Here is a 144,179-nt window from a genome sequence, read left to right as displayed (position 1 = left end):
CGGGTAGAAAGGAAAGAAATGTGGTGATGTAGTACCATCACCTCATGTTATGTGTTTTTACGCGTGCCATGGTGGCTGGGCCCTTCTCCCCTGGGTCCCTATTTATTTTTTTATTTTTTTCATACATGGCCCTAATACGCCGTCGTAGTAGACGATCCTAGTGATAAATTATTTATTTAATATCCCAGAACATGATTGTGACCGCTGAACACCGGCCAATTGCCAAGTGTTTCTTGCTGACGGACAGACTCTCATACTCTCTACTGTTTTTTTTTTTTACTTTAACAATATCCATAATAAATCTGTATGGTGGAAAAAAAAGATCACGAAAAGGAAAAAAACTTCTAGAGCGATCTTTCTCTTAATTTATTATAAATGTAGAAATATGTTTGTGGTGTTTTTGTTGTTCAGAGTCACAATAAAACAGATTTTAACTACATGTTGAATCATATAAATAAAATATAAAACTTGTGGTGACACACTTTAGTTTAATCTGTGATCTGTCTTCACTACGGTATGAAACTACAGCGATGTTGCGATGTATAACATCAGTCTGATCAGCTGCTGCGTCTATCCAATAAGTCAGGGGGCGGGACACCGCTAAAAGACTTCCGCATAGGTTGCTCTCATGTATCCTCGCTTGTGCCTCCTCCGATATGCCTCCTCTATCCTCTATCCTCTATCTCCCGAGCACAAATAAGAGCTTTGGAACGGTCGTAAAGATGGCGCCCGCGAAAGAACTTCCGGTTCAAACGAGGATAGAGGATAGAGGCGAAAATTAAAGGCTTTGGAACGCAGCCATGATGACAAGCCATTCCTCCAAGTTTTGCTCAGTCTTTCTGTTCTGTTTGTGAAGGGGATTTTAATGTATTTTAGTAGGAAAAATGAATGAACATTGAAAGAATCAGAACTATTGTTTGTTTTTGAGCAATAGTGATCAGTTGGATTTGGTTAGGTCAGAGCTAGGGGTATGCGATACTGCCAAAATCTTCTACATTAATCTACATTATATATCATGATAAAGAAATTGTTCTTTATATTAAATAAAGAAATAGTTTAAAATAAACATACTGAACTACATAATTATAGAATTGTCAGACAAAGGGCCCTATACAGTTTGATTTAAAAGATGCTGGTAGACAGCACTGCTGTATGACTATAACATGTTTTTCCTATTAAAATAATTATATAAAATAAAACTTTAAAGATATGTGTTGTTGGTTTTTAACTTCTATTTAACTCATACAGATTGATAATGTTGAGTGCTTTGTTTACAGTCACAAGATTTTGGTGTTTACTTGTGTCCTGGCATATTTTATATATATTATATTATATAATATTTTTTATTATTATTTTTATTACTGTCTTAAGATTATGTGTGTAAGAATATTCACTGTCAGTAACAGTAACACTTTCAGCAGTTAGTTAGTGAACTGTGCAGAAAGTATTAATAAAACATACCAGCAGTTGGAATTTGGATCTTTGCAGTATTCTACTGTCTTTCCCCTGTAATTGTTCACATTAGGGTAGCAGTCATCTTAGGTTAGTCAGAAGAAAAACAATAGAGTCCAGTGCATACCTCTTTTTGTCTGTTTGGCCTGGCTCACCTTTCTGTTTTTCTTAAGCATAATCAATCAGGGCTATTGATTTTTACTGACGTGGTATAGTAATCTGTTTGCTTAATATACACCAGCTTGCTCTCTTTACTTCCAAAAAACATTTATCTTTGCTGTGGCAGTTGGCTGAATGGAAGAAAAATGGAGGGGGAGTGGCCAGCTAAATACCAAGAGCATGTAGTGGCTGTGTGTTCATGAGAGGAGCTGTGCTCAATGATTCTGGACTGAATAGCTGGAGGCACCGCATCAAAATCAGGTCAGTCTGTTTACTGATCAGCCCTGAGCCTCCAGAGAGCCAGTGGGCTAACAGTGCTGTGCAGCAGTGTGGGGAGTGTTCAGAGCCCATGTAGGTACCCACCACCCTCAGCCAAACTCTGCAGCATCATGTCTAAATGCATTGACCAGAAGCCAGAAAAGTTGAGTTTCATGAATAAAAGTGACAAGTGCTTCTAGCTTTAGAGTGTTGGTGCTTTAGGCTACTAACGATGCATTCCTTCATTTTCAAATCCACTTGTCCACTTGTAAATACATTACCAGTAAATAATTCAGTACAAATTGGGTAAGTAGTTCGGTGCCGTGGCTGTTTAGCATCATGACTGACTTGAAAAGAATAATGATGCTGTCGGTGAAAAGTATATTCAACATTGGTTTTTGTCAGTTTTGTTTCTTTTTTTGGCAATGAAAGTATGCAATAAGAGGTGGAGCTGTACAAAAGCATACAAAAATAATTACACAAAAGGAAAGTGAAAAGGCAACCCAATATACTGGTGGACAAAGAATCCAAAAGGCCAAACAGTTCCAATTTAAACAAAGAGGAAAAAAGATCGATTATGTATCATGATTTTTTTTTTTTTACGATTTTGTAATACATTTTTAATGCCTCAATTGATATAATTCAAATTGACTTGCTTCATTCTAGTGAATGCAAAAGTTGAAGAAAGTTACTGCTTTTATCTTGACTGGCTATGAGTAACTTTACATGATAGCAGCTGTTTCACACATACACTGCAAAAAAAGAAAAGTTGGGTGAACTCAAAATTTCAAGGCAACAAACTTAGATAAAATTTTAAGTTGGACAATTAAACTACTATTTTAAGTTTTGTTTTTGAGTTTGCTCAACTCTGATTTCAGATTTTTGTCAACTCAACTGTAAATTGTACTAACTTATAATTTTGCATTGTATTCACTTTCCTTACTTCTGCAATGTGCTGAATTGGCACGATTGTAACGCCGCTATGAAATGTCAGCTAATGTTGCGACCTCAAATGTTGAGTTAGCATTGATACGCTAATGGCTACTCTTGTAGCTGTAAGAAGCAGCGCCGCTAGCATCAGTTAGCTGCTAGCATCAGTTAGCCGCTAGCTTTCGCTAATGACCGAATTTCACCACTGTCCCGCATTTCACAACAAAGAAATAAGAGTTAGCAGAACTGTTGTCCCTTGTTGTGAACCCCAACTTAAAGATATAAGTAACAACAACTCACAAACTTGTTTTTGAACAGACAACTGGCTTCCATTGTTGTGCTAACTTACATAATTGCCCTAAATGTCAATAATTTATATTTCCAAGTTTTACCAACTTAAATCACTGTTTTAGGCCAAAAAATGCAAGTTGGCTTTTTTGCAGTGTAAAGAATGTACTGATTCTATGAACCTGAGGTTCTAGATTCTATCAGGTAATTGTCTGCCTGCAGTCCTGGTGGACCTCCATGCTGCTGACACTGACAAAAGCTGTGCATAAAACACAGACATATTTCAACAGTATATAACATCCAAAACACAGACCAACACTCCAAGGCTCTGGATTATTTGTCTTGCACAATTTATACACATTATCAACATCACATCAATATATATTTTTTTCATTTTGCATATCATAGCATAGATTTTGTATGTTATCATGTGATCACATTCTAACTTCAGAACATACCCCATTGATTTGGCTAACTTTTTGACTGAATGTTGGAATGTTTCTTTAAAAAAGGAAAGTTTGACCATCCATTTTGCAAGGCATTACAACAACTTTGTGTGGAGAGAACGAGAAAGGGACATGGTGTTTGTTAAATGGTGTTTAGTGCAGTTAGCACTTTCAATTTCATTATATAGTTTGGCTTCATAATATATATACCCAGCAACACAGCTGCTACAGCTGCTGCTGCTGCATAGGGGGAGAGACTTGGTTTTTGAGTGTCCGTCCTCCGAAGTATTGATAACACCTAATGTGTTTTTAGATTAAAAACTTTTGATGAAAATGACAACTGAAACTTAAAATTAAATAATTACTAGTGTGAAAACACTAGCAATTACTGAGTCTGTGGTGTAAGTTTTTGGTTGCATTAAACATTTCCATTCTCTGGTTTTAGGCCAGTATATCTCAGACAGTCCAAAAGGTACAACATGTTGGCTGCCAGGTGAAACCCCAAACAATAGCGACGGCTGGCACACAGCTGTCCTGGAAAAATCTCAAGCCTCATGTAAGAAGTACAGGTTTCTGGCAGCTCATACATTAAATGTCAGATATTTTTTCCTTACCTCTTATTATGACATGTTTAATTTAATTTCAATTAAATTGTATTTATTGATTTGATCTATTTTATGTCTGCTTACAAGGTACCCAGATCACAACATCCCAGAGTGAACATTACATATATGCTTCAACAGTTCAGGGTCCTGTTTAGGGTCAGATTCGCTAGCAGTACAGGTTAGCAGTGAAATGCCTGACATGTTGATTTAGTGCTTTTCTGCATAGCCACCTCCTCTCGAACCCAAGCAACCGGGCAGCCAATCAGAGCAGCGCATCATTAACATAGCAAGCCCCGCCCACTCAAAACAATGTATAGTCAATAAGTCAGAACCCGGCAGAAGAGGTCTCTCAGAGGCTGGATGTGTGTGTTCATAACCTTGATGGTTAACCCACTGAACATGTTTTCAACAGTTAAAACTAGCATAATAGGGGACCTTTAAATGGGTTAACTATTGAAATCTTGGACAATAATTATTATATTTAAGCAGCAATGGTTATCTTTAAAACACTTGCTGTGTCATGTCAAGAATATTTGGCAGTGGGAGTTCTTTATAGTCGTAATCATTCTCTTAGGTGAGAAGAGCTTTGACTCATTTTCAGGATCAGGATTTAAAATTATACATATTCTTTAAGCTCCATGTAGGGATTTATTCATACTTTAACATACCTAACCTGTTTAAAACAGTTTGCATCAGCTAATCATCCAAAGGTATGGATGTGTGTTTGTGTGTGTGTATCTCTGCCCTGCAAGAAGGTGCTGATTATTCCTATTAGAATCGTGTTGTGTTTCAGGCACAGTAACAGCAGTGTCATCTGCCAATGTTATTTCATGCTCGGTTGGGTGTGAATCAATTTCATTCCGGGGAACAATTACTGAAGATTGCAGATTTTTTTCCATCCTTCCAATCATAACATTTGAATCAAATCATTGTGCGCTGCTTAACATACAGTGCCAGAATCAAAACACATCAGCTGCTCAGTGCTGTGATCATGTGACATCTATTACAGGCCATTTCCAAGGGAAAAGCAGTTGTTTGCAAACCGCTATGTTTGCTTTAGTTTCCCTCAAACCACAGCAAAATATTCCTCCTAGTTTTTTCTCCTCTCTTCTCTGGGTCAATAAATACCACACATGACCTTGGTGAACTCTGACTCAGAGCGTTTACATTGTTGAGGCAGGGTAGTCAAACAATACCCGGGATGGATGGGAGATAAAGCCTCACACATTCTCCCATTACTCACATAAAGAATGTCGGCCCCTCGGCGATGGACAGAGAGCCTGGATTTCTGGAGCCTAGTTGGGTCGACGCTGACAGTTATTTCTGGCCTCGGAATTGGAATGAGGCAGGCTGGAAGTGGGGAAGGCTACTCCAGGAGCCATGCTTCAACAGTTAAAGAGGCTGATCAGTTTGAGGTTGTGCAGCTTTCACTAACGTGGAGGTGTCATTCAAGCCCAGCTATCTCTAACTGGAGAAAAGGGTCTATCCATGGATCACTAAACAACACAGACAGACAGGCCCTCTCCAATTAGAACCGGCTGCAATGTATCTGCCCCATCTTCCACTGGCTTTAGTTAGACATGGATGGGTATACTGTTAACAGATTATAATTAGACTGGCAACCCTTAAAGGATCCAGAAGTGTTTAAAGGTAGTAGCTTATTTTCAGGTAAGTTACTTTGACTTACATGCTTTGTAAGTCCTTTATAGACCTGGCTATTTATATCTTAGTTATATAAAATGCTGCTTTGTAATAACGTGTCGTACAGTGTTCAATCTTACAGTTGAGAGATAAAATGCCTGCAATGAAATGTTTTCTGAAATGGAGTGAGCAGCCAATAATTGTAGCTCTCCTTGTGAGAGAGTTTATCTATTTTAGCATCATGTCTTTCCTTTGTCACAGAGGAACACCTTGGAGAGGGTGTGTGCTCGCGGCATACACAGATTTCCGTCTTTCATGCCTTGTGAGCTACTCATCCCTTTCCTGTCCATATCACACAGATACCCGGCTGCATTCAACAAGACTACAATCATCAAGCCCTGATTTTTCACTCAGGTCTCCGCAATATCAAATTGACAAAAGAAGAATAAGCTATTTCTGAAAGAGGCACAAGAGCATAAAATCACACAAATAGTAGAAGAACAAGAATCGATAGATTCTGTTTTTGCAACATCAGGGATGTGCAATGTGGTGTATTGTACGGTACATCAACGTTCCACCCACACTTTGCAGATCTAAACAGACACTACGCTTGTTGTTCATCGTGTTGCCACAGCAATATTTCTATTTATCCTGTGAGACAGCTATACAAATAGATGAAGTGCAACAACATGACATTTTCTGTACTTCAATTACTTTGTGGGGCTGGGCCACGTGGGTTAAAAGCCAACAAACCATAACTTTCCCTGACATTTCCTCCCCCCACAGTGACCGTTGATGGATTCTCCCTGACAAAGCATTCATTATCGCGGAGAACAGAGAGTGCACTAAAATCTCTTCTCTTTTCTTCTCCCCTCCATCCTCTGCCTCCCTGTCCAAATCGAGATGAACTCAACTGCAGGAAGAGAATGGGCTCCGCGCTCACCGTCAGAAGGGGAAAGCGTGGAATCGCTGCAGGATATTCACTGGCAATCAAAAAGTATATCCTTATTGCAGGGCAGCCATTATGGTGCAGTGGGCAGAGGGGCATATCAAATGGAAACAACTGTTCTGTGCCAGCTCAGATTTGATCCTCCTACAATGAGAGAGGCTGCTATGGAAATGAGCTATGATGGCATGCCATTGAAGATTAGCTCCCTTTTATCATTTATCTCTGAGTTCAATGCACTATGGCTCAGAGGTCCAAGATGCATCGAGTCACCATACGTGGCAGGCAATGCCCAAACCCCAACCCCCACAGAAAGCCCTCTGGAGGGATGTAGCTAGAAGGTAATATTCAGACAGTTCAATCAGGGAAACAGTTTGTTTCACAGATAAGATGGAGTACAGGTAAAATATCAGCTCTGGGTCTTTTTATATATATTTATATATGAAGTGCTGATTTTTAAAATATCTGGTATGAGGCTATTTTACAGGCCAGAATACATAAGGGAACAATTTACATACCAGAGATGGTGTCTTAATCACATCCCTCTTGCATAGATGCAAACACACAGACACACACACACACACACACACACACACACGTCTTATCCACCCACAGGCAGGGGACTGATTGTCTGATAGCATTAGCATTCCTGTCCAACCCTGATAGAAGCAACACAGGAGTCAGGCTCACTTCAAGAGGTTCACATCACAGACAGAAACACATCCATTCACAGTGGACAGGCTAATAAATAAAAGAGTAACCCTGTGGCAGTAACAAGCCTATAAAGTATAGCTATGTTTTACAAGTGAATGAGACGGACGGCCGAGAAAGATGGTTACCTTGCGAGAGCCGGGCACTCTGTACTTTACAAGGCTGAGGGGAGTGTGTGACTTTATCCAATACTGCACTCTGCTGCAGATTGACTCTGCTTCATCATGATATGAAAATCCCAGCGTGTCACAGCATGAGTTATCATGTTTACACTGCAGAGATGATATATGTCTCTTAAGGTGATGTGCATTTTTCTAAAATATCAATTGGAGTATAAATATGTTGTGGTTTGGAACAGCTTAATAAATCTGTCAACACATTTACATTTTGTATGAAGGGTGCATAGCAATATATGATAAATTGGTGATAAAATATAGATTGGATTTCATTTATTGGCTTCAATCAGGACACAACACGGCTAATACAATGATAAGATTACCTGATGAATTCATTTGTGGCTAATTAAGAGACAGCTCTGATGATATGCAGATTGTTTTCTCAAGGATTCATCTTTAGTCAGAAAAATGTCCATCGCAATTTCCTAGACTCCATGTTAAGTCTAAAACCCACAGATCTTTTGTTTACTGCGATAGAAGAAAAAGAACAATACTGGGCTTAAGAGCTTTAGTCTTCTAACTTTCTGTTCATAGTTGCACAAATTATCTATTATCCATGTGATAATCCTTACAAATAACACGTTTTCTTGTGTTGACCTTTCTTAAATGAGCAGTGGTGAAAGTTACTATGTTCCGCTATGACCAAGGATTTGATAGGCAGACAGTGTTAGCTAGCTAGCCCTCTAGCTAGTTGAAAGTCGCCTACCTTCATTTTAATTTTAAATCTGCTCCATCACTACCAGAGCTATACTTTTGTAATGTTTAGCTACATAACGTATATCTTGTTGAGAATGAATCCTTTATATTGCTGCCAAGCTGAAAGCACAACATTATAGTTATTGTAACCCTAATTTTTGTCGGGGTAGCGTTCTCCAGTCTCTCGGGCTGATGGGTGATGAGCGGGTTACAAGATAACTCCACACTTAATTCTGAATCTTTAATAACCAACATCGGCAGGACAGCATACAGCATTCCACTTCACGGGTCACAACACAAGAGAAACCCCGCGAAACTACCACATCCGCTTGATTAACCCTCACCTATACTTGTCCCCCAAAACAAGGGCAGGTAGGAACTAATTAACTTTGGCAAGGGGACAAGTAATATCAAATTAAATATAACACATGAAAATGAATACATAAATTATGGTGAAAGTTCCATAAATAATAATGAAATAATTATTGTATATAATAATAACTTCAATGATTAAAATAACCCAAAACATATTTTTTCCATTAAGTAAGGTTACATTATCTGTAGTTTGATGGGTTGATTATGCTGTTGTTTGGGAGCTAAGGGACATTGGACCAGTCCGGTATATGGAATGTTGTTATTAGGTGTTCAACTTGATTCAGCAGGTTCTCCCAAGCAGAACTATTGAGTGATTACAGGCCACTTTAATTTGATGAAGCAACTCTAAGCCGCAACTTTTTTTCCCTGCCATATTTACTCGTCTGTTTTCCTGCTCACTTCTTTCATCGGCTTCAAATCCAAATCAATTCACAAATCCACCATTCATCTGCATATATCCACACTGCAATGGCACAAAGCCGGTTGTCAGACTAGAGGGTACATTAGTCAGATTACAAGTAAACATAAAATTATGCTTACCATATTGCTTATAACTAAAGTAATAAAAAAGTTGGATTTAGCGCTGTGATGTCGTTGGCACAGGTTGTTGATGTAGGCTACCTTTTAATTAGCCAGAATGTGTCATAATGGTGGTTCAGCTGGTTTGCATAAAATCAAACTGCTTTCAGCTTATAGACAGGACTCGACTGGCAAAACTAGAATTCGGCCCAACTATAATAAATACCTTCTGTATAGGTTGAAGTGAAACTCAAATTTTAATTTAACAGTAATTTCTGTCCTTGTAAGTTCTATATACTGTGTACTGCACATAACATAACACGGATCCAACCATTTTACCCAGAAAATAACTAAACCAGAAATGGACAAAGGACAGCAGAGATTGCTGGGAGGCTCCAGTCTGGCTGTCATGCCACATCCATGCCTCGTGGACACAGCGCAGCTGAACAAAATGACCCCATGTCGGCTCCAACATATGCACGTCAAATACTGGATCAAAAATCTGCCTGGTGGACACGGGCCTTTATATTTACACAGCGTCTGTTTTACAAGAAGAACTGAAAGCCAACCAATCAGAGTAAGCTAACTCAGCGGCCTCAATTACAGGGAACGTCTGAGCAGCCAAAACAGTGGCCTCATCATGTCCACGTTAGCCCTACTCCAGTCCACCGAGACTGCAATCAGCAGTACACAACACAAATATAAACACATTAGCTTTAATTAGATTGTGGCCAGCGCTTTGGCTCCATCAAATCTAATACATATTATGCTGGATGTAATCCAGCTGGTTGCTATGGTATTGTTGCCTCTGCAGTGGAGGGGGGCTTGGAGAATTTGTGCTGCTGGGGAAGCAATGATTTGTTTAACTCCAGATCAAGATGGGAGTGAGCGAGTCTTTGGTCTATGTGAGCATGGATGTGTGTGCATGTAAAGGTTGGTAACAGTGTTGGTGTGCATGCATGCAAGTGTGTGTGTTAGTGGTTAGTTCCAGGTGGTTTAAAGAGAAAGTCTCTATGTGTATGTCTGTGTGTGTGTGTGTGTGTGTGTGTGTGTGTGTGTGTGTGTGTGTGTGTGTGTGTGTGTGTGTGTGTGTGTGTGTTTAGGTTAGGGAGGTAGGGGGTTGCTGTTTGTATAAATGCATGGCCACGCACATGTGTGTCAGTGCAACCATGTGTCACATGTAACATATGCTCCCCAGCAGCTCTTCCTACGGAGGGAGGCTGAGCTGTGGCACACAGCAGGACTTTCCCTGACATGATCCACGGGGACAATATGGAGCATGGTCCCGGGGGCCACAGGGCTCAGCCTAGGGGCTTTAGAAGGCTGGAGATCTGTTTGTGTCCTCTCTGTCACCGTCTTGTCTGCTTACTGCAAGTGTGAGCAGGGAGACAGACTGCACCACACATAGGAACTGCACTATACATATGGTGACATGCAATACATTCCTACATACTGAAATTTATACACAATAAATGCACATGCACATATGGTGAGCTAACAGAGCTAACTTCTCCCCATACAAATGATCTTAGAAAATTGGACAATACGGTACATGCTTCTATTTCATAGATTTATAATGGGGGTTTGAGGGATTAATAACATAAAAAGACAATTCTATGTTGCATACATTACAAAAGTCAACCGGTTAATGTACACACTAAAATTCCATGTATACCTAGACACAAGCATGAATGCAAATGTGTGTACAAATATTTATTAACACATGCTTACAGACAAATATATACAGGCAAACATGCACATCTTTGGTTAGTACGGAAGTCATATTTAGAGCTGAAATTATTCATCATTTCCATTATTGTTACAGCTAAAAATTATTTTCTTATTGAATCAATGTATCGTTTTGACTCTGAATTAAACATTACCAACGCAGCTTGTCCCATCCAAAAATTTTAATTGTTTTTGTTTTTCTTGTCCAACCTATACTTCAAAATCCAAAGACATAAACTATCCAATCATAGATGGCAAAGAATAACATCTTATTGTCACACATCACCAGCAAATGCCATTTTTGCTTGAAAGATAACTTTTTTCTTTGATGGACTAAATGATAAATGGGTATTTGGTTAGCTCTTGGAGTAAAATATGTGGGTCACCCTCTTTCATAGCTCAGTCCTTTAAAAAAAATCACTAATACCTGTGGATATATAACTGGTAGAAACAGTGACACCATTACTGGTAACAATTCAACCAACTGGTTATTGGACTCCCTACCCATACCTTGCTTCCACCCTTGTTAACTTGACTTGACACTGTGCAGTCAAACTGCTCCAGAGCTACTAATGCTGACACAGACCAGCATTTCTGCACCCCCCCATTAGAAAAGAAGAGCCCTACAGACATCTCAGTGCCCTCTGTCTACAATTTATTAGGACACCTCCGGCTGGCCCGTCAACAGCTCTGGTCATTCTTCTTATCCATTAGGACCTCAGGGAAAAACTTGTGTCAGGTTTAAAGCTCCCAGTCTGTGACTGCATTATGATGCCCTCACTGTCGCCACAGCTCTGATTTTGCTTACTTTGAGATTTAATGGAATGAGGCTTTAGCTCTTTTTCCACTTTGACATGGTCTGTATTTTCAGTCCCATTTTTTTTGTTAGAGTGAAAAAAGTACAAGAGGTAGTGAAGAGAGAGAAAACTCTCATGGTGTAAAGCTCTCAGGCTGTCTGAATTGCTGTTAAATGTGTATTCTCCTGTATTTACGAGGTGAATCTGAATGCACCATGAAGTTCCCATCAGGGCCCACCGTGCAAAGTGATGTAGATGCGCAAATTGAGGTAGCATGACCACAGTAGTAAAACAACAGGCAGAAATACAATTCGCCTTTGACAAAGAAAGTATACTTAGACATACAGGAACAAGTCAATTGTCAAAACCTGCTATGTTTAGTTTATTAGTAGACTGGACACTTGGCGTAGGGGAAAAATTGTTATTGATAAAAAGTTATTACGACAGAGTTATAACAGAATATGAAAATCCTAAATTGTGACATATAATTATTTGAAAAGTTTGTTCATTAAACTGAAACTTTAGTTTATGAAAATATACACCCTAAATTCCAAACTTGATGCATCCTGTTTTGTTTATGCTTTTATTTACTTTTTTGTAAATTAGGTTCTTTGGTATAATTTGTATAGCTTTTGATTCAAATTGTTTCAGGAATGACTTGATTACTATTCTTTGAATAAATTTTCACTGAGATGCTCAAAGTTTCTACTTGACGTCATTTAACTTAGCAACATCGTTGAAAACAATCAGGCTTCACTGAAAGCAGTTTCAAGGTTTTGGCTTCATTGGCCATGAAGGGGAAAGACTTTAAGGCTTAAGATGATCTTTTTGCAGCGTGGAATGAACCCTAACAGAGAGAACCCTCAAATGTCAGAGCCGCAGCCTCAGCAGATCTTTGGCCAACAGACACAATGAGTGACGTACAGCTGCTGTAATGTGCAAACATCACTGTTTGAGCTGTTCTGGCTTTGGCCTGCACTAGTCTCTCTGCCTCTCCAAACAGCACCCAAAGCTGTGTGCAGTTACACGTCTCTAATCCTGTAATTACTGGCCCATCAGCGCCTAGTAAAACCATAATTGGAACCAGCTGTCTATTTGTTTTGTCTTTTCCTCTCCCAATCTGCACCATGACCAATTTGACATTTGCAAACGCATCTTTGGACCTCCAATAGAGCCCTTTTTTTTAACAAGTGGGGACAATTTGGTCCAGATTACATTTGTCCAGAACCATGAGCCAGAGAAGGGGGGAGCACCGTCAAGTATGGCAACCTTGTCTCAGATATCCCATGATTCCACAGGGCACAGTGTTTGGCTAGGTATGAGTCAGACATGAGGTCCAGCTGTACAACGAGCCAAACAACAAACCTGGCTGAAAAAAACATGAAATTGATGATCAGACAAACAGACAAGCTCATGGGCATGCTTAAAGGGAGATATAAAGGTTACTTAAAAACTGACAGTACAGAAGAAGACAAGAAAGTAAATGAGGGGCCTGGCAGAGAGAGATTGGAGTTTTATTTATGCAAACATTTCCCAGAGGCAGCTGCTCTCTAGGCAAAAAGAAGCACAGTGTTTACTCACTGCTTGTACTGTTCTACTGCTTGTAGTTTGGATTTGTTTTATTCACCAACACATGCTTGCATTGGATACCGTCAGCTGTTAAAGCCACAAATAAATCTTTGTAGTTTAATTAATTTCTACTTTAGGCATTTTACTCAATTCACCCAGTAATTTTCCACAAACATACTTACCTGTTCTAAACAGGGCTTTGGCCTTTGACATTAAGTTAATGTGTAAATATGCCAATGTGTACTTTGACCTTTGAGCCATAAATATGTGACTATATTATTACAACAATTAATTTGCTTCTAAGGATTCTGAGGAGACTGAAGACTGAACATAGTCTTTTTTTTCTTCATCAGTTAAACCTAATATAACGGCAGATTTGTTGGCCACTTGAGGGCAGCAGAATCAAGCTGTGACCACAACTCTGACATTATTATCAAAATTAAAGTCGATAAGATGAACTTGTTAGCAAAGATGAACTTGTTAGCAAGCCCATTTGCACTTCCTTGGAATAGTGTGGCTGGTCATATGATGGATGTAGGTCCTGTAATCACTGTCTTGTAGCCCTGGATTTGTTATTTGCTAACTTTTGAGGGATAATAATTAGATCCTTATCTGCCTGATGCTCCACTGTGTTCAACCCTAGACTGTATATAAATAATAGACGTAGTCACGGTGACGTCACCCATTTTTTTGGACTGGCCGTTTGAAGCATTAAGTTCAGTCTTACGGCTGTCGCCATTTTGTTTTGCGTCCATCGCCATCTTTGTTTTTTTGGAACCGAGAGAGACCATATTTGGACGGGGGAGTGGACAGGTGTAACTAAACTGTTAGCGATAAAACAAAACGACGTTACTTACCGGAAAAAATTAACAGCCAACTCCCTGGAGTGTCTTTAAGCACAACTGAATGCTGTATGAACAAAATGTTGAAACAAACTTTTATGAACTGAAAACACACTGTGAAAGGGTCAAAATTCTGAGAGGAAAACACAGACAACAACAAACAGGTTCAGGTTTCTATCCTGATTGACAGCTCGCTGTGTTAGTGACCTGTCAATCATAGGTAGTCACGCCCCAAATCATAAGCTTCTTCATCATCTTTTTTCTTCTAATAATACCATTAAAACATGTTACTGAGCTAGCTAGTTCTAGATGCCAAGAGGGGACAAACAACAATAAAATGTAATGATAAAATAGCTGTATATTAGTGACACCCGTTCAATCTAATACAATCCAAGACACAACAATCTTGCAATAAAACCTCTGGTTTATTTTCACTATGATCGTTATTGGTGGCTTGCTTTTGGATTGTTTTATACTAAGAAGTGCTCTGACTATTTTGCCTCGTCATGGAAGGATACATAAATGGGGCTCGGAAATCAGAGAATTGCAACAAAAGTAAAGGCCGATCTGTTCGGAAACATCTGTTCAGACACAGTGCCTGAAATAATGTTGTTGACAAAGGTTTTACCTTCTTTATTGATATAACATAAGTCGAAATCACACTCAAAGATGATGAATAGTGTTTTGATCATTATTCTTAGTGCGTCTAAAGTTGATAAAGTACATTCTCTCTCAAAAAATTAGATTCTTACTGGAGTTAAAGTAACAGCAAGTAACAGTACCCGCACATGATATTTTGGGAGTCATTCCCTGGGCATAGAGTGATTACTCCAGGTAAGATGTTCCACACAGATGTGCTAACCTTCTTTTTCATTCTGTTTTCCTTGTGAAGGTCATTGTTTGCTTTCCTCTCTCTGTATACATTACATTTCACAGTCTATTGCTTCATTCTCATCTAATGACTTGCAGGCTCCTCTGTCTGATTTGCCAGAAATGAAAGCAGACATGACAGGCTAAATGACTTCAATTCTGCTCCAGAGTACAACTACATACCCACAGTGGAAAAACACACAGCAGATAAATAACAAATAAAGAAGCAGGCAGAACTATCAAGAAATACAATCATGATGCAATAAAGCTGCACAACAACAGAAAAGACATGATAACAGTTGTTTAAGGAATCAAAATAGAAGCAGTTATCATTGTGTTTTTGTATTGTGCTTTTATAAAATTGCTTCCTCAAGTGCATTTTGTCAAGGACTGTACATGATTATAGAAAAATCTGTCACTGTGCAATGTTATCTCTTAAAAAATGAAAAAACTGTTTTGCACTGGCAAAGTACATCGAGAAGCAAACATAATGTCAAGTATTATGCTTTTCTTTTCACTGTACGAGACAGGACCTTCATTTCCAACATAGTTTCAAGTGTTAGCTGCTAATTTTCTCAGATAGATTGACCTTTAATATGACCTTTAATAGGCAACTAAGTAACTTACTCCACTTTTAATTAAAACGACATCATTAAAATTTGAGATGATGATTAAATAGAAACAAATGTGAAGTAGACAAAGTGCAAAACTGAGTTTCTTTCTCTACAGTTGCTTATAAAGTAGGCCCTGTTCAAAGTGGAATTAACGGCTTTGGAAATATTCAATGTTTCAGATTGTTTCCAGAGTGAATGTATTAGCATTTAACAACGTTCTTATATAACTAAATCAGGGCCCTCAAGATGAATGCTTTTCCATTCCCTCTTCTTGGCAAATGAAGTTGTTTTGATTCTTATTCATGATCTTAAGAAGAAGGGTAAATTTAGTATTGATATTTAAACATTTTTAATCTCCCACAAAGACAAAGCGCTTTTTTTAATGCTCTATAAAACATTGATTTGAGATAATAGTAATACTTTATCTCAATTGATAATGTCGTGCTCTAGAGTTTGCAGTCTTTCTTCACAATGTTTGATAGTTTACCTTTAGCTAGCATTGCCTCGGGGCTCATATTTGAAATGCTACAAATGCTGTAGCAACACAGGATAATTTAATAGGTTTCTGACTGCCAATCCCCAGGAGCCAACATGAGACAGGGAAAAAAGGCAGCTATTCTAATGTGTGCTTGGCTCTCTTCCTTGACTCGGCTGCAACTAGCACTGATAGGAATGATGGTTTTTATATGTATCGCTTTCTGAGTGGCGGCAGATGTTCCGCATTCTCCAGCAGCACTCTGTTCCGGGGGGAAATCAGGGAAAACTACGCACTATAAAATTAAACCACTGACACTTCACCGGCCCTGAAACCAAATAGGGCTCACAGCATCAGCAAGCTGGAGCGAATCCATCATTTCTCATTTTTAGAGGGTTCCATCTGTGCTAACTTTCATTAACACTGGCTGTATCTGCCGTGAACTGCTTTATAACAGATAAACACCACACTACCTATTCACCAGGGCCCATTGTGCACATGAACACATAAGGAAGAAAAGCCCATATGGGTTTAAAGCTTACATCGTCTGACTTCATTATGTACAAAGCAGTTATAATTATTTACATTAGGGTGTGCCACAGTTAGTTAGACTTTACCCTGCCAGAAAAACAACTCCATCCAAAATGTGTGTGCTCCAGTTGGAATCAGATATTTCTGGCTCTGAATGGTACAGATGGATAAAATGATTTCCTAGATGACTCATACGAGTTTTATAATAAGCTCACGTCCCAGAAATGATTTGTTGCTCTTTGTAAAAGGATCCAAAAAAAGTTTTTGCTTTGTTGTTTGATCTTTGCTTTGCAGGTTTTGTCTAGCTTTAGAAATGTGATTAATTTCAGTCTGAAATAGGTTCTAACGTCATTCAACATACTGTAATTATTAAAAGAACAAAATATAAAAAAGAAAAGAGATTGAAAAAGGATGCTCGTCACTCACCCGCTGACCTCCCAGAGCATGGGGAAGATTACTTTAAATAAATGATTCATTGCATGAAGCATGCATTAGGTTATAGTGAGTAAACATCTGCAAAATCACTAACATTTGCTTTCAATTATTACAAATGTACTTGTATTTTGTATCATCTCAGTGTGCACAAAATGCAAATGTACGTAAATGTGATTCCTTTTCGTTTTGTACAGTCAATCCCATTTTTATTTCAATAACTGTATTCAGATCAGTGTCTTTGTATCTTGAGTCCTTACATTGTTAGCTTCCAAAGCTACCCCCACCAGTAGCCAGTGACACCCAGTTGAACCTGGATAAGGGGATTAGACCTCAGGCATTATGGAAATAGTAAAGATCAAAAGGGGACCAGCAACGGTCATACTGTTCATGCAGGTAGACTGGTGGAACAAAGCCTTTTTAATTACCCTTTTAATTGCCCCTTTAACAGTATGAATTAGCATTTTAATGATGGGTATGTAATTAGAGTGGAAAAGGCTACAAGAGCTGCAGGCTGCTAATAATGCCTCTCAGCTCAGAGATCACAGCAACAGGAGACAAGAGCAGCTGCACCTGAGCGCCGTCACACACTGCACTACTCAGCCAACAATGAACAGATGCTACATATACACATGCATTCAGAGAAGGACTTTCTGTACACAGGCACGCACTCTTACACAGGCACATGGGTGCACACACACAAAGACTTAGCAGTCACTGGAGTGAACAATTGGTGGACGTCCAGAAACTGAGAGAACACTGTGACACAAACAATTTTCATACACAAATCCACAGGCAAAGCCAAATCTGCCTAAAAGCCTGATTAAATCATTAAACTGGTCATTAAAACCATTAAACATTAAAGTGATTATATCATCAGTCACCACTGTGTTCTGGAACTCAAACCTGATTATTTTCTTTGTTCACACGGTGGAAATAATAACCACATTACAGTTATTCACAATTGTTTACACACTTTACCTCAATCTTTGGCTCACTTTCTCAAACACTTACCACAAACAAAAAATGCAACTCTACAATCTTTAGCAAAAGCAAAGAGTTTTTTTTGTCTCTTTCCCTTTTTTTATATCAATAGATCTTTCTACCATCTAACACACTGATGGACCAGCGTCATGCCTTAACGACAGAATAGGTAATTTGCCAGTGACCCTATTATGTGCCCGTCCTATTTTACACATAAAGAGTTGCATTTTTAAACACGTGGTGAAGGATTTAGGGTTACTTAAATCAGCAGGGGGCAAGCAAGGCATGGGAACTTGAAGAGTTTTAGCATTTATTCAAAGACAAATAGCCTACAATGTAAGCACACTGCACTAGTACATTCACATAATGTTCCTGCTAACTTCATATTCACAGCACACAGGTTGGGTGTTCTGCCATCTGCCTTAATACCCATATGGTTGAGCACATGGCCAACCAATGTGGCCCTGACCACTGCCTTCGTCCTTTTCTTTCTTTCACCACTTGACCTGTAGGTCTTGTTAAAATAATTGATTATTTTCTATATTGGTAAATGATTTGATGCTTGATTTCTGCTCCTCTGTTGTCTGTCTCTGTTCTCTGTCTCTGTGTGTGACGCAGGTCACTATCAAAGGTCAAACCTTGGGTGTAATATCTCTCTCTATGCATTTATATTTATCAGGCAATATGATTTTGATACAATGATTATGTTTGTGTGTTAATGTTATAACATATATTTCATTGTCTGTTTCATATTTTTTATACTTTTAGAATCTATGTTAGACAGTGAAAATCCTTTGACTCTGTAAGACACTATCTTTGTAAGACATAACAAGGCAGGAGGTTTTTGTTGAATGTTCTGGAGAAGAGGCCAGGTCAGGATGGCCTTGTTCGGGGCAGCAAGATCGTATGCCCAGGTGGCATGACGTGCCGTTGTATTGATTGAAACTGGCGAATCAGCAGATCAAGAAGGCAGAACTTCCTGGAGAAAATCGACCAGCATGTTTTGTAAACAAATGTTAGTATTTTAATGGGTTCAGGGAGAGAGTCGTGGTTCAGACTTCACGAACTGAAACCCGTCTGTGTGTATCAGGGACATGAGTTTTTGAACCCGGAGAATCTCTGTAAAGTGCACATTTTTTGACGTATTGTAATAAAACTATGTTAAACTGAGAACTTGGACGTCTCCAGCTCTTCATTTCCCCATCAACGATCTGCGCAGAAAAATGGTGAGGTTTTTTCTGTTGGTGACAGATTATCAATTTTCAAGGTTTCCTCATGCAGTTTTTCTATCAGTCTTCCTTCACTATAGACCTCCATTTACCTCAAAAGCAAGAGAGCTCATCTGTGACCTTGTTGTATTGCTAAAGCTCTGATTTCTAAGTAAGCAATTAAGTAACAGTTAAGCAACTAGTGTCGAGGAGTTGCTGTTGTCACTTGGTAAGTTAAGCTTTGCATTGTGATTGGCATTGCTTTTCAAAGGAACATATAATTTAATAATGAATCTGCCTAATGTAGAGAATGAAAACTTGAGTATTAAGCAGAAAAAGTTCAATTTTGCAGACCTTCTTAAGCAATTTCATTGTGATAACAACTGTGAACATACACAAAAGGGAATCTCCACATGGACACAGATGATCATGCAAATGTAGATCTTATTATAGGTGTCATTCACACTGGGGACGCTGGGTAAATGTCCTCACCACTTTTTGAAATGGCTGATTTCCCCATTGCTTTTTAAAGAGGCTAACATTAGACTATTTACTATGTAAAGATATAGTGGAGTAATGGTGTCCTGACCAAAGAATCTGTGTTCGTTAATATGTGAGCTTCTTTGTCCTTCGTTGACAACAAACAACAACAAATTGTTGCAGTAGCCGGTCCCCCACACGTGCATGTGAGTCCCTGTGTGTTTACTACACTCTAAGCTCTGTCCCACTGTTGTAGTTTTTAGGACTGTTTGTCATGGTAGCTGCTAGCTTCCGGCTCAGCCTCTCTTCTCACAAAAGAGGATGTGTTGATAGACTTATTTGCACAATAAGAAAACATACAATGCAAAGTAAATATAAATGAAGTTAATACACATAGTATAAAGTAATGTAAGCTAAAAATAAATCTTCTGCTTAAAGCAACCACAAACGTGCCTGGGTCGATCACTTGCAGCTGTGGATGTGATGCATACAGATGAATGTTAGTTGTGTGGTTGACATTGTTGTGCATTTTATGCTGAGTATTTTCATATTGTCTCTGCTATGCCCTTATGATGCACAGTTATGGAATTTTTTTCCCAACCCGGCGTTATTTTATACTCTGACCTCATACCGACTCCCCTGTTACATTGCCTGAAATCACATATTATGCTCAAAAATGTTTTTCCCATTTGAGCCCTGATGTCCCCACCACTTTTCAACACAAAGTAATGCCCTTGCAACTCATGCACACACATGTACTCTTGTTATTGTTCCAAGTGCACAGCCTATCAGTGTAGCAGCCTCACAGAGGATCGCTTTGAGGACCTTGGCAATTACATCATTTACAACTGGCACCCCTAACAGCTCACATGTAGAGACTGAAGGATGGTAAAGGATGAGAGTAGTTTGGCTGAAGGCTTTCCAGCTAATTAAAAAGCTAACGTAGCCTCCAAATGACCGTTAGGAATCATTTGGCTTGTATGCAAAAAAGGCAGAGATGTATATCTCATCATGAAACGGGCACAAGATGAAAGCAGGCAACATTAAATATGCCATTTCTGTGTGACAATCATTTGTCAGAACAAAAACCTTCACCTATGTTTACACGTTAAGCAAATTGTTCAACTGCACAAGCAACATCAAAGCTGGATTAGTAATGGTCTGTTCTCAAGGGGCACGCAGTTTGTTTTCATATGAATATGTAATAACTTAAACAGGCCTAAAGGAGACACGATGCAGGCAGTAATTATGTGACATAATGGCATTATATGAGAAACAGCAGCGGCACATATCTCATTATCCAGTAATGATATCTGCAGTGTAATAATGGAAATCTAAAAGCTCATATATTGAGAATTCAAAGCATTCTTTTGTTTTGTAGGTGATCAGATACAAATGTTCTCCTGGCCCTTGTTTTATGTTTTATGACGTGTCGTTGAGCAGCTTGTAGTATTTATTTATGATGGAACACTAATAGCATGCGGCAACAATGAGACACATTTTATGAGCTGAAAACAGATCAAACATGACATGGAGCCTTTATTTCTGTGGAACCTGTAATCAGTCTTTGCATTCAGTTGAAACTCGCCCCTCTTGTGGCTAATCTTACTCTAATTGCAGCTGCCCTTTAACAGGCCACAAACTTGGTTCTATTTAGCACCCGCATTATGACTATTTAACTAAAGCCGAGACAGAAATATCAAGGTGGGGCTAGCAACAAGAACAGAGGGCTGTCTTTGTGCAGTGTTGCCTCTGGGAGAGACTGAGGGGGTTTTCTCGGTACGCTCCGGACAGCCGTCCTAATTATTTTTCCCAGAGATGAGGTCACATTCTTCATGGCCCAATCATGGGTAGAACAGAGCTTGTTATTAACAATCTGCGGACAAACAAACATGGTGGCTAAAAGGCATTCAGCTCAAGCCCTTGGAGTGTTATGCTCTAGTCGTAATGATCAAATTCAAACAAACTGAAACACGGTAAGGCAAACAAATTATATAAATAATAATCTTAATATTTTGGCCATGGGAGTTAACTTAGAACAATAGACAGATTTTTTTCTCTTTTCCCTCGAGGCATGCAGGACTATGGCATGATGACACAGCAGGCAATAATGCCATTAGCAGACTATTATTGTTATTTGATGTGCGTTAAGCAAGCCTTCTACACATGGCTTAGTAATGTTCATTCATATTAGGCCTGTTGTCATGGTGAGCACAAAAGGCTCCAGCAAACTGTTTGGAAAATATTGTTGTGATAATAATAATAAGCCTTTCTTATCCTAATGGATTTGTTTCTAGTGTTGATAAATGATGATCACAACAAGCTCAATTACCCAGCAAACCAAACAGACAATTACATACGTTCAAAAGTATTATTTTGCTTTATGTTTCCTTTGATATACATTTGCATTTAATATGTATAGTTCTTTGTGTCCTCAAAGGAAAATATTTTCTTTTGCTCCTCTTCCAGAGAGGTCAGAGGTCAGGTTCAGCTGTAGGACAGTCTGAGAGTTGTTATGGACTCATATCTTGCGCGGGGACCTTTCAGTTGATGGTGACAAACGAGAGCCTGAGCGAAGAGGTCTGTGGTTGAAGGACGTTCTGCAAGCCTTCAAAACAATCAACTGAAGGCAAGAGGTCCTTCATTTTTACTAACATAGCTGTAACCACCCAACAAAACAGTGTAATTAGGTATTTTTGACTGCATTTATATTGGGCTTTTATGCAAAGTGCTTTACAATTCATGCTTTACAATTTTGCTTTTCATTTACCCATTCCCACACACACATATTATTGTCCCAATAACACTTGGATATATGGACAGGAGTAGCCAGGGATCAAACTGCTAGACCTGAAATTAGTAGATAACCCATTCTTCCTCCTGAACCACAGCCACCCTGTTATATAAGCATAATTATATACTGCCAAGCTGTATGTAGATACTGTGGCGTTTGCAGCCCGACACGGCGGGCGCTAGCTGGCGGGAGGATGAAGACACAGTGGCTGACGTATAACCGGGTTTTATTACCTCTTTTCTCCTCCGCTGTGTTTCCAAACTACTTCTCTTTCCTCCTGCTTCCCACTTCCCTCTCCCTTAAGCCAAACTGGCCTATCAGGCTAAACTAGGGGCAACTCCTTCCCCCCACAAACTCCCCATCAATCCCCCCCATAGTCCTGCAGGGTCGATACAATACTAAGCTAGTCATAGAACATACTATTTTACAACAGAGCTGGTAACACTGGTAACATCCATTCCTCACACTTTTTCTCCTGTGTTCTTGGTTCCCAAAAGGTGAAAATTACCAGCCTGCAGAGGCTTTTACAGACTTTTTCTCTTACTGTGAGGGTTGAGAATCACCAGAAGCCCCACAATCCAATACTATCACAATAGTTATATCAGGATATAATTTTCAACAAAAAATATAACCTTTTTTTTCAACTGCATATTATGTCCACATCTCTTTTATCTAATAAGATAATGTTTTCAGTCTGTTCCTTTCACTTCAGTCATTTTTATTGCAGCAAAAATGGGCACACTGTCATTAATGGTGCAGGCACCTGACAAACTGTTTGTTTTACAGTCCACTTCGTCCAGCTTGATTGCAAATCTGTGGACTGCTGTAGTCTACATGTATTTTGAGCAAAGCAACTTGTCCAAAAACGTCTGCCCCTTTATCAAATTTAGTCATTTAAAGAATAAAATATCTATATGTGGCATCCGTGTACTGACACAATATTACCATGTTAATATTGCAATGCTATGCTGCATCAGTGCTACTTACTACAGCTCCATGCACACTACTTTAGCATCTTGAGAAAATCCAAATAATGAATGGCCTGCTGCTAAAGTTGCTTTGGTATAATTGGACAATTGCTGTTTACAGAATTGTTAATTATTAAGATATTTTAAGACAGCACATTTTTTTTTAAATGTAACACTATTTTACTCTTATGGTGATTGGTTTTGAACCAAGACAGCTTCATCATTCTAGCTGTAACATGCCAACCAATCAAAATGAAAAAAGTGTGTCTATTGCCACAGCATTCACAAAGGTTATTTAATGAACAAAACAAAGCAAGCACACGTGTAAGACACAACAGTACCCCTCCATGTCCATAACAGAGAGTCACATCTGGACTCATACTGACCATACAGTGGCTACCATCACACGTTTGCCTTCACCGACTTTTTTTTCTTATCAAATTTGATATTTTACAGAGCCCACTCGTCCACGTTCACAATAGGAAGAGCTGATTCTGCTGAAGGTCACCCCGACATCCGAGCTGAATGAATGACATTTAGAGTACAATTTCCTATTTTTCCCCATTTTCTTTGAAAGGCGTTACTCTACATGTACGCACCTTGCACGCATACACACACACACACACACACGCACGCACACACACACACACACACACATACTGGAGGCTTTCAGCTGTCACTAAGCTCTTGTATTTTACTGCAATGAGTTCTACATACTGACTTGGCATGTCCCAGAGTCACTCTTCTCTCTCTTTGGAACATATTAGATACACAAACACTGCAAACTGGAGTGACTCCTCAAATGTTTATCTGTAATTTAAACAAACATTTGTTAAAGTGGACTAAGTTCCCAGTGCAGTTTACAGCATCAGAATCCCACATCATTCCGTACTTTATTTCGGATTTCACTTTACTTATATGAATTTCGAACCATTTACAGCTGGCACTTTTGCTTCTGTTATTAGAAGATGGTATTTCTTCTAACCCTGTTGCAAAAGGACACGTCTCTTTGTGCTCCCATCCAGGATAATCAAGTCATCCTTGTCCACATGCCTCCCTGTATCTCTCCTCCAGCGCCCTGACCTTTATCTTCAGCTAAATCTTATTTGCCTTCAGGACTTTATAGGGTTTTCCACTCGTTCATAATCTATTTGCGGTGTCCTACAGAATTTTCATTGCTATGACATTTGACAAAAAAACTTAATGGTAAGATATTTCAGTCCCTGTATTCATTTGCGGTCGACTTTGAGCGAATCCTTTTGGAAGCAGTGGGTAGATGGATTGCGAGGAGCTTTGCTCCAGGGACATTTCCCTCATAGTTCAAGAAGATTACCTTTTTGGGTGTGTGCTCCATTAAGCAGCTCCCCAAATCATAAAAATACTCTGGTCCCAAAAATAAACTTTGTGAGTTGGTATTGTTTACTGTCCACTAAAAGGGGAGTCTAATGGGCTACATAACAAACTGATGGATCTCTCTTGTTTCTGGTTTGACTTTTTTCTCTTTAAATGATATGATGACTTATTTTTCCTCGAGAGGCACTGACTGAGTGAACACAAAAGACACAGTTCAAAAGCAGTCAGTTACTCGTAATGTTTTACACTATCTACTCCTGTATATGAGGTCCTTATGTGACATGCCCATTTTTCATTTGATACATTTCCTGTTGCGCCTTTTGACTTCCTGTTGCTATTACAGGCTTTGGTAAACACAAGTTAAAATCTCCGTTGGGCTCACACAGCCTGTTGTAATTTCCCTCAAGATTGGGACACATTCCATATAGTGGACACTACCACGTCCTTCACAGACACACATTAACCCTTTGGAGTCTTGGGATATTTTGTTGGTTATTGAATACTTTTCATTCTGCCACTTAAAGAATGTTTACTATGCTGTGGTGTTGGTATAATTTTTTCAGCACAACCTTACCTTTATTACCTGATAGGTTGTTTTTTTCACTTTGACTTACTGGATCAACATTTTGAGCCCAAAAGAAACAAAAAAAACCCAACAACAATATAAAATCAGATTTTAAAAATTATATATATATATTTAAATCACGTTCATCCTCAATGAAGAATTTTAAATCAAGTCAAATATGTAAGATCACGTCACATGGAGACAAAAAACTGCTGAGTGCAAATACATAAAGTGCCTGGAATACATGTGCAAAAGTTTTAGTCATAGGAATAAAGTGCATAGATCACATGTGAGTTCAAGTTTCTAAATGTTGAAAATGGTTGCAAATATAATATATAAAAAGGTAAAATGAGGATAACATCTTTTTTTTTGGACTTTTTTACACTAAATATATTAAATCTCTTCTTTTTACTGTTACCATCAATCAAAAACTAAGATGTAGTTTAAGCCAATCCTTTAGAGGGAAGCTGACAGCTCGATGTTGCTTCGATTTTATATTCTGACGTCATGAAGAAGTAATGTGCTGGTGCTTTCGTACCATGGACCAATGGCACAATGTTCTCCAAGTGCCCTTCTAGTTAACTGCAGTGTTTCTGTCCATATGGCGAAAACTGACCTTAATTGTAGAATATGATTATCCACAATATTAGAGTATCATTTGAATTCTTCCCACACAACCACTAAAGCGATGCTGATAATTAAACATTACTCTTCACCTAACTACATCCATATCAGATCTATACATGAACACCATGCATATTATAGTGTAACTAATTCAAATGAGTGTCCATTCAGCACTCTGTGTTTTGAATGGGAGAGGGTTTTTTGGATACACTGATACAGTCTTATGCAATACAACTGTTATAAAGTCTACTTTTATGATGTCAGGTTTTTCTTTTGAGACTCTCAAAGGTGTTAATGAAATTATGATTTAGTAATGGTGTTAAACTGTGTTAAATTGAGATGGAACACCTTTCAGTCTAATGTAGTCCAATACAACATCACCTTAACCATAATAAAGATAGTTGAATTTTCTAACACTTTCACCAAAAACTGATAAAGGAAGATAATGGTAGGGCTGTTGTAGTGGAATGCATTTGAATGTACAGTTGTCTAATAAAGTATACATATTATACTCCTTAAAAAAGAAAACCCTGACATTTGCTGAAATGTGTCTGAAAGGCCAGTAAGGGCAACCTGTGGTATTTGTCTTGAAACCTACAGTGTTTCTTCATATTAATGTCTTCTATCATTAGTGATTATCCTGAAATTGCATTGATTAATTCCAGTATACCAGGTTATTATGCTATAAGACTCTGCAGAGCATTACTTGCTTCCTTTATTCTGTTTCATGGCTGAAGAGGATAATTAATCCTGCGCAAAAACAAAAGGTCAAACCCTGTAAACGGGTATGTTGTGTAAAATGTGTTCCAGACATATCGAAAACCAAAATCCTATTATTTGAGTACAACTAAAGTGCCCAGCCTGCAGATCATCTCACAAACAGAGAAAAGATGTCTGTGTACAAATTGGCCTGACATTGAAACCCAGTGTCTCCCAGAGAGGTCAGCAAAACAAATTTCAAAGTGGGTAGCTCACTGAGAGAGCCTTTGCTATTTGTGTTCAATCAACTGTTTATGAACCAGCACTTCAAAGACCTTAGTAACACTGCAGGATCAGATGGTTGTGACAAGTTTTTATGAATATCTGTAAACTACAAATAAAGAAACCCATACCCCTCTAAACAACCAGAGATGCGTTGCTGCGCCGCAGTGTGAATAGGAGGGTGTCTGTAGCCTGCAGTTGTGGTGATGGTGGGGGCAGAGGAGGAGGAGGGTGGGGTGGTTGGAATCAGTGACATTCTTCAAGGCCAGTGTAAGATTAAAGACCGGGGCTGTCGTGCCTCTGATCATATATTCACAAAAGATACCCTGTGAAGAACACATCTTTAAAGAGAGGCTGGCTGAAAATAAGACCACTACTTGTGAATATTTGTGGCAGCCCATTATACATATCATATAAATGGTCCATTACTGAGTAAGGAGATTACACCCCGGAGAGTTTTTTTTAGTTACCCTTCTCATTTTCTGTTTGCCCTCTTTTTTTGGCACAATCCTGTGAGCAGCTGCCTCCAGTGGTACGAGTTTGTCCTCTGTGATGTTTTATGGGTGGAAACATCATGGATCCTAGGTTTGAATATAGCCGAGAGAGCTCTATCTCTCTCTCTTTTTTTATCATACAGAATCACTCCAACATTATAGCATTGTGGCATTGAACTCAAAGAGCACTGATTTAAAAAAAAAAAAAAAAAACAGCCTTGGGCATAATGTGCAACCATGAGCATTTATGCAGAAATGAAAAATGTCAATAGTGCTTCCTTCCATAATATTGCCTATTTCACTGGCACATAACACTGGCCTGTGACTCATGAACATAAATTCAGCGCACACAGTACAGTAAACCGAATAATGATTAATATAACTTTCATCTTGGGTTTGCTTCACTTGGTGTGGCCTTGGGTCCTTTAATAGTTATGGCAAAGTGGAAAAATGTAATAGCTTGCTATTCTGCATGTCCTTCAAACAAAATGTTTCCATAATGGATTCTCATTGGTAGATATATATACATGAATATAGTATACATACCAAAAAAATGATAGATCCCAGGATTACAGCAGCAGCACCTGGGCTGAAAATGGTTAAGCTGTTGAGAAGTATTAATATAATAATCAAGTGTTTCAGGTTGCTCTTAATTCAATTGTCCCTCTTAACATTTCCCGGTTATGTCAATCAATGTGCCTCCCTTGTCTTTAAAGCAACAGAAGAGTTATCCATTCCGACACCATTAAAACATCAATGTCTCATTTCTGCTAAATGGCAGAGGAAAGATAATTGGCATGTGTGCATGCATATTAATTAACTGATAATGAGACGATAAGGCCCCCTCTCTATCTGCAGATGTGGAACCACTAATCAATTGGCAGTGAAATGGGGTAAAAATGTGCTTCTTTTATCCCACTACTGAAATTAAAAACCTATTTAGTACCACGTTTTCCAACAAAGTGCTTTTCATTTATCTTCTCCAGCACATTATTCAATCACACTTTCCATTTGTATAATGGTAATATTTTCATGTAATTTCCCACTGCCTCTGAGATGGGTATTTTTGATATGGCTTTGTGAAATGGCTATTCCATTCCAGCTCCATTCACTAGCTGGTAATAAACTTACAACCTATATTTCAGATTAAATGTCTTCAGCAAATGGAGCCAGCCTCAGATGTCTCATAACAATGTTGAAAGATCACTTCTGCTCCCTGGTGGCGCCAGAGAGAACTACCTCTGTGTTTGTCCACGCCCCCTGGTGGCAAACAATATGAAGTGCTGTTAACATTTTTGCAATCCAACTCTTGGCAGCAGTTCATTATTTGCTGTATAAAGCACTCACTGTCTCTGACTCTGATATGCAGAGCATGCTATCTAGTTAGAGAGCTGCAAGGTACCCACAGCTGAAACATAAGCTGACTATCTTAAAGGGTTGCTGCTTTAGCCTGCAGCACAATTGGAAGCATTTGAAAGAGTGTGTTGTAACTATCAGCCCTGACCAGAGGTGTATGAGCGCTTCAGAGGAGGAGGAGAGGAGAATGAACATATAAAGGCTGTGAAAACAAACAAAGGCGACGCAAAATTACGCCGCGGGGGGCTGTACAGAGATCTAAAAGTAGGCTAGAGAAGAATATCAACACAGGTACACAACAACAAATCAGTATTTGAGTATATTTATCGCAAAATAGGTTCTGGAGTATGAACATTGGAGCTGGATTTCTTCTGAAGAGTGTGTATTGGTGTGAGTGTGGCTGGCCAAGATGACACAGAGGTTGATGGACAGTAGTGCAGCGTAGCCTCCTCCTGCTGACAGGCCCTCCTTCACCCCGGACAGGCCAATCTGTACACACAGTGACACAGACACACAGAGCCCATCTCAGTCACCACACAGCCCATTTGTCATGTCAAATAGCCTCAGACAGACACGGCGGTCAAGTTATAGAGGTGATTGTATCAAAGTGACCCCAATGCGATGGTCATAAATTGCCTGTTTTATGGTGAGGTGCTATAATCTTGTTCCATTGATAGAAGTGAAAACAAAGAAAGGTCATAGTCAGCTGATAAGTAAAATGGGAAAACATTTTTATGTTGATTGTGCATAATATTTGAGATGTTATGAAAAGGTAGCAGTGGTAAAACACAAAGCGTTGAAGTAATTATATTTCTTACTTTGAGAAGAGTTTAAGATGAGATTGCATTTAGCTAGAATTCTCCTTCTTCTCCTCCTGGTCTTTATCAGTTGTTGCATTGGTTTCCTCCACAGACGCCTCCTTGGTGGAAGTGGCTGTCTGTGGCCTCTCCTCTGGCTTTTCAGAAGGGTCCACCACTGTGGTGCCCCGGCTTGTGTTGCAACCCATGATTTGGAAAAATCTGAGAGTGGACAGTGCTCTGTTCAGCTGATGGAAGTCCAGAGTGTAGAGTGTTAAAACTCTGGTCGTAACCTTAAGACCTGTATAAGTGTTGTGGGCTCAGGTGCCTTTGTTCTCTATGGCAACCTGCAGACTTCCTGTTGGATTCGTGCACCTCATAGTGTGTTGGTTTTATTTTACGAGCCTTTGTCTGCCGGCTGTACTGCCTTTTAGTAATTGCCTCCTAAGCAACATTGGTTGAGAATTAACTCTGGAGCATGCCAAAACATGGTTACTGATAAACACTGAAGGGGATTGTGTGTCAATCACAGGGTAGCCATGGTTACCAACAATAGATGGGCTGGGAGTTACTGCTTTCAATTAGTCAGAGGAATTTATGAATTTTATTTATCAACAGGTCCTTGTTAATAAGTCTACTAGGTCTTAGGAAACAAAAACTGTAGATCACTAGTTGGGAAGATAAACAGCTTTGTATGAAGATAAACGCGTGAGACAGAAAACTAAAAAAACATATTATTTATTTATAGCCATTTTTAAAAACAAATTAAAAACCTATCTTTTTTCAACAGCATTCTGTTGAACTGTGTGCGTGCATTTGTGGTTGTGGGAGTGGGTGCACATGTGTGAGTAAGTATGTGTGTATGTGGTGAATATGGCATAGCTTGTCTACCTGCATCTTCAATTAATTTGTAATTGATTTTTTCTAATTGTTTGTTTGTTTTCTGTTGTTTTGTTTTTTAACTGTAATTATGTATGTCCATTGTGAAGCACATTGAGTCTGCCTTGTTCATGAAATGCGCTCTATTAATAAAGTTGAATTGAATTGAATTATAGTTAGAAAATGAGTCTATTCTATAAATTATGTTAGTGAGTACTTCTCTGCCAAGTAAAAATAGGGTTCCTGGTTGCTTTTCACATTAGCTTTCTAAAAAAGAAGTCCAGTCTTTGTAATGTCTGGGTAAATATGCATAGAGAATATCTTAACATAAGAATAAACATGTAATAAAGACCCAACAATGCGTATTGCCAAATTTATGTATTTTTATTGTAAAATGTACCTTTATTTAACACTGATTGTTTTTCAAAAACTGTAGTTTATGGTGAAGCTTGAAAAGTACTTTGATTACACAGCATATTTTAACAAATTAAAGACATGTTTAAGGACATGGAAATACTTTGCTTTAAGTAATCCCTTATACTTTTTTATTTCAATTATCAAAATAAGAAGCAGGATCAGTCAAAAATATAAATATGACCATATGGCCCTAGTGTTGTGCATTCCAAATGGTTATATCACACCTGATACTATGTAGCCTTGATTTTTTTTTTCAGTCATCCAACAATGGCATAGCCTTCAGTGCTGAAAAAAAGTTAAAAAAATTTAACAGAATCGTGAACTTAAAATTGAGTCTAATCGTATTGTGGATGTGGAGAACATTGACACTGTTACAAATAATGTAACAATTACACTTTTGAGAGTTGATAAGTTGTACTATTGAATCAGCTATGATATTAAGGTCACAGTCAGCAAAGTCAGTCAGCGGATGTGAAAGTATTTTGTTCTTTTTTTGTTTTCAGACCTATCTCCTTACTTCAAGTACCACTGAATAGTAAAGTTTTGTGACAGTTTTTTCTATAGTCCTTGTGCTTTTCCTTCATTCCTTTGAAGAAATCAATAACAGTCTCAACTTAGCTTATCTTTTGGAATTTGAAAATATATTAAGAGAAAGCATTATTGAGAATAAAATCACTAAATCACATATAAAAAAAATGTTTTAAAGTAGCTTGTACTGAACACTTGGTATAATCTCTCACTTAATCAGAATCTAACCTGTTAGAATTAAGGCCAATGAAACCGGTAAAGCTTGGCACATGCTCATGAGCGCTGTCATACACTTTTAAGTGGAGTTCAGTTGGTAACATCCTTTCTCAGTCTAACTGTATTTATACAAGGAAAGTCAACTGAGCACTTTCTAGCCATACCCTACTTCAGATTTGTCGTACATCACACACCTCCACCAGGGAGCTGGCCAGGACGACCACAATCTTCTACCATTGGCCACAGCGCTCAGAGTTAAGTGCCTTATTCAAGGACATTAAGTGTCAGAAGTAGTGCAGAGCAAAAGAGCAGAAAGCATAATTTTAGATCAGACAGGATACAAAACTTTGAGCTGACAAAGAATTTTTCCCAAAGGAAATTCCGATACATATATCTGTAAAGGAAGAAAAAGCTGCTCTGTGTTTTCCCTCCACCACCTGACATTGTTGTCCCAGCCTCAGAAACAGCAGCAGAGTGAGACTACATGCTCCTCTCTGCTCTAGTGCAGGTTGGGCCTTGTCACTGGAGATGGTTGGTTCCTTTTGTCACACGATCATTCACCACAGTCCTCAGTCGTCTCTCCAAGGCTGACTGATCATCCAAACGACGCCTCCTCGCTGGAGGACCATCTTCTTCTTCTTCTTCTTCCCTCTCTCCCTGCTCTTGCTCTTGTCTATCCAGTGATACCACATAGCGTCCCCTGTTGGGTGTCCTGCCCGTCCTGATCATGTTATTAATCTCACGCAGACACTGTGGAAACAGGAGGTGATATGTAGCAATAACTGTGACTTGATCGCTAAATCATGATGAAATCAATAATTGAACTCTGTTTAAAGCATTTACTAAGCACCAACCTGGTCTCACAGGAATCCGTGAAATAGCCACGGATTTGCTTAACTCAAAATCCGTGGAATAGCCACGGAATCACTCAAATTTCCGTGAAACTGACACGGATTTCGCTCCAATGCAAGTTAATGACAGTCATATCCCGTGGCTATTCCAACATACAAAGTGATTATGTACATTCACTGAGTGAATATTTAGAAAATAAAACATATATTTCTCGCTAGAAATGTGATCAAAATCAATTTTTATGCAGAAACTAAGTCAAAATATTGATTTTTTTCACTAAAAATTAGAGAACTGTCCACCATGTTTTCTGTTCTGACCGCCGGGACCTTGAAAGTCACGTGACTTGGAACAAACCAATAGGAACAAATATCCATGGAATAGACACGGGATATGACTGTCATTAACTTGCATTGTAGCGAAATCTGTGTCAGTTTCACGGAAATTTGAGTGATTCCGTGGCTATTCCACGGATTTTGAGTTAAGCGAATCCGTGGCTATTTCACGGATTCCTGTGAGACCAGGTTCCTAAGCACATAATGAAAATGAAAATTCAATATCTTCAATCTGCATTGTTCACAAATCATTATTTCAAGACAACTTAAAAGTGTTCCAGCATTAATGTCCACAGACCTCTGACGGGCTTGAGCTGAAGGTGTAGCAGAGTCCGGTTGGACGGGGGAAAGTTGTTTCTGTGTTGAGTGGTGAAATGTTGATGGAGTGGCTGCTGAGCAGCTGCTGTCTGCGAGGAGAAGCTTTCCTCTGTTGGGGGAATGGAGACAAAGGAGGAGTGTCTCCCTACACAAGAGTCACACAGAATGTTAGAAAATTCTGCTTTAAAAGATGCAGTGATACAGTATATGACGTAATTTTACATTTCTATTAATGGGCTTTTTATTTATTCATTTATTTTTTAACCTATTCATTCAGTTTATGGAAATACCAAAACTAAAAATGGTCCACTTACTCCAGAGGTTGGGGCAAACAGTTTGGCAAAGTGCTGCATCTTTGTCGTGTAGATCTGGTTGTAAAAGTGAATAAGATTACCCCTCTCCTCCTGACAAGGTCCTGGATAATGTGTTGATGGTGTGTTGGGGGTCGGGATACTGACGCCGTGGTCTCCATTATCTGTAATAAACAATGTGATAAAAAGTCCCCTCTCATGGTGAAATTACAGGACACACACACTCCTCTTACATTACTGTTAGAATGCTGGTAATATATTGTGAGTTATTGTGGTAACTTGATGTATTTAATTTTTTATACAATGAGTCATTGCTGCTATCATGTAGCTCTCCAGCTACATAATATTTGAGTTATGGCTGACCATAGATATGCTGTCTCAAGGGCTTCAATTAACACTTTCTCTGACATGATGCTGGTGATGCAATCATGTTGTCCAGCTTTAGATGTATTGGGAATGCAAGATATGTTTATTTTTTTAAACTAATATAATCATCCCATATCAATATGATAACTGGGGAAAAAAATCATTTTAAAATAAAGTACAAAACCGTTGTTAATGCAAACCTGAGAGTAAGAAAGGCTAAGATGATTTAATATGCCACACCTCTGAGCTAACCAAATCTAAATAACCAGCCAAAACACCCAAAAGTACATCATAAAACATCACAAACACACTCTTTTATGGAGCATTTGCCTAAGAATTTGAGTTAAATGCACAATCACAACTCTAGTACTCTGTCCCATATTAACCTTACACACTGTTTCATTTTAAATTTTCGATGAGTGAGTGTTTTTTTCCACATCTTTTTACTAAAGGGTTTCTTACTGTTGTTTCCAGTGAGAGAATTTTCTGTGTCTCTTCCAAAAATCAGCACGTTTTTGCAGACCTGAGGACAGAAAATGTCTTTGTTTACTCTTGAACTTTAAGTAATATAGCCATATCAAACACAAAATCCTTAAATACCAATTTAATGTGATGACACAGTTTTAATACTTAGTAATATCTTAAGACACACATGTTATTTTTGAAGTATCCATTTTTTTTTTTTAAAGCAAATCCATTTCCTGACCGGTTGGTTATCGACTGGTTTATATGCTCTTGTCCGACCAAATTCTCATTGGTGGGCAATTGCAGGCTGTGTGTCTACCGAAGCATCTTTTCCTTGAGGCCAGAGTGTGCTCAGTGCATTGTAGCTGATTTAGTTTATCTAAAGATACCTTGCAGTTTTTCCCCCCAAATGGACTAATCTTAAAAACAAAAAACTTACATTTTTGCTGGCAAGTGGCTGAGACTTGTAGCACTTCATTATGCGTTTGAAGGGTATTTCCAACTTGGTAATCTGTAAAAGCAATTTCATTTGTTAATAATTGATTTTTGTGTTGAGTCAAACTATTTGCTTTACCTGGTCAAAATCATAAAATGCACTAGACGTTAACTGCAAGACAACCCACCATAAATACTGATTTAAGATTTAAAACATTGAACCAAGTTAACCTTTAAAGTTAGGTTACCCAGAAAGAGTGCTGCGACGACTCCAATATATCACAGCCTACCTTAGCTATGATGTAGATTGCACACATGAGCAGTTGGTCCAGGTGACGGTCTACCATGAAGCCACTGCAGTGGACCAGAGAGTGCTCAAAACAGGTCCAGATCTTCAGACGCAGCTCTTTAGAAATGTCCAGTGTGGGACACAGCTGCGTCAGACGCTTGCCCATCAAACTGTAAACCTGAGCCACAAAAGAAAACATGAGCAAGTCAAGTCAAAGTTTATTTATAGAGCACATTTAAAAACAACCTCAGTTGACCAAAGTGCTGTACAGTTATTAAAATAGAATAAATCATACACAAATAGGTATAAATAAAAACAATGAAAACAATAAAATACTAAAAACAGTAAAACAATTAAATAAAATAGTAATACAAAACAGAGTTAGAGATAAAAAAAAAAGACAAATAAAAGGGTAAAAAAAAAGGTAAAAAGAACACACTAAACATGTCATCTCCAAATATTTCCAACAACTGAGAAATTATTAGATTCCCACATTATATTGCTACAGAGTTATATAAATAGAAAGTATATATTAAAATAGTAGGTAATAAAAGTATAGTTTGACAGCTGGTATGAGCTAAGAAAAAACCCCTCTAAAGACAGTGAGGTCTCCAACTCGTGCATCGTCATAATCTTTAATCTTTAATCTTTTTCTGTTGCTAGAAAAGTTAAATGGTGCTTGTAATTGTGGCTCTAAATAACAGTTGTCATCTAAAATACGATGTGGGAGATTAACTGACCTTACGAGCAAACAGTTGCAGGGAGTTTCTTCTCCGAGGCCTGTTTGCAGCTGACTGGGAATGCTGGTGGTCGGTGCTGGCAGACACTTCAGCCCCCAAATTGGGATGCACTGGCAGAAACAGTCAATCCATAATCAGCATACTGTCAGTGGGCAACTGAGGAGTGTATTGAATTGAAGGTGCAATACATGTATCAATAAATGTATTAAAAAAAACAGATTTAACACACTGCTTCTCTACCTTCTGATTGGTTTCCGTCATATTCTAAGTCTTCAAGCCGTTCAGGAGGCATCGCCTGCACACGACACAAAGCTTTCATTTAATCCACGTACTTGTGAAGAAAAACTTTAGTGCAAAGACACATCATTATTTAGTAGAAAGAAATATTTTGATCAAAGATCCATCATAATTCAGTATAAAGAAAAATGTAATCATATTTCTAATTTAATGTTACTACAACATTGACACCAGCATCAACTCTTCAAAAACTTATTAATTCTGAGGTAACTCCTCATGCCAAGTAAAGTGTTTTTGTGTGTTATTGCCAACCTGTTGGCAGGTAGGCAGATGGCCCTCGTTGGCTCTGATTTCTTCCCACAGTGGCGAGTCGCTGGTCCAGGCCAAACTCTCCAGAACTTTCTCTTCCACCTGGGCGAGGTGTCTGAAAACAGTGCGAGGCAGACCCACAGCCCGCAGCACCAGCTCTATCACCTGTCAGAGCACAGAGAAAACAGAGGAGGATGGAGGTGTCCTCAAAATTAAAGGTGGCAGTTTATTTTTACTTTGTTTCCAATCTCAGACCAGATTATAAATGATCTGGGTAATAAATACCACTACTTAAGAAACCAGTGTTAAGATACCCATGAGGAAACTAGATTTTATGTTGTCAAGTTTGTCCCATTATTGTTACAAGTGCCTGTTTCAAACTACGAAACACTTAATTGACCTCTCTAATGGCTAACGCAAAACCATGATAAATGCAACTCTGATTACAAAAAAGTTGGGATGCTGTTTAAACTTAAACTGCATGCAACCATTTGCCTATCCTTTTTTGACATACAGTCATGGAAAAAATTATTAGACCACCCTTGTTTTCCTCAATTTATTGTTCATTTTAATGCCTGGTACAACTAAGGGCACATTTCATTGGACAAATATAACAATAACGACATTGATGATTTTGGTTATTATCAAGAAAATCAAGAAAACCATGGAAAATGGTTAGATATAAGCTCCTAAATTAAACTCTATTGAGCTATTTTTGTTGTTATCATTATATTTGTCCAAACAAATGTACCTTTAGTTGTAGCAGGCAATAAAATGAACAAGAAATCTAAGAAAAAGGGTGGTCTAATGTTTTTTCCCATGACTGTATACTAAATTGAAAGCTGTACATCGTTTTTTTGATGTTCAAACTGCTAAACTTTGTTTATTGTAAATACACAATCATATTGAATGTGATGCCTGCAACATGTTGGAAACAGTTGGGGCTGCAGGCAGGTCAGTCTAGTACCTACACTCTTATGCTTCAAAGCCAAGCTGTGTAACAGGCTGAATGTGGCTTGACATTGTCTTGCTGAAATAAGCAGGGATGTCCCTGGAGAAGACCTGTATGCACCTTTCAGCCTAATGATGGGGGCACTGATACACCACCATACCATCCCAGATGCTGGTTAGAGTCTGGATATAGGTCCTTTTGCTCTTTAGCCCGGACATCCATAAATCCAAAAAACAAAAATTGAAATGCTGACTTCCACTTTGCTTCAGTCTATCTCAGATGAGCTTTCATACAGTCATGTCTCTTCTTAATGCAGGGCCTCCACTGACAATTAACTTGTTTACCTGTTGAATGTTCCATGCACATGTTTTTTTTTATTTTTTTTTATTTTAGCATTCAACAACTTTCCCATTCTTTTGTCGCCCCTGTCCCAATTTTTTGGAAATGCGCTGTTGGCAAATTCAGACGAAGTATTTGGTCAAGTTCACAAGGTAAAACATACAATATGTTTTCTTTGCATAGTTTTCAATTGAGGATATGTCAGAAAGAATTAGCTAATGATTGCTTTCTGTTTTCTTTACACTTTAGACAGTTTCAGACAGAGAAAAACGTGCTGTCATAGGATACAATATCACAAGCTTGGAAAGGAAACACACCTTCAGAAAGTGGTATGGTGCCAGATTTAAAATTTGGAGTAGCAGAGGGAAGTCACATGGTAGATGATTTGAGAAGATGGTAATCTCCAGACAACAGGCCACCAGACAGCACTGGAGAAGATCATTCCATGAGATTCCCTGCAATCAAAAACAGGGGGAAAATATCAAAGCTTTCATTTTAAAAGGCTTAATATGATTCTGCATTCTGTATCACTTAATGTCAGACACCAGTTCCACCTGTGGCCACATGGGGGTAGTACACTCACTGAAATGTCAGAGATGCTCTGTATATTTCTCTCATCAATGACAAGCTTCTCCAGGATCCTGTAATACCAGATCCCGCCCTCACAGCAGCACTTTACTGCCAAATCTGTAAACAATATCACATGGATTATATGTAACATGTATCAACAACAAGAGCTTTATTCCAGAAACTGATACCTGTCATTAAAAATAAAGAGCTAGCTCTTTGAGCACGTAGCAGTTTAAAATACTGTTGGTTAGCAGACAGTGGTTCAATGAGACATTGCTACTTCTGATAGAAACGAATATTAACATTATTGTTTGTTTTGCAACAGCCCATCATAAAAGTCTAGGCTATAAACCAGTAATATTGTGAAGGACATAATAATCTATCCAGAAACATCATCATGCATTTATCCCAAAGCACCAAGATACTATCACATCCCCTCATGCTGTTGTGTTGGGATCATTAAATCCGATGATATACTTATGTTCTCATCTCCTGCATTGTCCCTGTGGTGTTGGAGAAATGCGTGCAGCATAGATCCCAGTCTGGTTTGGATCGTCTCGGTTGGATCTCTGGAGCAGTCCCTGAATCAGAGGAATTATCGAAGTTAGGGAGTACAGCAGCGTATAGTTTAAATGAACGGGAAATGTTGGTTGTTAAACATCTGGAAAAGTAAATAAAAGTCCATAAAGGGTTTCTAACCAATTTACCAATACACCACATGTTAAATACAGAAATTAGTCCTTGTTGCATATCTATGGTAAATGTCAAAGACATGCAGAGTGATATTATGGGTGAGTGATGTGACGATATATACTGTGCGACGATAGAAATGTGTCCATTGTTTGTACCAGGTAGCAATTCTTGCGTGATTTCATGATCTCATGTGATCTTTTAATTCTCGTTAATCCAGCTGATTGCAAGTAACATATTTGAGCGGTCAAATTGTAAATACAGTCGGTGGAGTCAGCCTGTAAACCTTACCTGACACTTATAGACCTGCAACACTTATTTAGTATTTTAAACCATTTTTAATTGAATTTACAGAATGGTACCACTGTATTGTGCTACATACCGTTACAGTGATATAATATATATACACGACCTTGATAGAATATTTTGAGCATATTGACCATGCAGTAATATTGCAGTAATACTACAGAGACAGCATTCTCTCTGTGGCACTGACATATTTATGGTCTGTTTTGGTTCATTATAATTACAGTGTTTGCTTTGTGAAACTACTTGTTTTATACTGAGTGAATCTGTGATTCCATACAAACAAAAATGATCACATATTACTGAGAGACTGTAGTGCTAACCTGAACATAGCTATCAGACGGTCACTGGGGCCAAACCTCAGCCGTCCCTGGTTCCCCTGAGGCCAAGTTGCCATGGTGACCTCCACACTCACACGAGATGAGAGTTAGAGCACCTAAAAAAGAAAAAAGAACATTAGAAACAATATAGGATAATAAATAAGGACACACAAAACTTTGCAGTGCAGCACAATCAGTCAATTTAGCCAGTCAACCACTATACAATTTGTTTAAAAAAAATATGGCATACTTTCATAAGTTTTTATTATTAATCTTTTTTTTTACATTTCTGTTTGTGTACGGATATATTAGAAATGTGTATGAATGTTATTTTGTCAACAATGATTCTGGGTGAAGCGCTAATTTCCCCCCATCCAAAGACAAAATACTTCCATTTCACTTGTTTATTTGGCTCACATCACAGTAGAAACACAGTCATCATCAGAATGTGTCTTTTAGTAAATGTTAGAGGTGCTGGTATGTGTACTTTTGAACTGCTGACAGAGATGTAGGCTAACTGTTTCCTCCTGCCTCCAGTTTGTATGCTAAGCTAAGATAATCCTGTGCAGGCTCCAGCTCCGTGATCAAATTAAATGAGGGTGATATCCATTTTCCCAAACAAGAAAACTTCCCCAACATGGGTGGACTACTTCTGCCCCTTGACAGGCAAATTTGATGCATTATTGACAAGTTTACTATCCAGGCAGTGAGTGAAGTCAGAGGGCTTGGCAAACAACATCATGTTAGGCTGAACTGATTGTTCTTTTTGTCAGCTTCAAGTGAAGGAGATTTTGTCCGGGACTCTGACAGGAAAAATGATCATGTCCAACACCACACTCCAAAGTAAAAGTACAAAGAGGCCTACAACAATGTGAAAATACCCTGTTACAAGTTGAATATTCCACTAGTAAGGGCCTCTGCCTACCTCGGCCATTTCACTTTATCTTTGCATGTTTGTTCCCTTTCTCTGTCAGGCCTCAATGGAGACACTGTTCCTCTAATCATTCCCACATGTGCTGTTTATCATTCTGGGTTACCGTCCTCACCGAGTCAGACAGACCTCCGTGTACAGTGTCTGCAGACAACATGTGGAGATTCGAGTCAGTCTGTGTGTGTGTGTGTGTGTGTGTGTGCATGTACTTCCTACATAGTGGGTTTTAACCAACCGAGTGAGGACATTTTTGGGAAGTGAGGACATTTTTTGGGAAGTGAGGACATTTTGGCCTGTTAAAGGGTAAAGGCTTGGTTTTAAGGTTAAGTTCTGGTTAAAAAGCAGCAGAGTGCTGCGTGAAGGGCACGGGCACAGGAGGACCATATAGATAAAATCTCTTAAAGGTTCCTTCAACGAGAGGGATTTTCTTTAATAAAAGCTATTAAAAAGGTGTCTCTTATCTATAAAATAGTTAAAAGAGTGGTTTTAAAAGATGGAGGCAGGAGATTCGGGCGGAAGTTGAGGGAGCGATCCATTTCTTTGGTCAATTAAAATTAATTTAAAATTAAATAATACAATTGAGGTTTTTTTGCGAGCTGATCCGGTTAGTTACCCGGAGGAGATTAAAAGGTATAAAAATGGAGTAAATCCACAGTTTAAAAAACCCTTTTATCATGTAAAAAAATAAAAAAAATAAACAGGACATACTATAAATATATATGTATTTAAGGTTACCAATAGGTTTAGGTAACTTTGGGGTAAGGGTTGAGTTGTGTGTGGATGTGTGTGGAAGAGCAAGAGAGACTCACTTATATTATTATTAATTATTAATTTATATAGGGTTAGGGTTAGATAAAATGTTTATTAAACGTTTCTTGTGATAATTAATATTTCACTTCCCATTTTGAGTGCATCACCTTGTGATTTAGTAAAAGATTTTGTTTTCTTGGGCAAATGCGTGACTTAATCAGTATGTCTGTAAAAAGCTTCACAGAGTTTCTTCCTTAAAACATTGCTCTGTTCACCACCACAGGCTGGTATTTTAAATAACATACTTTATGAATAACCCTGTTCTTTATCCAAGGAAAAGTGGCTCTACAGCTAATAGGTTTCATTAGCACCTACCTTTGTTGAATGAATGAATAGTTTATTTTTAAACATAACAATTTGTGTGATTATTCAACTGACATAAACCAATATCATACATTTTTTCACCAATTCATTTCACACAATAAAATCGACACAGTCGATAACCAAAAAAAGGACTAAGGTTTTACATTTTTCAAAGATGCACAACCCTTTTAAATCAAATAATTTCCTTGTCTTATTTGAAAAAGTTGGAGACTAATTAGAAGGCTTTCTCCAATAATGGCACACAGCTATCATATGCCAATAACAGTATTTTATTCTGACCTTTGTTTTAACACTAACACAAGCAGGAAGGTTTCTCAGTCACATTTCATCTTCACACATATCCCGGATTATGTCCCTTTATCCTGTGATGATCAAAATTAAGTTAGTAATGATCAATTATTGATAATTACTGCAGCTCATTTATCTACTGCCTCAGACACGTTTGGACAGAACAGTAAAGGGTTAATCGTTTGACTGAAGATCCATCTTAGTGGTCGTACAAGTTAGGATGCTGTGTAAAAACAAAATGCATGAAATTCAGAATTCAGGGTGTATAATATATAAAGCATTTGATAAATTATATTTGTGCTGTATACAATGTAATGTAGGAATGCAAATTATCAGATTCCGTTTTTATTTAATTTTTTCACAGCGTCCCAACTTTTTTGGATCGGGTTGTATTAGGTGTATTGATAAAAAAAAAAAAGCATTTTTATCTCCCCATTCTTATTTAATTGAGCCTTTTAATCAATAGAAGAAGAGAGGGAGAAGAAACAATGTCACTTATATAAAAGTTACTTCTTAACCAAAGTATTACATATTTCCAACAGATTGATCTCAAGTTAAACAGCTGCTTTTCTCCTGAAGCAGTAAGCAGTGTTCAGTGTGTCTGCAGTGTATTCTGTGTGGAGGGAGCAGGGCCCTCAAAGAATTTTCTTCCTACAAATGAGCATTAATGTCTTCACAGAGCTGCAGATTATTGGATTTATAAAGCTTTCACTTAATTTACTTAAAAATGACAGAAATCTTTCTTTATCCTCCTTTGAAAACAGACGGGTCAATGTGCCATTACTAAGTGACTGCTGGTGCCATGAGTCGCAGGAAAAAAAAAGAGAAAAGGAAAAGAAAAAAGCAAGGAGGTCAGTGAATAGCAAAAGAACAGAACAGCGATAAACTACACTGCAATAACACAAAAAAGCTTACATTGAGTTTTGAACTCAGACAGGACCCACCCAAAACTTGTGATGTCATGCTTCTGTATCTTCCTCCTTCTGTTTTTGTCTTTTAAGTAACATGTAGAACAACTTATCTGAGCATTTTATGAAAAGACACTGCTTTCTGTGTAATATTTTCAAATACTAATTATTCTGTGTTTTTATAGTTCTGGAACTCTCTAATAAATCACAAATCAATTTACACTTTGATAAAGGCATGATCTGTTGCCAATTTCTAGGAGTTACACCCATTTCCTGTTTTCTTCACTTGCAGAAGTTACATCAAAATAGACCTCAGTTTCACTTTTAGACACGTGCTGAACATTTAAATGCCACATAAGTTATCTGAATTGTTGATTTTCTTTTAATTATCAATAAACGCGTTATGACCCATTTGAGTCATTTATTAACTGTGGAGATCAGTCCGTGCTGCAGCCATATCTCATGCAGAAGTTGATGATGACAGCTTGCTTGTTGGCTGACTTTGTCATGTCATCTAAGTTGAACTTTCGACTTAATAGCAAGAAAACTGCAGTCATAAAGTTTTAAAGTCACTTACCAGTAATGTCTGTCACTCCTGTGAGTTGTTTTGGTTCCAAGAGACAGATTGACCAGTCTTCTGATGTGGGATTCCTCATATGTCTCTATTGTCAGGCTGGTAGCAGAGGAGTGGTGCAGCATGGTTCAGAACAGTCAACCTGCTGCTCTGCACACTGAGGAAGTTCAGATCATTGGTCTCTCTCAGACAAGCCCCAACTTGTCACTTGAGTCTTGTTGCTATGAGAAGCGATGTAGAACCTACACAGACCTCTTAGCGCCACCAAGAGGAGGAGTGGAGGACTTACAGTAGAGGGGGAATGCTGTTAACCCTTTACTGTGACAGGGGTTCAGCTGTTTATGTACTGTCATCCAGCCAATACACTGTTTTTTGTTTTTGTTGTTGTTGTTGTTCATGTGGTTTCATTTTTATTGTGATATGTTTGGAAGAGATTGAGTAATAACGTTTTGAGGAGATACACACGTAACAATCACAATCATTTCATGGAAAGAGGTAAAAAAAATATTTTATTTCAACTTTATGTTTACATATAAAACATAGCAATACAATTTAAATACAATAACATTAATTAATTACATATTTCTAGATACATTTAAGATTTAGTGGACAACCTTTACTTAAACATAGGGTAGGGAGTGCTGCACTATAATAGCTATAATTAGTGTTGAGAGAACCCTAGTACGCCTTTTTTCTACTTCTGAAACTTTATGTCAGTAACTACTGTTTTCTGACTGTTTTGGTTCAGTTGTCTTAATTTGAGCAGATTCCGTTTATTTTCTGTCACTGGAGAGCTTTATTCATAGAAAAGATTAGGAAGTGCTTTCACCCACGCACACAAGAATATCCTTTTCTGTGGCTTCTCCCACTGGTCTGAACACTGCCACTGAATCTGCTCTGAGTGCCAGTGTGTAAAACCACAGTAACAAAGTATACACATGAGAGGAGGATAAGTGCCATTAAGTTACAGACACTGATGATTTCTTGTATATGGCCCTCAGATAGAGTGGCTTTGCCTGTTGCTTAAGAAAGGAGAGAGAATATGTGCTCTGAAGGGGTTGATGAGGCAGAGCACAGTTTCCACCTGCCTAACTCCTCCAGTTCCTTGTCACCTTCCCTTAAGATGCTTCTCTGTTGTCGTCCACTGACAGGAGGAGTTAATTAATTCAGTCTTTTGCATCTTTGTTGGTGCAGCTGATGCACCATCTCCTTCCTCCTTCAACTGTTAACCCTTTATCCGGCAAAGAACTATATTTGGTAGTTAGAGTCAGGTAATATTTAGAGAAAAAAGTTGCAAATTTACTAGATTAAAGTGGCAAACCTACGAGAAAAAAAGTAGCAGATTTAAGAGATTTAAAGTGGCAAATCTGTGCGAAAAAAGTCGCAGATTTACGAGAAAAAAGTGGGAAAAAAGCAACTTTTTTCTCCCAGATTCACCACTTTAAATCTCATAAATCTGCGCATTTTTTTGTCATAGATTTGCCACTTTAATCTCGTCAACTTTTTTCTCAAAATATTATTTTCGTATGTTTTTTTGCACATTCTGGCTGTATGTAATATCCTCCAATATTCTCTAGGGTTGAAATTTGGAATTTGCAAGTATTTCAATGAGTGCCCTATTAAGGGTTAAAGTGGTGAATCTGGGGGGAAAAAAGTTGCTTTTTTCCCACTTTTTTCTCGTAAATCTGCAACTTTTTTCGCGCAGATTTGCCACTTTAATCTAGTAAATTTGCAACTTTTTTCTATATTACCTGAAATATTACCTGAAGTTACCAAATATAGTTCTTTGCCTGATAAAGGGTTAATGCCTCCATTTGTTCTCATGTGCAGCATTTGAAAACTAATTTGGACGTTGTTTACCCTGGCAATGGTTAGCAATTCAATCATTTCATTCAGCCCTATATACCTTCTTCTCCAGCATGGCTAAAAAAGAAAAAAAATCCAGTCGACAAGAATAGTAAAGTTGCAACAAAGGAGGTAGAGCTCTCAAACCTGACTATGCTGGCAGACATTCAAAGCATGGGAATTCATTTTCACAACTTGGGCAACAAGTTTGCACAAGGTAAACAGAGAAGCTGCGTGATTGTTAGCTTAACTAAAGAGGTGCACTGTAATGCTGATGAAGTCGTGATGTGCAAAAAATAAATAAAAATCAACAAACTGGAAAAATACAAGAAACAACTACATAAAGAAAACGAGGAGCTTAGGATTTTAAATGTTCCTTATATATCCCTTACTAGGGTTTGTCATATTTAGTTCTTTTGTAATGTTTGTTATTCTTTTCTCATATAAATATATTTATTTCAGAAAAAAAGATTGGCCTATTTTATTTCATAGGCTATTTTTATTTAAGATATTTTCTTATTTAAATGTGCACTTTATGGAGCTTTGATTTTTTTAAAAGGTACTCCTGTTACAGTATTTATGTTCACTTAAATAAACGGTTTCAATAAAACTATTTGTGACACATCATATTTGGCTTTGACTTTAACTGAACATTTGCTCTCACTTTGCGAAATATATCGTATATCGATATTCAGCCTAAATATATCAGGATATATATATATTGCCCAGCCCTAACAAAAACAGCAGAGCAGACATCATACAACATATCATACTTTGTTGAGATGCTTCTGCTGGAAGACAGAGAAGCAAGGACAAACCAAACAGACTTATCAATTCTGAGAAAGGAGCCTACAACTGTGGACTGGCTAAAAAGAATAAAGGTTTAATATACATACAATATAAGCAGAAGGAATGAAACATGAGGACGTTACATTAGGAGAGCTGACATGGTTAAGAGTGGAATGCCACAGATTTCTGTTATAAATGGTGTTTTACATAAATACTTATTTTGGAAACAGCAGCAGAGTGAGACTATGCTCTTCTCTGCTCTAGTGTGGGTTAGTCCTGCACTGGAGATGGTTGGTCCTGGTCCTGGTCTTGGTCCTGGTCTTGGTCCAGGTCGCTTCTTGTCACACGATCATTCACCACAATCCTTGCTCGTCTCTCCAAGGCTGATTGATCATCCAAACGACGCCTCCTCGCTGGAGGACCATCTTCCTCCCCCTCTCCCTCCTCTTCCTCTTCATTATCAAATGATAACTCATAGCGTCCCCTGTTGGGTGGCCTGCCAGTCCTGATCATGTCATTGATCTCACGCAGACGCTATAGAAACAGAAGGGATAATTGAGCAATATTTAACTGTGACTCACTCATTAATGATGAAATTCATACTTTTGCTCTCTTAAAAGCATTTTCCAAGTACATAATGAAACCTAGCCTACACTGTGCTCAAATTGAAATGTCAACAATTCGATAACTAAAAAGGATCAGAACATCATGTCCACAGACCTCTGAGGGGCTTGAGTTGAAGGTGTAGTCGAGTCCAGATGTATGGGGGAAAGTTGTTGTGTTGAGTGTTGAAATGTTGATGGAGTGGCTGCTGAGCAGCTGCTGTCTGCGAGAAGTTTCCTTTCTCAGTTGGGGGAATGGAGACAAAGGAGGAGTGTCTCCCTAAAAAGGAGTCAGACAGAATGTTAGAAAATCCTGTTTTAAAAGATGCAGTGATTACAACATTTACAGCCTTTTCAGTTAAAGGGTTTTTTTGAGGGGGGGGGCGGGGGGTTGTGAGCTAAAATTGTTACAATCTCTTCTTGTTCAGTTTGTTTAAACTCAGAGACTAAAAATGGTCCACTTACTCCGGAGGTTGGGGCAAACAGTTTGGCAAAGTGCTGCATCTTTGTCGCGTAGATCTGGTTGTAAAAGTGAATAAGGTTACCCCTCTCCTCCTGACAAGGTCCTGGATAATGTGATGATGGTGTGTTGGGGGTCGGGATACTGACGCCGTGGTCTCCATTATCTGTAATAAACAATGTGATAGTCACTTCACCTTCATCATGGAATTACAGGACACTGTCTCCTCTTACTTCACTGATATAAGGCAGTCTTACTGTTGTTTTCAGTGAGAAAATTGTCTGTGTCCCTTCCACATGACAGCATATTTTCACAGACCTGTGAACAGAAAATGTCTAATTTTATACATTTTATATATAGCCATAAGAAACACAAACAAGCATACACAGATCATTTAAATACAAGATGTTTGGGTTTTTAAAAGAAATTGACAGTGACTTAAGGTCTGTGTTTTGGGTTGATTATGACGGAATGTATTGGCTAAGTGGCTTGAAACTCTTCAGTCTATTCATACATTTTATTCATTCTGAGTTGATCCAGATGCTTAAAAAGATAGCTGGAATAATCTAAAATAAAAACTTACACTGTTGCTGGCGAATGGCTGAGACTGGTAGCATGTCATTATGCGTTGCAGGGGTATCTCTTCATTGGTATTCTGTTAAAGAAATAAGCAACAGTAATGATATTCTGTAGGCACAGACATTGCTGCATATATACCAGCATGATTACCCAATCACCAAATGAAAGTGCTGTGACGACTCCAATATATCCAATATATCACAGCCTACCTTAGCTATGATGTAGATGGCACACATGAGCAGTTGGTCCAGGTGACGGTCTACCATGAGGTCACTACAGTGGACCAGAGAGTGCTCAAAACAGGTCCAGATCTTCAGACGCAGCTCTTTAGAAATGACCAGTGTGGAACACAGGTCCGTCAGACGCTTGCCCATCAAGCCGTAAACCTGAGCCACAGTAGAAAACATGAGCACTAAATATGTCATCTCCAAATCTGATATATAATAAATATATAAACGGAAAAACCCCTAGACAGAATTAGATACCCAGGATTGCCCAGTTAGGAAAAAGCAAACCCTAAAATCATATGATATTCCAATATAAATATGAACAATAGCAAGGATAAAATGTTTCTGTCAACTACATAAAGGTGCAATATGACTATAACTCTGTTGTAGTAGTAGCACAGTAGCCAATGACAGAAAGTACACCACTAACTATACTGTTGGTGCTGTAATAATGCTGTAGTATACAAGGCATTCTTATGATAAAAGCATTTAAATATATTTTTCCCCTCATCAATCTATACTTCATACACAATAATTACAAAGCAGAATTGTTGCAAATGTAATAAAAAGGAAAAACTAAAATATCACATAAATATTCAGACCTTTCCCCAGATCTGTGCCTTGACATGATCCTGTTTCTGAGCCATGCAGCCAGTTCCTATGACATCATGGCTTGGTTTTTGATCTGATATGCATTGTCAGCTGTGAGACCTCATATAGACAGGTGTTTGCCTTTCCAAATCATGTCCGATAAATTGAATTTAACACAGTTGGACTCCAGTCAATGTAAACAAAACATCTCAAAGATGGTCAAAAGAAATGGGAGGCACTTGAGCTCAATTTCAAGTGTCTGAATACTTGTGTCAATATGATATTTCAGTTGTTCCTTTTTCGTGAATTAGCAAAAATGTCTTTAATTCTGTTTCTGCTCTGTCATAAGGGTGTATTGAGTGTCGATTGATGAGAGGAAAAAATCATTTTAAACGATTTTAGCATAAGGCTGCAACATAACAAAATGTGGAAAAAAGTATAATATAAATACATTTAAAAAAGCACAGAAACAGTGTGGACTCTCACCAACACATGCATCATTTCAAATATCAAAGATTAGCTGTTTTTTTTTCTCTTGATAGAAAATGTAAATGGTGCTTGATGTGGGAGATTAACTGACCTTACGAGAAAACTGTGAAAACAGGGAGTTGCTTCCTTGAGGCCTGTTTGCAGCTGACTGGGAATGCTGTTGGTCGGTGCTGGCAGACACTTCAGCTCCTAAATTAAGATCCACTGGCAGAAACAGTCAATCCATAATCAGCATACTGTCAGTGTGCAACTAAGGAGTGTATCAAATTGAAGGTGCAATAGATTTACAGTAATATATGTATATTTAAAAACAGCTTTAACACACTGCATTTCTACCTTGTGATGGGTTTCTATCAGGTTCTAAGTCTGTTCTCTGTGTGTCTTCAAGCCGTTCAGGAGGCATCGCCTGCACACGACACAAAGCCCTCATTTAATCCACGTACATGTACTTTCATTGAGTGTTTTTGTGTGTTATTGCCAACCTGTTGGCAGTTAGGCAGATGGCCCTCGTTGGCTCTGATTTCTTCCCACAGTGGCGAGTCGCTGGTCCAGGCCAAACTCTCCAGAACTTTCTTTTCTACCTGGGCGAGGTGTCTGAAAACAGTACCAGGCAGGCCCGTTTCAGCCGACAACACCGGCTCAATCACCTGTCAGAGCACAGGAAAACAAAATGAGGGATAAGGATAGGGCTGGGTGTGTGCTCAATACCTTAAAGCCATCGACTAAGCCAAGTATTATAAAAAACAAACAGACTATTTGGCTACGTTCAGACAGCAGGGCTTAATGCTCAATTCGGATTTTTTTGTGGAATCCGATTTTTTTGGAAGGTCGTTCACATTTCCAGTTAAATGCGACTTGTATGTGATGTCCAGTGTGAACTTTAAACGTACCAAAAGTGTCCCGCATGCGCATTGGAGTACACGACGACGTCACACGCAGCGAGCGTGCTCAGTGTTTACGGAAGTAGCTGAAAACGTGGCCGCGAGCAGTAAAGCCTGATTTCCACCGGGCGCGTTACAGCCGTATGTCAGCCGTATGGTCAGGATTATCGCATGTTCTCGTTATCTCGCGTGTATGTGGCTGGCTCGCTATGCTGCCGTGCGGCAGCTGTAACGCGCCCGGTGTGAATTGACGCTGGGCAGAAGACGGAGCAAAACCGCGGTGGAGCCGTTCCCGCCTGTAACGCGCCCGGTGGAAATCCCCAGTCAGCCTATGATGATGATGAATGCGACCTGGCCGTTCAGACTGGAGTCGCATGTCAAAAGATCAGATATGTATCAGTTTTAGGACCACATATCCAAGTGGCCTGGATCGCATTTGAAAAAATCGGATCTGTGTCGTTCATACTGTCATTAAAAGATCAGATGCAGGTCGCATAGGGGCAAAAAAATCTGATTTGGGTCACTTGCAGTCTGAACGTAGCCATAGTCTTCTTTTTCTTGCAGGCAATCATCACAAGCCTTCTTAGATTTAAAGCCATGTGTGATTAGCCCACTACCACAGCAGCGACAGTGTATAATCACCGATTAGTCTGGTCTGTTTGAAAAAACTGGAGGAGAAGCAATTCTGCTGTGGAGCTTGTCCCATTAAATTGTCTATTGTCAGAACCCTGGCTGCATATGATATCACGTATATTTATTAATAACATGCATTTTTTATGTCGATGGGTGTGCAAACATGCACATAGACAGTCAAACACCTCCTGTGATGGCAAACATTAGGAGTTTGGAACATAAACACACCTTCAGGAAGTGATATGGTGCCAGATTTAGGATCTGAAGGATAAGAGGGAAGTCACATGGTAGATGGTTTGAGAATATGGCAATCTCCAGACAACAGGCCACCAGACAGCACTGGAGATCAAATCCAGAAATATCCTGCAACAAACATGCATAGCACATGTAGATGAGCTTGATTTTAAAACAGTAAAAAAAAAAGTAGTATAAAACGGTCTGTATCAGTCAGTGTCCATGCAGTGCCCGTACCGCGGTGCAGACAGCAGTTCCACTTGTGGCCACATGGGGGCAGTTCACCGAAATTTCAGCGATGTCGCGCCTCTTCATCTCTTTAATGAAAAGCTTCTCCAGGATCCTGTAATACCAGATCCTGGCTTCACGGCAGCACTTTACTGCCAAATCTGTAAACAATATCACATGGATTATATCATGTAACATGTATCAACAACAAGAGCTTTATTCCAGAAACTGATACCTGTCATTAATAATAAAGAACCAGCTCTCTGCTAACCAACAGTATTTTAAACCCCTACATGCTCAGACAGCGGTTCAGTGCTGTGCTTATAGAGACTACTACCTACTTCGGATACAACCAGTGAATATTAAAAATATTGTATGAAATTTAATTCAAATTTTAATCCTGCATATTTCCCAACATTCCATTTATCATTAAATATTAAATATGTTAATGTACCATTTGTGGTCTCGTCTCCTGCATTGTCCCTTTGATGTTGCTGAAATATGTGCAGTCTGGTTTCGATGGCTTCGGTTGGATCTCTGGAGCAGGCCCTGAATCAGAGGAACAGGTTGTGAAGTATCATCTTAATCAAAGTCCACAAAAGCTCTTTAGAAACCTGCTCTTAACTAAACAGAATGTCTCAATAGAAACAAAATGATCACTTTGAGTATAACTGTCAGACTGTGGTGCTTACCTGAACACAGTCATGAGATGGTTACTGGGGCCAACCCATGGTTGTTCCTGGTCATCCCCAGGCCTGCTTGCCATGGTGACTGCCACACAGGATAAGTCACTCCAGGAATTGGCACCTAAAGAAGAGAAACTACATTAGAAACACTGACAGACAATAAAGACACGTAAAAGTTTGCAGTGCAGCACAAAATTGGAGCATTAAACTCCCTTTTTTACACTTCTGTCTGTGTATGAATACACAAATCAACTTTTCTTGTTAATTTGTGTGCCATATCAACATTAAGATTGACATTAGGGCTGGGCCATAGGGACCAAAACTCATATCCCGGTATTTTTAGGTCGAATGGCGACATACGATATATATTGGTATTTTAAACAAAACATGTTCAGTTTTAACTCAGCGCTACAAGAAAACTTCATCAACCTGTTTTATTATGACTTTATCAAATTCACTTTCCACCTTTTGAAGCAATTTCATCAGATTCAGATGCTCCTGATTTGCAATCAGAAATACCACCAAATTACAGAACCATTGTTCTTTGTTTCTTAGGAACTAGCTCTTGCTAGTGTGCAGAGAAGAGCAAACAAATAGCGGTCATAAGTTAAGGCAACATCAAAAGATATTATATATCGGTATGGCGGTATTGTCTTAACTACGTATCTCTTTCTAAAATATATCTGTATAACTCGTAATACCGATATACCGCCCAGCCCTAGTTGACATTAAGTGTAATAACGACACTATGTGAAATTTAAACTCCAACGGATATTAGCCTATTTATTCTATCCATATAGGCCACTGGTTCCCAACCTGGGGGTCCCAACCCTGACTAGGGGTCGCCAAAGCTTCACAGGGGTCAAGAGGGATTTGACCTTGAAGCTGCATTTTGACCAAGAAAGTACCGGGTAATAAGTCCATCTGGTATATGAAGGCACTAAAAGCTAAAGAAAACATCATATCAGAGTTAAAATCAATGACCCCATCAACCTTCCAGCAATCTTATTCATCAGGAATAAACTCAACAAATAAATGTACTTTTTTTGCCTGCAGTGGTTACAAATGATACGCACAGCTCCCATTTCAATTGCTTAAAATTTCATTCCCTCATTTGCAAAATATTGCAATAACAGCAAATGTCAGAAAGGAAGAAGTTGGGTTAACAAACAGAAATATAATAATGCTGCCATCCTTATCCAAGAGGTCGTTTGGCATGCAGACGAGAGGGCACATTTAACATTTTCAAAAAACTCTCTTGTACAGTTACTGCTAGAGTGCCAGTGCTGAGATCTGCTCTATAGGAATGTGTGTGTGCTGCTCAGTACAGAGCTGAAATTTGTCTTCAGTGTTTGAGAAGTATTGGCAAATAATTGATGTAAAAACACAATAAGAATTGTACTGATTGTACAGACGGGGACATCCACATTAGACAGACTACTTTGAAAAACACAAGTGGTAGCAACTTGACGATTGCACACTAAGCATTAAAAAATATTTTCCATATATGACACACATTTTGATTACATTAATCACCAGTGTGGCTAGGGCTTGGTGTTGTTGAGCCTGAATAGAGTCTCTCTTCCTCTCATCTGTTTCCTGACAGGAAGAAAAGGTTCTGTTTTTTCTCACGAGCATACCCTGCTTTATCTTTATTTTACTCTAACTTTGACCATAACATAAAAAATAAACATAATTATATATTGGAGAAAACTTGAAAATAAAGATTGAGAACATAAACTCATTAGGATAATATTTTTAATAACATTTCTTTAAATTAAATATTTACTGAACTTTACTTTATAGCTACTAGCTTTCATTAATAGCCACCATTGTTTCAGTTTCTCCACTGACGCACACAACTCTAATACATTCAAAAATCTTGGGGGGTGATATTTAATTCCTGAAGCATGACGGTTCTTCACTCTTGCTTTATTCATTTATATTGACACATTTCCAAAATGAGGTCTCTCTTATCTGGTGATGATCTAATTTAAGTTGTTGATAACAGTCATTCTTCGATCGTTATTGCAGCTCGTTTATCTCCTGCCTCAGGCAAAGTACAAGTTGAGCACAGAATGATTTTATGATTTAGTTGTTGACATTAGAGGGAATGTGGGTTAGGGTTAGTGTGACCTAAAACCCACAGCTGCAGCTCTATTTGGCGCAGTGGTGGAAGAAGTATTCAAATCCCTTATTCAAGTAAAAACACGAATACCACAATCTAGAATTATTCCACACATATCACCATCAAAATGTACTTTAAGTATAAAAAGTAAAAGCACTTATTATTCAGAGCGGCCCTGCTCAGATTGTTATAAATATTCCAAATAAATGGTATTATTATTATTATTATTGTTATTATTATTATTATTATTATTATAACACAAGCAGCATTTTATTGTTGTCAAGGTTGGGTTGATTTTAAGTACTTAAATACTTATGTGTTTAAATGAATAACAGAGCCTAATCGTTTCAAATTAATCATGTTTTTTATGTTAAATACCTGAAAAGTAACTAGTAACTAAAGCTGCCAGCTAAATGTAGTGGAGGAAAAATATCTACAATACTTGCCTCTAAAATGTAGTGAGATAGAAGTATAAGGTTGCATAAATGGAAAAAATTACAAAAATTACATACAATATTGTGCAATACTTGAGAAAATGTTATTTGTAAATGTTACATTCCACCACTAATTTGGACAGTTTGACCGTGTTACACATGTTAAGATCCAGTATCTTCACTGACTAGAGTTAAAAAAAAAAAAAGGATAAGAGGAAGAACAGAGAGATGAATTCCATAGGTCCTCCCAATACATTAGTTTTTAGTATTTGAATATATTTAGTATATTTATAAAATGTTTTACTGTTGGTATAATGTCCTCCGTTACAGTGTAAACTATGACACAACACTAAGAGTCAGTATGAGGAGAAGAGAGAAGAAAACAGTGGGACATACAAAAGGACAGATTGTCTCTCAAGTTAAACAACAGTAACCAGTGTTCAGTGTGTGTGGGGAGGGAGCAGGGACCTCACATTATTTTCTTTCTTCTGGATTACCATTAATGTCTTCACAGAACTAATGGACTATAACAGGGGTGGCCAATCTGTGGCTCCAGAGCCTCATGTGGCTCTTTAGGCCGCCTGCAGGGGCTCCCAGTGGCTGAGACAAAAAAAATTATATACATATTTTTACATTAAAATGTTCATTTATCAATGGTGTAGACCAAAAGCTATTTGTATTACGTAATTGTAAAAATGTATAGCCTTTTTACAGCATATTAAAAAAGTTTTGACATTTAAGTCAACTCAAATGTGCTTCATAGCTTACAAAAGTCTCTGGCCCGGTGCCTTAACCTTTAAGTTTTGCCAACTTTGAGTTTAGTTTTGAGTTCCCCGAGATAGACTAGTGTTCAAAATCATATTAATAAATGCTCAATATGACTATTAATAACGTTGGTAGGCTAATTTAGACTTATTAGGCTGTTTAATTTTAGGCTCAATATAAGGTTTGCGGCTCCATTCCGAGATTTTCTCTTTTTTTTGGCCAACAGTGGCTCTTTATTTAGTAAAAGTTGCCCACCCCTGGACTATAAAGCTTGTCCTTGATTCACTTAAATCTCATAGGGAACAACGCTTCAAATGATAAAATCAATATATTTACGTCACGTTTTCTCTTCGTTAATCAAAAAGACATTTTCTGACTCACTTCCACAGCTGCTGCTAAATGACCTGATATAACTCTGTAGTGAAACACCCACTACTAATACAGACAGGAATTAGGAAGCATTAGTATGCACCCAGCTACTCACACATATGAATCACAGCCTGTTGTATTCATTATCACCTCCATGACCCAGTGGTGTAATGTAACTAAGTACATTTACTCAAGTACTGTACTTAAGTAAGATTTTGAGGTACTTGTACTTTACTTGAGTATTTCCATTATATGTTACTTTATAATTTTACTCCACTACATATAGCCAACAGCTTTAGTTACTTTTCAGGTTGAGATTGAACATAAAACACATGAACAATTTAAAGTGATTAGACTTAAAAAAAAAAAAAAATAATAATAATAATAATAATAATACATTTAGGTAGTTAAAATAGTATGACCTACAAAAATTAAAATATTCATATAAACATAACATAAATGCATCAACACAAACAATCCAATAATATATTTGGAATATATAAAACAATCTGAGCACCACACAAACTATAAGTGCCAGAAAAAGAGAAAACGCAGGAAATTCAACAGTCAACAACACATCCTGCCTACAGAGAACTGACTGAAACACACACCAAAAATAAATCAAAAATCCATTTACACTTTGAAAAATGCAGAAGCTGTTTCCAGTTACGCCCATTTCCTACTTTCTTAACTTGACAGAAATTACAGCGAAATATATCTTAGTTTCACTTTCAGACATGTGTTGAACATTTAAATGTCACTTTAGTTAACTGAATCAACAATGGTTTTAATTACCAATAAAACTTTATTTTAAATGACTCTTGCAGCCAGGCCTTATCACACTAACAATAGTCAATTATTAACTGTGGAGAGTCAGTCTGTAGTGATATTTAGTCAGACAGTGTGGAAGGAGGCTAGATGACAGAAGTAGTTGGAATCACACAACTTTTGTCTTAAAGACAAGAAAACTGAAGTTAGTCAGAGGATTAAAGTCACTTACCAGTGCCGGTCAGTTTTGTGAGTTGGTTTTGTTTCCAGAGACGGATTGAGGGTCTTTTTATAATCCTCTATGTGTCTCTTCTGTGACCGCAGTCAAGTGAGCCAGCCTCCACTTAGACAGCAAACTGAAGCCAGCCCCCACTAGTTCTCTGATACATATATTCTAGACATTACGGTAAGGGCTTGTTTTACCATAAACTGAATATAAATAAGGTTTTGACAAACTGTTTTGAAAATAAAAACAACCTTCTAGTGAGCACAATAAGTAATTTCGCATTTTAGATTTTTTAAAAAATATATGCATAAATACATAAATAAATGGATTTTCAAATTTAAAGAAAAAAATGTCTTATTTAAGCAAAAAAAAAGAAGGAAAAAAAAGGAAAACTCCAATTCAGATTGGGATTAAGAAAACATCAGACTAATTTCACTTTACAGTGATAGCAGAAAACCTCAGAAAACCCCTAGTGTCACTCAGACAGTATCAGGAAATTCTGATGTGGATTTTCGAAATTGAAACCCCTTAAAATGTAATATGAGGTATCTGCCCTTTAATTTCTGATTAGAATAAAAAGGAAATCTCTTGTTGCCACAGACTAATTTAAGTCATTCATAGTGCTAAGGTAAGGTATGATAAGGTAAGGTAAGGTAAAACTTTAATGACCCAGAGGGGCAATTTGGTTTACAGACAGTATTTTAAGAAAAAAATACAAGTACAACATACACACAAGTGCAATAGTGCACACAACACAGTTCCCAATTTTCACTCACTGTTAAATTGAGTAGGATTATACGAAGCATAACTGGAACTCAGCATGCATGGATTGAATAGAGTCAAAAACAATGGTCTGAGCCTTAGAGATGAGCCTTTCTTCATAGCTGCTGAAGATTTTTAAGGCAAACACCAGTTATCTTACAGCACAGTCTGACCATTTTTCTAGTTTGTTTTTGTTTTTAAGACTGAGATGTCTGAACCAACAGATTGCATTAAATGAAAGTACAGACTCAATAAAAGCAGAATAAAACATTTTCATTAAAGTCCTGTCTACATTTAGGCAACATCTCTGTTCATGAGTCTACCGTATACGCAAAAGAATGAACAGGCCTGGCAGGACACCACGGAGGGAGCCACTGCTTCCCAAAAAACCCCATAACTGCACACCTGAAGTTCGCCAAAGAGCACCTTGACACTCCACAATGCAACTGGGAAAATGTTTTGTGGACTGATGAAAAAAAGTATGATGGAGGGAGCATCATGATTCTGCCTGCTTGCTATCATCAAGGGGGAAATGAGCAGTTAATGGGCAGTTCGTGGCCTAGAGCTTAGGAATCGGGTTTGTAACTGGAGAGTCGCTGGTTCGATTCCCGGTACTGACAGGTCTAGGAGCCCTTGAGCAAGGCACCTAAGCCCGCTGCACAGCTCCCTGGGCGCAGTAATGTGCTGCCCACTGCTCCTTGCATGGTGTGTTCACTTGTGTGTAAAAAAAATTTGGGTTAAATGCAGAATTTCCCCATTGTGGAATTAATAAAGTAATCTTCTTCATGAATTTCCAAGCTTATCAAAGTATCCTACACCCCTAATGTCAGGGTGGCTGTCCACCAGATGAAGCTCACTAGAAGTTGATTGATGCAGTACTGAAACCCTCAGAAAACCCCATACTACTACAGTATGGCTTCAATAAACAAAAATCCACCTTTTGGAGTGGCCCAGTCAGAGCCCAGACCTAATTTTTTTTTGCCTAAATCATCTCCTCATGACGCCGGCCACCTATGGTAAAATCGCCTACATCCTCAGTTGATCAGACCATGTGATTTTACCCCTTTAATATAATGGCCAATGTCAAGTGTGTGACTTAAGCGGGTTATGCCTAAGTCAAAATAAAATGTGACTTAGGCAATTTTTTTAACATGCCTTTGTGACTTAAGCAAGATATAGTAACATTTTATTTTGAACGTGTCTACATAAGAGTCACACAAGCCTGTCAGAGACATGACATGACAAGTATCATGAGCATTAATGTTACTTCAGAGTGTCATTAATGTTCATGACACTCTTAATGTTCACTCTTATGTAGACACCTTCAAAATAAAATGTTACTATATCTTGCTTAAGTCACAAAGACATGTTCAAAAAATAAGTCATTTATTTCTCTTAAGTTACATAATTTACACACAGTGTTATTACTATGCCAATAGCCATCCTTTGTTACATCCTTTTTGATTGAAATGATAAATAAATGTCATATGTTACACTTTTAGTGAAGTTTTTTGTGTTTCCTGCAAAACTTGAAAAAATGAGTTAGGCGATTATTTTAACAGGGTGACGATATAATCTTATACGGACTTTGCTTTTATTTTGAAGGCCGTTGTTACATGCTCTTACCGTAATGCCTATGATAAACACATACCACAGAACAAGCGGGGGCTGCCTTAACTGTATTTTTCAAAGCGGAGGCTTGCTTGACCGTAGTATTATGTTAAGGCTGGTAGCAGAAAAGTAGTCGTGCAGCGTGATTCAGATCAAGACAAGACCCAACTTGTTACTTATGTTTTGTTGCTATGACAATCAAAACGGTTGTAGTAGTAACATCCACAGGTCACTGAGCGCCACCCAGAGGAGGAGTCACAGTAGCGGGGTAACCCCGTTAACCCTTTGCTGTAACAGATGTTCAGCAGTATTACTGTTTATGTGCTGACGTTCAGCCAATACACTGGTTGTTTAAGCATGTTGTGTTGGTTAAGATAATTTTAGAAAAAGTTTGATGGTCCTTTCTTTTAACATCAGTATATCAAGAATTATAAAACTTAATATAATGTGATTAGAATGTTGGTAACATCAATTAATTACATAATTCTAGATACATATAAAATGTAGTGGACAACTAACATTTAAACATAGGGTAGCTATTATAATTGGCGCTGAGATGATCCTATAGTGGTCCTTTTTTCTACTTGCAATCTAAATATTGATGTCATGTTAGTTACCTTTTTTTGTATCCAGTACTGATTTCTTTTTTAATTCAACAATTTCAACTTAAAGTATGAAGGCAGATGCAATGTTTGGGTTCATTTGCAGTACATTTATATTCTGTAAATGTATATAGTTTTATGGATAAAAAGTGCTTTCACCCTAGCTGTCAAGAAAATAGTTTTCTATGTGTGGAACACAAATTGAAGCAGAACAGCAATAGCAGTGTACACATGTGAGGAGAACAAGTGCCATTAGGTCCTGACAATGATCATTTCTTGAATAAAGCCACCAGACAAAGCAACAGGCAAAGGCACGCTTAATTGATAGTCAGAAGAATATGTTTAATAAAAATAATTAAACCTCAATTTCCTCTATAGAACTTCATAGAAAGTAACCCAATAAATTACAAATGACTTTTAAGACGTGTTTTCCTGCACTACATAAAGAATTATTTAGACTACACAGACCACAAATTGCAAATATTACAACTGTCCAATGAAAAAAAAGAAGACAAAAACTGACCAGGGTGACATTTAGGATATTATCAAGCTTGAAATCAAAACACAAAACCAGTGATGCTAGTTTTGTCATCTCAGTGATTACATGTATGAAAACAAAAAAGAAAACCTCCCTGTACAGCAGTAGTGTGTTTTGTCATTCCTCTTGCATATTGGTCGTTGTGTTTAACGCAGATTCAACACTTCCTTATTAGCACTAGCAGTGCTTTGTGAGTCCTTGTACAGTACAACCTAGAGAAAAATTACATGACAAGCAAAATGAAAGCAAAAAGTCCAATCTTATGTCTACCTTTTTTTTTTTCTTCCATTTGTGTCCTAAAGAGGCTCAGCACAGTCATCAATCCATCAACCCATCGCTGTGGGGCAACACAAAGTAGCAAAAAAGTTGTTGGATCAATCAGAAGTAGCAATGGCTGGGTGTTTGCATAAGGGCACTACGAGTTTAAAGAGAGCAGAGGTGCAGATATACAAAATGACAGTGGCATGTTTAAGTTCATTGCTCAGACATAGAAAAATACTGTACTGTTAGTCATAATAATAAAAAATGCAATTGCATTGCAAGCAAAACCCATGACGAGGTCTATATAGAACAGGCATACAAGGAAATCACTTTCAAGCAACATTTGAAATCAATACGTGTCTTCAGTCTTTGTGTTGAGACTAAGGGGTTGCTCAGGGTTTCACCCACCACAGAACAATGCTACAGCAATACTTAAGAACTAAACAAACTGAGTTAATTCACTGGGGCTCTGTTGTACCCAGTCCAAACAAAAGCCTCTCCTCAGAAATAATAATTTTGAAACGTGTATCTAACAGTCCACTGTGTAACAGCAGTCCTAGAGCGAGCACTGTTGTGCCAGAGAAAAAATTACAAAAGGTACTTCGGCTTGTCCAGTGTTTATGTGTATCCTGGTTACGGCTGAACGTGAACATGTGCAGGGACGATGAACAAAATGCACGAGCATGGACACGGAGCACAATGCTGAGCGGTTAGTTTGTCAGACAGAAGTCAAATGAGAGCGTGAGGTACAGGATAAGGGCACTTCTACATCTAGCTGAAGCTCCATTGAGTCGAGACAAAGTGAAATACACACAACCAAGCTGCAAACTCCCAGAAACACAAGCTGCTATTATTTAGCCCTTCCTGAAGCGAACCCGTCTGGCACTGTGTAAAATGTAATACTTTAGAGACCGTTACTATAATCTTAGCGAGGACTTGAACTATTTTGTGCTTGTGCTGTGAATGTTGTGTAAGACTTTGGTAGGCATGTGGTCATGCAACACTGAATCCAAAGGACTGAGCTTTACAGAAAATGTCTAATGAGATGTGTTTGAAGGTCAAAAACACTTGAAATAGTAGTCGGTTTTTTTCAACTGGTCATAGCTTTGCAAGGCTCCCTCCTTAATACACAACATTCAGAGTGGAATGTTGTAGGAGATACCAGGTGAGGGGAGTCCAGCCAAAGAAAACAACACAGTGGAAGCTCTCAGTAATAAAATGGCCTCTGACGCACACATTCCAGCAAAAACAAGGACATTATGCACATGGACAGCAAGAGAACACAGCCATGCACATCTGCACAGTGAAGCCAATCCATCTAGCACAGTTGAGGTAAAATGCAGTCAAATATGCCGGGGTTGTAGTAATATCGGTCATCAGTAATCCTGAATTATCCTTCTACAAAGAGACCATAAACTAAATCAGGACCTCAAAGGGTCAAAGGGCAGTTTTTGGCACACAGTAAAAGGTTGTTTTCTGTCCCCCACAGCTCGAGGAGTTTATTAGTCAAAATCAACAGATGTGCAAGTGAACATGTATGCCTACTGTGAGTAGCTAAAGTGCGCCTTGGACATGTTGTGACATGTTTTTAAAGTGATGGTGGAAATGAGTTTTTTAAAATTATATATTGATGTGAAAACAGCAGCGAATTAAACTGTGATCCTTTTTGACAGATTTGAGCTTATGTGTTTGATTGAAAAATACTTCCACAGATTTCCCCCAAAATATTAGAGAGGGAACTTCAGGTAATTCGGTTTCCAAAAAGGATGCAAAGCAGAAACGAAGCCAATGTGATATGAAGGTAAGTGACCGGTAAGTGAGGCTGCGTGAGTTGTGCACTGGGGTGGAACATGGCAGACAGAGAATCTACAGCTTCAGTGACATTCATTAGCTGCCCAAGTTATTGCTGACATATCCAACGTATGATCTGCAAAGCATAAGTGTCAACGAACCTGTAAAAGTACCGACTATTTACAAGAGAAACCAAAGTGTTTGTCAAGTGTCATTTCCCAAACCCCCAACAATCAAAATATATTAATAGTACAGCTCAACGAGCATGTTGATGTAGTTTCACTTTTTTAATAAAATTAAATCCTGACATAATTACAATAATGCCGTTTTTTTGTTGCAATTGTACATAATTGTGGTACAAGTTCACAGAGTTCAGAAAGATCTACTAAAGTCTGACATGCAAAATGTCTCAAAACAAGACTGTACCTTGTGAACAAACACTGAAATTTTATTTCAGTTTCTTTTAAGTCAGTTTTTCCTGTTTTTTTTTAAAGGTTTTTGTAGTCTTTATTACACAACAGTTTAGTTAGTTTTTATATTTACATGTAAAGAAATCGCAACATAAGTGCTGGAAAATCCATATATATGTGAATATATGTATACATTTCTAGGCGATACATAAATAAATTTATAATTATATATTCATAGGTTCAGTCCTAATCACTGGAGTCTGAATCATCTGATGAAGAAGAGCTCCCAGACTCTGATGAAGATGACTCAGCTTTCCCCGAACCTTCCGGACCACTGTTCTCCTTTTGTTCTGCTGAGTCCTCTTCTTCTTCTTCTTCTTCTTCATCGTCTTCTAATGCCTCGTCATCCTCCTCTCCGTCCCTCTCTGCTGCTAGCCGAGCGGTCTCCTGTGGCGATGACTGGGAGACTGCAGGCGGAGGAGGACGAGCAGGAGGAAGGGTGGGGTCACTGTTTGAGCTCTGCGGCTGTGTGGCAGACACAGGAAGGTTAAGGCCTGGAGTGAGAAGCATCCCTGGGTAAAGCATACTGGAGAGTAACAAGGGGTTAAGAGACAGAGGGTGACTGGAGGCTGCAGAGGCAGCTGAAGCACTTTGTGGGGCGGTGGCAGAGGAAGTGGAGCTGGAAGAGGAGGAAGGAGTCGTGTTCGAGCCCTCTGTCCTTTCTCCTTTGGTGTCTGAGGTGTGAGTCAGGGCTATAGAGGCAGACGGCTCTCCTGTTACACCGCTGGCTGTTCCCTTTGTCTTCTCTTCAGAGCCTCCTGTGCCCTCCTGAGCAGACTTCCCAAGCAAGCTGCTCATGCCAAGCAGGTTTGGCAATCCAGCCATCCCAGACAGCATCATGGGAAACATGGCGGCTAAGTTACTTGCAGCCAGGTTGCTAGCGTCGGACGGCAGCCCCATCAGGCCCGCGGTGAGCTGCAGGGACTGTAAGCTCTGGAGGTTTTGCTGGAAGGCCTGCAGGCTGGTCAGGTCCATTCCAGACAGGAGGCCGTTGGCCAGCAGAGGGTTCAGACCCAGGGCGGAGGCTGCTGGGTTGGGTGCTGCCGATGCTGCTGCTGCCGCCGCCGCTGCCTTCGCCAGAGGATTCTTAGGTCGACGTCCACGCCGGCTCACCTCCTCAGGCACAATGGGCCCCGTCAGGATTCTGTCAAACATGCTCTCTGGTAGGTAGCCCTGGCAAAATTGTGGCAGATAAAACATGGTTAACAGTATTACACAGCACAGGTAATGTTGATGTTCTGACATAATTCTAGTGAAAGTTTTGGTGTAATGGATGTGTTACTCTGTGACTCACAGACTGTTTGACAACATCAGCCCATTCAGGTGGGACTCCGTACTCAGGGTTCTCCTGAAGGAACCGGCACAGATCCTTCAGAGGAGGAGCAAAGGCTCCACCAACCTACAAGAAAGATCACAGGCAACATGAACCAAAGTCCACAACAGAATAGATACATATTTTACATTTCAGGTGTGTCAATCTGACTGCAAGCATTTCCATTACCATTAGAACCTTGTTTAAAAGGAATAAGGGGACGAAAATGTCCATCATATGGATTTGTCAGTCAACATAATTATTCACAGAGCTAAAACACAGTTTTTTAAGTGAAATAATTGGTCATTTATGGGCATCAGTTGTGGAGATGATTATCTTTGTGTTAACACACCTTGCGTGCGTTCCTCCTGTTGATGATCTGGACCCTTTCCTCTCCGGTCAGGCTGTTCACATCGATCTTGTTGGGGTTCCTGCAGCGGTGTCTCTTCTGCTTGGGCCGACCGTCCTGGAAGTGGAACTGCATTTGCATTTTATTTACTCCCTGGAAATGAAATAGAAAAACAGTCGGTTGACAGAAATTGTAACTGTAGTGAAGCCAGCTATGAGTTGTTCAGGTCTTGGACTCACAGGGATAAAGGCTCCTGTGTCTGCAACAAAGCCAGGGTGCTCCATCAGCCACTGTTCTAGATCTTTCCTCCTAGGAGCGTCGTCCCCAGCAAGACGGGTGCCGTCTTTAAGGTTGATGACCGGGACCCTGCTGTCAGTGTCAGCGGGGACCTGAGGGGAGCTTTGACTGTAGCCTGGCGCAGGGGCTACTGCCACACCCACCTGGCCTATACCACCCCACCCTGGAGGCACCTGGAGAAACATCAGCACAGAACAGTGAGCAAACAATATTTATTATTTATACTTCTCAATCTGTACAAATAACCACGAGCACCAAACCAGAATTAAATTGTTAAGCTTTGTGGTATTCTGGCACACAAGCCCAGGAGAGAACTGCTGACCTGATCAGGAACAGCAGGGACTCTGCTCCTGTTCATGAAGAGCAGGTCCATCCCCTCCACGTTCTTCCTCCTTCCCCTCCGCCTCTTTACCACTGGCTGGCCATCCACTACTCCGTTGAGCCTCATCTGACCAGTCAGACCTAGAGGAGCTGTAGAAGAAACAAATGGGTATTTTATGAAAAATTCAAATAATATATTTCAGATTGAACACACATTTTTAACTACATGTAAACAAAGTCAGTAGGGGTACAGAAGACTGCATCGCCGTCCAAAACCACACTTTGCTGCCATCTAGTGGTAGTAAATTCAAACATGATTACCTATGTCCACACTCTGTATACATCTTATGATATTGGCTGTATTTTAAATAAACGTACCAGTCTGGAAGCTGCACTGAGGCTTGGTGATGTCAGCCAGGCCGGTGTCTGAGGCACTCTGCAGCTCATGAAGCCGGGCCAGGTACTGCTGCTGGGCCTGGGGGCCCTCCTCGGACTCAAGGGGCCTCTTCAGAGGTAGACCTTGTTTCTGGAAGGTCAACTTCAGACCTCCCTCCTGCTTTACACACAGACAAAAAGGGTGTTGGATATGTCTAGAAAGATTTATTGTTTGAAGGAAAACATAACTATAAACAAGGAGAAACTCTAGCTTTTTTTTAAATGTATTTCTTCCCAGAACTATTTAGGTGCCTTCCCTGCCTCCTGGTGTATTAAAGGGTTAGATTATCATAAAGTTATTTTTATGTCAATAATGGTATATTCTGGGAGGTATGTTGAATTGAAATGTAATGACATACATTATCATCTTGTTTATATATATTATATTATTTTTTTACAATAAAAGCAAATACTTTTCAGGTATTTTCTTGTTAGTAGTATTGGGACACATGGACACACAGGGTAGTGGCTTGAGAGCAGTGGGTAAAAGTCTATTTACAGTTTGGACTGTAGTGGAAAGCCATGCCAAAGAGATAGCTGCTGTCAGCATATAATGATTTTATAGGTAACAAGCAGCAGGTGTCTGGAGGTCGACAATGGCAAAAAACATACAATTTGGGGAAACGATTCTTATCAAAAAGCAAGGAATAAATGGAAGCAAGTCAGAGGCCTGCCAAGTTAATAGCCACGTTGCCTAGAAGCATATTAGAGAACACCCACAGCCAACGTCTCCATTTCAATCAGATTATAAGCAAGACCCCTTCAGTCTATAGAGGCTTCAGACTGAACCTTATTATATTCTCATGACTGAGTGATTTGTGCTCATGTAATCACAGCCTCAGAGCCCAATTCAAATTGAGTGTGTGGGAAAAGAGAGGAAGGCTGCTATTAAATTAATCTCTCCTCCTGCCAGGCAGTCAAAACCACTAATCATACCCAAAGGAAAGAAAGAAGAAAACCAGAGAAACATGCTGAACACGGCAGCTAACACCGGTCATGGCAGCGGAAGTGGCAGGGTCCTACGATTAGGGCGAAGCGGAGGGAGGAGGGGAGGAAGGGAGAAATCAACATACATCGTTGAGTTTTACTGAGAACTCCTTGTTTTCTGCAACATGCTTGGTCACCTTTGACCCCTGTGGTGAAGCAGAGGGGTCCTCGCACAGGCTGTTGGCGTTGTCCAGCAGCTTGGTGGTGTAGAAGGAGGCGACCGCACCTCCAGGCTCGTAGACCCGACGTGTTCCTGGCCACTTGCCCTTTAGCACCGCCTGGCAGATGCTGTCCAGGCGATTGATGATAACACGATCCTAAATAAACAGCAGCACAGACAATCAGTACACTAAAACACTTATCGGTGTAATTTCTCTTCTCCAGACTACTGTGCTGCAAATTTTTACAACTTCCATCATTTTTATATTGTGTTGCTGTACATGACTGGCTTGCACACATGTACGGTGGTTCACCTTTGGCCAGTAGGAAGCTGCGAGCATGTACCCTCCTCCCTGGAAAGGGTGTGAAGAGTTGTTGGTGATGCCGTTCTCGGCTGCGTGGGTGTCTTGTGTTTCATCCTGCGTAGTGCTCAGAGACGCCACACTGTCTTCATCGAAGCCCTTTACACTTGTTGGTGCAGGCACTGAGAATGTCACAGGACAGAGACAGACATTAGAAACACACTAAAACCTGGACACATATCTAATGGAATTATTAGAACTGCACCCATAACAAGTCATTGATTATCAAAATAGTTGGCAATTACTTTTCTGTCAATTGCTATAAACTGGTAAAAAAAAAAGAAACTGGGCTGGACATTTTTACTGACATTTTATACATCAAACAATAATAGAGAATATAATTGTCAGATAAATTGATAAGAAGTCCTAGTAATTATTATTGTTATAACACTGCCCTCGAGAGCCAATGGGCCAGAGAGCTGCTGAATAAAATAAAAATTCAGGTAGTATATTGTTATAACAGTTTAGCTAGTTAGTAATTCAGTGTTTTCTGTTACCTACTCGTTAAAAAGAGGGGTTTGAGGTACTCACCTTTCTTCTTCCCTTCCTCTCCCTCACTTTCACTGTCATCAGAAGAAGATGACGAGGAAGACGATGATGACGAAGAGCCAGAGGAGCAAGATGACGAAGATGAGGAAGAGCTGGACCCGGAATGTGACGAGGAAGAAGAGGAGGATGAGGAGGAGGAAGAGGAGCGCGACGAAGAGCTTGAGGAGGAGCCATCCGAGTCGGACTCTGAGCCACGCCTAGCCTCCCTGCGGCTCCTCTTGCTGGCCTTCTTAGGTTTCCTCTCAGAGGAGTTGGGTGTGAGGGGTTTGGTTCGTGCAGCCACCATCTGTCTCTCACTGTCCCTCACCTCAGTCACCGGCTTCTCATCCAGACCGGTAGGAGTAGCTGGTGCTTGAGGAGGGCTCCAACTCTCCCCCTGCTTCTCCCGGCCCTCCTCCCCCTCTGAGGCTGGTTCCATTTTGGGTACAACCCCGCTGGGCTCTGCGTCTCTCTGAGCAGGTGGAGCCAGTGGAGAGCCTGTCAACACTGAGCTGGTGGCCTGGCACCGAGGTGGGACAAGGGGGGTGGATGACTGCTGCTGTGCAGCTTTTGTTTGGCTGTAGTTGCGTTGGGCAGCCATGAAGCTGAGCTCAGGGTCTCTCAGGATGTGGTAATCTGTACGGCTGACACCGTGCTTGGCAGCTCCAATTAGCAGGTCACGGTCATGGGTACCGGCCTCCCACCAGACGGGCAAGTCAGAGCTCATCTGGCACAGTGGCAGGCGCTCATAGAGTAACTGATGACGAAGGACTTGTTCCCTCACCTGGCGAAGCAGCTCTACTCTGTACAGTGTACGCGATGCTCGCTCCTCCGTGATGGGCTGGATGTTTAGAGACGGGTCCACCGCAGAGTCTGGAACAAAATGAAGACAGGTGTGAGAGTGTGTGGGAGGAAATAAAGGTTGCTCAAAAGGTCCAACCCATAGACATGTTTGTGCCTGGAGTTTAAACATTACACTGTTTGTCTTTCCACTAATGATTAACCTTATCAGCCACTCTACCTCAGTACTGCTGAGCCAGCTTGTTTATTAAGGTGCTACCGACCTCTATTCAGAATAAACCATATCAACAGCCAGGAATAGTAGTACATACAGTACCACAATCTGTAATCTGAAGCAATGTCACAGTCATCAGTTTGTGTATGTCACATCAGGACATAGTACATTTAAGTATTAATACATTATATGTCATAATGCGGCATTTTCAAAGACACCAGCTCAACAGAGAGATGACAAAATATCCTAACTTGTGTGAACATGCATAAAAACATAAATAAAAATGTCCCCCTCATACTGCCAATGGCTGCTGCACCTCCATTCACCCACTAAAACACTTCTCTTTAAGCCCCCCTACCAAAAAAGCCCAGTCTGCTCTGATTAGTCAGCATTTCCGGGTCCTCTTTTATAAATTCCTTGGTCTGGCTGTCAGCCGGATGAATGACCATAGTGAATAAAGTGGCACACTTTTTTCTGTGAAAATTTACCAATAAATGCTTCCAGCAGGAATGTGATCCAAAACTGGGCGAAAATGACCAACATCAGCAGCCAAGATTACAAGTTTCTCTGACGTTAGCACGTAGCTACATTAAGTAGTAAGATGACTCTAATGGATTACAGAAGGGGCATTTTCTGCTGTGAAAAATCACCAATAAAAAACTTCTAAACCAAGATCTACACAGGAATGGGATCTGAAATTAGGGAGAAATTATCATCAGGAACCTACATATAGGTTACACATAGCTACATATTGCAGCATATGTAAAAAGTGCCATCATGTGCCTGTAGCTGATGAACATGCATTAGAATGACTGATGCCAATTTGAAGGAACTTTCAGAAATTGAATGTTCAGGCCGGTGTAAAACCTGAGGTCTTTACTCACAGGGATAACACATGTTTACCACATTATTTGAAGATTTGGCCAAGTTTACTATAAACATCCGACACTGTCACATTGTACACATGACAGAAAATAAGGAAAAGTATCAAGGCCCTTTTAGGAAGCAAATGGGCAAGCATAATTTCTTGCTGTGAACATAGGGTATATAGTGGGGGGACAGACTTTCTGTGGCTGACTGTAAAAACAAATGTTGATGTAGTCTTTAGTGTCCAGACTTCTTCACTTAAGGTATAAACAAATAAAGACGGACAGTTGGTCTGTGTGTGTGAGAACAAGCAAATAGACTTCTGACCTCCCTCTTTGGGTGGCAGGCGACACACCCGTCGGCACATGGCGGTAAAAGCACACAGGTATTTCTGCAGGCTCTCGTCGGTCTTCTTGTGCAGCCGAGCCATGGCTCTGAACTTGGTCCAGTCGAACCGGCCAAGGTTTGGGTCAAAAACAACACCAAAAGTGGAGACCACACGGTAGAAGTCAGCCTCTTCTCGTCTGGTCCATCTGAAGAAATGAGAATAATGTAATGTAAAAATGTAGTAACAATTTTCATACACCATAAACCTCCAAGATGCATTTTATCTCCCAACCAAACCCGCTCTGTGTTCTGACCTTTGTTGCCGTTCAATCTTAGCAACCATCTTGGGGTTGAGGGTGTCGGTGAGTGTTGGGGGCAGCGGACAGAGGGGAGCAGACAGTATCATGGTTGACGGAGACGGAGCCTGGGTCTGGTGGATCTGGAGGATCTGCCGGCTCTTGGTGTAGCGCTGAGAGGCTGTGATCAGTCGCCTCAACCTGGCTGTCAGCACCGAGGGGGAGGGCCAGTAGGAACTTTCACCTTCTGTCACTGGAATTGCATCTAGATTAGAGTAATATGCGGAAAATTCAAGTGTCATTATTTCCATTTATTATTTTGCTTTTGCAAGTGTTTTGAGCATGTGTTATTTTCATCCCAACTTTTAATTTCAGAACTTTTTTCTAAAGTTCTCCTGCCTCTGGGAATCCTGGATTTATAATCATCATAGTAATGAAAATCCTTTTTGGATTACAAGCATCTAATACTCACCTCCGGCGTTGTCAGTGACAACCAGATCTCCAGGAGACGAGGCGTCATCCTGCATGAGAAAACAGTGTGTGTTTATAGCAGGACAAAACACACTTAAAGCAGGAATAAAAAGGTTACCAGACTGTGATGGATTTAAAGATGAATCCCAAATGAGCTCAAATGCACTGAAGGGATAATTTCCACATCCAGTTAGGTTAATCATCAGAGGACCAACATGCACCTTTGCTTCACGTGGTCTTACCTCCATATCGTCCTTCAGCAGGGCTGGAGCAGGCTTGTACTCTGGGTCATCCACATCCCTACACAGAAAAATAAAGTTTGTCATTTTTGCAGTTGAAAACCTATGACACATTTTTTAAATTATCTGAAATTAAGTTTTAATTTGCTTTGCTTAAAGGCCACTTAATGCACCGACCCATCCATGAAATCGTTGCCTCTCTGTTCAGCAGCGATGGCCTTCTCATCTGGTCGTCCCACACGGTCTAGGAAGCACAGAGTAGGGTCTGCACGAACAGTGTTGTACTTCTCATAACCTGGGAGTGCACAGGAGAATAAGCAAATACCAAAAAGTTAGTGAAGGATAATGCATGGAAACTCTTAGATAGGGACCAGGCAATACACACAAGCTGCATGATTTCCCACAATGACCTGGTATCAACAGAAAACACACAAATAGTGTGAGCCAAATCTATCAGCCAAAAGGTTTTATTTAAAAAACAGATAAGTCTGAGAAGCTCTTTAAATACTGGGACTGTTACATTGTAACCGGTTTAATGTCGGGCAGTAATATCTCCCCATTCTGTAAAGTGACCACAGATGCTTTGGCAGGATAGTAGAAACTAGTTGAGTTTCATTACGACTTTAGAGTACATGTTTCTCATTTTAATTACCATATTAAATAAAACAAGTCAAAGTTGGAGCTGCAGTTTCTTACCATGCTTAAAGACACCCAGCAGCAGACACTTGTCAGAGATGGCATCCCACCACAAGGCTGGCAGCTCCGAATGGTCCGGCTCTGGCACCCAGATCTTTATCTCACTAAAAAGGGGGAGAAGGAGATTTAGACAGAACTTGTGTGGGGGACTCTTTATTGATCTAATTCATTTACTGACCTATTTAAATCTACTCCCACTTTCTGTATTATCTTGTGTTAATGCAGCACTTCTAACTGTCCAGGAGGCCCAACACATAGCTCATCATGAAGGGATTTCATTGTGTAATGAAATGAAAACTGTGACATGGTAAAAGCCATTAACTTTCTGGAGCGATTTCCTTTTTAACAATGGTTTTGATTTTCAACACTGCTGTGTAACAGAAACAAGAGAAAATAAAACTCCCCATTTTCACCAGCAGGTGGAGCTCTTAAACCTTCTTATTCATTTGGCTGATCAGTTGTTTCTTCCTTCAACAGGTTGATACCATATGCCTATGACCAACCCCTCAAAATCTACGAGGCAGCTATTCCACCTTGATATGTAATCTCTGCCCAGGTGTATATTGCTGTATAAAAGCTGCTAAACCCATCAGACCTGCTGTGTTTATCGTGAATCCAGCTATTCCATTAACTGAGCAGGTGAGGAATTCTACAAACACACTAGACATAGTGCTAGGTCCCATACACTGTATTGTATTTGTTAAAGTAATTCGGATTTAAAAGTTGCAATCAGCCAAATTTGTAGGAAAAAAATCTAACTAGGATAAAAACAGGAGAACAGGAAGTGCATATAAGGTAGTGCCTGCTTACCTGGAGTCTGCGCCGTCTAGCACCGTCTGGGCCTGGCTTCCTATCACCTCCTGTTTCAGGTAGTAGAGCATTCTGACCCTGAGCAGCACCCTGCACACAGAAAACCCACTGGTCACAACAAAGCCCGACCATGCACAAACGCTGAGCGAGCAGAACCAACACACACATACACACACATGCACGCAGCAACCTGTTGAACACAATACAAATGGGTGAAATGTGTGACAATTCAGCTGTAATCCTAAAAATTAACTGTGATGATCCTTGTTCTTTCATTTCACACAAACAGCATACACACTGATGAATTTATGTAAATGTGTACGCCTGTATTTTTTTTATTTTTTGGTGTCTGTGCAGCAATAAATCATGAGCCTTCCACAAAGCAAGTACACACACTATGCCTGATCAATTAACTTGGTGAATCATAGTTTCACTGTAGTCGACATTATTGTATAGACCGCACAGGGAGTCATGGGCAGCTCCACCGCTAAGCTCCGAGGACTGAATGAACAGACAACAGTCTCTCTCCAGTCGTCATGTGGTCGTGCTCTGGCAGTAGATGAAGGCTGGGAAGTCGAGGCTGACAAGGTAGCGAGAGGCTGACTCACAGGGGAGACATTAGCTCTGTGATGCATGATCACACATCACAGCCAGCAGGCTTTGAGCGAAGACACAGTGAAGTGGTGGGAACTGTGGTGCGCTGGTGTGCCAGGCTGCAACGTCTGGCATGCCTTGAGATTTTGCTTAATGTCTAAAAAGCGTTCTGTGTAATCATTTTGTCTCAACACAAAATGATATTAAATTTGGTCGTGTAATGCTGGCTGTTGAAAAAAATGAGGCGCTGAGGTTTTAAGGATTTCTGGCATGAGAGCAAAATTCTCTGTGGGGTATTGCTATTACTGTGGAGTTATTAGATGTCCTACAATTACTCTTTACACAATGGTTACATCTCAGAGGATAGAGTATTCTCTACTGACCTTGCGAAATGAGCAGGGAAATTTAGGAGACATCCAAATTGACACATCCAGCTTGTCTGAATAAAGACCCTTAAACACCCCTAATAAAACTTATTCAAACCAAATTAAATAAGAAAAATTATTAAATTTTCCTCTCAACGAGTAGATGAATATTGCCAGACTACTGAAGTTTTTATGAATAAGAAGAACAAGAAGAGTGAAAAAATCTCTCTTGGTAAACTGTGACACTGTGTACTTTGATATTTTTTAAAAAGTGGATACAAATCACTCACATAGAGGCGTCAATGATTAATGCAGCCTATATTACAAATGACAAATTAGCCTCAGAAGGCTTTACAATATGTACAGCATACGACACCCCCTCTATGACGCTCTTTTTGCAAGGAGGGATCACTCTCCCTGTCCAGACAGACGTCTGTCCTTTTCATATATATATGAAAAGGACAAGCAGCTTCCAGCTAGAGCCTGAGCCACATGACCTCCTCTCCACTATGTAACCTAGAAAGAGGACAGGCTCTAGGCCTCTTCTCTTGCCAAGGCTTCTCTACACTCATGTTTCAGAACTCTTTCAGTTATCTTGTAAGAAAACATGCCAGGCATTCCATCTTTTTTTTACGCTGTAATTCTGCTAAATATTGTTATATATGAGCCCCAAATCCATCCCTGTTTCACTGACGGGAGAAAAAAAAACTGCAGGGCTCTCAGTCTGTCCGTCTGTCGGAGTGATGGATGTCTGTGGTGACCAGTCTGGACTTGTGGCTCTGCTAAATCAAAGTCTTGAACTTCCTCCCTTTTCCTCCTCCACCCTCCATCCTCCTGTGTGACTGGACCCGCCCAGGAGCAGCTGCTGCTTCCTCTGCCTGTCAGCACAGCCCTTCATCACTCTCCTTCCAAGCCTTTGTTAGTCAGTGTGTGTGTGTGCGTGCGTGTGTGTTATGTGGTTCATTCAGAGAGACTGCAGAGGATCTCAGCCCAGTCATACAGTCTTTCAGAAGCAAATAAGCCAAGTATGCATGACATGAGTGGCATGAAAAGAATCCCTCATGGTCTGTTCTCAGAAAACAATCCATCAAAAAAACAGCGTAACGGGGAGACACTGAGTCACAGATGTAATTCTGATTCAAAACACACAAACACCATGAAATTTTTATGAGCCTTCTCAAAAATATATCCTCCGTGTCAAAGCAGATTTAATCCTCACAGTTTCACATCTTTACTACTGTGTGCAGTAAAGGATATTTTATATTTTTACACTAAAAAACACATGCAAGAAATTCACAACATGACGATCAGATTTTCTGACATTTCACACTTATCGAGGCTTTGAGAAGCTGTCAAAATCATTCCCCACTACTTCTTATAGTTCCCATTCCTGTGTAGAAGTCCTACATTTATGGTCCTGTTAAGGAAGCCAGTGAACCCCCCTCCCTGCCCCCACCAGTCACATTCCAGGTCCTCGAAGTGAAAACGCAGAAGTCAGCAAACCCTGCTGACTGTGTGTCCCCATTTGCCTGGCGTGTCACATATCAGACAATCCCTGGATTCAGCACAACTGGACAGGGAAACAATGGAGAACTTTCTATGGAAGCTGCAGCGCTTGGTGTCCAAAGCCCTACAGACACAAGCACCGTTTTTAAAAAGAAGCAGCCATCTATTTGGCTTTATATCGGCCTATGTTTTGGTAGCAGCCATCTTTTTCCACTCTGTCCGTAAATAAGGGAGATCTATGACGGCCATTAACTGGCCTGAAGTCTCATTAAGAATCATATCAGTCAGCTGGTACTGATGTGATGCACATCCATTAATGAATCAGTTACTGTCGGCTCTAATATACATTTTAGTGCCTCCTAATTACTGTGGCTGGGAGGTGCTACAGTTAAAATTTGAGCCACATGCAAATTGCAGTTTACACACTTAAGCTTCATTCTATTAAAAGTAAACCAATACAATCTGTGCTAGAAGAGAATAATGACCACCTGCCCATTACTGTGACAGCACAAAGGTTTAAAGGAAAGAAGAAAAGAACACACACACCCTCAGCCCACAGGGAAACAAGCCACAGTCTATTAGTCACCATGTGCACTGTAAGCAAGTTCAATGCATGACGATGATTTTACTGCTTTTGCAACAGTTTCTTTCATCTAATAGATAACACTTCATATTTTAGTGAGTCAAGGTCATTTATCTTCTGTATTGTGGTTACTTTCATTGCATTTTTATAAACAGCATTCTTATACAGTTGGTGATGGATGAAAACGGTCTGATTTGATGACTAACTCAACTGGATTAAGGTGTCAGGTAATTTTTTAAATGTTTGCATGTACAATGTAGAGTGGAGTAAGGAAACACCTACTTGTTGCAGTGGTGTTTGAGGTGTTTCTTGTAGCCGTCGTCCTGTAGCATGTGTTCTGGGTTGTGCTTCCGAAGCCACTCAGCTTTGTGGATGTCAAAAGAGCTGGACTGGGTCTTCATCTTCTTACCCTTCCTGCCTCGAGGGACTGGAGCAGACAAACCTAGTGGAACAAGAGGAGGTAGAGAGTCAGGTGTGGTACAGGAAATGAATGAATGAAATAGTTTCGTAAATCCCACTTAGTCCAACCTTTCCATGTACCACTATGCATGCGTGGGGATACGGCTGGTTAAAATAGGCTGGAAGTCCTGAGACTCACCCAGATGATTCTGCAGCTCCTTGGTGCGTCCGTCCTCAGTAGGGGCAATGAGGTCCCACATGAAGCTTTTGATTTTGTCATCTCCACGGTAATGGACCAGGCAGTAAGACAGCAGGGCCCTGCAGATGGACTCCACATCCCTTTCTGTCAGTTGCTTCTTAAAACGCCCATGGTTGAGAATATCCTTCCAGCGGCCCCACCTGGACACCAGAAAGGAAAAGGCACATTTAAGAAAGGTAGGCTCGGATTAAAAGGATCATTTGTCAAGCTATGCTACTTGGATGACACTGTTTTTGTGGCACTGTGTATGTGGCTTTAGTATTGCAGTGATGTTAGCTTGGTATACATTTATGTAGAACTTGCATTATTTACATACAGTAAAATATATTAGGAAGAAACAAAACAATTGACTGATAAATGAAGGTTTATGTTACCTATGCTATAACACCTTTCCTTAGGTTTCAGTCCTATCTATGGACGATATCGACACAGTGGTTATGGTTTAATGGCTTAAAGTATTTTCACCATCTTACCCATAAACAAGCAGGTTCTTCTCCACTCTGAAGCACTCTGTGCGTCCATAGCTGTTGAGGCGGTCGTGGTTTCGTCTGAGCTTAGGTTTGGTGTCGTCACTGTCGCTGTTGCCCTCTGACAGCTCTGCCAACTCATCCTTGGTGGCACTGAACGGCCTTGTCTGCTTTCTGACACGAGGAGTGTCGATCACCAAACTGTTCTGTAGAAAGGAAAGGAAGGGCCAACAACATTTCAACAATGGGCTTTAAAGGTCTATAACAGCTAAAGGAAGGCTGCAACCCTACTGGAGGCATATGCTCTATATATTGTATTATTAATGGTGAAGTACATACTCTGCCGTTGGCCATTTCCATATCAATGTCAGCCTTTTTGGCCCATTTGTCCCAGAAGTTGGGGTCATCCAGAGAGATGTCTGTGCGGTTTCCGGACGCCACAAAACTGGCCTGTAAACAGACATGAGAATCATATCAAGCCATAATCATATTTGCCGTTCCCTGTATGATGCATTATGAGCTGCTCCTGGTCGAAAATCAAAAACAGCCAGAGACCTGTAAATTATTAATATATCCTTCCCCAATTACATGTTGAGGAGTGGATAAAATCACTTAGAGCAGTCGTATTTATCCATTTTATTCACCTTAGCAAAGGTGGACCCTCGTCCCTCGGACTCGATAGTGATAGTCTTTGTCCTGCGCTGCAGGATCTGATCGATGTCCTCCTCACAGAATTTTGCCCCTTCGTCCTCCTCATCCATGATGGCCCCATATGCACCACGTCGCAACAAATCCTCAATCTCCTTCTTAGACAGCTGCTGCTGCTGCACCGCCTGAGAGGCATGGAGAAGAAACAGACATTTAGTCAAAGGCGTACAAGAAGTACAGTTCAACAAATACAAAAAAATGATTAAGGTCAAACAACCGAACATCATACTACATAATTTAAGGCCTGTGTATTGTCAAGAATTTGGTGATATAATGCATGCCATAATATAGAGGTTACAATGCGTAAAAAACACATGCATAAAATCTTGAAATTTGAGTTTAAAAAAAAGTTTACTTTTTGATGCAGTCACAACAGTGAGAACTGCATTTGAGTTCCTGTAACATCCAACATCACAGCATTGCTTTTTGTGCATCCTATCTGCCACAAACCTTTGCATGTAAACTATTATTTAAATATCACTAGTTTTTGAGAATCGAAATTATAATAAAATATAATATATACTTTCTTACACCCATACATAATACACTGCAAAAATTAAAATACCTGCAGAACCATACAATGTTGTCAAATATATATATATTAAAAAAAAAAATTTTTTAGGTACATGACACAAAGTCATGACACATGTCAAGATTATTGAAATCACAACATCAGCAGCCCTGTATCTAACCTCAGCAGATGTTTAGTATGCAAATATGTTCAGTCAGACCAGATGTGGAGACCTGCTGAAAGCTCAACCTTCTTATACTTCTGATAATTCTCAGAGGACACCAACTGCAGCAAAACATCCTCCTACACACTTCACACACTGTTGACACACTCCCTCACAATGAGATTAGACTCTAATAGGATCGGTTACACTTCGTGTGGAAATTTCAAGCGAGAGCTCCAAGTTTTAGGGTTTGTGAACAGTTATTTTTCTTTGCTTGGCATCTTGTTGTTTGCCATCTGTTACAGTGTTCCTCTGTTGCTATTCAGGACTCATATCAGCAACTGTTGACTTTTTTTATTGCTGGAATGAGAATTGGAAGAAATCTTTTTGTCTTTTATTTTTAGAACTCCACTTATTCTCACAAGATGACAGCAGGAGAGTCTGGAAAAACTAAATTGTACTAAATTGAGATCTTTGATTAAACTAGAGTAAAGTGCCAAATTGCTCCCTAGTTTTCAGATCTGCCTGGATATTACGATTTTGGATATTCAATTTAATGCTTAACTGGGTTGCTGGAGAATAAAATGGGTAGAGTTAACAAATAACATTTAAAAATAAATAAGTCATTGTTACATGGGTTTAGTGGATACAGTAAAGGTATATAATATGGATAACAAAAAAAGGTTAAATGTTTTTTCACTATAAAAAATAGTGTAAATGCTGCTCTCCGAATAAAATCAGGCTCTCTGTTCCCTGCTCATTCATGTAATAATTCCATGATGAGATAGTTGAACTGAGAGATTTTATGCCTTGCCAAGGTCAACCTGTGAAATGGATGGTATTCAGCACGAGCACTGTTTGAAAACAAACACCCCTCTTTGAAAATGAACTCAACATAATTTACAGGACCAAATGATTTAATTCTGCATTTGTATTTCAGATGATTTGGACAAACTTACCCCTCCTCCGGTGCCTCCTCCCAGGCTGTTATCTCGGCCACTCATGCTCTGCAACACTGCTTTGTCCAGGCCCAGCTTGAGGCTGGCGCGATCAAACATTTCCCGCTCGTATGAGTTCCTGGTGATCAGACGGTACACCTTCACCGCCTTGTTCTGACCGATCCGATGGCAGCGAGCCTGGGCCTGTGAGGTGCAGGAAAACACTGAGTGAAATGAACTGCTTATACAAATAGTCTTTGTGTTGACATCTTTACTTGAACCTAAATGTCACCTGATCAAAAGCTATGGTAACTGTAGTTATTTGAGTTATCTTGATTGAACGCAGTGTAAAACACTTTGCAAGATGATGAATCTTGTTGGCAGGTGCTTACATGAGCAGATGTCAGACAAGAGACAACTATCAGAGCGCCAAAATGCTCCAATGCCTGCATGTTAATGGGAGGAATCTACAGCAGTATGCTGCATCTACTGCTTAAAGAATGTGTGTGTGTGTGGGGTTGTGTCGTACCTGCAGGTCGTTCTGTGGGTTCCAGTCTGAGTCAAAAATGATGCAGGTATCGGCTGCAGTGAGGTTGATGCCCAGGCCACCGGCTCTTGTGCACAGAAGGAAAACGAAGCGTTCCGAGTCGGGCTTACTGAAGCGGTCGATAGCTGCCTGCCGCATGTTCCCACGAACACGTCCATCTATACGCTCATACAAGTACCTGCAACACAAAGAATTCCATATGATGCATGCATATTGCAATAAGTTATTGCACGATATTTACCTTGCAGTTTAGGTTAGAGTTTATACAAATATTAAAGATAAAAACTTTGATCATGTTTTAACCTGTTACAACACCGTTATATTTGTACAGATAGATTGTGTCTTTAAATTGACCCAAAACCTGGCTTCTATTTCACTTCCCTTCAAAACCTGGGAAACTCAATCCTACACAGATAGATAAAACTGTTTCTACAAGCAGCAGTTATGCTCTTTCATCCCTGTGTCCGTTCTCATCCCCTCCCACAATCCGACCCCCTGCCCTCCCCAGGGTAATCCACTTCCAGTCAGGAGAAGCCTCACAGAAACTCCTGCTTGTCTAATGCAGAGGAGCCCGAGGGCTGCTATAACCTGCTGCTGAACTCTGTCTGGAGGTCTGCGCTGCGCAGCACCTCACATGTTTACTATAGTTTAGGGTTTGCTCCAGCTGCTGGTGGGAAGCCAAACAAAAGAGAGAAAGAGGCAGAAACAGAAACATGAGAACAACAAAAGGATGTAGGGAGACAAAGACATGAAAAAGTCATGAAAATTAAAACAGAAAAGACTGGGACGTGACAGCTGGGAGACTGACAAAGATAAAGACAAAGATGAGACCCAAACTCTTATCTGTAATTATCAGATTCCTAAAAGCCATTAAATACTAACCCTAACAGTTAGTTGTAAACCTTTCTCCATGTTCAGCTCTTTAATGGGACTTTTGGGCATTACCTAAGACACTGCGGACACAGACAGAACCAGACACACACAGAGGGAAGCAAAGTGAGAGCTCTTTGCTAACTAACAGCATTGCTTTGAGAATCAGAGCCTTTGGTTGTATATAGAAGCTTAAGGGCCATGATACAAGTCTAAATTGTTGTCCATCATCTTTATCAGCTGCCCCTGCGCTGTGGGTGGGAAAATGGCTTGTTTTTTTCTCTCTCGCTTTTCATTCACTATAATTACAGGCCTCCAAATCATACAGTTTGCACAGACACCGGAAAAATATTCTTCCTAAATACATAAATACCTAAAATCCAGTGATTTATGTTTTTGGAGACTGATATGGCTGTATTTATTACCCTTTGTGGAGCTGAGATGGTATAGACTTAGAATGCCGAAGGGAAGATTAAAATAGCATGATAATCATCTGTAAAAAGATTTGACAGGATTTATTTTTAATTTTTGGCAAAATGGTGTGATTTTGTGAGATCTGACAGAAGAGAAAAAGTATAACTGCTTCCAATGTCCCCATAGGAGCAACTGCTTAAATCAATTTTCACTTTCCTCCTACAGTTTAAAGACACACAGGTGAGATTTTAATACTCACACTCGGTAGGTAAGTTTTGTTTGCCTTTTTACGTATGTTCGGTACACGACCTACACATATACAACATACATACATAGTGTATGCTGTGATATGAACAGGATAAATGGATGCAGGGATGGATGGATGTCCATTTGATGTCATGATGCTCCAGGCTCCATATCTCTTATCACTAATGGTGCTGCGACCTACTCTCACTGGCAACAGGCGGCCATGCATTACATACTAAAGCACACCACAACAGACATACTGTCCCTAACCATTTGAATCCATAAGAGACAGATCATCCTGAACAACATGTGTAGCAGCGACTGAGTGTTCCCAGAGTACTGTACAATGAAATCCTGCCTGCCATGTGCACTGGTGCCCTTTGAATCATAACTGATCTTATTAAGACAGAGGATAAGAGTGACTTCACATCTTTGAGATGCAGCAATACATTAACAATGAAAAGTTTAATTAGGCTAAGAAAAAAAAATGATGAAAGTGAATTTTCCTTCCTTCCTGCATGGACTCCAATAAAAGACATAGCAGAAATCCCAACCATGTAGTAAACATATAACTATACACTTCAATTCAATTGTTTTGCAATGCCACACTGACTTTTTAAAAAAATGCATGACATCTTCAAGACATTAAAAAATATATTCAATTTTTCAATCAATATCTGACACCATTACCTTCTCTGAATGAGGTAGTCTTCCAAGATGTCCAGGCAGCGCACCATTTGGGAGAAGATAAGCACCCTGTGCCCTCCAGCCTTCATTTTGGGCAACAGTTTGTCGATGAGGACGAGTTTCCCTGCAGACTGCACCATAGCCTGCAGGTGAAAGTCGATGGCAGTGGGGCTATAGACCTCCCTGAAGTCCTCTAGGATCTTCTCTTCTGCCCCTGACATAGCAAAGACATGAATACATCAGCAATACTGTTTCTCCACACACTTTTGATTGGTAGTGAAAGTACAGCATAAAAAGTAGCATAGCATAATATCAGCTAAAAGAGATAAAAGATATATATGCTTAAAGAAAAAGAAAAAAGGACCCTAAAGATTTGTGTCACTGACATTTTGGTTTAATTATAAAAGGAACCAACAAAACAGAGAGAAAATGAGTTGACAGACTTAGTGCACAAGGCATCATTACCAGTGTCCAGAGTCTAATGTTAAAATCACTGAGGTATCAAATTATAGTGAGCACCCAAATCGTTAAGCCTAAAAAAAGGACATCATCCTACCTTTGATGAGGTAGGGGTGGTTGCAGCACTTTCTCAGCTCCATCATGGTGTTGACCAGGTTGGGCATATTAGCCTGGCCAGCTCCTTTAGCTAGAAAAGAGAAGTTCTTCTCTAGGATGGCGCGGTAGTATTTCTTTTGAATGTTGGTGAGCTCAACCTCGATGATAGTTTCCTCTTTAGGAGCCAACTTCTTTTCTACGTCCTCCTTCAGCCGACGCAGCATCATGGGCTTCAGGATACCCTGGAGCTTCTGTACCTGTGGGCCCAGAGGTGAGAAGAGAGTTAGAGTTGTCACAATTGGTAACTTCTCTGGGGTAATGTATATGTGGGGTTACACATACTGTAGTTCTGCTGAATCTGATTGAAACTTAAAAAGCATTGTACATCATCATTAGAAAAAATATCTTTGTATGCTCCAGACTGTTTTTTATTCCCGAGTTAAAAACAATATATTGTATTCAATAATTGTGTTATTTCATGCATTGTTTCATGCCTCTAATGGATTTCAAATACACAACATGCATTATGTTAATACTGTGCTAAAAGGCTGTCCGACACCAAGGAAAAGCATTGAAAATATTATAAATATAGCATTAAGTTCTTTAAGGCGGCTAAAAGACATTTTCCTGCTGCACACACTTTTCATTTTGCACAGCCGTGCATTGATTACATTGACTTTGGAGAAGTAGCTCATACAACCCCACTTCCAAAATTCTGAACAATCCCTTTACCAGTGATATAGTTTAATTTATTCATTTACTTTCATTTGTTGCAGCAGATTCCCCAAATACTGAGTTTGTACGAACAGCACAGCATCACAGCTTACTACTACTAGACTGCCTTTAGTGGGCCAGCTTTCCCCAACCAGCTTTCTTTTTTTATTACACATACAAGCCTTGTCTAACATCAGTTAAGCTACGAATTTAAAAAGTACCCCTTGACAGCACCAGCAACTTTTACTATGAAAAGGATTTTTCACTCCCACTGGCACAAAGAGCTTGTAGATTTAGTACCGTGTGTTGAGTACTAGCTGTTCCAAATATTTTAACTTTCAGCCTGAGTACCACACTTCAAGCATGTTTTTATGGTCTTTCCTCGAGCATTTCTTTCGTGCTTCTGCCTAAAATTGAAATGCCAAACAGAAATATGGAGAAGGAAAGGTAAAAAGCCTTTTTTCTTGTGAGCAATTGTGTCAATACACATCCCAAAACTGTGTATAATAATACCCCATTATCTGTTATCTTTATCCACCATATGTTGGGTATGCGAATGTGTGTATGTGTGTGTGTGTGTTGTACAAAATGTCACTGTGGCCTACTTATAAAAAGCCCCCCCTTCAAGAGTTCCATCTGCACCATAATGCTTTGTATCTGAACAATGTGTGCTCTAAAACAACATAATTTCACTGCTTTTATACAATTCAACAGCACTAAAAATGTTTTTTTTATACGTTTACAATTGTAAACATTAACATAACAAAAAACAGCACCAGGAGCTCAAACAACTTTGTCTGACCTGATGATGTGGCATGTGGATCTCTGACTTCTATTATCAATTCGTAGTATTCACAGAACATAAATGTCAGGACATGTCCTCAACGTATCCATGGGCTTACCTGCTCCTCAGTCTTGAGGTCTCCAAACTCCTGCATGAAAGTGTTTTCTGAGGGGAAGCGTGCCGGCTCTAGGAAGTGGAGCAGGCTGAAGAGCTCCTCCACTGTGTTCTGGAGAGGAGTACCTGTCAGCAGGACCTTGTGCTCCTGAAACAGAAGAGGAATTACACAATGAGAAGGTTTCAGGCTCATTTGATGAAAAGACAGTTTACTGTAGAGAATGACAGGAACTAGACAAGGTCTTGTGTGATGCCCATAATTGCAGTCTCTGTAAGTTGATGGTATATGTACCAAGTTCATGAGCTTGAAGCCCTCTAGCAGCTTGCAGTTTTTATTTTTGAGGCGGTGAGCCTCATCGATGATAACACAGCGCCACTCTATGGCGTTGAGTTCGGGGCAGCCTCCCAGGATCATCTCAAACGTGGTGATAACGGCCTGGAACCTGTAGGCGCCTCGCATCACACGACCCTGAAGACAGAAAATGTAATGATGTAAGACAAACTTTTAAAAAATTGCCTCATGAACCATGACAAACAAATTTCAAGAAATTACTTTTTTTTAGACAAGAAACTGTCTTAACCAGCGAAGTGTAAAAAAACATTTAATTTGCTTCGTTTTGTATTGCCATTAAAAAAGAGCTGTATTAGATAATATAATGAGTACACAACTCTTAACACTGGAAGCCTACTAATTTGCAGCTTTCTGCTGACAGCACACATGGCTTACTTTATTTTTAGATTTCACTGAGGATCTAAAAAACACACCTTGATTGTGAAGCTCTTCTAGATTATAACCAGGACATGAGTGCACACCTGCTAGCGAGTCTTCATGCTGTTTGTTTATTTGTTTGTTTGTTTGTCTGTCTGGGGAAGCTTTTCTTCACCCCGCCTCTCCATTTGTATCTATTGCCTTGACAACAGTCCTCGAGGGACACTCAGTTATCCAATAACCCCCTCCTACAGCCAGCCAGCCAACAGACTGCTGTAGAGCAGCCTCTCTCTCTGATATGCCTGAGCAGCGCTGACAGAGAGCTCCCCTTGGGGGCTGCTGTGACATCACAGGCTGCCTGGGAGACAGCCTGGTGGCGGCTCCGCTCTGTTCTGCTCTCGTTCGTCTTAATTCCTCCTACGGTTCGTCTGAATACTAAGAGCTTCTAACTGCCTGTTGTGACACATCACATGGCCTGCCAACCACAGAAAGCCTGTGCCCAAGGCTCACTAACTACCTAGCAGCCTACTTAGTGTTGGGCATGTGCCCTTTTTTGAATCTTATTACATATCCTATGTTAGTACTATGAGACAGTAATTCATAAAAATGTTCTCTAACCCAACATGACAACAAATCATGGGCTTCATTAAATGATGCTAAATTGGTAACACTATATAAGTGTACAAATGTAACATTTTGACATGACTGAATACACAGAATGACAGAATAATTATCTGCCATTTTCTCAACACAGACCTTTTGCCGTACAGTAAATATTTTCCTAAGATATTCACTATCCTTTTCCCGCTGCTGTCTATCTACAGGTGATTTTTGCCTTGGAAATATTGTGCTAAGGGAGTTTACTGCATTAGTGACAGAGTCCCAGTGTATCTAGGCTTTGTGTTACACATGGTAATCACGTTCTGCCTGGCTTTTCAACATCCGACTCCTATTGTTGTATACAGGCCTCCTGTTTTCAAACATATCATTAGATTACTCACAGGACTTCATGTTGCCGACACAGTGCTGCATTTTTCTAAAAAGCAGCACTGTGATTATTTTAATCGAAGTGAATCACTGCTTTTCAGTCTGAAAGTAAGCACAACAGTGCTGCGTTCTGCTTGTCTGTCTTTAAAAGGGGAATATTGGGAATGTCAGGATGAACTAAAAGGCCCCTCAATCCTCACAACTTTGTTTGTGTCGGTCATGAATACACAGGCAGGTATTCAGCTTGTCTTGCCCTGCTCCTTAAAGGCAAAGGAAAGGAAAGTAGAGCAGCAACCAACGATTATTTACATTATCGATTAATATGTTGACTATTTTGCAGATTCACTGATGAATTGCTTGGTCTATAAAATATCAGGAAATAGTGAAAACCAAAATGTATTCAGTGATAGAAAACAATGAAAATCACAAAATCTCCATATTTTAGAGGCCGAAATGAACATTTGCACATGAAAATATTTTTGACAATTAATCCATCAGAATAGTTGATTATTTTTCTGTCAGTGGACTAAGTGATTAGTTGACCTATCATTGCAGCTCTAGAGGAAAGCATTTTTCTTAAAATATACAATAATAACAGATGCAGTGCTATATCTAAAATTGGAAACTAAAATTAGCCACTACCCGCCTTAAGACTTTCTATATCGGTGCCTTTTTATAATTACTTGAAATGTATCTAATGAATGAGAATCCTGCTTTGACTGTAGGACTACAATGCATGTTTCTATATAATACCACTGTATGTTTTTGACTGTAGGACTACAATGCATGTTTCTATATAATACCACTGTATTTTTTTTTTAAACTTTATTTACATTTCTGTAATTAGAGTATTTGTGCTCAGTGAACAATGAGCACAAAAATGTTCTGTAAAAACATAGTAGGCAAAAGACGTGTCCATTTACCTGTGCATCCCTGAAATACATTTCATACTGTTGGAGCATCTGCCTGCTGACCATGCTTCCATGGTAGACGATGACATTGAGATGGGTCCAAGTACGAAACTCGCGCTCCCAGTTGGCAATGGTGGAGAGCGGAGCGATGATGAGGAATGGCCCTTTAATGCCCACACGAAGGATCTCCTCTAGGAATGTGATGGACTGGATGGTCTTTCCCAGGCCCATCTCGTCTGCCAGGATGCAGTTTCGTCTGACAGGTGGAAATAACAAGACGTGGATTTTTAAAGTCTGATGTCACCAAGGCAAAGTGGTGTCCACTGTGAGCATTTTTTTTGCATGTAACTTTTGTGCTGGTAAACAAAGAAATGTGTGGTGGGATAAAAAAAGGAGGCGATGAAGATTAAATAGAAGGAAAGGAAAATAAGAAAAACAAAGTAAATGAAAAAAGCTCCATGACACTAAAAAAAAAAACAGCAAACAATGGAGGAGAAAACGACATCATCAGCAGTAATAACAGACCAAAGAGATGAGATACAACATAATGGCAAATGCAACTGCCTCTGCTGCGTGGTGTACTCCAGCAAACCATTTATTCAGCTGTCCAGTGGGTGGGGGTATTATGTCTTGATGCTAATTGCAACGTGCAGATATTCCCACTGGCCTCTTAAGCAGCTCTCTACTTTTGATGAATCTCTCTGCGTAGGCATACACAAACTCCAGCATGCTCACACATAAAGCCAATTCCCAGGGTTAATGCAAGCACGCTGACACTTCGTACTCCAGATGTACTGTGCAGCACTTCTTTTGTGTTCGTGGGCGAAGAAAAGCAATTGTTGTTGTAGCAGTGTGCACCTTGACAGGAAATTTGACTCTCCTCGCAGGCCCAACCAAATAATGTGAATACAGCCAAATCACAGCGTGGTGCACACACACACACACACACACACACAACAGGAAAAGTGATTCATTATTCATTATCTGCAGTCCAAATGCACCCAGAGGATTCCTCTTGAAATACACAATGCCAGTATGAAAAATCTCTGAATCAATATACTGTAGTATTCTACTGACATGGGATTGCTAAAGGCTTGCAGGAAATACAGTATGTCAGGAGATGCCATTTAGCTGGTGGTGTGAGATATACGCTCAATCAACAATGCTTCCTTCCATTTCAGAAGAGTGCTGAAGCTGCTGAAGCTAGCTTACCTAGTGGCAGCATGTGTCTATGTGTTATATAAATACTGTAAAAGTAACAAAATGATCAATCCACGGAGACACACACAGTTTTTTGTTCCAGAAAGTGCCTTTAAATGAGCTGTCAGTTTGTGATGTCACAACTTTACTATATATAGCTAGAGAGCGCTGCTACAGTGCTGTTTCAGTCATTCCTCAGCTGTAAGAATTGTGCAAAGACACAGAGCACAGAAGCAGAAGACCCGGAAACCTGACCAATCAGAGCACACTGGGAAAACATGTTCTACTAGAAACCCACAATACAAGTACAAACCTGAATATGTGCACAAGTGCCCTAAATATTTGTCTTCACTGCATTATTTTGTTATATTGTATTGATTTCAGTTAAGCTTTTGGTTACGCCTAAATTGTGGAGCTATTTATTATATAGGTTCAATATAACTTCATCTTCAATCTTGTTTTGTTGAATTGTGGAAGTTCAGATTAAATTTGACCATGTAGTCCAGATTTATGATAACCCAGAGCCACCCCGAGCTAAATGTATTCTGTAATGTGTGTGACCTTTAGTTCTAGTTTTAACTGTATCATTAATCACCAACTATAGCTAGGCAGCATCACATCCACAAAACCAGGGTCAAGATAGGAGGACCACTTCAGGTTTTCTGTGGGCACTCTGTGTGAACAGGATGTAGGTGTGCATGTATGCATAAACAGTATTTAAAACTGACCTGTTGTACCAGTTGAAGAGGAGCCAGTTGACCCCCTCAAGCTGGTAGTCCCTGAGGCTGTTACCATTCCTGTATTCCCTCGACTCTCCCCTCTTCTTCCACAGATTGGCTGGGGGCCGCTCCTAAGTGACAAAATATATGGAGAGTTAAAATGAGTGTTTGACAATTAAATTCTCCACATTTACATTTTAGATGTGGAATTTTAGAAGATTTATACACAATAATGGCAATGGTAGACAATGGGGAATCGTAGGGAAAGTGAACAAAAAAAAGCTAGCAAGTGCAGATGTTTCTGGAGGTAAAGCAAGAACGGCAACAAACACAAAAAGAGGTGTTTGTATTCTGAAAAATGGTTCTCCTGGAAACGTAGATGCATGGCCATAAGCATTTATTTATTTGTATCTCTACACGGAAACAGGTACGGATAAAAAACAACAGGTGTGCAGAATGTAACATTTCTTGGTGGACATGAGAGGTGACTGTGGCGAAAGGAAAGACAAAAAGACAAATTTGTGTAGAGTCCAGTTACTGTACTATACCACAAATATTACCGTGTTTTAAATTGCAACCAGTAGCTCTACAGCCATTTGGCAGCCACAGTTTTTGCCCTTGGCAGCTGAAATTTGGCATGTTCAAAGGTGGTTGCAGCTATTGCAAATCGTTTTACTTCATGGAGCAGAATCTATAGGTTCCAGTTGAAAACAGTTGTCTTAAAGCCCTATTTTTTGGTTGGTTGGTTGGTTGGTTGGTTGGGTTTCATCTTCCCCTTCAAGTTTTAGCTATAATCTCAACTGGGATACATCTTCTGAGAAAAACAAATTGACATTATTACTTTTAAAGCAGAAACATCTTTCACTGCTCTTGAAGTGTTTGGCAGCAGGTTTTTGAGTCTCCTCAGGTTATTCACTTCACTGTGAGTTCGTTCTTTTGGCTCACGATGCCTATTCATTTCATCGTGCACTATGTTTGGTGGGCACAGTGAAGACACATTCTCAAAGAGTTTGCAAATCTGTATAATTATACAACCCCGATTCCCAAAAATTGGGACACTGTAAAATAAAAATAGAATGCATCAAATTCAGTTCAGAGTGTATATTTATAAAAACGAATCAGTCTGAATATTAAATGTACTGTGTCTGTACAGTTTTCAGTTGAATAAATGCCAGAAAGGATTAACAAATTATCACATTCTGTTTTGTTTACATTTTGGACAATGCTCCAACTGTTTTGGAATCAGGGTTCACAAAGGCAAGAGGTGGACCTCCATCATTAGCACTTCAAAATACAGCAACAAAATATATACTGAATATACTGTATAAAAAGCGACATAGGAACATGGAAATACAGTCTGAGGATAGTTGGTGGGCATGGCTTACCATCCTGCGTGAGTCTGGCTTGACTGCCTGCAGCTGCTCAAACTCTTCAATCTTGCTCTGATCCACATCGTCTTTCAGCTCCCAGGTGCTGTCCTCATAAGGCAGAGAGCACCACTTCACCAGGTAATACACCACCTCCTGCAGCAGCCAGAGGAGAATTAGAGCGAGGCCAAGCACCGCTTTTATAATATTAACAAAGGCTGCGAGGGAGCCTGTTAGGGTGGCCTTGGGCACTTCTAAGATACAAAGACATCACTAGAGTGGAGAATATACTGAAAGGAAAAAAAACCCCACAAAAAACTGAAAAAGAGTAAAACATGTTCAGGCACGCAGACACAAATAGGCTCACACATGCTGCTCATGGATATGATTAACTAAGAGAGAGGATTCACTTTACCTCTCCAGTGTCTTTGTCCTCACAATACGACACCTCCAGCACTCTGTCTACCTCTACATAGTCAGGGTTAAAGGGCTCCTCTTCCATCTGAGAGACGGAAAAAAGAGAGAAAAGGAGAGTATAAACCTGAATACCCACTCACCAGCTGGAATCTGAGACGAGTATCACTACTGTATCGACTGAGTGAGCAAAGATTCAAATATATGCACACAGATGTGACTGCCCACACAGACAAACACAAAATAAAATTAAACATCCGCACACAACATTCATATGCATGTACGCTGAACACACACATCCTAAGAGACGAATTGTGAAAACACACACCTGCTCATTACAAATGTCCAAATATCAGTGTGCGCATAAAGACAGTACACAGCGTATCCGCAGACAAAAACACAGCCTTACATCTGCAAAGAAGAGTGCCCTCTGTGCTTGTTTCATCTTGAAACGTTTGATCTTCTGCTGAATCCTCTTGTCCTTCACCAGCTGCTGCTCTGTGGCCCACTCACAGTGTAGGTAGGAGCTGACACACACACACACACACACACACACACACAGACACACACACACACACACACACACACACACACACACACACACACACACACACTGAGGTGAGAAACCCTGAAAAACACCTTCTAAACAGCATCTGGGGACACCGCTGAGGCCAGCAGGTGTGATCACAGACTGCAGATGTTGTCAGACATTTTTTTTTTTTTTACCGACATGCTGTTCAAAAATTCGCTGATCTGCTCCATCATATTTGGTTTCATCAAATTTCTAGTGTGAGATCCATTTTTCAATCCTTTTCATCATTAGGCTGAAAACACAGTGAATATTTCTCTGAGAGGCTGTGGTGGTAAACCTGCGGTTAACTACAGTTATTCTTTAATACTGCCCCTGAATACATAAGAGAAATTTAATCAGTTTGAAAATGTAAATGGCAATACTGAAAGCTGTCCCAAGGAGGCCTGAAATGCTTGTATGCTTGTGTAATTACATACTTCTTATTCAGCACCTTTTCACAAAGCCTTGAGGACATGTGCTTTCTAGTTTTAATCTAATTTTAGTTTTAAGAACTTGTTTTATGATTTAGGAAAGTGCAACAGTAATGTCTGGAACCGTATCTAAAAACAGATCACACACTTACATAAACTAGTTTGATTATACAGGTATAATACACAAAAAATAATAATCATACAATAGAGTTTGGAATATATGGTGCAACTTTGACTTAATCAAATGAACTTACTAGTTTTTGTATTTTACAAAAAACTCCTCCCCTTCAACCACCACTCCTGGAGAGACCTGTGGAGATAAAATGGGTTAAAATGACAGAACAATGTATAAATACAGATGAACTTCATACAACCATGATTCCAAAAAAAGTTGGGTTGTTGCCGAAGGTGTAAATGAAACAGAATGAGCTAACAAAGACGGTAAACTGCACATTCAAACTAATATATTTTCTTTCTGTAAATATACATACATTCATAATTTGATGCATTATGATTTATACAGCATCTCACCTTTTATACTAAAGGATACTAAAGAAATGTCATTTTAGTGCCAACTTGCTACACTTGCTTAAAATGTTGGCAAAAGATACAAATATCAAGCAAAATACATTTTTAATCATAATTCAGATATCTAACAAAATAATTGCTCATTGTGCATTGTTCAGCATGGGGGTGGGGGGGTGGGTGGGGGTGAAGCAGCAAGTCACTACCTCCTTCTTGACGATCCGAGAAGACATGATTTTGTCGACAACAGCAGCATCCTCTTCACTGGGATTCTCCTGAGAATGCAGTGGACATAAAACATTTAATGTCAAGCATTAATTTATAGTTTCCCACAGCAGAAATTTGCATAAGCCTCAGGACACTTCATTATACAAAAACCACACACACCACAGTGTGTAATAAAAAAATGGAAATAAAAGCTGCACAGTCTGCACACAATTGAGCTCTTCCTGAGGTTTCTAGTCTTTCCCCCCGTTTTTTGCTCCTTATCTGAACAGAGGACCTGTGGTTAGAGGCCATATGTTGCATGGAGTGTAAAGCCCTCTGGCATATTTGTGATTTGGTAACACATGAATAAAACTGACTTGAGGGGATCGAGTTTGGTTTGCTACTCCATCACTGCCTCCACCTCTGCAGAGCAAATGAATGATTTTTTGCAACAGAAAGAAGGGTGGAACTTTTGCTCCATATATTTGAAGAAATATATTTTTGAGAAGAGCTGTCACTATAATAATCCCATCCTGATTCCTCAGATGTTGGATTTGAATTATTAAAAAAGGCCACTGAATATGTATCTTCCCTGTTTGTACTGTACAGGCATACTGCAGGGGTCCTGGTTTGTACGTCACAATGTGTTGGTGAAACAAGCTGTGCTGCACTTCACTGAGCATGTTCTGCTGCTGTTCTTCTACGAAATGTGTTTTTGTTTTTCAGTATATAAATAAGTTCTTTTTTAACAATATCCATGTGCGTCATTGCCACAAAAAATATTGTTAACATGGAATGTTGTTCATAAGCCAACTATACTTTTAATAATTGTAAGATTTATCAGCAATGAACATTATTTGTCTGTACTCTGGTGCAGTATTTTTTATGTTTTCTCTTCTTAGCTACTAGGGAAGTGTAGGCAGAAGTACTTACCACAAAGAGTTGAACAGCAGGCTGTTTAGATGCTCCAGTGTTGGTTTTCTTGGCTTTGACAATAACCTTGACTTCATCATCCGACAACCTGGCCTCCAGCTCTTCAGCATATTTCTTTCTCTTCACCTGGCGATTAGATCGCCTCTTCTAGAAAAACAAGGAACACATTTACAAAAATATTCAAAAGAACTGGATTACTTCATACATCAATTTAAAGAGGCCCATTTCTGCCAGGAAAAGAAGAATATAAGATGAAAACTTAGCCTTATGATGAAAAACCCCCATCAAAGTCATTATAAATAGAAACTTTTTTAAAATAATGACTTTCAAATATAATGATTTAATTTCAAAATTTTAATCAGTATCTCAAAAATAATGAGCAACTTTCTCAAACTCATTATTGAGACAGATGTGTACACAGAGCTGGAAATATAATGATCTTTCCAATGATCATCATGCACGTGTACCATACACTTGTGCTTTCTGTCCCATAATGCAGCATTTTTGGGGGAATACTCTCTGTCAGTGTGCTTGCTAACTAGTACTGTCTGCGGAACAGAAAAAGCATCAACTTCACTATTTAACACTTGTGCATCACTGAAGAGACCAGAGCTCAGCAGAAAACACTAAAAAAAAACACACAGTACACACTGTTCTCTCAATCTTGATTCATGACTGATTTATTATCAAGGCTCTGAGTCTGAGGCTACTTCTTGCTTAGCTAAGCTAAATTATCTCAGTGTTTCTCATTTGCAGTTCATGTAAATCAAAGTAACATTGACGACGTGGTTGATCCGACATTTACATGCAGGCCTAAATCTCTGACTCTCTGATTTTTAATACCATGTATAATACTGGTACAAAAGATAACTTCAGCTATATTTAGAAAGTTATCCTGTTCAATAGACCTGCTGTATTGATATGTCTTGAGATGGGTGAAAAACATGAATAACAAAGATTGAATATTCAAACCAATACTAAAAAGGGTAATAAGGGTTCTCTTAGCCTCTTAAAGTTCATGAAAACCAAAAAATTACCTTGTTAATTTTTCAATAAACTACAGAAGAAATTCAGAAAAAAAAACCCAGAAACAACAGTGCTTTAAATCCAGCCTCTTTCTATTCCTTCCTGTCAAGCCTTTATAATTATCATATGCGTGGGGTGCTGTATCCTACATCGATACACCAGCCCCTCCTAATGATAATATGTAGTTAATTAGGAATAAATGCCACTGAGCCAAAGTTAATTAGGTGTGGAGTATGATATCCCCATGGAGACAAACCCCTCACATCCCCAAACCCAAGCTGACCAGAATCTGGAAAGTCAAATCTGCCACATGCCTCAACAATAGGGCTGAACCCCTGAGGTGGCCATGCTCTCTCTCTCTAGCTGTCAGCCATGCTGCTTTGACTTCTTCAACAGGATCATCCTAAATGAGTCATCAACAGACTGTTATAATTAAGGCCAGGGGCGCCATTTAACGAGCGTAATTATATCATAGGCAATAGTCCGGATGGGAGGCAAAAGAGAGAGAGGTGGTGGGGCTGAGAAGGAGACAAGCCACTTGTCATCCCCACTCGTTCAGACACGTCACTCTTAACATAGCAGATATCTGTCATGACTTAGCATTGAGGAAAGGAGCACAGGGCTGTGTTAGAATAAAAGATAACATCACATATCATCTTCTTCAATTGTCATTATTGATCAGATCAAAATAGCCAGCGTACATCTTAGAGAATTTCATTAGTATATATTGGATACCCACCCTCTGGTACTTTTTTTTGTAACCCCCAAAAACCTCATCCTCAGATGAACAATCACTAATTTTCCAAAGCGTTACCTTGTGTTAAGTGGGAAATAGAATCATTACTCTGTATTTGATAACATAACACTTAGTGGAATTAAATTATCACTTAGTTTTTGTTTCAAAGACACATAAAATCCCTGGAGGATTTCAATTTCACTGGCTTCCCTTTAATGGAAAAAAAAATGCTAAATTTAGTTGTGTGCATGACATGTGCACGTGAAGGTGCTATTGTTGGTGCTTTGACCTAGATAATGATGTGTTGATGATGTCTTCATCGTATCTCTATCATCAACACAGATATCCATGTGTACTTGAGATAGCCACCCACTTCATGACCCCCATGTGAACCACAGAGTCGATCCACCCAGGCTCAAACTAAAGCTGTGAAGCCTTCATTCAGGCTCTGCAGCAGTGTCAACAGTCAGACAGAGGACACTACTTCACTCAATGCTTTGTAGCAAAATGGCAACAGAGAAAGAGCAGGCATTCCAATTTCTTTTTAGCTAAAGGTGTACAACATCAAAACCTCATCTGAATAAGGTGGGGAATTAAAAAAAACTGTCAAATGAAGGCAAACTCTCACCACAAAGTGTTGTCTCACAGTTTAGGAATAATAGTGTAATATGCTAAAGAGGGATGAAATACACTCCCAGTATTCCAAAGCCCCACTTACAATAATAGTTACTTGTGTTGTAGGTTAATATGTCAGTTTGTGAGTGTGTATATATGCTGGATCTTACAGAGTCGTCATCTTTAGAAGTGTGTCGAGGGGGAGGGTCATCATCTGACTCCTCTGAAGACTCAGGCTTTCGCTTTTTCTTCTTCCCGATCTTGATGACAATTTTCCTGTGGGAGAGAAAAGTACACCATGAATAAGATGAGATGAAGGCTAGAGTAATGAAAGCTTGTTCCAAGCACATACAGTAATGTTAACTGCACTGTTGTAAATAAGAGTATTTTGTGTCTCTGGGATAAAGCTCAGAGGTGAATAAATAAATAAAACTTGAAAACTGGTTTTGATTCTTAAAGGAATAGTTCAGATTTTTTGAAGTTGGGTTATATGGGGCAATCCAGTTAGTGAACATTAGCTTCCACAGTTTAGAGCAGCAGGTATATGTACTGGCAGGGAAGCTAAGCAATGTAACCCACCTTAAAATAAAAAAGACGGAAAATGGTATCAGTTTAATTGTATGCTATATTTAGAATGTTTTTACAGTTTAATCTTGCCGTCAGACAGTCCTTTCCGACAGGGAACTGAAGCTGTTATCTATGCTCTATTAAAAGCCATCATACTCCTTTGACAAAAACTGTAATTTTTTCTTGCAGACCACTTTCTTTTCTACTGCCGAGTCGATCAGTTAATTTGTTTGTGTTATTGTGTGACTTTCTTAAATCCAAACTAACCCGTTAAAACATTAAAGTCATGCAATGACGCAAACAAACAGACTGATAGAGGCAGTAGTAAGCCAGCATTTCCTGTGTTGCACGAGGTTAAATTACTGTTTTTGTCAAAAGGAGTATGGTGGCGTTGAAGAGAGCATAGGAGGATATAACTGTTTCGGTTCACAGTCAGCTGTGTGACGGCAAGGTAGAGCAGTGAAAATATTCTAAATATAGTGCACACTTAAATTAATATTGATTTCAGTTGGCTAAAATACATTTTGCTACCGTCCCTGTCCACAGCAGTAGATTGCTTAGCTTCTGTGCCAGTACAGCCATCTACTCGAGGTTATATACTGACTATGGATAAGAACCTCATAAAACCACACTTCAAAAAAATTCTAAATTATCCCTTCATAAAGAGGCTTATAGTGAGAAACCAGGGCAGAGAAATAAGCAGCACATCACTGACATTTCTTGCAAAAAAAGATTGAAAACCATTTGTTCATTTCATTGTAGATTACACTTGCTCAGCCCCCTGCAGGTTTGCACCAGTATGCAAGATGGAGTGGAACAAGAGTTCATAGATTTGCATTTGCTGCACTGCAGTCCATAAACAATAAATGTATTTTCAGCAGCAGTCTAAATTCTCTAAGAATCTCTCTATACAGCTGTCGCAATGCAATCTTGACCCCAACATAAATTCAACAACAGCACGGAGACCAGCTGAAGTATGGCAGGAAATGCTTACACGTATTAACATCCCCACAATGGGAGCTGCTGCCCGAGTTTATGGAAGAAAGGAATTCAGTTCTTTGCTAAAGCTCCCACTGCGCATTCCAGCCAACACCATTTGATGATAATTTGGGAAATGTTTTCCTTTTAAGCTACCATTGCTAGTTTGTAAGTGTTGGATTTCTCACCATGGCCTAATGTACAACTGTGGTACCAACACAGACTGCAGAGATGTGAGGATATCAGGAGCCCAGATAGCAGCAGATTGCACATTGAATAGACGCGAGCTTCTACTTTTCGCCAGTGCTTCATGCTCTAACTCTCTTTCACACGCAGTCACATATTATTTCTGTGACCTTTTCTCATATATTCTCTCACCACATATGCACATACTTCCTATCTTGTGCCTCTCCACATGTATTATCTCTTGGAAGCCACAGGCGCCAAATCTCTGGCTTGGTGTAATATTAAGGGGGGGCGGGGGTAAAAACACTGCTATCATACGACACACAACGGCATCTTCACTCTCTCATTCTGCAATGCGTTTGCATACACATAAGAAACCCACAAAGCCTTCCCACAAAGGCAAACATGCTCTGTGCTCCACACACACAAAATCAAAGGCCTTCTCTGACAGACTGTTGAATGAGCAGGTATGTCTCTAGTGAGAAGGATGTCCCTGTGGGGCTTGTTCATATGAAATTACATTAGGGACTCATATCGGCTGTGAACAAAGATTCCCACGCTTACCAGTATCTTATATTGTTCGCAATCATTCAGTCTGTTAGACAACAACTCAGTTCTTTAGACATCTAGTGGCCCCACTAGACAGCAGGTCAGCCTGCAACATGTAAGGGACAGCAAAGCAACCTGTTAAGGCAGCACAAGAGCTTATTCGACAAGTTAACCATTTAACCAACAGTGCCTGTTTTTTTATTGCTTATATTAAATGTAGATGTGGCTTCTCTGAAAGCTTTTTAATTCTTTGTTTCTGTTAGTGCTCCTAGCTGTAGCATCCTGGTTTAATTTCATCATCGTCTGACATGCAAAGATGTCAACAGATGGTGACAAAGAGAAGCAATCAACTGAGATGTTCTTTTATTATCTCTGTCACTTTCTTATAAATCTTCATACAGTGTGGAGATACAGCAAAGTAATAACCACAGAAGCACAACAGACATACACTAAACTGTATTTTGTGTGCTACTACACAATGTTATACACAAAACAACCGGTAAATATTTATAAATCCAGCTTTTGTTCAATTTAAAATCTGTTTTAACTCTATTTATTGTGATGTCCATTGGCTTCCCATTCGGTGTAGAGAAGGAAACTATTTATTAGAATGTGAAAGGCATTGAAAATGGTAAGTTTGCATATGCTCTAACTAATAAATTAACTAATGACTTGGGTATACTATAGGTAGAACAGAGAGCCACTGAACACAAAAATCTGTACATTTTTATTGCTTTGCCTTTATTACTTCTCTCCCTTCTGTAGTTCAAACACAAATACACCAGTTTATTGCCTTTAAACAGACATTCTTCAGATTCATCAGGCTCGTCTAACAGGTTACCATATAATCAGCAACACCTGGTCAATAAGCAACACTGAGAAGAAGAGCTGTCCCTTCTATCTGGCGTCCCTGCCTCCTCTGGATCATATTTCATTTCACAAATCCTCTTGACAATGACACTTTATGGTTGCCATGCAACATGCCCTTGGGAGTGTATTTGGCAATGTGGGCGGCAATGTGCATGGTGACATCACATCATGTGAAAAACAACACCAGCACATGTCCACTGACACTATGAATGATTGACAAATGTGCCAAGTCAGAGTGAGAAGATTACAAAAAAATTAACCAGCTGTGACGACGAGAAGAAAAGGGAAAAATAATCTGAAGCAGCTGAATGGGACAAAACACAATGTTCTTCCTCTACCAAATAAAAGCTGGCTGGGATACGGGCCTAGCAGAATACCAGTGTCACATCACCAGGCAGCAGCTCAGCAGCTAACAGCATATAACAGGGCTAAAGCATCTCTCTGATCCCCATATGGGAAAACCTGAACTGTGAAAGGAGAGACACTTGAGGGCTGTGAAATCATCGATTGAGCCAGTAGACACAGAGATGGTGAGGTGGCTCCTGGATACTGCCATATATTGTGTGTAATCATGGCATTTAAAACAGCAACATGCCATAGTTAGAGCTTAACATAATGAAAAGCATATTCTCTACATACACACACAAAGCATAACCCACATCATAGTGAGGTTACGGCCTGTTCCTCCCCGCAGTGGCTGATACACAGGACCACCCAGAGGTTTAACACACATATTCCCTTTGACGAGATAGCCTCCCCCCACAAGCTGAAATATATTAACTCAAATGACAGGGAGGACTTTCAAATTAACCTCTTACTGAGAAAAGGAAGGCTGAAAGCAGTCAGTTCTACTCTTCAGGGTCACACTCAAGTCTCCCTGATGTGAAGAACCGGATATAGAGCTTTGCAAAGGCAGTTCAAATGCCATAGAAAACCAGAAGTGGGCTGACCTTGAATTAAAAGAGGAGGATGGCTTAGAATTGTCATATCAATCTTTTGAAGGTTAGAAGGCTAACACTTTGTCATTTTTTAAATTTTCTTTCTTAAGATTGTCAAAGCCACCACACAGGTTTGCTTCACAATAGTTAATATGTAGCAGAACAATGCTGCCGATCTGCCGAACTGAAAATGAAATCAAACAAGCTTGAGCCTTATTTCAAGAAGTCTGTTTTATGTATTTGAACACAATTTACTTAGAGAAGATGTCTCCTCTTGTAATCCAACCCTCTGGCAAAGCAGCAGAAAACCCGTCCTAAACCATGTCGTTAAGACTGAACTTCCGGAGCACATGAAACATGTCACTCTCAGACTGTCTAACTGTAGCTGTCAGAGCCAATATGAAAACTATGCTAACATATTTATGTATAACATAGCCCAAAGGCTGATCATGGACTAACTGGAATATATCCAGAGTCTGAAATGTTTTGCTATATACTTCAACAAAGAAAAACAACTGGTAAATTAAATATTTATTAGGATTCCACTTCAAACAGTGCCCAGTGGGATCTGCCCTAAACAACAGTTAGGTTAAATTGTTATTTTATCAAAATCGAAACCTGGATAAGTGCAATATCCAAATCACTGGAGGTGCTAAATTTGTTCAAGGCAAAATACATGTCAAAATACCATTATGAATATTATGTGGTGCTGCAAAGATAACCAGGTCTACAAATCATATTCTACAAACTTAAGAAAAAAAAAATGTTATTTGAATATATTTTCCAATGAAAATGAAAAATAATGAAACAAGAATTCAATATCGTCGCAGTTGTAATACCAGCTCAAACAATTGCAATATTTTTTTTCCAAATTGTTCAGCCTTAACAGTATGTGGTTCAACTTAGTCTTCTCAACAGGCTGGAGATTTCATGCAAGCCTGTTTGAAAAACTGGTTGTGGGTACATCAAGGCAAATTAGTAAATGCCAAAGCATTTGGCAGGGAGATTTGCGACAACTGCCATGTACTTTTTGTTGAATAAAAAGAAAACAGAAAGAATAGAATTGTAACCAATCAAGCCTTTCTCATCAGAGAATGCTGAGACACAATGTTGGAGTAAAAACATGCCATATTGTAACTTCCTTTCAAAAAGGTATAAAATAAAAAGTCTAGTTAGCTTATAATTGCTTAGGATTCGGAAAACCGACCTTTGGCTTATGAATAAGGCCAACCACAGCAGTCTGTTGTGATAAGTACTTGCTTTATGATGTAAGGAATGCAATGGAATACTTACTTTTCGAGAATTAAAAACAGTGAATGAAACAAGGAGATTGAAGTGATGAGAACGCCTGGGTACAAGTGGCAAGCTATATTTGTATTAATTTTCATACAAAAATAGAGTAAAAATGTTGAATATTCATTTTCTGTAAAATGCTTTAAATGCCATCATTTTAATTATTTTCTCAGTTAAAACTGTCATGTCGCAGGCACAATATTATATAATATATATATAATACAACATTTCAGTTGGATAAATAGCACAATACATTTTTATGTTTCAGTTCTCATTTCCCCTAATGTCTTGAGCCCGTGAGAAGCACATCTTCTCTAGTTCCACTGCACACTCTTGTCTCCTTATACATTTATCTGCATTTCCACCTGGATTGTGGTGGCTGCTCCTAATGCCTGTTACTGATGAAGAGGAAAGTGATTTATTTGCCTCCACACCAGGATTTAAAAGAGGCCATCCTCCAGACATAATCTTGCATCTCTAATTAGACTACAGCTGCCCCTGATCTGACATTATAGTGATCCCTGATGATAGGCTACCACTAGCTTTTTCCTGAGAGTGATAGGCTTGTTGCTGTTGGAGGCTTGCTTGGCTCCCATCCTCCTATTGTACCAAATAACCTCCATCCCTTGTCCCCCCAGTGTTGTCCTGCCCTACTTGGCAGGCCGCCACTGGGAGTGTGTGTGTGAGGGTTTGATTTTAATAGAATCAAGATATGATAGTGTTTTGCAGGCCAAGACTGCAATGTGGTGCTTCAGCATGTCAGAGAGACCATCACCGCTTTTCAGTGTGTCTACCTCAGAAATTGTGATTGTGTGTGACAGAGTATCCTGCAAATCGACTGTTAAGTGTTGTGTGTGTGTGTGTGTGTGTGTGTGTCTGCTTCTCATCCTGAGGGGCTTATTGAGACAGTAGCGCTGGTCCTTTTCAGGAAATCCCCCTTCTTATGAATGGAAGGCTATAATCTCAGTGCCACACAGTACACAACTGAAAACAGTAGTAACGGCACCATCAAGCGCCCTCTCAAAGACAAATACTGTATCAGCACAGTGCACATGGCCACACAGGGGATTTCTGCTTTATTCAGCAAACATTTTAAAAACGGGCAACGCTCTCACACACACTCACAAGAACGTGAGTGATTTTCAACTCAGACACAAGCAACACGGACCCATAAACATGTTTATATATCACACACACGCACATATGAACATGCACACGTACGCACCCTGCAAGGGATTAACTAGGAAAACACTCAATTAAAAAAACAGCTTTAGCTCTTCCTAATGAAAAAGTGAGGGAAAAGAGATTAGACAGCTAGCAGGCAAGCCCTGAAATATGAACAGCTATACGCTGCTGCGTATACGCTAGACTTAAACCTCCATTTTCTATCATGTAATTGATCTCACGAGCACCATTTTGTTTGATATTTTCCTGCTACCCTGCTGCTTTGTAGTATCAGCATATTTAAAACACGCCTGCTCACAGGAAACATTGGATGCACGGCTTTGAGCATGCTGGAAGAACCAAATTTATATTAGGGAAAAAAATGTAAAGGAGGAGGGGGAGGGAAAAACAAAAAAGGGGGGGAGGAGGGTGGGGTGAGCGGCACACTGCTTTCATCTGATGATTATATGAGCTTATTTTTCAGCAGGTAGGCTGCCTAGAAAAGCAAATTCCAGCCTGCAGAGAGCTGTGATCAGTCAAGCCTGACCTATTAAATAACCCTTGCCTCACCCATGGGTAGATTTTGTTGGTAAATATATTGATATGCACAATATGCACATATAATGCAGATCAAACCTTAAATGTACCAGTGCCTTTGTTTCATATGTTAAAAAATGAAAAGTTAAAAGTTAAAAAATGAAATGCTAAAATATTACAAATAACAGCAATGGCTCTGCTTCTTCTTTCAGTATATGCGTTTAGAGATTTAGAGACGCAGGCCTTGTGGTCACTCTCTTAAGAAGATGAAGTGACATTTGTAATATCCCTTTACTACCAAAGGCACATGCCCACCATGATCTTTTTTCAGTCTCCCTTTCATGAACATAGGCCAGTACATTTAAAATGTGATTCAAATGAGACATGGAAAAAAAATTAACTCTTATTTTTTTAGTTGAAGAGCAGAGCCATCATTACTGTTATTAGTAACACCTGTGTTTTTCCCTACATGTCAAGTCAAAATGTCTTCTGTAAAAAAAAAAAGACCAATGGTTTAGCATGGATCATAATATTCAGGGTTCCTTCACCTTTTCCAAAGTCAAAGGGAAGCACTTTTCAATCATTTCCTAAGTGAATTTACAAGCTGTTGGTACAGCTAAAGTAAATTAAATATCTATATACAGTGCATACACAGTGGTCACTTTATTAGGTATCCCTGTACAATCTAGTATTATCCAACTTTTGATCCTTTAAGTCAACTTTTATGATGCCTGTAATGTATAAAGCCAGTTTTTGTTGAAATTGTCATAGAGGTGTGAACTCAATTTAGTCAGTATTGTGGGCATATTTAGTGGCGTTTTTGTTCCAGATTGGATTATATTGAGATGTGTTTTTAAAATAGTGCCTGTCTCATGTTTATGGGGGGAAAATGTAAACACCTCTCCATATAATGTAGTCCAGTACAACTCCACTGCAAACTACAACCTATAATGGACAAAAAAAATGAAACCCCTACAATTTCAGCAACAACTGACACGCAAAGCTTTAGCGGATCATCTCATCTTGTGTGAAAGTAAAAAGCAGTTAGTCTTTCTCTGTCTTATTTTGTGTCTTTATCTAATAAAGAAACTATTGAGACAATTAGTGATTTATTATGAAAGTAATGCAAATACAATTGCAAGCACTTTAAACAAAACCCAAGCACTTTTAAAACCTTGAAAACACCACGTTAAAAGTGTTTACAAGGGTTCTTATGGGTGCTGGAAATCCTTATTTTTTATAAATAAGGGGATAGATAAAGTTGTATCAGCCACTTTTGAAACAAATAGTGCAAATGAGTGAATTAAAAGTTGCAGGACAGACACCTGCATCATTTTAAACAGATTACGTTGAGTGATTCCCCAGGGTTATTTCCCCTTCTGGGAATGTGCAAAAGCTTTCAGGTTGATACGTTTTGATTAGTCTGAAGGCTTTTGGATCTTACAGTCCATGTTTAAGCTTTGATAAAAGAATGTTATTAACAACATAAAAAAAAAATCACGTTTAAAGCAGTTTCTATAATTCCACTTTATTTAAAACATCAGTTGGCACTTTAGTGATGGAGATGTCTTATTTGGTTATATGTTCCTCAAACACCCCCAGATCTACTTGATATTAAAGCACTTTAATTGCAAAGAAATAGATCACTACCATATACACTACATCTTTTCTTGGATATGTGTCAGGTTGTTAGTCCACCTGCCACAGCGGCTGGTGCATCCATATTTTAATCAGCTGCTTTCATTTATGTCTCTCATCAGTCAGACAGATTTTCCAAATGATGATATGAACCCTAACTTGCTTGCCAAGCGGCTGGTAGAGTTAACTAGCAAAGTAATCCAGAAGGCACTCACTACCCATTAAATGGAATTGATGATGTAGTAGAAAACCAGGTAGAACTGACAGCATAGTGGTCTCAGAGAAACACACCCTTAAGTACACAGACAATTAGGATAATAGTCTAATCTCGGGCCCCATTCCCTGCCTAAAGAAGAGTCCGATGCAATGGAAGAGTTGAATACTGAACACCAACTACACAGACCCACACAACCTGAAGCTTTCTGAATACAGGCCTGCACACACCCTCAACAGAGCGACACTGAAGTAATGACTTTAGCAGAAGGTTAGTACCTCTGCAGCCGGGATGCATCAATATTTTATGGGGAGATCCTGGGTGGTGCATGCATATGATCAGGACTCTCCTCTGATACGAATCTCTCCCCGGAGCTTCTTGTCATCGTGTACACAGGCTGTCTCCATCACCCCACATTAGCAACACAACAGCTATCCCCCCACTGTCGCTGTCCAGACACACATGCCAAAAACACACCAGGTCTCACTGAATTTGGTGGTTCAAGCCAAATACAGTCAGGTACAAGCCAACCCCAAATGAGAATGTGCACTGCCAGCGCTCCATCACCACGCTTTATCTGCATTCCCAGATGTCACTACTGAAGTTAATGATGATAAGGCCTTGACAGGTACAAAAAAACATGGAGATTCAGTCGAAGGTAGACTTTGAGCACACTCAATGAATTGATTATCTTTTATACTGGCAAAATACATTACGCTTGAAAAGCACAACTGTCTTTTAATTATCTTTACAAATTCATAAAAGCAAAGTTCATTCCCTTTTTACTGCCGTAAACTAGCACAACACTGTTACTGTTACACCTGTTACAAGACAGTGTTATATTACGGCTTGTTTGTTCTGCTATGCTAGCAAGCTTCCTCCTGTCTGTCTTGTGTCCACGTGCATTCACTGTCAGGGTAAGAGGTTATAAAAAATGTATGGTGTGCGTGTACCAAAGCCAAGATATCTGCTTTATACACGTTTAAGGCACTTCTATTTAACAAACAATGCGTTTTAATGATGTTTTTAGCAGCACATCTTCCTGCTTTCATTTTCAAGCCGTTTTTATACATGAGTCCACAAGTAAGTGTTGAAAAAGAGGAGTATAATCAGGTCATCTGGCCAACACGGTAGTATTTATGTTTTAGTCCTCATGTTTACATTACAGTGCCATGAGCCTGTGACTGATCATGCTCTGACTTCTTATGATTCAAGGCCTAGATCTGCCTGCCTCAGTGAAACTGGACAGGCTGGATTTGTTACTACTGCCTTTGAAGGAACACAATACAAGCAGGTTTATTATTTTAGCTTTGGCCACACTATTTTTCCACATTAAGAGTCAAATGTATGTTGGTTATTTAGGCGTTACTAAGCTCCATCATTAGGTACATCGCTTTAGAAACTACAAATTGTTTGTTTTTGTCTTTATTGTGTGGTTTTTAATTAGCTAAAAGTAAAAGCACTACTACATGAACATTTTTCAGCTATGAATCTTCACACCTCAGACCAAATATTCACACACTCCCACAAGCCTCTTCTCAAATACAGACAGAGGTATACATCATTGCCACAGAACACCAAGGCCCCATACATCTGAACTTTTCTTAATTAATACAAAAGGGAAAGGGGAACAGAGTAGGTGCTACAACTACAAACGATCACTGCGGCCACATCCTGAAGGACTGAAAACATTCTACAACACGCATGTAACCAAATTTGATAAAAAAAACATTTCTACATTTCTGACTGGTATGAGGCTTACTCTTGAAATTATGGAATGCATTATGGAAAAGACGGAGGTAGTCATTGAGCTTTGAAAGACTTGCAAAGTAGTATTAACCCACTGCGCTACATGCAAAACATTTTCTAAATTTGCATTATTTTCAAGGAGGAGTGTACAACTGAGAGTATGTAACATAATACACGGAAAGGACAAGCATAAATCACACAATGTGTTACGGATTAAAATGCATCTTCTAGATTTTACTTTGCTTGAAAGAGTGGTTAATAAAATGCACCATAGTAGCATTTATACTAAGACCACAGAAAGAGAGCATCCGTCTGTGTTGAGACACCTCACTAGAATTGATTTAGAATCTAGACAAACACAGAAACATATAGACGTTTCAAAATGGCTGGAATGCATGATGTAATGAATTCTATAAAAAGGTTGAATGATACAACATTAGGCTCCATAAGAAGGCTATGTTGCATGGAGCCTAATGCCTTTTCCGCATGTAGGCCAAGCATGGTTTCACTGACTAAAAATGGGTTACACAGCTCGTTACCTTGTAACAACAAGGATCATTATTAAGAACACATTTAAATGACAGGCTGCAGACCATTCGTCAGCTGCCCTTCAGGACTAACAAGTCTTAGATTGCATTTTGATTAAATGCTGATAGTTTCATCAGCTTCGTCTCCACGGCTGCAAGGTGGTTGGGAAGGGAAAAGGATCTGGGTGTGCACTTACTAACCAGGATAGAATTAAGCTTCCTGATCTTGAAAGTGTTTTGTCTCAAAGTTAAATAACACCACCAAACTAAGCTTTTATTTAATGATCAAAACTGAGCATGTTCAGTGATGCCTCCAGATCAACAACCATTATGTAAACCAAACAGCTAAGAGGCCTGAGTGACTGTCAGAACCACCACGCAAGTACATCCAACTAAAGCTGGAAAGCTAGTGGGACTGTATCACTATGACTGATTCCTCCATCATCTCAGTATTTTCACAAACATCGGCACTGCCACAACTTAGTCATTATCACACACACATACACACACACCAAGCAAAAATCCATTATCTGCAACAGCTTTTCTCCCTCCGCCTAGCTCATCCAATTATTAATCAACACAGCTGCCAGCCAGCTATTATTGTTGACCATTGTCAGTCACTCTCACGCTAAGTCCCCAAAAAAACCCAATCCTGGTTAAACCCAACAACACTAGTTGTTTTCAGCAGCACAACCTGACATTACTGTATCTAAATATTCCCCCTTTTCCTTCAGCTCCCTGCCCTCACATCTGCACCAGCTGATATTTCAATAGCTTGTGTTGGGTGTGGCTTATAGCTAGACTCTGCTTATAGCCGTTAAACAGGGGGATGGGAGGCGGATCACGGTATCTATACATCAGCACTACTTGCCTGAAAATATTCTGCAGCACTGTCTCACATGTAAATGCAGCCTTTGTTTGCTCCTCCCATGTCTTTGCTGATGACTGAGCCTGCTTTATTGTTATGGCGTGCTGTAAATTCTGTTGAACTTTGAGCTTCCATCTTGGCAAGCACAGGCAGAAAATGTACGCTAGTAAAACAGTGTACGGGCAAAATCAACTGGTTCATACGCAGATTAAATCAGCGACATAGGTAGTAACGGTACAGGCAGCAGGTGTCAGTGATCCGTCCAAACATAACCAAATGTATGCAATGTTTAATATCAGCATCCTTCTAACAATATTATTTTGATTACCAAGCAATAGAGCTCAGATTCTCTGCTCAAACCCAGTGGACTTTTAACAAGATAGATTTTTTTTTTTAACAGTATGCTTTGAATTGTATTTGTTGTGCTATCAATAGACCATGGAAAAAGATGACCTAGGGATTTAGCAGCTTGTCAGATAAATTAACTGCAATTGGGCCTCTTAAGATAAACATTTAAAACACCAATGTCATACAGTGTTATAAAAGCATTGTGTTAACACTACACATCTGCATATCTGGTTCTTCTAGTACTTTGTAAAATGTATCAGTTTGCACTAGGTCAGGCTTATTAACTAGAAAATCGATGAAGTGAAGTGGATCTGAGAGAATCGGAACCACTTTATAGAAGAGAAGAGAAACAACTTTATCTTCCATTTCAGAAAAAAATACTAGTAAAAATTCTGTTGATTATTTGATGTTGAGTAATTAACAGCTTTGCTGTTTTTCTTTCGTACACATTGATATGAATATCACTCACAAGGATATGAATACTTGAATAAATTGAATATTTGAGTACCTGAATTGTGTGCCCATTTGTTCAATCTAAGATGATTTTATTTTGCTACACTACTGCATACAAAAATATGAACAAAGAAAAATTATGCATTCAATTTAGCGGTTATGAAAAATAGTTTCGTGCTGCTATATTTCTGGGTCCAATGAGCATAAATCTGAGGTATGGTAGCACAATGATAGGAGTGTTTACCTACTGCACAGTGGCATATGTCACTTGTTCATTCAGGCTAATATAATGCTGCAGTGGTTTAGGCATATATTATGTTAAAATAAATTACTCTGGGAAGGGTAGGACCTGATCAAATCTCTACATTTTTAACAAATGACAAATTTAAAGAACACTATTAACAGCTTTGACTACATACCCGATCTTGGCCTTCTGCTTGGGCTTGGAGGAAGGTACAATACAGGCCTTCCTACAGGTCTTCTCTTTAGGTCGTGCCTTGCCGTTTCCTTTGTGCTCGCGTTTGCGGTGCTTGTGCTGCGAGGAAGAGCTGGGGAAGCTCTCAGGGCTCATCACTCTGGGAATGTTCTTCTCCCCACGCTGCCGGGCCTTTGCAATAGCCTCTGATATTATCCTATTAGCTTTCTCCTGCTTGTCCTGTGAGGGTGGCTCCATCTGATGATGCGTCCTCCGTGGCGTCCTCTTCTCCGATGAGGAGCTGGATGAGGATGAAGATGACGAGGAAGAGGAGGAGGACGATGAGCTGCTTTTCATTGGGGGACTGAGGACCCGTACCTGGCTCCCCGGACCATTAGCGTTCTTTCGAGGCTGAGGAAAGGGAGAGAGAGAAAGAGGTTTAACAATTATCGTCTTTGAAGCAAATATTACAGACAGGATGTCATCTATTGTAGATGACACAAACCCACACTCAGATGCTGTGCTATATGCTATATTGTACAAACATGAGCTTTAACAGTTTCTCTCACAAAAAAGGCAAACAAAACAAAAATATCAGACCGAAATTAGACTTTCAACCATTCAGGTGCACAAGTCTTCAACCACTCAATCACTATGAATTTTTTCCCATCAACCAAATAAATTGCATGTATATAGGCCAATATCAAAAATCACAAATTTACCTCAAGGGCCTTTAAGCTTTATAACCTATTTTCTAGTGTGTTTTGTCTTTTCTATATAAAAGCTGAAGTAAACACATCTTCATGTTTTGTAACATAAAACAAGTGATGATGGTAGAAAAAAAAAAGCAATAAATAATAAGGTATCATTTGTGGCTGATCTGAGCATGAGCTCAGCTGATACAAGCAAACCTTTACAGATAATGGTGAAGCTATCACAAACAACCTTCTGAAGGCTGTGTGAACCTGTCAGACAGCAGAGCTTGTTGCTGTCCCCGTCTCAGATGCTGGGGGTGGGGGGTTGGTCCTGTCTCGCTCTACATGATGCTCACCTCAACTCTGAGCCTCCAGTGTAATTCTACCAGCACTACTTTAGCATGAGAAAAGCCTGTGTTTCCCCTTAGAATTAATTTAGATCAGGTGGATGAGACTGAAACTATGTGACGTGAACTCTCTGATACAAATGAAATTCCTTTAGGTGGAGTAAGGTATTCAAAAGGGTAAGGGTAAACAGTAGCTCAGTGTAGCAGGTTACAGTGAGCCTTTCAGACATAAATTATCCAGCCTGGCTGATACATGATAATATTTGAATAATAGATGGTGTGACTGCTGTTATGCATACATAAGCGCCTTGTGGTGGGCCTTGAGCCTAGCAGAGAGGGAACCCATAAATGGATGACCTAATCTAAAAATGTGTTGCGTATGCCTACATGGCCCAGGCGCGGCTGGTTGCTTTTTTTTTTTCCACACTGCTAGCTAAATAAAGAGAATTAGCTTGAACCTCGCCAACAAAGTGGGGGGAGGGAGTTGAATAACTCCCGATTCATTTGGAAGGAAGGGACACACACACACACACACACACACACACACACACACAAGCTGCATTATGATTTTCACGTGTGCAACGCTGCTGAGGCTATTAGGAAGAAATTTACTGGATCATGCTGGAATGTTCTCATTCAAGTTAATGGCAAAAAAAAAAAAAACGGGGGGAGGGGTTGAAAGTAATGCTCAAGAGCGGAAGAACATGAGGGCACATGAAAGAAGTAGCAGGAGGACGAAAAAAAATATGAAAACAGGTTTTTATCAGAGATGGAGAGAGAGAGGGAGAGAGAGAAAAAAGATAAAATGCACCAAAACTGGGAGCACTGCAGCTGTGTAATACATCTATAAATAACTGAAATTACAGCCTGCCAGCACTGCAGTGATTTCAATCTCTCTAGCAGCACGTAGTCCCATGAAAACGGTGGGGACCATTACAGCCCATGAAAAGGTAGAGTAAGCTCCATTTGGGCCGGCGAGCTTTCCCTCGCTCTAACCCCCTCATTTCCACATGTAGTGAGCTCTCTGGTGACTGACAGGTTCAACTCATGGAGGACACACAAACGCATGCACACACGCACACACACCACACACTGTACATAAACTACAGCGCGGGGCAGCTCGGAGAGAGGGTGAGAAAGAGATGTATGGAATGAACAGACAGTGGGGGAGGGGGAAACAAAACACTGTAAATCTAGTGTGCCTTGATAGGGTCTAGCACAGCAAAGCAAATGAGTATGAAGGGGAGGAAAATAAAGCAGCAATGAGTTCAAGATGGCGGCAGTGCAGCATGAGCCAGTAGCAGAGGAGGTTGTTCAGTTCCTGCCGGCCCCTCCTCCTCCCCCTCGTCCCTCCTCCCTCCCAGCTCTCAGAGCAGCTCACTTACCCTTCCTCTTGGCCTCTTCACTGTAGACATGGTGGGGTTTTTTTTCTTCCTCTTTCCTCCCCCTCTCCAACCGGCTAACAAAAGCCTTGCCCTTTCGCCGGGTTTTTTCTCTCTCTCCGTTGCTCGCTCACGCTTTCCCTTACAAACACACTCACTCTTTCCCTTTCAACAGTCGTTTTCTCTCACTCTTCCTTGAGCCGTGTGTCCCCCCCTCCCCTCCCTCTTTCCTCGTTTGCCTCCCCTCCTCCTTCCCGGTCAGCTCTTCTCCTCAGGCAGTGCGAGAGCGCTGGAGCCGTTCGTCTCCTCCTCCCCCAGCGGGCAGGGCTCAAGAGGAGCGCATGGGAGCTCTCTCTCTCACTCTCTCTCACCCTCGTTTGTCTCTTCACAGGGTGATGAGGGAGCAGCGCTGTGGGCGGTAGAGGAGGTGCGTGGCAGTCCAGGAAGCTCTCATTCTGCTGCTGCGTGCTGCTTCGCTGTCGTCCGGCTTCACCCAAGTCTCCCTCACTCTCTCTCTGAGCGTGTGTGTCAGAGTTGCCTTCCCCTGGCTCCTCTCTCCTCCCCTCTCATTGATTCCTCTTTCCGCCTGCCTTTCGTATGCGCTCTCTCTGCCTCTCTGAACCTTCTCCCTCTTATTTCTCGTTCTTACTTGCCCTTTCCGCTTTGCTGTTTCCCTTTTTGCGCCTCTCCTCGTGTTCTTCACCAGCCAGGATAAGGTAGGTTACTCCTTTTTTACACACAAAAAGGCTTTTGTGTTATCTTGCTTGCTTGTTTGGCCGGTTGTTTTTCCTTCCTTTTTTCCCCCACTTGTCTTTTCCTCGTTCTCCCTCGCTGCCCTCCCCTCTCCCTGGCCCGGGCGTGTGTGGCGAGCTCAAGACTCTGGCAGGCAGAGCGGCGGAAAATGAAAGCACAAAGCAGCAAAATGCATCAGCATGAATATTAGAGATGTCGTTAAAACCCAGACTCGTTTTTCCCTCTCTCTCTCTCTCGCTCACTCACTCACTCCTCTCTCACTCTCTCTCTCTTTGTAAGGAAGTAGGCCAGCAGATGGTGCTAGCAGTTATTACATTAACTTTCACAACTTAACCCCCGAAGTACTGGATTTCGCCCACACCACAGATTGTCAACATCGTAGCTTTTTTTGGCTCTATGTAGGTTACTGCCAATGACATGCTGGTTTATTTATGGAACAGCATGATACACAAAGTCTAAAGAACAGACAGATAAACAAACTCCCAAAGGCTAAATATGTATTCCAAATACAAAACAGCACACACAGTTTCAACCATTAAGAAAAAAAAAAGCATTTAGCGGATTTTCTACTCGCTAACTATACAAGAAACATGCAGCTTGCACTGCAGAGTCTCCAGTGGTGAGTTCAAGTATTTGCGAGGTCAAGGCCTGGTCATCATGTTATGACTCTTGGAAAAAAAATTCCAAGGGAAACTGGGATGTGTCCAAGACATGCAGCTCTTCCTGCGCGCCAGAACAGATCTAGGAGGAGCGAGCCGGCCTTACAGGGGACTCCTGACAGCATGATGCAGGGGCCATGTGCACCGGCTGGCACATGGTATCGGGAATTATGTAGAGGCACAAGGCTGGAATGAAGCCAGGTACAGTGCACACAGCACCACTGGGTCAGGCCTGAGTTACTGACAGTTAGCCTGTCAGCTTTTACATCTTTATTCACTGTGCAAAATCATCTCAACAGGCTTCTTTCCCAGCCAGCCAACACCCTGTTCACTTTTCATGCAGCTGCATACATTGGCATGTGAGCTGCCCAGAGCTTACAGGACTACCGTTCACATACCTGGGGCTGGGAAGGAGAATACTTTTGACATCATGTCTTTAAAACACCATATGTCAGTATCTCCTGACAGATTAAGGTTACTACAGGCTACTGACTGATTAATAACCACAACACATACACAGTAAGACATCTACAATCTTCCACAATATCTTAAAAAGTAAAACACTTTACAAGCATATATCTCTGTTACTATGGTTGTCTAGCTTCAATGACAAGAGCCTGGGGCATGCATGTCAAATAAAATGTTATTTTGCATTTAAAAAAGAATCCTATTATTGTATTCGGTTTCCTCAGAACACTACACTACTTGTTGCGAGTTTATTTAAGTATGGTGTGAAATATGTGGGTGAGCATGTGTATGCTACAACTCAATATGGCTTTACATTGCATGTTGAACTGATAACCTAAATAAAGTAATATGCAACTGACCTACTGGAATGGTGTGGACAGCCTTATTCAAGATGTGAGTGAATGTGGTTTTAAAGAAGAGACAAGGAAAGGTTATAAGATCAGCGTGATGACCGCTGTCAAAACTCCGGTATGACAGACACATTGGGAGTTCTCTCAATATATCTCTATGGTTTGTGTAGTTTTACACTTTACAGCTTTATATCTCATACAGAGACAGAGATGAATGCCGTGTGTGCATAACAATGACTGTCTTTTTGCAGCGTGTGCAGCAGCAGGCATGGGATCCACCTGCTATGCCAGGCCTTGGAGTTTGGACTTTAAAGCAGACCAGACACTTACTGGAAGCCGAGCAACCATGTCCTCTCCAAGCTAAACAAATCAACCGTGAGATAAACTCCACCAGGGTACAGCACCTGGGGGTTACTACAAACACACCAACAGTGCAAATGGATGTTAGAACTCATTTGAGTACAAATTAACAAAACAAAAGGTGCCTACTCAAACTTCACAAACAAACAAAATGACAACAAAACCTTGTCCTGCATTACTGCACCTGCCTTTGGTGTATGCACTTATAGTTAAGCTCCAACACACAATAACAATTTCCATCGACAACCCAGATAAATCACTGCAACAGCTATTAGACTGTTTGATGGGTAAAATAAGTAAAAGGTGACAGAAATGAAGTCTGAATAACGGCAAATTTAAAAACAGAGAGACTTAACAATTTTCATACATGGAGGTTAGTTATAAACGTTTTCTTCGTGGAAACTGAGAGCAACGAAAGATAGAAAGAGAATAACAGTCAACAACATGCACATGCTTCAACGGTCACATGGCATGAAGCCATTTCTGCTTGGCCACTAAACAGTTAATATGCAAACAAGCCTGGCAGCACTGTATGAGGGGGAGTGGCTTCCTTTAAAGACAGATGAGGGAGGGTAGAGGAAGAGGAGGGGAGGCGAGTAGAGGAAGGGGAGGGGAGTAGGAGGGGAGCTGGTGAAAGGAAGCGAATGGAAAAAAAATGTGTGTGCGCGCTGGGGGGGGGGTGGAGGGAGGGAGGGGGAGAGAGAGAGAGAGAGAGAGAGAGAGAGAGAGAGAGAGAGAGAGAGAGAGAGAGAGAGAGAGAGAGAGAGAGAGAGCGAGAGAGAGACAGAGACAGAGACAGAGACAGAGACAGAGAGAGAGAGAGGTAGGGCGGCTGCAGAGGCACAGGTGTCTGTCTCTGAACACTCCATTACTTCCCCATCAAAGGGCCTGTATTAGTGCGCCACTGCTCTCATTTCTTGCCTGTACCACCGAGAGAGTCTCCACTAACTCACCATTAGGGAAATGAGAGCTGAGAGCTAGCAATGCACTGACTGTGTATAGATGTGGACTCAGAAGCACCGGTGGGTGCTGGCCATCTTGTAATTTTCAGAGATGAAACCTACTGCCAACTGGAATATAATGTCACCCAGTGTTACTAGCAACAGTATCTATTGTGCTGAATGAAAGAAGGGCTTTTTGACCTGTTATGCATTTAGACTGCTAGAGACAATGCTCATGGTTGATCTGGTTATTGGTTATTTCAGTTCAAAATGTTTGCAGTTAAGGGGTAAAACACTACTTGGCTTACATAATGCTGCTTTAACTGGGGTATGACCATGATATCATGACCCTTTTCTGCTATTATCTGCAAAATGTCAAAACATTCAAAAAAGGTATAAAGAAGTTGATCCAATGTGTTTAATTTGCTTATTTTCTCTAATCAACTGCCAATATTTCTAATGTTTTCATTTCAAATATATATATATATTTTTAAATCTCATAATAATCAAATATGTCATTTAACTAGTAAATTCAGCAACCATAAAAATAACTTCCCTTGCCAACACAGTAATGAAGCACTGTTGGGTTCGCAATCTCTTTTGAAATGAGTCAACATCCATGAGACAGTGATCACTGTTTTTCACAGGTTCAGAACTTCGTGGTGGTTTGATGAGCAAAATCATTTTTCCTTTTTGTCAGACTGCGTATTAGTGCTGCATTCTGGAAAACATTTTAAACAATAGTAATATCAAACAAATGCAGACTCTTGAAAGGTATATACATAGATTTTTTTTGCACCTAGAATGCAGCATTCATGTGCCGTTTTAAAGATATCAAAATAACATTAAGAAGCAGATGTTAATTTGCAAATGCTCTGCTGTATTGCATCAGATTCTAGTGTTGTCTGTCAAACCGCCACAAATTAGTGACCCCTTCTACAACTCTTTAAGGCATTGCTTCATTATGTCACCTATGGTATTTTGTAGTAAGCAAAGTCTTTCACCTCCAACACTGGTTGAACCTTTGTTGCACTTTTTATTTGTTGCCTCACTTTTCACACTTCCTTAAAAACATTTTTCAGTGCTGGTTACTAAGAAAAGGCTTGTTCCTCAGTATTTCTCACAAAAATAAAAACAGTACAGATGCCTCCTCTTACCCATCAACAGATCTCACAGCATTGGCTTTGTTAATGTTACATAGATTGCACCTTTAAGTCAAGGTGTGAAAAGATTAGGCCCTACTAATTAGGCCTAAGGCTACAGGCTAGTTTGCAGCCAGACTAGAGTGTGAGGCAGCGGCAGGGGTTGATAAATGAAAGGAGACATGATGCACAGCAATGCTTCCTCAACCAATTAAATACAGCACCATGCATTAATGAGCCTTTATTCAGGGCCAAGAGTAACAGTAGCTGGGCAGAGCGTGGTGCCCTCTAGAGAAGCTGCTCAAAGTCTAATAGAGCATTATTACCACAGTCTGGTTTGCTCCACTGTGACCAAAAAGTCTTGCAGAGCCAGATAGAACAGCTGCACAGGGAGAAACAGGATCGTACAAGCTCACAATACAAAAACTTTCATTGGGGTTGCAATGCCATTGCCAGTAAACAACTAAATTGTGTTTTTATACTTTCTATGAATATGCTTTTCCTTGGTCGGTTACCTAAGGATGTGTGTGTGTTTTTTAAAGCCATGGCATTAATTCATACAACAATTAACTTTTGCACTTGGTGCTGCACACGACCTGAGGGGTGACTGCCCTGTTGTCACGCTCATAGGTCCCTGGTGAGCAGTGTTCACATGGGAAGGTGAATGAGTTACCTGCTCACCCTTCCACACAGACTTACCAACAGATTAAGGAACACATAACAGTTACACTGTTATGTAGTTTTTTGGCTACAATAAGTTATACAATCTCATTAATATTAAAGTTTTTTAAATACTGGGGGAAAGTAGAATTACAACCTCATGTTTCTATTCCTCTGCCAAGAATCCTACCAGGTTGCAGTTTACATGCTTGTCCGTCCAGACTCATATGTAGCTATGACAGGAGACAATGCTTTTAAAATGGATGTTGCTGCAAAGAAGCTACAAATTCTGAAGACCGGGTGCCTTACACACATCTTAACAACTACCACAGTTTCAAGGTGGGCACCCGAGATCAGTGTTACTAATTACCAATTCAGTTGGAACCAAATGTCTCTCCTTCTGTTCCTGAGTTATAGTGTTGAATAATAGTGAGGAAACCATTTCTGCAAAACAGTGAAGTTGACCTTTGACCCTTTCTATACAAAATGTCATCACTTCATGATTTTACCCTATCCTATGAATGAATACATGTATTCTGGTCCCACAGTTCTCCTGTAAAAAGCGTCGGCTTACTTTTTTTGTGTAATACGAACCCTACCCCTAAACCTACCCAGGCATGTGGGCTTCAAGAGGTTAATGTTCAAACTGATAAACATTTGTGTTTGTAAATATACGCAGAATTCTGAATCTTATACATTCCGTTTATATATATGTTTTACATAATGTCTCAACTTATTCGGAATAGGGGATGCAGTAGTGACTACATACGGTATGGAGACATTGCTGCATCCTCAGGATTAACCATGCAATCAGCCCAAAATGTCAAAAAGAAGAAGTAAGTAAAGTTCAAGTCTGACAACTGCATTGACCTCAGAAGACACAGCACTGTGTGTGTGTGTGTGTGTGCCTGCCTTACAGCTACAGTCTGCTGCATTCCCAAAAGACTTCAATCCAACAGACTTTAACAAAGGCAACCTACTAGCTCGCCATTATTCACTCAGCTATCTGACTCTCTTATTTTAATCTTATTCAGCACCGACAGCCATTCCTAATGCTAATTAAAATGTTTATGAGCGCAGACGGATCCATCTGAAGTGTTACAGGTGCAGCATGTTGAACCCAATTATCTAGCGAGGACAGAATTGAACACTAGGGGGTGACTGTGAGGAGAGAGGGCAAGAATGTAAGGTAAAGAGAAAAGACATCTGCTACCAACCTTAAGGTACCAGTCATATCTGAATCAGTCAAGTGAAAATACCACAATGCTATTCTGCATTGACTGGCATCATGAAAATACAAAGAAGGGGGGGGAAGAAGAAACTATTCACAATACTTTCTGAAAAGTTGTGATATTCATTTTTAACGTGATGCTCACTTTCTCACCAACCCCTGTAAAAAAACAAAAAAACAACAAGCTGTGACTTGAGTTTGAGGCTTTTTTTCAGAATACAGAGTATAGCCTAAGCCTTGCTCTGTGTCAATAAGGCCCCACGACTAAGAAGAGCAGGCAGTGATTTTAACTAGGACATCTTGTATCTTTAAGTGTCAGCTCAGAGGGCAGTCACTCAGCAAGATTTAAGATGATATTTTAAGGGCTAGCACAGTGTGCACGCATTAGCAAGCACGAGCCAAAGTGAAAGCAAGAGGCCATCCATCCACAGAGACACTCTTCACAATTAGTAGCTGACACCTGGATTTTACATGCCAGCAGCGCCACTGTGGGTCCTTCTCTGTTCAAACATAGGTCACCACGCTAAATGTGGTTCTCTTTTGTATCAAAGAAAACATTAGTACATCTCTAGTCTAGAATCTGTTGAGAGGTAGGGAAGGTAGCGATAACGCCTTTTACAAAAGGTTTTCCAGACATTAAAAGGATCATTCTAGTTCATTAAAACTTTAACTCAATTTATGGCAACAACAAAGTCGGACAGAGCAATCTGGTTGAGTTTGTGTTCGCCCTAATGGCACTCCTTGCATGATTAAAACATTACAATTCTGACAAATCAATGGTAAGAAGATTGATTTTGGGGCACTAGTACTAGTACTTTTTCCCAAGCAAGTGTTTTTTGTTCAAACTAATTTGAATTATGTTTATAATCTGAATCCTCTATAGCAGTTAAAATTATTGTGGGGAAATTGTAAAAAGCTAACAGTTGGCCAGATTATCTAAACCACCCATTATTTGGATAGAGAGAACTAAAACTAGTAGGTTAAAGTTGAAGCAGGTAATCAGACCTGAAACTATGATGGATGTTCCCTGATCCCAGCAATTACTTTGTTTCCACTGTTTATGATAACATTGTGTGCAGCAATGACCAAATCTTTGGAAATAAGATCCATGTCATAAAAAACTGGAATAATTATTAGAAATACATATGGGTCTCCTCGTTAAGAAAACGAAACATTTAAAACAATAGCTTATTTAACGGTATTTGATTGCTTGCTTAAAAACTGAACAGGTGGCCTTCAAGGAAGGCAGATTTTGCAGATGCTGTATGATTCATCTACCCCAGAGGATTAAATGTGTTTTCACCATATCATGTTTATATCATGTTTTTTTTTTAAACTTCACATGATCCGTCACAAACACAATCGTGAACCTTCTTCTTTCAGGCTGTTTTTTTTTTTAGCTGTGGTTGTTCTGTGTAATGACGTGGTGCTCTCTGAATCAGAGACGGCACAGCAGGTCAGACACCAGGCAGTGAAGTGAAGCTGAACTGTGCAAAACAAGCAAGCCGGATGATGCCATTCATTAATGGGAACATCGGGGCAAACTGAAGAGTGGAGCTGAGAGGAGGTCCCTTAGGATATATGAGAGAGAGAGAGAGAGAGAGAGAGAGAGAGAGAGAGAGAGAGAGAGAGAGAGAGAGAGAGAGAGAGAGAGAGAGAGAGAGAGAGAGAGAGAGAGAGAGAGAGAGAGAGAGAGAGAGAGAGAGAGAGAGAGAGAGAGACAGAGAGACAGAGAGACAGAGATGAGGTGGAGGGCAATTCAGCAAGGGGCTTCCTGCCAGACCTTTACAACTCCTTCATTATTGAAGCAGTGCAAGGGGAGAGCAGGGCCAGTGCCTGCACAGAAAGGAACACACACATACACAGAGTAGGTCTGCACACACGTAAGACAGAGTGGGAGCATAGTGGACTTGCAGCCTTCAGTATATGATGAAGTAAGGATATTTCCCCCCTACTCTGCAGAGCAGGTGTCTGTGGAGTGAATCTCTGCTGGAAAGGTAGAGAACATAACATGAACAGACAACCTCCACACCATTACAAAATCCTGCTCATGTAACAAGAATTAAAAGATAGATAGATCGAATGATAGATAGATCGATAGATAGATCGATAGATAGAGCTTAAGTTGTGCTGGAAGGCTGTTATTTCCTGGTAAGTCAACATAATAGAATTTTTGTTCATTTTGATAAATACATCTGAAACTGCATTCTAAAATATTTTTAAAAAATATATATCTGAACAGCATAAATCAGAACCAAGATTGTATATAATGGTGCACATTAGAGGTGGGAATCAGCAGAGGCCCCGTGATATGATTTTATCCCGATACTTGAGTCACAATACGATATTCTTGCAATTTTAAGCATTTTGGGATATGGTGAATATAGCAATACAATATATTGCGATTCAAATGTTTAACTGCATTTTCTTTCCACAAAATTAAATCAAGAATTGTTTTGTCAATAAGAGAAAATTCACAGTCTATTCATCTCACATGAATAGACATCTTCTCTGCACAACTGCAGCATTTTCTCAAACTTTCCTCAACTTTAAGCTTCACTGCTCTAAATTATTTTTGAATGAAATATGAAAAAAGCCTAACTTTGCAGCATTATTCTGACAACTTCCTGACGCAAAATCCATGATGCACATGGCCTATAGATACCTTAGATCTTCTAGTTTCATATGATACCAGTATATTCCTAAAAGCCCACTACGGCCTCTGAAAAAAAAAAAAAAAAAAAAAAAAAATACTGACGCCGCCAATCAAACCGCTAAATGATAAAATATACTATGCCGTTCGATTTCTTTCACCCACCTCTAGTGCACATGCAGCACATGAATGTCAAATATATGCAAAAAATCCATAAAGGTTGAGCGGGTTGAAGCAAAAATGTTGCATCAATGCAACAGAAAAAAAAAAAACTGCTCTTCCTTTGCCTAGCTGAGATTGTAAATTATATGTTTGATTCTTTTCTGAAACAATCCAGTTCATCTGACAGAAACAACTTTTGCTGTCAAAGATGGACTGGATTGCTTCAGCATCCCTCAGTTGCTGCATTTAACTAAATGCGGCCGTCAATATTCATAAATCAACTCAGCTCTTTACAGCCAATAATCTTGATGATCAGAGTGACTGTGGGGCTGTGAGACAGAGCAGACAAAGAGCAGCAAGGGATGTCAAATAAAGAAAAGTGTGTGATGTTGATGAAAGCAATTATATTTAAAAACATGACAAAAAACACAAGTTGATTTCTGTCACATATGAAGAGAGAGAGAGAAGAAAAAATAATTTAAAAAACATACAAAAAGTACTACTTCTTTTAAGTTATATTGCAGTGTGCATTTCCCCCTGAAATAACAAAAAGTAAATAAATAAAACTTCACAATTTCACTTAAATAACTACACTGGCTTATTAGTCACAACGTCTGCTCTTTAATGTTCAGTTTACATGCTTTCCAAGTTTAACTGCTCCTGGCTTTTCTTCAGACTGCACCTGCAAATTTGGAAAGGCTCTACCGTTAAGATTTTTATCTTAACCGTTTTTTGCTTCAATAAACCCAGATTAAAAAGTTTCTTGAAGTGTGCATCCATACTGTTTGACAGATGAATACAACTCAACACAAAGACAATGCAAAAAAAGCTCATCAATAATATTAAGATAAAAATTTTAATTAAACTCAGGCTTGATTCAGTCAAGTGCTGCACACACATTAAAATGCTATGGTAGTTCATCACATTGAATTGGAGACAATAATAATAAAATCCTCAATAGTAGGTCTGCTACATAGTACACACTGGGCAGTAATACACAGGTCACATTTTAGCGGTTGAAAATATCAATACCATTGAGTATCATGAACTCGTGTTTTGTGACACTGTAGCCATTTTAAAAACAAACTATTTTTAAATAAAAGTTTAGATACAAAGATTTGTAGCAGACAAACTGCCCAAAGAGTAATGCTATAATGTCGGATGTTACAGGGACTGTGATAAAGAGAATAGCAGACTTGTTCTGATTCTGAAAGTAAACATTTGCAATTTTTTTTTTATTTTGCTATATGTCCCCGCACACATTTTGGACATAATTTGGTTTAGATCAGTTTAGAATTATGTTAAATTTACTTTATTGACATGTATTCCTTTGTGATTGTGATCCTGCTTGTGTATTTGGGAAATTGATTTCAAAATGGATGAAGAACATTTAAAATTTGAAGGCTTTTCAACTGTGAACCTACTAAATCTTTGATTTTTATGAATCATTTCCCACTCAGCAAAGTGAAGACACGTTGAACTACAGACCTGCTTGCATGATAAAGGTAGGTAGCTGAAGGTAGCAGGGACTACACTGGTTTTGCTAGGTGGTGGTGTGTGGCAACTCTAATGATAGGTATAGGAGCCACATTTTCTCCACTTAACCAAGGAAACCTGCAAATTAACAGGGAAACCAAGATGGGCTCTGCACTTAAATGACTGCTGTATGAAGCTTATTTATTATTTCTCAGGATTCAAAAGCATTTTTTTCCCAAAGTGCTATAAAGCAAATTAGATGGGATTAATTAAGAGACCCCTTTAGATGAAGTGTGCAAACTGGAACACATCCTTAAAGGCAATCAAGAAATTCTTTCAATAATTACAAGGTTTTTTAACCAGGTGTTTCATCAAGGGGGTCTACCACAAAGTCAGTTTGATAGAACAACGCTACTCTGTGCATGTTGGCTCGGCAAAGTCTGAAGCCCTGATCAGATATAAGAGGAACCGCAGCGGTGGTTATCAACGTGTTCTGGTAACCCATTTCTCCTTAATGCTGTGTGTATTCTCTTAAAAAGGGGGCGTTTGGAGCATCATTTGACTATACTACTGGAAAAAGTGATAATGTTCCATCCACTTCGACAAAAAATATGAAAAATATTACAGCAGAAGCAACACCATTGCTGCAGATAAAGCAGGAGAGGAATGCCGGCAGAAATCTATAAGTGTATGAATATGTATAAATTATGTATGCTACCTGATTTTATAGGATGTTCATTTTAGATAATTAGGGTAGCTGTCCAGAGAACACTACAAACATATTCAGAAATTTGTGGGAACAAAAACAAGAACCATACAAATAAATTGAAACTATAGTTTTTCTACATCACTTGAATGCCTGTTATAGGTTTCAATAGCAATAATGTACAGTAAGTGCTACTGAAGCTGCACAGCTTCATCTGGTGGCATTAATGTAACCTTGCGGATTGCATATATAACGTATTACAACAGCTGAGAATCTGTATGGATCATATATTGACTATGGACTATACAGTGATGTTATTTCAAACAGTTGATGAGCAAAAAGTGCTTTTTAGCTTATTTCAAGCCGAAACTCAAAACAAAAACTGTCCCCGACCAGGTTAGCCGTGCTGCACAAGTTACCATTAGTGATCTAGCCAGGTTAAAAGAGCGCCACCTTTGTTATACAGAAGAACCTGGCTTTAGACAACATACCTTGCTAACCCATCGTGGTACAGCCCCCTGGCGAATATCTTCAACCACTATTACCTTTTTGTCTTTGTCTATTTAAACTGACATTTTTGTGAGCCTGTATGACTTGACTACTGAAGCTTGACTCATGACACAATGAGTGATAGATTTACACAACAGTACATGTTATTCTTCTAAAGTAGACAGTAAATTTAGTGCTGTAAAAAAACAAGTACAACACTCAAACAATGAGTGGACTTGTAACATAAGCGTCCATGGCAACTAGCAAACGACTTCCTACTGACACAAACCTGTTTCCTGAACTTACAAATCAGTAACCAATGAGCCAACTGCCGTCTCTGTAGGCAATGTGACCGACACTAAGTCTTGTCAAAGTCAAAGTGTTGTAAAGTAAACCATGTACGCAAGCAGAACAGCTGGAAAAACATAACACAACCAAACTGGCTTTACTCTAGCTAGCTTTATTTAAGCTTTACTTAATAATAAGACATTTTACCCCAAGATTTCCTCAGACAATCCCTCCTCCTTACCACAAGACGACAACCACTGTGTTAGTTGTAAACACAAGGGCAAAGGGGTCATTACTCCTTCAAACCTTTTCTAATTTCCTCTGTTGCACATTACACTGAGGCTAATTTACCAGAGAGTTTCATGACGTCTTCCTCAAGAGAGTTTAGAGTCTTTTTATACACAGAAACATTGTGGTAGTCAAACCACACAGTCTTCCTTTTTTTTTTTTTGCTAGTCAAAAGGTTAACATGAGTTCAAGGAAGTTGCCTCACGTCACGACTAAAAAGCAATGCATTCCAGTCACATACATGGGAAAAAGCCCTCCACATTTGACCACTGAGCAAACACTCACCGACCCATCACCCCAGAAAAATATTCAAAGCCATTTAATCCCGGGAGAAAGAGGCAAGAGAGTGAAGGAAGGACAGAAAAGCAGAATAAAAGAGCATACTTTAAATTCAGACCTACTGACAGTTTGGGCTGGCAGCGTTCCCACATGCTCCTGACACACTCAGTCCTAGTACAACAAACTCCTCCCTCTCCTCTCCCAGCTCCTCCCCCGCCTCCTCTTCCACTGAGCCCTCCCCTTCCGCCCTCAGCAAAGACCGCCTGACTTCCTGTTTACCTCTGACCCTTAGTTATCCCCCGCCCCCGCCCTTAACTGGCATGCCTCCAAACAGACAGGCTGATGAGGCCGGATGCAAACAGTCAGAACACTTGACATAGTGAGCAAGCCAGAGAGGGAGGGGGGGCAGAGAGAGAGAGAGAGAGAGAGAGAGAGAGAGAGAGAGAGAGAGAGAGAGAGAGAGAGAGAGAGAGAGAGAGAGAGAGAGAGAGAGAGAGAGAGAGAGAGAGAGAGAGAGAGACAGAGAGAGAGGGTTGAGCATGGATGGGGGGAGGTGATCAGGGAAAAGTGTGTGAAAGAGGCAGCCTATCACCATGTGGCCACAGAAGCAGCAGGTTTCCCAGGAGTGTGCATTTGTGAGTGTGCAAAATGTGCATGCGTGTGGCGCATGTGGGTGGTGGGGTGAGGGCTGGAGTGATGCACGGTGTCAAGTTTCAGGGCTGATTATGGCATTGCCTGCCCAGTCTGGTTGGCTCAGAGTTACATAAACCTTAGAGAGGTCAGGAAGAAACAAAGCTAGCATATTACACATAAATGCGTAAACCCCACTTGAAAGCACACACGGATATCCTAATTTGTATACAGCAAAGAGGCCAAGGTAGGGTAAGGAGAGGTGAGCAGTGATACCCAGTGAGATAATAAATCGAAACCAGCAATGCAGGCAGGCAGGGTGGGGGCACCTGCTCAGTGTCACTGCCGGGGAGCTGTAGTTGCTACAGCAGCCCAGCTCATCAGTGTACATCAGCCCCCACTTCCATCTCGGTTTCTTTTCTATTCAGCAAAAAAGCTCCTGGGGTCTGATTAAAAATTACAAACAGTGTAATTGTGGGTGTAATAGCAGGGTATAACATTGCAATGCCAATCATTAAGAATACATGTGTCATGTCATGAAAAGATTAAAATATAATGATGATATAACTAGAGATGGTCCGATCAGGTTTTTTGGGACCGATACCGATCACATAAAGCCTCACCGATCCGATTACTGATCAGAACCGATCAATCACGTGGGACGATATTAATATTTATATTTTACTCTTGTTTCCCCCCCCCATCAATTCATCCACTCATGCACAGGCCTATAGTCTTTCATTTATGTTAACCTTGTAATCATTTATTTTCTAGATACTACTAGATTACCTAGATTGACCTTTATTTATTGCATAGCAGTAACTTTAATATTCCTTCATAGCAGCAGTGGCACTGTGGAAAACAATATGCCAAAATGGCCTCGATATGGCTGTCAAGAACAGGCAAGAGCTTAATGTTGAAAGTTCACTAATTTATTGATACTATCCATTTTAAATGGCTGTATTGTTGCATATATCATATAAAATAAAATTCAAACAAAAATGTAGCCTATTTAACAGGCTAAACAAACTCAAAATGCCAGTCTGAACATTGGTGGCATTATTGCACATTGTTACACAGTACAGTGTAACATATTATTATTGCTAACTCTCACACTAAACGCTTGCATAAATTGCCGCAAGCATGTGTGACATCGGACCCACTCACTTCGAAAAAGTTCCATATCGCAGACATGCATGCATGCCACCTTTGGATCCGGAATGTATATCAAACCGTAACAAACACTTGTAAAGCACATGTATAATGCGATCGGATCGGTGATTTTAACCTTTGATCGGATTTTTCGAACGATCGTTTTTTTTTTATCATATCGGGCCAATCCGATCAGTTGCCGACATCACTTAGGGAACACCCGGATGTCGATAAAGAAAGGCTAAATGGGATAATATAAAATCTGAACACTGTTGATTTTCCAGGTCTAGTCTGTTTTTTGTTTTTTTTTATTAATTTATCTGCAGCATCAAAGTACAAACACATTTAAAAAAAAAGGCCAATCTCATATTTCAAATAAATATCATGAGGTTGTTAAAACAATTAAACTGTAGACCAGCTGCATATAAGAAAGATTTTAGAGTAACCTGCTTATTTCACTTCATTAGAACATGTTCTGTTGTTTCTTGTACTTACAAGAACTGCAGTGGACCACGTCGGATTTTAATTGACATGATGGCTTTTTAGGTGGCAAAAGGCAGGGCTAATACCAGTGTGACTAACATCCTTTTTCAGTTATAGTATGCCTGGAAGGGGAGTTTTGAATGTGCTGATGCCCCACAAATCTACAGAATCCGTTTCCTCTTTGCCGTTGGGGCTTGGTTTAATTTGTACCCATAAATAGCTCTATTAAATCTAAATCAAGACAGATTAGGATTGTAATCAAGAAAACAATAAGAAAGACACAACTCTCTCATTGACAACTCTCTCATAATAACCACAACTGAAACATAAACATTGTCAACAAAAATGATCCAAATCTCATTGACTTCATGTAGTGATTCATAATCTTTCAAAACAGCAGAATTGCAATGCATCTAACAATTGAGCATTTTCAACAGCTCTACAAGATATAAATCAAGCTGTTTAATCTCACGTTTCTCTTCAAAAGGCAGACTTTCAAATGTTTGTTGTAGAAGATAATCTCACACAATCTTAAAAGAAATACTAACTTCTGTATAGTTCTTTCCCCACACTATTGGGCACATGGCAATCATGGGGCTTTCTCCACAAGGAGGCCTCCCAAGCATGCACATTAAAAAACACTGTTTTATAACTTTATGATCCGGCCACAGACTTTTGTATAATAATGGGTTTTTTTAAAAAACAGCAGCAATTTAGGATTTGTAATACTAAACACTGATCTTGAATTACTTTAATTATAATTACTCAGCACCAGTGAAACCAAACTTTCCTGTGCCAGCAGGTGGGGCTTTGCCCCACGTCACCACTAGAAATGACCAGAGAGAAAAAAATGTTTTTGACTCAACTAAATAGTAACCACAATGGTTCTTTTTGAACTATACATACTAGATCCCACAATACACAGAGATCGCACAGACGTCAGTCTAGAGTTTCCTGACTACACACAGCAAAAATTCTGACTGCTGACTCACAGGGGGAGTCAGAAGGGTCTCTCTAGAGTGTTTGATGCCTGTTGAACTACCTCCTCAGAGAAAGTCCCATGCAGTCCATAAATGTTGCTGAAATGATTCATGGGACAGACTAGAGTCCATCAGTTCATTTTAATTCAGATCCATTACAACAGGGCCTAAGGCATTATTTTTACTCAACATAACCTTTGAATTTAGCAACCTGGGACTAGTCAATTTTGAACCCGTGGGGCTCGGGATGTTACAGTACACAGAAGTCACAGTTTGTTTCATAGTCTGATTTAAGAGTCAAGGTTCCAATTAGCTTTCATTTGCCCTTGCCATGGCGTGACTTCCTCTCATGCCAATCTGCTGGTTGTGCTAACCTCAGCACATTTTGTTAATGGCATACAGTTAAAGGTTTCTGGGCAGAAATAGCACTTGTGAACTTTACATTATACACATCAATCTGCATACTGTGTATTCTGCATGCACAAAACCATGACCCCCTCTACAATGACAGTTCGGCCCGAATACGCAAACTGTTACAGGCCTACCGTGTGCTCAACATAGCTGCAGCTGACCATTGGAAACCCTAATTAGCCCCATTCACTGCGGGGGAGTGAAGAGTGGGCAGCTAGCCCCTGATGCCTTGCCTGTTCAGCAAACACACGATCAGCAGGCTCTTCACACATCAGTGCACATGAATAGCACAGTCAGCCTGTAAGCATCAACACAGGGCTGGATGTTGACACAGACAGGGAGAGGCTCATTCGTATGGCTGTGGTTTATGGCCCCATTTCAATCAAGGACCTTTGCAGACGGGCAAATGGTCTGCCCAATGAGTGCTCATCCACACAGGCCACCCGTTTTGTTGTCACCTGCTGCCTGTTGGGGGACAGCCGAAGCAGTACTCAACACACCGGTCATGTTTTGGCTCAAGGGTATAGGTTTGGTTTCAGAAGCATTTGAGAGAGATTTAAATTATTCAAACCGTTACAGTGAAATGGTAATTTTTCATGTGTTTACTACACTAGGGTAAGTGCATATACGGAAAAGGTGTGGTTGGTAAGATATTGCCAAACACTTCTGTGGTGTCAGTGACAATAGAAAAAGACTCAGCTCTGTCAGTTGTGTGCCATGGAAAACAAAATTGCTCTCATAAAAAAAAGGTGTGAATTTTCCAGGACCACAATATTTCTTATTGTTGGTAAATATGTTGTTTTTATAATATGCTGAAATGAAATGAATTTGATCACAAAGAAATATATGTATGTGGTGAAATTCTCACTTTTTTTTTTTGAAGTGTGCAAACCATGATGACACGTCTATTGCTTTTGCTGCTGGTCTTGTGTCACTCGTGGGCCTGGAGGCTATGTGGATGCTGCTAAGTTACTAGCCAACTGAAGTCCAGGAACCGCCTGAAGCCTGTTACAGCCAGCTAATGCATTCTCCCAACCACCCCCTCTGCTTCTCTTCTCCCTCTCCTGCTCTTCCTTTCTGTCTCTTTCCCTTCCTTTCTTTCCTAAGCTCTCCTTTTTCCATGAGCTACTGCTCTCTCCATCTTCCAAACCCCCTCCCCCTCCCTCAAGTGCTAACCACTCTCCTCCACCAGGCCCTTTTCTTCCCACTGCTCTCTCACATGTGCACATGCACTCTCACACACACACACACACGCACACACACACACAGACACACAGAAACTGTGGCAGCAACCACAACAGTGTGCAACCTCCCCCACACTCCAGCTAGGCCGTGTGCAAGTGCCTCTGGCTTGCCCTGACCCACATCTTGATATAGCCCTAAGTATGCTTACAGCTAAGTCCTGAAGACACTCCTGCCACTCTTAGCCTAATCAGACCTGACCTGCTGTCGGCACACTGGGCAGATAGACAGGCCAGGCTGGACAGACCAATATCATTTTCAGAAGGCTTTCAGATGGCCCAAGGTACGACCTCTCCACCTACCCCCTCTACAACACTGATTGCAGGTTTCCTGCTACACAGGCACATGCTCTATCTGGGATAGTTAGTTAAACATTACATGACTGGCTAGTTTCTGTGCCATGCTATACTTGGAGGGATACATAAATTCTCTTAATGTCAGCAACGAAATGTCCTCCATTAGTAAAGCAATATATGTGCAAATATAGCTTTTAATTGATTTCAACTTATCACTCTTCACCCTCCTTCAATTCCCCTCATTACTCTATTCTGAGAAGAAACTAGGGTAAAGGGTTGAGTGCATAGGCTTTATGGATATAAATTAGACTAGGACAAAAATCATATTATATTCATTGGGTTGCTCTGCTAGAGTGTAGCTAAAATATACTGCCATTTATGTGCCTATAAGCAGATGAATGCTTTATAGTTTTAAGAACCAAACAATTAAACAAAAACTCAAGTTTGTAACATTGTATTACCTTTTCTACTTTGTATTCAACAGGTGGTGGTTTCCTGTGCTCATGTCCCTTCTCCTGGCTGGAGTCGACCCAGGAACAGTTTGATTCATCCTGTTGGCTGAGAGCAGCTTCCAGATGGGGCAGTAGGTCAGGCAGGAGGTCAGGAGGCTCCAGTCCCTCCAAATCTCCATCCTGAGCATCTGATGGCAGGAGACTGTCTCCCAATACTTGGTATCCATTAGTGTTGTTGGCCCCGCAGCTCAGAGGCTGCTCAGAGGGCAGCTGGCCAGCCATGCTAGAGTAGCAGTTCATAGATTCACCAAACATCTCTGATGACTGGGTTTCTCCAGAGCATCGTAGGGCCCGGAAGGGACATTCCTCTGCCTGGCTTACTGATGTCCTCATAACTGCTGTGGATGGAAACTGGCATACTGTCCCCGAGAGCTCAGGCACTGTAGTGGGGGGTGCCTTGGTGTTGGTGGTGGGCATAGACACTGAGGCTGTGGACAAAGACTGCTGACTGAGAGTGGGTATTTCTGGCTCACCAGGGTAGGCAGGGTACTGAGCAGCTTGGTAGGCAGCAGCAGAATTGACTGAGCATGTGGGCAGGGAGTGAACCATAGATGACGAATGCATGGGGAAGGGCAGGATAGGGTCTTCTGGTCCTGATCCAGGGAAGGCTTGGCCTCCCCTGGTTAGCTGGTAGCTACTCTGCTGAGGCTGTTGCTGCTGTGGTGGCAGGCAAGTCCCACTCTGAGAAGCATTTTGACTATCCAAATAAGACTTTCTTGGCATAGCCCTTGAATGGAATCTTGGTCCTTCTACACTTAGTTGAGGCTGAACCTGCTGCTGAGTATGGTGAACTTGCTGTTGGCTCTGAGTTTGACCTCCCTGGTGAAAGGAGAAATTGTGATGCTGCTGCTGCTGCTGCTGCAGTGACATTGTCTGTGTGTTCATTTGTTGGTGCTGGCGCTGGTTTAACAGCTGTTGCTGATGACTTTGCTGTTGTTGTTGCAGCTGCTGCTGCTGCATTCTCTGCTGCTGCTCTTGTTGTTGATGACACGGGCGGTGTTGTTGCTGCTGTGTTTGTTGTTGTCTGACATGAAGTTGCTGGTTGTGCAGTTGCTGCTGCTGATGACAAAGCTGTTGTTGCTGCTGAGATAAGGGGTGGTACATATTCCCATTCTGGTCTTGGTTGCCCCACATTGGACTGCTACTGTTACAGAACAGCCCATTGGATTGAGGTACTTGGCTCAAGGCAGTATTATGGTACTGGCCATGTTGGCCTGCAATCATGCCACCACCTCCACCACCTGTGGCCCCAGGACCAGGAAATGCCTGCCCCATAGGATTCTGTGCCTTCATGCCAATGTAATGACCCATCTGCTGACTGTAAGTAGGCATGGCTTGTTGGGTAGTAACCGGTGGCATTATGTCTTGGTGCTTCCCTGGGTCTAATGGCTCCACTTGGAGGGGCTCAAAGTCACCAGTGAGGTTCAGCTCATCCACAAGCGATGGTGCTGAGGGGAAGCCATCATCGTCCAGCCCTTCCAAACCTCCAACAAAGAGGTTGGGGTCGTTAAAGAAGTCCATGGCAGAACCCAGAGGGTAAATGGAACCTTTGGAACTTCACTGGATCCAAACTGGTCCCAATGAGCCTCACTGTGAGCTACAGCATATCCATTATATTGTGTCCCTTTCCAAAAACAGAGGAAGGAAAAAAATTAAAATACAACAAGGAATACTGCGGGTTTTTTACTAAGCATGGATGGCCGAGAAAATCACTACAAGATATTCATTAAAATAATAAAAGAAATCCTACTACACACACAAATGAATCATTTTCAGCCTACAGTGACATGACAGCTGATACTACTTGTAAGCTAGTAGAATTGCATGAATGCCCATACGGTGTCACAAAAAGCTTTTAAAAAGGTAAGTAATGGCTAGGTCAGAAGGGTCTGAGGGAAATTTGGTGCCGTTAATTATCCATCAGCACGGCCTTTCATGTGTGTAGCAAAGCAGCTGGTGAAAACCAACCGCCAGCCACCAGCAGGTGCCTCTTCCTGTTACCCCCTACCCTTTCACACACAAACGCACCTCAACTCCCCACCCCCCACCCCCACAACGAATGAAGCGGCCTGCCCTGCTACTGCAGAATGTGTGGGAGGTGCAGACAGCTGATAGAATTTCAACAGCTAGGGAGAGAGGCAGATGAGGTTCTTTGAGCTTGTGAGCATGTGTGTGTATTCTGCAACCACAGACCAGCGGAAGATGACAGAAGCTTACCGAGGTCAGTCATTATATGCTGACTTGCTATGCACACAGCCTTGCACACAAAAGCACAAACAAGCACAGTCAATTCTCCAGTATCTTAGTCCAACTTGAGATTCTTATTGTTTTATTGGCTAACATTTTAAATAACAGTTGGGGTGGACAGTATTTTAAAAAATACAGGAAAGCTATGTTGTCTGTACATCATTTCCTTTAATATACTGGGTTTTCGTCGTTCTTTTTACTCCATAACTATCATAGCCTCAACTCCTGCATGTGATTTGTGATCATAGGCCAAATAAAAAATGGCTTACTTTGAAAGTAAGTTGTAAGTACATAATAAAAAATAAATAAAGATACATATTAACATGTATTTGTAAAGTCTGCAGGCCAATTTTAAAAAACTAATATTGTCAGGATTCTAATATTCAACAGACATAAGCAAGATGCCTGACATGTAACACTAAAATGTGATTTTAATTGGGAACTTTTTAACATGAAGCCTAAACCAAAGTTAAATCATAACCTGAACACACAGTGGCAGGGAAATGCTCATGCAATATCACTGCATAAAGTTCCTTCTATGGCCTACTGTTATGCCACAGGGTAAGCACCAACTACATCACTCATCACACTGTCAACAGGTCCCAGTATAAATCTATTCAAACTGGCTTGAAGCCATTTCTGTCCATTTGTATTGTTCGTCTAACTTCAGGTTCTCTGCAGTGATTTGCTTACCATCCTGTTTATTGTGAAACCATGTGAATGTGACATTGCTGCTTGTTATTTTTTTAAACTTATGTAAATATATATCAAACTTAACTTTGATTTCTGATAATAATGATACCTCATTTAAGACGCAGGGATACAGTAATCATCTAGGACGTCACAACGAGTTTGTGCCAAATACAAAACAGTAAGCTATTAAGACGGCTTGTGCCCTTAAATTTAATGAACACAAAAAGGTGATGAAAAGTCAACTCAATTGTGTCATCTGCAATGATTTGCAACCAAGATTCTCTGTCTGGTGACAGTCAAAGTACTCTTGGTAGGTACATCAAACCCAAGTTGAAATTTGAAAGCTGAAGTAAGCAGTCAATTTCAACTGCATTTAAAACATAACTGGACGTAAAGCTGTATGTACCATTGGGGAAAAGTGTAATGGCTTTTTTTGGAAAATGATACGTTTTTATCATCTTTCCTGTGTGCCATGAATCACTGCAGCATATTTCTGAGCTTGCTAGCCAAGCTACTGCTAACCCTTTAACCTCCCCCCGCCCCCCCAATCTGGCCCTGAGAAGCAGACCAGTCCCCAGCTGTTTCCTTCATAATCATGACGCTGTATGCACCCTCCTAGCACGTGCCAAATATCAACAAGAAATGTGTACATAACTGCCCTGAGGCCGCGATTGAATCGTGGGACTACAAATGACCATTTCTGAGCAACCGAGTCAAATAGCATCAAACAAACAAGTTCTAACTAAAACATCAAAGTGGCGCGTATATTACCTGAAAATTGAAATGCGTCGAGTTAGCCATGTTGGATGGGAGAGCAACCACTTTAAGTTTTGTGCGTTTCATTCAGACGCTACTCAAGACTCTTTTCAAAAATAAAAATAAAATCAATGGAACAATGTAACACTCGACACGTTCGTCGTGTTTTAAAGTTTGGATAAGTTTGATAAGAGGTTTTGCTTTCATTCAACAGACAGCAGGCTCACCTCTGAAGACTCATCATCCTCTTCATCTCCAGGCCAGCAATGGCTTCAGCTGCTGCGAGCGAGGTGTTTGATAAGCCGGCGAGGCGGCAATGTGTTGCGCCTCTTTAGGCAAAACTGCTCTTCAAGTGGAAGCAAAATAAATGCACGTGGGATATTTGATTTTAGATTTAAATTGGTAGCCGCGAGCTGTTGAGTTGGTCACACGTGCTCCCAGCCAAGCCTCCACTTTGGAAAACCACAGGATTCAAAAGGTGTCGTGACGCTTCCACAGTGAGCAAGAGAAGGAGGGGGAGGAGGCCGGAGATGGATGGAGAGGTCGACAGTGATGGTGTCCATGATAATAGAACTTGCTTCTTACCCTCGACACACTTCCCACTACATATATATATATATATATATATATATATATATATATATATATATATACACTGCCGACACATTGGTACTGCTACAAGTTATCGGGTCCAGATAAGTGCGATGCTGACTAAGCTCGGCTGGTCGCTGTCAGTTCAGGACCACCATGACCAAAACCCACGGAGGATTACTTGGGAGCCACGCGCATTTTAATTCACCAGACAAACTGCGAAAAAGTACGATGACATTTGCTATTCAATACGCAAACTTGCGGAAAACTAACGAGGACAAGTTTGGCAAGTCAACGGTCTTATATCGACCGGGAAGATACACACTCAGCAAGGCGGTGTGTCATCAGGCAGCTGAGGCGAGCCTCGCTGACTGACTGTCAGCTATTTGACAGCTCCTTGCCTGAATGAAACAAAACCCTTCGGGTCTGAAATATCTTTCAAAAATAATTTGAAGAAGTATTATTTCTTACCTCAAACGAACCCCAAAGTGGAACTCCAGGCGGCAATATATTGAGAGTGTTATCGGCGAAGTTGTGACTGTGTTGTTAGTTGTACTCCTGCTGGCGACCACGGCGCAGCGGCTCTACCGCTGCTGCTGACGTGACTGTGATAACACCACATTTGCATATTAGTGACCTCCTCTCTGATTGGACCACCGACAATTTGCCACAATTCCCCCTTTGCGTGTGAAAATAAAAACCGGTTTTCTCAGCCCCAGTGCTTTTGGTGCGCTGCCGCCCCAACCAGCCCCAGAAAGCGACTGATGATTTATGGTTTCAGGTGTAAAGTCACTATGTTGACAGAGTGCATAAGATGGCCGCGTACAAGCCAGAGCCAATCCGGTGAGGTTTTACGTTTGCACATGCACCGGCGTCTCTCAACGCAAACATGACAGGGGTGGAAGAGCTGCTCTCCACTGTGGGGGCATATCGACCTCTGGTGGCTGATTGGGCAACATACTGCCCTAAATTCAGTTGTTTCAATTTAGACTCCTTCGTCCTCGATAAAGAGTGTTCATAAAGATTTAACGCAATAGGTGACATTTGTAACACAGGTGTATTATGGAAAAATACTTCCAAAAATAAAAAGGACCAACAGAATATAATCGTTTAAGAATTTATGCCAGACCATGTAGTTCATTGTGGACAAAAGATGAGTATGATTTTAAGTCAGTGGCGACCACAGCTACTAAACAACTGTTTAGTAGCTGTGGTCGAACAGAGTGAAACTTCCCTCCCATGTAAACCATATAATAATGATTATGAAACTATGATTGAAAATAATCATTACGCTTTCCCCCCTTGTCCCCATCCCCTGCAATGAGCAGGTATGAGTCACTTGTCAATGAGCAGCATCTACCTTGAAAACACTTGGTGACAAAGCAGAAAAAAATATTTTATTCATTTCAATTTTCAAACATAAAAAATTTGAGATGTAATAACTTGAACGTTTTTTTGTTTTTGTTTAAAAGGCGTATGATGCACTTGTCAATTACGGTTTGTAAAGGTAACCTTTAAATCTGGCCCCTCATCCCTAGTTTTTTTAAAAAGTGAAAGCAAATCCCAGATTGTGTTTAGAAGCCTTTTGCCTCCCTATATTTACATTTTTTTCAGTGACATGTCTGCTATTTTTTGTTGCTTTATGCCCAAAAGGTGACATCTAGAAACATCCCAGACAAACACATGACAAAAAAGGGAAAATACTGGCAGAGGGCAGGGTCTTTACAGATACAGTCATAAGCAATGATTGAGAGGAATTACTTGTCTAGGAGTCCATCGGGAAATCCTCCATAGCATACCGTTAAACACAACCCCGATGCTAAAAAAGTTAAGATGTTGTCTAAAACATAAATAAAAACAGGAATCCTCAAATTCAGAATATGAATATAGTCACCAAAAATAAAACTAGATTCCCAGTTTTAGCATTACACATCATTTTTTGTATAACTAATTGAATGCAGGTTGCAAAGGATTTGCAGCATTGCAGCATTCTGTTTTTATCACGTTTTTACATTATCAGGCATTTTAAACAAGTAAACCCATTTATGGTGATTCACTGTAAAGTGCAGTAACAAACAAAACAAAAACCCAATTACGACTTAGTTTTTGATCATTTTATTGATTTCAGAAAAAGTATTTAAACCTCATGTCATTATGCAGCAATGTTTTTCACAAACTGGAGCAGAAATGGGTCCATATGGAACGCATTAAAACTCATGTTTGAAGATGCCAACAGCCCAAATGTCAGTGTGTGAAGAACACTGAGATTTTGTTACATCCTTCCCTATCATAACAGTTATAAATAGATATAACAGGTTTCAGCACCATATCTGCAGCTCTGATCGAGTCCTTTCCTTCTGGAGTTCCCACACATTTGGAAAATTCCATACTTTCCCCACACTTTGTTTGACATTATTTGCATATTTAAAGTAGCTGGGCAATATTACTAACAAGCCAGAACCCTGAACAGATGAAAACATGAAACGCAACATTTGTCTGCCAAAACAGAAAAGGTGTATTGTTGTAGCTGGAAAAACCTGCATTTTGTGCTGCTTATAAACTAGTTTATAACTAAACCTTAACAAAATACAGCTCTGACTTTCCTTTAGACTTATGTGGAAATCCTGCAGTAACTCCTTTGACTTGTAACATTTGCAAAGTAAGCAAAGAAAACCCCAAAACCTAACTTTGAAAATCCAAGCATCGATGGTCTCTAAAAGTCAAAGCTTAGCACAGCATCCATTATTTACACATCAAACCTTTAATAACCAACAAAAGGTACATAAAACATCAATAATCATTTAAAATCAGACAAAATAAAATACATGAGCTTCCTTATTTAGCATCTCATTTAAAACCATACCGTCTGCTCTGCTTTATATATATATATATTAGGAACTATGTAAGACAATAGTTTACACAGTGGGATTTAAAAGAAATCATTGTCCAATAAGAAACAAATACAAAACATATCATTTCAATCTGATCGGATAATGGGGGGGATAAGGAGATTTCATTCACACAGCTGTGACTGACAACATTCCAAGTCTGACAAATAAACAGTCCTGAGCCAATTTCAACAAGTGGTAGAGATCATATAGTCCACTATACTTACTGTATGAATGCCTTGCTCATCCTTTTCAGCTCCTTTTGGGACAGTATGTTGTATCACCTAGCCCAACATGTGCATGGATCTGAAAATCTAAATGAGAAAGCTCTTTGATTGCATCGCAGCCTAAACGATGTTGCTGAGACATCCATTTGTCATCGTCGATTTACATATAATACAAACTTTGTTTTCTTATTCTAAAGCTGTTTGAGGAGATGCCTACAAAGCTTTTAAAGCTGAGCAATAACAGAGATTTAACATAAAGTTCTCCCAACTGTTTCAAAGATCCAGTTCATTAATAGCTGAGGCCAGCCAGTGGTGTGGCATGCATGTGCCTCCCTCTAGTGGCTGCTGCTTCTGTGACAGTGCAGGCTCAGCTCTGGGGTGGACTGTCATCTTTACTAAAGGGCTGCGTCGATCCAGGCTTCACCCAAGACAGCCCAGACACCTGCGTTCCCTTGTGGTGATCCTCAGGTCGTCTCTAGAGCAACAAAGGCAAATTAGCAGCTTCATAACATTAACAGCTCAACCAATCAAAATGCGTATAGCTCACACTGGGATTAACCAACCCCTTTGGGTTTTAATTCTGGAAAGATACCAGTAGACTACACAATCCTGCTCCTATGCACCAATAGAAAAAACCCATTGAGATTATTAAAATAAACAAAAAAAAACAAACCTACTTTGTATGTGAACATCCGCTCTTTCGCTTCCTCATGAACAGCTGGGTTCCATGGAGAAAAACTATATAAAAGGATAAGTGTGACAATGTGAGCAAGGTAACTTTTTCTTCTTCAGAATTTCATTGTGAGCACAAAGGATTACAGGGTGTGTTTTCTTGTAGTGGTGAGGGTTGTGGAACGTTACAAAATTAGAACACTTTACTAACCTTATTGCGTAGGGATCATCGATCTTGGGCTGGTCAAAAAGATGACTGTTGCATAGTTTCACACTATCCACCACTTTGCTTTTGAACAACTGCACATCCTTTTCATACCTAGAGGCAAAAAACAGTTAAGATTTAGTTATATACCATGTCTCGCGTGTGTAGAAAAGCATAAGGCACATCTGAACCTTTTAGAAGAGGACATTAAAAAAACATGCATATGGCTCTAGAATATGGTTTAACAAAAGAAACTAGAAAATTTCCTCTGGGGAAATTCTGAAAGGGCCACGGGGGCTACTGCCGGTACGTGTACACTATGATGAATTTCTTCAGAGATTTCAAACAATTAATACTAGTAATGTTATAGTCCTATATAATATACAAGGAGCACACCTACAACAAACATTCCTTTTCAAATATTTCTTTATACAGCAACCTATGCGCTGAGTGTGTGCGCTTACGCGCATAAGTGTGCGTGTGTGTAGCTGTAACTGTAATCACATCTAAGGATCAAAGGCTTTGATCAGAGCAAAGATCAAACAGGGATTAATACACCGATACACAAGACTTGTGTCTACTGTTTAAAGTTTGAATGGAAACTCTAGGTGAAATTATGCCGGAAAAGTAGACGTTTAAAAAACTCCAATTATTGTTCTTTTTCGCTCATTTTTTTTTCGGCCGTCCCAAGAAAAAATTAAGAGAACACAAGAAGACAGTGAAGAGTTTCAGGTCCCAATTTTAAATGATATATTTTACATGTATTTCATGCATTTAGAACTCCATGTGCACATGATTGTACACAATATTCATCATATTTCTGGTTTATTATACTTTAAACAGCAATGACAAATTGTGACGCTGCTGCTGAATTGGATTGTGTTATACGGACAGGTGTTTTCATTATTTTGTCCATTCTACTCAAATCAATAAGAGGAAGCTAAATAACATAAACAACACTGTATAACGAATACGGCTCAACAGCTGAACAACCTGCAGCCTCCTCCAAAATGACTGCGCAGATTAATCAACACCTCTCTGAAAAGGTTTCAGCTAAAAATGATGATTAGAGCTTTCACGAAGGTACGATTTGTTGAAGGACTGTTGTATTAGACTGCATCAGTTTCAGTTTGGTGGACCTAATAAACTGTATTTTAAAGCAGACATACTGGCATGTCAGCAGGAAGAGCACAGGTATACTTAAGAACATTCCTGGTATTGTGCATGCTGGCTCACTTGTTGAAACTGAGCCAAAAGATAAATAAATCTTATTCTTCCGCAACATCACATAGCACATATCTTACTTGAAAAATAAAACAATTGAAAAAAGGCTCAGACACTTACAGCACAGCAGCCTCTGGGTTGAGTGGTTCTGTGGTGTTGATCTTGTAGAAAACTGTACGTGCATACATCAAGACTTGCCAGATGTGGTTGTGATTCCGTCTACAAAAACATAAGGAGTTGACAACATCATTAAACCCTTTTGCCAGGAATGTGACAAAAATCAAACGAAGGTCCCCTTTGGTCCAAAGGATATCTTTGAAGGCAACATCCAGCCGAATAAACTGTCAAAGAAAAGCACTGACAAAGCTAAACTGGCTCGGGGGGGAGGGGAGTTTGAGGTGGTGTGTGGGGGTTGGAGTTTAGTAGACAAAACCAGTAATTTAGTTTTCGCTTAAAATGAAATTTTTAAAAAGTAGAAGAGCGACTGAATAAAATCTGAAAGCACACCTCCATTTGGTGAAAGCTCTTCTGACATCAAGCTCTCCAGACACAGGGTCAACGAGAGGGTGGAAGACTGGGATGTCAAATACTAATTTCTGAAACAAAGCATAAGGAAGAGAGGGTTTGAATCAACTATTTGTCATTTTCAACATGATTTGTGAACTCACTTGTCATGGCTGATTAGATGCCAACATGTATTTTATCCTTAATAGTCAATGAATCAACTTATTTTTAAAAAATACAACATGTAGTTTTACAATTTAAATATGACTGAACATATGTCCAGAGATGATTCAAAAGGTTTTTTTAAAAACCAAACCTGGAAAAAAACGTCATCATGAGCATAAATACTGTGTGACTAGATGCACAAAAACATTTTGCTTCTAGAAAAATACAACGCAAGTACCCTATACTTACCGGACACTCTCCATCTGGATAGTTATCTGGAATATACACAGTGAATTTGAAGACTCCATCCTGGTACAAGCCATGTCTGATGAATATGACCCCAAACCACACTAAACAGCAAGACACATATGGCATGTTAGAATCTTTACTTACTACCAACTAGTCAATTCACAGTTTAGTTGTATTTTCACCTTACATCTCAAGTAGAAGGTAAAAGTTCATTGAATTCATGAAATTGACATTTGCATATATATGAATTAGACATGAACTTAAAAAAAAGGTCCTTACTTAGTGCTGATTTGTAGGATGGCTGGACATAAATTCCAGGGAGTTTCTGCTTAATCACCAGTGTGCTGCAGGTCACATGACAAGACGCCAGATCAATACAAATGGGTGAAAAAACATGTATGGAACATTTTTTTTTTTTTTAGCAAACTAAAGGGAAACTTTGAAAATAATTTTATTTAGACTGTGCCGATGTTTTTAAAAAGCAAGTGCTACCAACATATTTTAAGAAGGAAATTGAAATAAAAACACAATGTGACACGTGCCAAGGGAACAAAAACAAACCCACTGAACTTTTAATTTGTACATTGGTCCAATACTTACAACTCAGCCAGCAGAGAGTACTCCAAGTAAAAGGGGCCGTAGGAGGCGTGTGTGCCATTGGCAGACTGGACTGGGGTGCCCGTTGACGTGGGCTTGGTAATGGGGGCTGTATTCTTAGGAATGGGTGGAAGTTGCTTTTTGCCGAAGGGAAGTCGGGCTGGGCTGGCTCTCTGCTCCCCATGCGCGCTCTGTTCCTCATCAGATCTCTGCTGTTTTTGTATGCAAGATATAACACAAAACTCATCAGCAGTTAATAAAAAAAAAAACTAGTTATGTGGAAACGCAAACAGAAGTCTTAAGAGCTAGATTAGAGAAGGCCACTGTTTATGAGCCATTAAGCACACTCAGAAGTAGACCAATGGCCCAAGGTAGTAACCATGTGCTGTGGCCAACCACTCAGGTTACACTGGCCATCTGGTTTGAAGCTCATCAGGAAGCAGTGACTAGACAGGAAAAGCACTTTCAAGTACAGTGATCATTGTATCTTACGGATGCTGTCCAGAATGACAAGAGTTACTTTACAGTGTCACTGTACACATCGATCATACAGCATGCCAGGAATGCAGCAGGAAGCCAGAATGAACGCTGATGATGACCCACTACAAGTATGCCAGGAATGCTTGCAGTGAATAGTGTGCCAATGCAATAGATTTAGCTTCTATGTTCATTGAAATGTGATTTGACTACATGTTTAAAATGGTCCTATGACTAAGCAGAAAAAAAATGAACTCACACCCATGCTTAAGGTTCACTGTTCTGTGCCTGCTCCCTAACTCACCCGTGTTGCACCAGCATGCTAAAATGTACCTCCCCTCCCCTTTGTTTGTGGAAATACAGTCTTGTACTTACTGTACTAAACTACGAATAAGAAGTGCTTACTGGCATTCTGCACTGACTGAGAGCCAATTCTATTCAAAATTTACATTTTTAAGTCATATTTGATTGATTTGAAGAAACAATCCAAAGCCAAAAGTGAATTTATTTTCCAAAATGAGTAGGACACAAAACCCTCAACTTAAGTATTGGAAATTCCAGTTTACCAAGATTCCTAGGAAAATAAATAGAAGTGGACAGGTGAAAGAATGAAGCCCTCTAACAAATAAAAAGGCTGGAGGTGCTAAAAACAAAACACTGTTAACAGAACGAGGTATTAAACCTTGTAACTTTTTTCAAATATGTTGTGAGTGATGGGTAGACACATCATCTCCATTGGGTAGAGTGTTGATTTCACTGACATTATTCAGATGTATTGATAGAGAGAAAGTTACAAGAATTTCAATATAACAAATATGGATCCAAACTAACGTGGCTTCCACAGCAGTATACTCTGTGCAGTGAGTTCCAACCTTAGAACATCTAACTCTGACTCAGCTAGTGCCAGTGTTAAGAGCTTACTGTGGTGACCTAAGTTACTACCATTTGCAATGCCTGAGTGGGCGTTTCCATTGGGTAACCCGGAAAAAAAGACAGATAAGTTGGCCTTTAAAAACAATGCATATTTATCAATATAGAATAACTTTGCTTTTATTTAAAGTGATAGTATAATGCAAACTACCAAAATGCCTGTTCTTTAAAAATAAAATAACTTGAATGTGTAGCCTGTCAAATGGCCATATTATACGTGTATATTTTAAGTGTTTAACTTTACCTTACGACTCGTATTGGCAGACATGCTCCAGAAGGGGTTTAGGTTCATTACTCATTCAGAGGTTCAGATTGGAGTCCCTCTTTTTATGTGGGTCCTACGACACGTACTGTCCGGGCCATCCGCTGCTGTGATGGAAAAAACATGAAACAAGTGTTGTTGCAGTTAACCCTCTGGAGTCACCAAAAGCGCCAAAGCTTTACTTCTTCATCACATACAGACATAAAAACAAAGCAGCGTTGAGCCCTACTGTAAATTTACCTCTAAAGTTCTGGCTGTAAACTAGGCCAGCTTCAGTTTGACGATGATATACCAAGTAAAACTAGGGACAAGGTTATATATATTTTGTATAAAAAACATAGAACTGGATGTAACCCTCTTATATGTTATATTTGCAACCTTTGTTCACATTTGCAACATTTAAAAAAAAATTAAACTTATCAAAATCACATTTTATGTTCGTTTTTCTTTGTTTCTTTAGGGTTCAAAATGTTGATCCAGTAAGTCAGGATGAAATAATTATCAGGTCATATAGGTGAGGTTGTGCTGAAAAAATTATACCAACATGGCATTTAAACAAGTAAGTGGTGTATACAGGCAGGATGAAAAGGATTCAAAAATGTACAAAATAGCCCAAGACTTTATAGTGTTACGATCAACAACAACTTGTAAATATACACACAATCAGTGGTGGAAAAAGTATTCAGATCTCTTACTTAAGTAAAAGTACTAATACCACACTGTGAAATTACTCCACTACAAGTAAAAGTCCTGCATTCAAAACTTACTGAAGTAAAAGTACAAAAGTATCAGCATCAAAATGTACTTAAAGTATCAAAAGTAAAAGTACTCATTATGCAGAATAGACCCACTCAGATTGTTTCATATATTCTAAAAATATATTGTTGGGTTATTATTTTTGATGCATTTATGTACAGACCACTTTAATTTTCTCAAGGTAGGGCTCATTTTAACAACTTAATATACTCTTATGATGTTCAATTTAAAACATGTTAACATGTTAGCAAACATTTCATATTAATCGTGTTTTTATGTTAAATCTTGAACTGAAAAGTAACTAAAACTGGCAGCTAAATATAGTGGAGTAAAAAGTACAATATTTGCCTCAAAATGTAGTGGAGTAGAAGTATAAAGTAACATAAAATGGAAATACTCAAGTAAAGTACAAATATCTCAAAATTGTACTTAAGTACAGTACTTGAGTAAATGTACTTAGTTACATCCCACCACTGCACACAATCAAGTACTTTATACTATATTGTTGCAACTTGATTTGAAATAAAGTTGCCGAGTTAACATTAAAATGTCCAAAACAAAAAGTGAAAAATGAGAAACATTGACAGCTACTGCTACGTAAACATCTAAAATAAGGGATTGTTTGGGACTGCTTGGCTTCATGCTAACTTGGTTGTTTCGTGAAGCAACGCTCTGCTAGCAGTAGTATTGTTGTCGACGTTTAAAAAGTCTGTTGTCTACCCAACATTGGCTGTCGTGGGATGGCAACACCAGAGACCCGTGTTTAAATTTCAATCAATTATGTTATTAATATCGTGGCAATTCAGAAATGATATCGAGATATCGTGTCATTCGCAATAACAGTGCTAATGCTACGTTAGCAAACGTTAGTTATGGTCCTACGTTAGGCAGTTAAAACTAACACTAGCCTATCTAACTAGATAGCTGACAGCTGGACATTTAACTAAATACTATGTAGACTAGTTAATGTTAATGTCCAACCAATGACGTTGTCCCGACTGCTTTCCTTAACTCACTTAACTAGCTATAAGGTTATATGTAGCATTAGCTTGCGATGCTACCTTTGCCGTTGCCAACAACTTGACAAACGCTAGTCCTTTAATTTTAGCCCTTGCAAGTAAGACAGCTTAGTCATGGAACCAACCGTACTTTTCAGAGAGCTGGAAAAGTCCTTTCAATGGAGATGTTAACGTGCGTCCGGGTTCAATTTTCGCATACAATGTTCAGGTGCTAGCTATTGCTTTGGGTGACATCCCGGCTAACAAGCTAACACTGGCTAGCTAAATACTTTGACAGAAACCGGAGTTCAATCTAACTTAACGAGGGGCGTTTTTTTTGTATGAGCAGGGATTCTGATTGGTCTACGGGACAAACGAACTCGCATGTGATTTGCTAGTGTTTCCGTCACGTGAAAGGGAAAGCGTGCTGTGAGAAAGTAGCTGATGGTTTTCTGTCAATCAAACGGTAAGCACAGTTGCTCTGTGTACTACCGCGAAAGAAGAAAGAAAGCACAACAATGTTTATTTTTATTTTACAGGAAACCGACACTCTTTCTTATGGAAGCCCATTTCCAACAGGTAAAAAGAAAAAAAAGATAAAACTTAGCCTTGATAATAAATATATCCTCACAGTAAGTCGAAATAATGAGATAAAAAGTCAAAATTATGAGACAATAAGTCATAATTATGAGATAAAAAGTCATAATTATGAGATAAAAAGTTGAAATTATGGGACAAAAAGTCGAAATTATGAGATAAGAAGTCATAATTATGAAATAAAAAGTCATTATTATGAGATAAAAAGTCATTTTTATGAGATAAAA

At 39.8% G+C, this 144,179-nt stretch overlaps 4 protein-coding genes across 10 annotated transcripts; all 4 read right to left on the bottom strand.

The window, feature by feature from the left end:
- Positions 1 to 30,924: 30,924 nt before the first annotated feature.
- LOC131981400 (retinoblastoma-like protein 2) lies at positions 30,925 to 43,628 on the bottom strand. The gene is made up of 14 exons (XM_059345676.1): positions 43,374 to 43,628; positions 39,539 to 39,651; positions 38,697 to 38,800; positions 38,233 to 38,336; positions 37,967 to 38,104; positions 36,362 to 36,523; positions 36,053 to 36,107; positions 35,813 to 35,922; positions 35,074 to 35,250; positions 34,788 to 34,859; positions 34,346 to 34,406; positions 33,521 to 33,681; positions 33,187 to 33,351; positions 30,925 to 32,454 (listed from the first exon to the last, which is right to left on the bottom strand). Exons 2-14 carry the CDS (start codon positions 39,610 to 39,612, stop codon positions 32,224 to 32,226), a joined length of 1,614 nt encoding a protein of 537 aa, XP_059201659.1. The 5' UTR covers positions 39,613 to 39,651; positions 43,374 to 43,628; the 3' UTR covers positions 30,925 to 32,223.
- Positions 43,629 to 46,084: 2,456 nt separating this feature from the next.
- Positions 46,085 to 56,434, bottom strand: LOC131987903 (retinoblastoma-like protein 2). Its single transcript, XM_059352822.1, has 14 exons — positions 56,311 to 56,434; positions 51,621 to 51,735; positions 51,383 to 51,477; positions 50,938 to 51,089; positions 50,695 to 50,829; positions 49,435 to 49,599; positions 49,289 to 49,358; positions 49,044 to 49,156; positions 47,855 to 48,031; positions 47,650 to 47,721; positions 47,324 to 47,384; positions 47,072 to 47,232; positions 46,725 to 46,886; positions 46,085 to 46,538 (listed from the first exon to the last, which is right to left on the bottom strand). The coding sequence occupies exons 2-14, from the start codon at positions 51,692 to 51,694 to the stop codon at positions 46,275 to 46,277; spliced, it is 1,701 nt and encodes a 566-aa protein (XP_059208805.1). The 5' UTR covers positions 51,695 to 51,735; positions 56,311 to 56,434; the 3' UTR covers positions 46,085 to 46,274.
- Positions 56,435 to 59,600: 3,166 nt separating this feature from the next.
- Positions 59,601 to 133,738, bottom strand: chd9 (chromodomain helicase DNA binding protein 9). Of its 6 annotated transcripts, none has more exons than XM_059350372.1 (39): positions 133,673 to 133,738; positions 128,864 to 130,538; positions 107,884 to 108,290; positions 94,756 to 94,861; positions 92,209 to 92,355; positions 91,275 to 91,343; positions 90,798 to 90,853; positions 89,951 to 90,068; positions 89,543 to 89,629; positions 89,146 to 89,283; positions 87,770 to 87,891; positions 85,854 to 86,097; positions 83,527 to 83,703; positions 83,239 to 83,382; positions 81,624 to 81,879; positions 81,071 to 81,281; positions 78,833 to 79,028; positions 78,325 to 78,507; positions 76,628 to 76,816; positions 76,323 to 76,433; positions 75,990 to 76,189; positions 75,457 to 75,656; positions 75,141 to 75,300; positions 71,811 to 71,900; positions 71,001 to 71,104; positions 70,482 to 70,599; positions 70,308 to 70,365; positions 70,067 to 70,115; positions 69,613 to 69,859; positions 69,299 to 69,504; positions 67,093 to 67,962; positions 66,514 to 66,683; positions 66,127 to 66,357; positions 64,997 to 65,174; positions 64,620 to 64,768; positions 64,240 to 64,470; positions 64,004 to 64,153; positions 63,634 to 63,738; positions 59,601 to 63,512 (listed from the first exon to the last, which is right to left on the bottom strand). In XM_059350372.1, exons 2-39 carry the CDS (start codon positions 130,433 to 130,435, stop codon positions 62,526 to 62,528), a joined length of 9,036 nt encoding a protein of 3,011 aa, XP_059206355.1. In that variant the 5' UTR covers positions 130,436 to 130,538; positions 133,673 to 133,738; the 3' UTR covers positions 59,601 to 62,525. The 6 variants fall into 6 exon arrangements, with proteins under 6 accessions (XP_059206355.1, XP_059206371.1, XP_059206346.1 ...); XM_059350388.1 differs by lacking the exon at positions 133,673 to 133,738 and adding an exon at positions 132,838 to 133,059 and having other exon boundaries at positions 92,209 to 92,352; XM_059350363.1 differs by lacking the exon at positions 133,673 to 133,738 and adding an exon at positions 132,838 to 133,056.
- Positions 133,739 to 135,300: 1,562 nt separating this feature from the next.
- On the bottom strand, positions 135,301 to 143,743 carry aktip (akt interacting protein). 2 transcript variants are annotated; one of them, XM_059358256.1, is made up of 10 exons: positions 143,507 to 143,743; positions 141,584 to 141,708; positions 139,936 to 140,141; positions 139,615 to 139,679; positions 139,336 to 139,436; positions 138,925 to 139,013; positions 138,538 to 138,636; positions 137,200 to 137,307; positions 136,994 to 137,054; positions 135,301 to 136,791 (listed from the first exon to the last, which is right to left on the bottom strand). In XM_059358256.1, exons 2-10 carry the CDS (start codon positions 141,629 to 141,631, stop codon positions 136,684 to 136,686), a joined length of 885 nt encoding a protein of 294 aa, XP_059214239.1. In that variant the 5' UTR covers positions 141,632 to 141,708; positions 143,507 to 143,743; the 3' UTR covers positions 135,301 to 136,683. The 2 variants fall into 2 exon arrangements, with proteins under 2 accessions (XP_059214239.1, XP_059214232.1); XM_059358249.1 differs by having other exon boundaries at positions 139,936 to 140,144; positions 143,507 to 143,742.
- Between the last annotated feature and the right edge of the window lie 436 nt (positions 143,744 to 144,179).

Source organism: Centropristis striata, chromosome 2 (assembly GCF_030273125.1).
Source record: "Centropristis striata isolate RG_2023a ecotype Rhode Island chromosome 2, C.striata_1.0, whole genome shotgun sequence".
NCBI classification, from domain to species: Eukaryota; Metazoa; Chordata; class Actinopteri; order Perciformes; family Serranidae; genus Centropristis; species Centropristis striata.
This window is presented reverse-complemented; position numbering and strand designations above follow the sequence as displayed.

What these genes read in the sequence shown, in the direction of transcription:
- LOC131987903 (XM_059352822.1), bottom strand. Translation starts at nt 51,694, where the DNA reads ATGGCAAGCAGGCCTGGGGATGACCAGGAACAACCATGGGTTGGCCCC. An exon ending in CATCTCATGACTGTGTTCAG is followed by an intron (nt 51,478 to 51,620) that starts GTAAGCACCACA and finishes CCTCTGATTCAG; the next exon opens with GGCCTGCTCCAGAGATCCAA. An exon ending in TCAACTCAAGCCCCTCAGAG is followed by an intron (nt 46,539 to 46,724) that starts GTCTGTGGACAT and finishes CTGTTTCTATAG; the next exon opens with CGTCTGCGTGAGATCAATGA.
- aktip (XM_059358249.1), bottom strand. Translation starts at nt 141,631, where the DNA reads ATGAACCTAAACCCCTTCTGGAGCATGTCTGCCAATACGAGTCGTAAG. An exon ending in AACCCAGAGGCTGCTGTGCT is followed by an intron (nt 137,308 to 138,537) that starts GTAAGTGTCTGA and finishes TTTTGCCTCTAG; the next exon opens with GTATGAAAAGGATGTGCAGT. An exon ending in GATGATCCCTACGCAATAAG is followed by an intron (nt 137,055 to 137,199) that starts GTTAGTAAAGTG and finishes CCTTTTATATAG; the next exon opens with TTTTTCTCCATGGAACCCAG.
- chd9 (XM_059350372.1), bottom strand. Translation starts at nt 130,435, where the DNA reads ATGGACTTCTTTAACGACCCCAACCTCTTTGTTGGAGGTTTGGAAGGG. An exon ending in CTGCTGTTCAACTCTTTGTG is followed by an intron (nt 91,344 to 92,208) that starts GTAAGTACTTCT and finishes CTGCATTCTCAG; the next exon opens with GAGAATCCCAGTGAAGAGGA. An exon ending in TCTCAGTAAAACTCAACGAT is followed by an intron (nt 65,175 to 66,126) that starts GTATGTTGATTT and finishes CTGTGTGTAAAG; the next exon opens with CAGGAGGGAGGTCTGAAGTT.
- LOC131981400 (XM_059345676.1), bottom strand. Translation starts at nt 39,612, where the DNA reads ATGGCAACTTGGCCTCAGGGGAACCAGGGACGGCTGAGGTTTGGCCCC. An exon ending in TGCAGGAGATGAGAACATAA is followed by an intron (nt 38,337 to 38,696) that starts GTATATCATCGG and finishes TATTGTTTACAG; the next exon opens with ATTTGGCAGTAAAGTGCTGC. An exon ending in CACCATACCACTTTCTGAAG is followed by an intron (nt 36,524 to 37,966) that starts GTGTGTTTCCTT and finishes GTGCTCTGACAG; the next exon opens with GTGATAGAGCTGGTGCTGCG.